The sequence below is a fragment of the Gigantopelta aegis genome, chromosome 12, assembly GCF_016097555.1.
Source record: "Gigantopelta aegis isolate Gae_Host chromosome 12, Gae_host_genome, whole genome shotgun sequence".
In the NCBI taxonomy this organism is placed as follows: domain Eukaryota; kingdom Metazoa; phylum Mollusca; class Gastropoda; order Neomphalida; family Peltospiridae; genus Gigantopelta; species Gigantopelta aegis.
The window spans coordinates 3,111,934-3,230,418 of record NC_054710.1 but is presented as its reverse complement, the minus strand read 5'-3'; the positions used below and the strand labels follow the sequence as shown (position 1 = coordinate 3,230,418).

The window sequence follows — 118,485 nt, the reverse complement described above, 5'->3', positions numbered from 1 at the left end:
ACCGAGTTTGAATTCAACATAGATTATGCATCACCAGTAGGTTTAGTGGTTGTACTCTTATCAGATATACAGCTGTCAGTATTCCCTGTTTTACTATTATTATATATACAGTTGTCAGTATTCCCTGTTTTACTCTTATCAGATATACAGATGTCTGTATTCCCTGTTATACTCTGATTATATATACAACTGTCAGTATTCCCTGTTTTACTCTTAGCAGATACACAGCTGTCAGTGTTCCATGTTTTATTCCTATCAGATACACAGCTGTCAGTGTTCCCTGTTTTACTCCTATCAGATACACAGCTGTCAGTATTCCATGTTTTACTCCTATCAGATACACAGCTGTCAGTGTTCCATGTTTTACTCCTATCAAATACACAGCTGTCAGTATTCCCGGTTTTACTCCTATCAGATAGACAGCTGTCAGTATTCCCTGGTTTTACTCCTATCAGATACACAGCTGTCAGTATTCCCTGGTTTTACTCCTATCAGATACACAGCTGTCAGTATTCCCTGTTTTACTCCTATCAGATACACAGATGTCTGTATTCCCTGTTATACTCTGATTATATATACAACTGTCAGTATTCCCTGTTTTACTCTTAGCAGATACACAGCTGTCAGTGTTCCATGTTTTATTCCTATCAGATACACAGCTGTCAGTGTTCCCTGTTTTACTCCTATCAGATACACAGCTGTCAGTATTCCATGTTTTACTCCTATCAGATACACAGCTGTCAGTGTTCCCTGTTTTACTCCTATCAGATACACAGCTGTCAGTGTTCCCTGTTTTACTCCTATCAGATACACAGCTGTCAGTATTCCCTGTTTTACTCCTATCAGATACACAGCTGTCAGTATTCCATGTTTTACTCCTATCAGATACACAGCTGTCAGTGTTCCATGTTTTACTCCTATCAAATACACAGCTGTCAGTATTCCCTGTTTTACTCCTATCAGATAGACAGCTGTCAGTATTCCCTGGTTTTACTCCTATCAGATACACAGCTGTCAGTATTCCCTGGTTTTACTCCTATCAGATACACAGCTGTCAGTATTCCCTGTTTTACTCCTATCAGATACACAGCTGTCAGTATTCCCTGGTTTTACTCCTATCAGATACACAGCTGTCAGTATTCCCTGTTTTACTCCTATCAGATACACAGCTGTCAGTATTCCCTGTTTTACTCCTATCAAATACACAGCTGTCAGTAGTCCCAATCTAATTAAACTTAGCTGCACTATTACATGTGGATCTAACAGCAGCCAGTTAGAGCTCATGTCCACCAATCAAAACCTTACTTGCAGAATCATGCCAGTGATTTAAAAATAATTTGAAAACATTCCGAATTATCCTGAGGGTATACGACATGTCAGAATTCCCTGTTTTACTCTTATCAGATATACAGCTGTCAGTATTCCCTGTTTTACTATTATTATATATACAGTTGTCAGTATTCCCTGTTTTACTCTTATCAGATATACAGATGTCTGTATTCCCTGTTTTACTCTGATTATATATACAGCTGTCAGTATTCCCTGTTTTACTCTTATCAGATATACAGCTGTCATTATTCCCTGTTTTACTCTTGTCATATATGCAGCTGTCATTATTCCCTGTTTTACTCTTATCAGATACACAGCTGTCAGTATTCCCTGTTTTACTCTTGTCATATACACAGCTGTCAGTATTCCCTGTTTTACTCTTATCAGATACACAGCTGTCAGTATTCCCTGTTTTACTCTGATTATATATACAGCTGTCAGTATTCCCTGTTTTACTCTTATCATATATACAGCTGTCTGTATTCCCTGTTTTACTCTTATCAGATACACAGCTGTCAGTATTCCCTGTTTTACTCTGATTATATATACAGCTGTCAGTATTCCCTGTTTTACTCTTATCATATATACAGCTGTCTGTATTCCCTGTTTTACTCTTATCAGATACACAGCTGTCAGTATTCCCTGCTTTACTCTTATCAGATACACAGCTGTAGTGTACCATATTTTCCTATTATATCAGTCAGTATTTTCCGATTTATACCTGTCATGACTAAAGAATAAAACATTGTTTTTCAAACTTGGTCTGTAGTAAGTGTAATCAAATATTTTGTCTCTGTTCCTATCCCTGCCATTCTTCCTTCTTTCCTTCAAATATTACAGAGATTTTTTTTTTAATGACAAAGTTTTTTGAATTATGTTTCAGTCAACAGTCCTCTATTTGAATAATTAATTGCACTGACAGACGTGTATTCTTTTTTCAGCATGTGGAATATAACATCACGTATATTGAGGCAGTGAGAGAATGCAAGCTGCAGATCGAGGCATCAGCCTCGGGTAGACTGTGTAAAGACGTGATCAGTGCAAGCTTCTCGGCCAGCCTCGACATTTGTGTGGAAGACGTTCAGGTGATTTCACACGGCACTACTCTCTTGTTCGCTTGTAATGATGGTGTTGTCCATAAAATGTGAACAATAAAACTATATTGTCATACAAATCAAATTGGTGTTTTAGGCAAAGTCGTGACTGCTTTCATGATTCACTATCAGGTGCTCATCTTTACCACCACTCCCCTAGGAGATCTGTAGCAGGATATTTAATCCCTCCAGCACTGACTATTCCGCCACTCCTAAAACAAGTTTAGAAAACCCAAACATGCACAGGATCAAGAGCGCCTGTCCTTAAGTATTGTAAATACATGATGTTACGCGACTTGAAACATACACTGTGTGAACATTCCTCTTTCGTGAGCACTTGCTACCATAAGCCGTTTTTAGAGTGAGCACTCACTACCCTAAGTCGTTTTTATTAGCAAGTACATACTTCTATAAGGTGTTTTAGCGAACACTCCCTGCCATAAACCATTTTAGTAAGCATCCACTGCCATAAACAATTTTTAGCCAGCAAGTACTTTAAAAAGTCATTTTTAGCGAGCACGTATTTCCATAAAGTATCTTAATAATCGCCCACTGTCAAAAGATGTTTTTACAAACATTTTGGACAGTTAGCATTAAACTAAACATTTATTTTACATATATAGCCGTAATTTTACTTTGAACCAAAATACTAATAACAAGGGTAAGATAATTCAACTCTATACTAAACTACTGATAGCATGAGAGATATAATTAAATTATATGCTAAGTAATGATAAAAGAGTGGACGGTAATTCAACTATACACTTCCAAAAAAAGTAGGGGAACTCTAATAAGAACTGCAAAAATTGTAAGGCATATTAGTTGTGGGGAATGGTTATATGATAATAGTGAATTAACTGGGCAAACATTACAATCGGTAGTTCAGTGTTACAGTAGTTTTTATGATCACCAAAGATCTTGATTGGGGTCAGAAGTGAAATTTGAAAGCTGACATTTATTTATCAGTAAATCGCAAGTTCAAACAAGAAAAACGACTTAAAACAAACAACAACTGTATGATCAAGAGAATAAAAAAGATTGATAGAAATAATGTTCCACAGTGATTAATGGACCTTCCTGGAAATGGTCAAAATCGAGAATGACACCCCACGCACGTGTACGGGACAATTGCGTGATGCATGTGCAAACTATGGAATGTGTTTCAGTGTGTTGATAAACAAACCTGGACGTTCTTTACTAGGATGTCTGTGGTCTAATAGTTGATATTAATATTTCTGGTTCCCCTACTTGTTTGAAGAGTATATATGTACCAAACGTCTGACAAATTGGATACAATTCAGTATGTCAAAATACTGATAACCATTGGGAGATAATACTGAAAACAAGTACTTTAGTAGATAATTCAACTATATACCAAAATACTGACAACAAGTTGGAGATAATTCAACTATATACCAAAATACTGATAACAAGTGGAAGATAATTCAACTACATACCAAGATACTGACAACAAGTTAGAGATAATTCGACTATATACCAAAATACTGATAAAAATTGGTTTGTAATCCAACTATGCATTTACAACTACATACCAAAATATAAATAACAAATGTGAGATAATCCAGCTATATACCGCAATACTGATAACAAGCGGGATATATTGATTTTGATAATAACTAGTAACTCGTTTATTATCCTCTCTACATAGCACACTACTGATAACAAGCGGGATATATTGATTGTGATAATAACTAGTAACTCGTTTATTATCCTCTCTACATAGCACAATACTGATAACAAGCGGGATATATTGATTTTGTATCTGGTTGAATAAAGTACTTTTCCGGACCCTTGCCTTTAATATTAGTATGTGTATGGTGTATAGTAATGTATTGTAAATATTAATACTAGTATGTGTATGGTGTATTATAATGTATTATAAATATTATTCTTAGTTAACATTACATTGTGACTTCACAGAGTATTAAATATATTACAGTGTATAATAAAATAAATGTGCATGAGTTCATTGGTATGTGTTAATCATCACAGATCATGGGTTCATTTGATTGGACTGCATCAGCATTGTCTGATGTGGTGGAACGTTGTCTAACTGCGCTGGAGTTCAACACGGACCTCTGGACAACCATCACGGTGGACGGTGTTGAAGTCTTACAGCCTCCACCTGTCGTCATCGGCGCCATCTGCCCGGCCGACTGCAATAAACAAGGGACATGTGAAAACGGTACCAGTTAAACATATTTTAAATTGTATCTGCCTATTACAGTTCCTGACATATTTTATCAACAGAACCATTTTTCATCATTTCTTTAATTTAAATACATTACCTATAGTATATATGCATGTCAGTGGCACACACCTATAATATTAGTAAGTTGCACCTTTCTGTCTAACTTAACAAGACCTCAGACTTGCGGCATTACCCCCTGGATCAAAGAACTGGTCCAATCAGAGCCGTTTATCCTAGTAGCATATGTAGCATGTACTACGGGCACCCCGCTTCAGGGGATCCCGCGGTGATGTGTACATTTATTTCCCCCAGGTCATTATTCTCCCCTCTCCCCGAGGGGGTTGCAAAATACATATTCCGGGAAGGTGTGCCCACTGTTATTTGTTCTACAGGCCCCTCGGATCCTTAAACCGGCTCAGGGTCCAATCATTTAGCATGTGCACATCTGTAGCATTACTAAGTTACGTTTGTGTGTCATAATTACTGTCTGACATCCCATAGCTGAGAAATAATTAATCATTGTGCATTGGTGGTGGTGTTAAAGAAAACAGACTCTTTTTAATCAATTAAGTTACACTTAAAATCTGAATGATCAAAATACAAGTTCTAAAGTTGAGGAAAGATGTAGCGGGATTTCTCTGATACTACGTGTCAGAATTATACCAAATGTTTTACATCCCATAACAGATGGTTAATTAATCAGTGTGTCATTAATCAAAACGAAAATTGTGTTTGTTTTGTAGGTGAGTGTAATTGTACTGCAGACTACACTGGTGACGACTGCTCTGTTGATTTGAAGGAGAAACCCGTCGTGTATGAACTGACAACGCCCACGTGTGATATTCGCCAAGCTGCCTGCCTTCAGGTTCCTATATACGGACAAGGTTTCGCACAAACTACTCAACTCAAGTGCAGGGCAGAAAAACTGGAGGTAATTTCTATGATTATTTATCAGCTCTCACAAATATACATACTGAAATTTTACTGGAGGTAATTTCTATGATTATTTATCAGCTCTCACAAATATACATACTGAAATCTTACTGGAGGTAATTTCTATGATTATGTATCAGCTCTTACAAATATACATATTGAAATCTTACTGGAGGTAATTTCTATGATTATTTATCACCTCTCACAAATATACATATTGAAATCTTACTGGAGGTAATTTCTATGATTATTTATCACCTCTCACAAATATACATATTGAAATCTTACTGGAGGTAATTTCTATGATTATTTATCACCTCTCACAAATATACATATTGAAATCTTACTGGAGGTAATTTCTATGATTATTTATCACCTCTCACAAATATACATATTGAAATTTTACTGGAGGTAATTTCTTTAATTGTTTATCAGCTGTCACAAACTTTAATATACCTATTGAAGATTTACCGGATGTAATGTCTTTAAGTGTTTATCAGCTCTCACAAATATACATATTGAAATTTTACTGGAGGTAATTTCTTTAATTGTTTATCAGCTCTCACAAATATACCTATTAAAGTTTTACTGGATGCAATTTCTTCAATTGTTTATCACCTATCACAAATACACATATTGAAGTTTTACTTTTTATTATTTATCAGCAGCGAAAGTATTTTTTAAAGAGGCTGTCTCTGAGTTTACTATTATGATTATTAATTTGTAGTACTGTATAACCGCAATTACTCTTAAACATGTTACATGCCTAGCCTGTTATTATGAAATTATTTTCCACTGATTGTTAAATTAGTCCACAACATTCATTTGTTCCCATTGCCGATAATGTTAACGTTTTCTAATAAACTCATATAACCAACATATGAACACATGTAGGCAGTACACCCATGAACAGTCTGGCTGCTCTCACAGTTAATCTACCTGCAAGGAAATGTATGGGTGGGCTGGCATTTAAGAGATACTGTGAATATTTTCTATTAGCAACCCTCCTTTTCCCTGCAAATACTGTTAATTACTTAACTTACTATTAAACGAGTTTTCAGTTCGTATCACGTTTATGTCCCAAGTAAAATAATGTTCAGTTGCCATTAGCTTTAGCGAGTGACAGTGAAAATTATTTCACGAGGGATATAAACATGATATGAAATTCTAGCGAGTTTCATATCATATGTATTACCCATACTAGATCTTAATTTATATCACTCAATTCGTTTGGTTGACGTTCCTGTAAGGTTGTAGTGCGCCAATCGATGACGCCGTTGTAATGCGCCAATCGATGACGTCGTTGTAGTGCGCCAATCGATGACGTCGAAGTCTTACGTCCCGCTTGGCGATCTTGTGGGACGTATTACTTTGATAATATTTGTGTTGATATTGTTATGAGTAGATATCACTGACGGGCAATGTCATTGAAGTAATATTTGTGTTGATAATGTTGTGAGTAGATATCACTGACGGGCAATGTGATTGAAGTAATATTTGTGTTGATAATGTTATGAGTAGATATCAGTGACGGGCAATGTGACTGAAGTAATATTTGTGTTGATATTGTTATGAGTAGATAACAGTGACGGGCAATGTGACTGAAGTAATAGTTGTGTTGATATTGTTATGAGTAGATATCAGTGACGGGCAATGTGACTGAAGTAATATTTGTGTTGATATTGTTATGAGTAGATATCAGTGACGGGCAATGTGACTGAAGTAATATTTGTGTTGATAATGTTATGAGTAGATATCAGTGACGGGCAATGTGACTGAAGTAATATTTGTGTTGATAATGTTGTGAGTAGATATCACTGACGGGCAATGTGACTGAAGTAATATTCGTGTTGATATTGTTATGAGTAGATATCAGTGACGGGCAATGTGACTGAAGTAATATTTGTGTTGATATTGTTATGAGTAGATATCAGTGACGGGCAATGTGACTGAAGTAATATTTGTGTTGATAATGTTGTGAGTAGATATCACTGACGGGCAATGTGACTGAAGTAATATTTGTGTTGATAATGTTGTGAGTAGATATCACTGACGGGCAATGTGACTGAAGTAATATTTGTGTTGATATTGTTATGAGTAGATATCACTGACGGGCAATGTCATTGAAGTAATATTTGTGTTGATATTGTTATGAGTAGATGTCACTGACGGGCAATGTGATTGAAGTAATATTTGTGTTGATATTGTTATGTGTAGATATCACAGACAGGTTATAAAGCAACGAGCAATGTGACTGAAGTGATATTTGTGTTGATATTGTTATTTGTAGATATTACAGATGGGGTATAAAGCAATGAGAAATGTGATTGAAGTAATATTTGTGTTGATAATGTTGTGAGTAGATATCACTGACGGGCAATGTGACTGAAGTAATATTTGTGTTGATATTGTTATGAGTAGATATCACTGACGGGCAATGTCATTGAAGTAATATTTGTGTTGATATTGTTATGAGTAGATGTCACTGACGGGCAATGTGATTGAAGTAATATTTGTGTTGATATTGTTATGTGTAGATATCACAGACAGGTTATAAAGCAACGAGCAATGTGACTGAAGTGATATTTGTGTTGATATTGTTATTTGTAGATATTACAGATGGGGTATAAAGCAATGAGAAATGTGATTGAAGTAATATTTGTGTTGATATTGTTATCTGTAGATATCACAGACAGGGTATAAAGCAACGGGCAATGTGATTGAAGTAACAGCAACATATGTCAGTGAAGAACAGGTGATTTGCACTCTGGAAACTACAGGAGCGTTCCGGATATCTGTTAGGAACGTGGTTTCCAGTACAGCGAGCGATTCCATCTTGTATGTAGCCTTCGATTCAGCGTGCGACACCTGTACCACCACAGAGTGCCAGCAACTGGTAGGCTAAAATCTGACTTTATATTTGACATTATGTTCTTTAAAATCTGTCTAACAATATTTATAGTTCATCCCTATCACAAGGTGTAGTTCTAACAACTACACACAATAAACCAAGTAGCTATACACATTATTTATTGTGTGTTTTAAATTTTAAAACCTTTCCAGTGACAAATGAATGTTAAAGTGTGTTTTGTTCAATGACACCACTAGAGCACATTGATTTATTAATCATCGGCTATTGGATGTCAGACATATGGTCATTTTGACACAGTCGTAGAGTGGGACCGGCCTCGGTGGCGTCGTGGCAGGCCATCGGTCTACAGGCTGGTAGGTACTGGGTTCGGATCCCAGTCGAGGCATGGGATTTTTAATCCAGATACCGACTCCAAACCCTGAGTGAGTGCTCCGCAAGGCTCAATGGGTAGGTGTAAACCACTTGCACCGACCAGTGATCCATAACTGGTTCAACAAAGGCCATGGTTTGTGCTATCCTGCCTGTGGGAAGCGCAAATAAAAGATCCCTTGCTGCCAATCGGAAGAGTAGCCCATGCAGTGGCGACAGCGGGTTTCCTCTCAAAATCTGTGTGGTACTTAACCATATGTCTGATGCCATATAACCGTAAATAAAATGTGTTGAGTGCGTCGTTAAACAAAACATTTCTTTCTGTTTCAGTCGTAGAGTGGAAACCCGCTGCATTTTTGCATTAGTAGAAAGGGGTCTTTTATATGCACCATACCACAGACAGGATAGCACATGCTATGGCCTTTGATATACCAGTCTTGGTGCACTGGCTGGAACGAGAAATAGCCCAATGGATCTACCGACGGGTATTGACCCTAGACCGACTGCACATCAGGCGTGCACTTTACCACTGGACTATGCCCCACCCCGTCAGAAAGAAAGAAAGGAATGTTATATTTAACGACGCACTCAATACATTTTTTATTTACTGTTATATGGCGTCAGAAATATGGTTAAGAACCACACATATATTGATAGAGGAAACCCGCTGTCACCACTTAATGGGCTACTCTTATCGATTAGCATCAAGGGATTTTTTTATTTGCACCATCCCACAGACAGGGTACTACATACCACGGTCTTCCACTGGCTGGAACGAGAAATAGCCGAACGGGCCCAGCGACGGGGATCGATCCCACACCGACCGCGCATCGAACAAGCGCTCACCCCGTCAGTGACAAGTGAAGTCAAGTATAAATGTGGGTTTCATCAAGAGCAAAACATTACTTCATAACAGCAATTTACAGTCTGATGTTTAATATCAACATTCCACTGTTTCTAACTCTGTTGAGGTTTTTTTTTATCAACATAACTCACATATGAGAAAATTATCAGTTTGATGTTTTACATGAATAGGACTCTTGTGTTACATTATTGTGTAAATGTTTTTCAGTTCGGTGTCTGTATTATCAACAGCAAGTGTTACGGTGATGGATTTGTAAATCCAGCCAATTTCTTTGAACGTTGTGACAGTGGGAAAACATCTTGGGTTACTATTACCAGTAAGTATTAGAAAACATCTTGTGTTACTATTACCAGTAAGTATTGGAAAACATCTTGGGTTACTATTACCAGTAAGTATTAGAAAACATCTTGGGTTACTATTACCAGTAAGTATTAGAAAACATATTTGGTTACTATTACCAGTAAGTATTGGAAAACATCTTGGGTTCTTATTACCAGTAAGTATAGGAAAACATCTTGGGTTGCTATTACCTGAAAATATGGGAAACATCTTGGGTTGCTATATACATGTATTACCAGTAAATATAGGAAATCAACATGGGTTACTATTACCAGTAAGTATTAGAAAACATCTTGAGTTACTATTACCATTGAGTATAGGAACACATCTTGGGTTACTATTACCCGTAAGTATAGGACATCAACGTGGCTTACTATTACCAGTAAGTATAGGAAATCAACTTTAGTTACTATTACCAGTAAGTATAGGACATCAACGTGGGTTACTATTACCCGTAAGTATAGGACATCAACGTGGGTTACTATTACCCGTAAGTATAGGACATCAACGTGGGTTACTATCACCCGTAAGTATAGGACATCAACGTGGGTTACTATCACCAGTAAGTATAGGAAATCAACATGGGTTACTATCACCAGTAAGTATAGGACATCAACGTGGGTTACTATCACCAGTAAGTCTAGGACATCAACGTGGGTTACTATTACCCGTAAGTATAGGACATCAACGTGGGTTACTATTACCCGTAAGTATAGGACATCAACATGGGTTGATATCACCAGTAAGTATAGGACATCAATGTGGGTTACTATCACCAGTAAGTATAGGAAATCAACATGGGTTAGTATTACCCGTAAGTATAGGACATCAACGTGGGTTACTATCACCAGTAAGTATAGGACATCAACGTGGGTTACTATTACCAGTAAGTATAGGACATCAACATGGGTTACTATCACCAGTAAGTATAGGACATCAACGTGGGTTACTATCACAAGTAAGTATAGGACATCAACGTGGGTTACTATTACCCGTAAGTATAGGACATCAACGTGGGTTACTATTACCCGTAAGTATAGGACATCAACGTGGGTTACTATCACCCGTAAGTATAGGACATCAACGTGGGTTACTATCACCAGTAAGTATAGGAAATCAACATGGGTTACTATCACCAGTAAGTATAGGACATCAACGTGGGTTACTATCACCAGTAAGTCTAGGACATCAACGTGGGTTACTATTACCCGTAAGTATAGGACATCAACGTGGGTTACTATTACCCGTAAGTATAGGACATCAACGTGGGTTACTATCACCCGTAAGTATAGGACATCAACTTGGGTTACTATCACCAGTAAGTATAGGAAATCAACATGGGTTACTATCACCAGTAAGTTACTATCACCTGTAAGTATAGGACATCAACATGGGTTACTATCACCAGTAAGTATAGGAAATCAACATGGGTTACTATCAACAGTAAGTATAGGACATCAACGTGGGTTACTATCACCAGTAAGTATAGGACATCAACGTGGGTTACTATCACCCGTAAGTATAGGACATCAACATGGGTTACTATCACCAGTAAGTATAGGACATCAACGTGGGTTACTATCACCAGTAAGTATAGGACATCAACATGGGTTACTATTACCCGTAAGTATAGGACATCAACATGGGTTACTATTACCCGTAAGTATAGGACATCAACGTGGGTTACTATCACCCGTAAGTCGTGGGTTACTATTATCCGTAAGTATAGCTATCACCCGTAAGTCGTGGGTTACTATTATCCGTAAGTATAGGACATCAACGTGGATTACTATCACCCGTAAGTATAGGACATCAACGTGGGTTACTATCACCAGTAAATATAGGAAATCAACATGGGTTACTATCACCAGTAAGTTACTATCACCTGTAAGTATAGGACATCAACATGAGTTACTATCACCAGTAAGTATAGGAAATCAACATGGGATACTATCACCAGCAAGTATAGGACATCAACGTGGGTTACTATCACCAGTAAGTATAGGATATCAACATGGGTTACTATCACCCGTAAGTATAGGACATCAACGTGGGTTACTATCACCAGTAAGTATAGGACATCAACATGGGTTACTATCACCAGTAAGTATAGCACATCAACGTGGGTTACTATTGCCAGTAAGTATAGGACATCAGCGTGGGTTACTATTACCCGTAAGTATAGGACATCAACATGGGTTTTTATTACCAGTAAGTATAGGACATCAACTTGGGTTACTATTACCAGTGAGTATAGGACATCAACTTGGGTTACTATTACCAGTAAGTATAGGACATTAACTTGGGTAACTATTACCAGTAAGTATTGGAGATAAACATGGCCAACTATCACTAGTAAGTATAGGAAATCAACTTGGGTTACTATCAACAGTAAGTATAGGAAATCAACATGGGTTACTATCACCAGTAAGTATAGGAAATCAATATAGGTAACTATTACCAGTAAGTATATGGAATAAATATGGGTAACTATTACCCATAAGTATAGGGAATAAACATGGGTAACTATTACCCGTAAGTATAGGGAATAAACATGGGTAACTATTACCCGTAAGTATAGGGAATAAACATGGGTAACTATTACCCGTAAGTATAGGGAATAAACATGGGTAACTATTACCCGTAAGTATAGGGAATCACTAAGGGTTCTACAATCAGCATGTAGAAAACTCCTCAAGTTGCTTGTGGTAATATATATATACTACTCAAAAGAATTTAAGGGTCAAAAATGTATAACCAAATAAGTTTCAGAGTGTATTAGATTGATGATGTTAACTACACAATTTTTTTTATTTATTGTTCCATATTTAAAAAAACCCACAAATAAACGTCACTGTATACAAGAAAGTCACATGACATGCTGTCAAAGTTGAAGGTTGTCAAACATGGATTTTACACATTAGAACATTCGTTTAATAGTGTGTGAATCCACCCCTGGCGCGAATACACTCGACACATCGTTGCCTCATGCTGTTGATCAGACGTCTGAAGAACTCTTGGGGAATGGCCTGCCACTCTGCCATAAGAAGTTGACCCAGATCATGAAGGTTGGCCGGAGGGGCATGGTTATCCCGAACTCTCCTGCCTAATTCGTCCCAGGCGTGCTCTATTGGGGCCAAGTCAGGCGAATATGCTGGCCAATCCATCCTGGCGATACCTTGTCTGAGAAAGTCCGTTACCACCCTGGCGCGGTGGGGTCTGGCATTGTCATCCTGCAGAACTGCCCCGCCGCCAATCTGCTGAAGGCCTGGGAGAACCAACGGCTGGATAATCTCATTCAGATAGCGGATTCCATTCAGATTGCCATCCACCACATAGAGGGGGGTCCTGTGGTGGATAGAGATGCCACCCCACACCATGACGCTGCCACCACCGAACCGGTGACGTTGTCTAACGTTAACGTCAGCGAAGCGCTCCCCAGGACGTCTGTAGACACGAACCCGACCGTCGTTGAACTGGAGACTAAACCTGGACTCATCAGTGAACATCACTCGACCCCACTGAACACGTTGCCACCGCAGATGAAGCGTGCACCAGTGACGTCTGGCCGTTCTGTGACGTGGTAGGAGTGGTGGTCGAACAGTCTGGCGACGGCAGCGTAGATTATTGGCTCTCAGACGATTGCGTATGGTTTGATCAGACACTCGAGTTCCAGTCGCTGTCCGTAGATTGTCACGTAATCGGCGTGCAGTGGTTGTGCGTTGGCGTAGAGCCATATTGGTGATGTAGCGGTCCTCTCTATTTGTAGTGCTTCGGGGTCTTCCCGAACATGGACGATTTCGAACAGAATTCGTTGCTTGGTACCGTTGCCACAGTCGGCCAACGACACTCTGACTGACACCAAGTCTCAGAGCAACATTTCTTTGCATATTGCCATCCTGAAGCCAAGCAATAGCCCTTCCTCGATCTTCGATAGTCAGTTGACGTCGTACCATTGTCGAATTTGGAGTGTGCACCGTACACGAACGCAAGCTCCAATTATACGGAAATTCAGCATCGGGAAATGGAATACACATGCAAAGCGTGCAAATGAAGTGCTTTGTGAAAAAGCAAGTTATGGGCACTTAGCAGACCTTTCGCTTTCGCCCTAATTTACGTGCAAATGTAAGCATTTTTTCGCCATTAGAACTAGTCGACAGTGTCAATGACAGTGGATTTTAATTCATGTATGGGTTGCTTAGACCCACTTTCGTCAAAATGGAACAATACCATGCGACCCATTATGGTCTAGCTAATATAATTGACATTCAGAAAATAATGTCGAAAATATCGTCTGACCCTTAAATTCTTTTGAGTAGTGTTCTCAATCATCATATTCAAGCAGGGTCGTAGCTAGCGAGTGAGTGATGGGGCAAGGGGGCAGTTACTCCTTCCCGAAACAAAAATAAATAAATAAATAAATACATAAATAAATAAATAAATAAATAAATAATAAAATTACTGTTTATTGGTATTGACGTTTTACGTATGTAACTTCCCTGAAATGGCTGAAAAATGGTATTTCATAGCATCTCGTTTTTAAAGTGTTCTATTACCCCGTGTCTTGCGCCTTCCATGCTCGTTTGTTTAAAAAATTCATCTCCCCCCCCCCCCCCCCACCACCACCACACACACACACACACAGAATGCTGGCTACGGCCCTGTCACGGTAAATGGGTTCATCATTCCCACCAGAGCCATGGGGTGGTACGATTAATCATGGTTAAAAATCATTGTTTTAGGCTCACGGTTCCATTTGCATAGTCGACAGTGACGCTAGGTCTTGGTCGGATCCTGTACCAAACACACACTTTTTTTTACCAGGACCGTAAAAGTAGGGACTGACCTCTATGATGAATCTGCTGATAGAATAAACATTTTAAGCATGCCAGAGTAAATAGTTTGCACAGTTTCTGTCATATTAAGACAATTCAACATCGTTAATTTCCGTCAGATTTTATTGAAATAAATTTGATTGAAGTTCCAGACATCAATGTACGCAAACTACTGTGTGTTGTTCCTTGTTTTTCTGGGGGTTTAAAACTCTTTTTTTAATCTTTGCAGATTGTTTTTCCACTTTCAAAAAGATATAAAAAATAGTTAAGTAGTTACTATTATATCTTATGTGCATGTGCTTGTGCTTAGTTTAAAGAATATTTAAGGAACAAAATCAATTGTACCTTTTTATGCAACGCATGTTTAATTAAATAATCAACAGTATACCTACAATTATGTATTTGTGCTTATTCGAGTTATTCCATAGTTTTTTTTCCAAATTACTCCTCATCAAAGATTTGGCATTATCAAAATAGTGATAAACATCATTACACAAGTATGTCTTGAAATATAGACTTCTATAATAAGTATACATGACACCCATATATTATGTATTCCAGAATGCATCTAAAGACAATTGTTTTGTTTTTTTTATAATGGGAGAGACTATCTCCATGTGGTGCTCAATTCAGGTCAAATTATTTTGCCAACCCTCTGAACACAAATCCTGGGGAAAACATTGCCCACGTATCCCAGATCCAACATGCTAACATGGCATGGTAAAAATGCATTTTTTGTTTTCTAGTCAAGATATAGTTCTGTATTTACAAATATTTTATAAATGTCCATTAACATAAAGTGTCATGCTTTTAAAATACTTTATTAAAATGTATATATGATAGCTGGGGTACATGTACTACTTGTGGAAACTATCATGAATAAATCGAACCTAGGACCAAATATCGAAAATCGAATCTAAAAAAATCCTCACCAAAAATATCGTCCCATCCCTATCTGAGGCAGTGGTGAACTTTTCCTTCCAGAATGGCTTGAACCCAGAGTGGTGCACTCAATAGGCCTAAGGGCAAAACGTTAAGCCACATAAAGCTGTGTTTCATCTATTTATATTTCCCATTGTGGCTACGTTTGTCAAATGTATCTCTCCACAGGTCAGACATTCCCTAAGTTGGGCGAATCCAAGATAGCTTGGTTGCCAGCAAGTGTGGACCATGGTCATGTCATGTATTTCCATACTAAAAAAGTAATACTGTGGCTTCTTCATTCATCTCGTTATCTTGTATTTAAATATGCATATGTATCATTAAAATGGTTTTTTATGTCTATGTATGTTAGTGGTGGATAACTTATTAATGAAGTTCTGGAAAGACACCAGAAGCTCTAAACTCTTTAGATCTGAAGGGAATGTCAGTGTGTTCTCAGTGTCTTCTGTCTGTTCCAGGTACGGACATAATTGTCAAGGAGTACGTCTTCCTGCAGATAACTGGCACCACACTAATCACCACCAGCTTCAATTTCACACTAGTGGGAGGAATCACAGAACTTGTGATGGGAAAGGACGGTGAGAAAACGGCCATATTGATGGATGGTATCTCGCAGTACATTGGTTACTCAGGGTCCGCTAACGGCTGTCTCTGGAGGCCGACTGAGTGTAAGCTTGGTCTGACTGTGTCCTTCAACCTGAAGCTGATCACCATCAAAGAGTCGATGTATATTATCAGCAGTGGAGCGGATCAAGTTGATGGGTATGGGGTGTCCATGTACATCAAGAACAGTCGCTTTTACTGCAGGGTGAGCTCCGAGACACAGGAGTGGACGGTATACACGTCCTCGTACAGTCTCGACGTCTTCATCTCCGTCGAGTTCTCCTGGAGCGTGCAGTCGGGTCTGATGCTGTATTTTGACGGGGTCGTCGTCGCACAGACAAAAACATTCATCTCAAGATCGGTTACAGTTCGTGCCTATAACAAGTTTTACATCGGCAAATCGATATCATCAGACATTTTTGCAAACATTGTCATTGAAGGATGGACGGTGAAGAATGCCATGAAGGAAACGACATCAAGTCCTGTGGGCAGCACCACTGAATCAACAGACTTGACGACAGAATCAACAACAGGTGAGCATTTAATTCAGTTAAATATAATACTTTTATTTGTTCATGCATTTGTTTAAAAATAGTAATTGAATTTAAGGTATTCTCTGTCCTTAGATTGTAGTATTTACAAAACATTTCCGGCAAATCAAATAGTTTTTCTTTCTTTAAATTACAATTTGTTGTTATTTTTTATTTAAATATGTATGACTTACATTTTCTTGTTACTTTTTATTTAAATATGTATGACTTACATTTTCTAGTTATCTTTTATTTAAATTAGTATCTGATATCACTAAAATGTTTATATTTCTATGTATGTTAGTGGTGGTTAATTCTTAATGACGTTCTAGAATGACACCAGAAGCTCTACACTATTTGAATCTGACGGGAATGTTTGTCAATGTGTTCTGTCTGTTCCAGGTACAGACGTAATTGTCAAGGAGTACGTCTTCCTGCAGATCATTGGCACCACACTCATCACCACCAGCTTCAATTTCACACTAGTGGGAGGAATCACAGAACTTGTGGTGGGAAAGGACGGAGACAAAACGGCCATATTGCTGGATGGTATTTCGCAGTACATCGATTACTCGGGGTCTACTAACGGCTGTCTCTGGAGGCCGACTGAGTGTAAGTTTGGTCTGACTGTGTCCTTCAACCTGAAGCTGATCACCATCAAAGAGTCGATGTATGTTATCAGCAGTGGAGCGGATCAAGTTGATGGGTATGGGGTGTCCATGTACATCAAGAACAGTCGCTTTTACTGCAGGGTGAGCTCCAAGACACAGGAGTGGACGGTGTACACGTCCTCGTACAGTCTCGACGTCTTCATCTCCGTCGAGTTCTCCTGGAGCGTGCAGTCGGGTCTGATGCTGTATTTTGACGGGGTCGTCGTCGCACAGACAAAAACATTCATCTCAAGATCGGTTACAGTTCGTGCCTATAACAAGTTTTACATCGGCAAATCGATATCATCAGACATTTTTGCAAACATTGTCATTGAAGGATGGACGGTGAAGAATGCCATGAAGGAAACGACATCAAGTCCTGTGGGCAGCACCACTGAATCAACAGACTTGACGACAGAATCAACAACAGGTGAGCATTTAATTCAGTTAAATATAATACTTTTATTTGTTCATGCATTTGTTTAAAAATAGTAATTGAATTTCAGGTATTCTCTGTCCTTAGATTGTAGTATTTACAAAACATTTCCGGCAAATCAAATAGTTTTTCTTTCTTTAAATTACAATTTGTTGTTATTTTTTGTTTAAATATGTATGACTTACATTTTCTTGTTACTTTTTATTTAAATATGTATGACTTACATTTTCTAGTTATCTTTTATTTAAATTAGTATCTGATATCACTAAAATGTTTATATTTCTATGTATGTTAGTGGTGGTTAATTCTTAATGACGTTCTAGAATGACACCAGAAGCTCTACTCTATTTGAATCTGACGGGAATGTTTGTCAATGTGTTCTGTCTGTTCCAGGTACAGACGTAATTGTCAAGGAGTACATCTTCCTGCAGATCATTGGCACCTCACTCATCACCACCAGCTTCAATTTCACACTAGTGGGAGGAATCACAGAACTCGTAATGGGAAAGGACGGTGAGAAAACGGCCATATTGCTGGATGGTATCTCACAGTACATCGATTATTCAGTGTCTGCCAAAGGCTGTCTCTGGAGGCCGACTAACTGTAAGCTAGGTCTGACTGTGTCATTCAACCTTAAGCTGATCACCATCAAGGAGACGCTGTATGTTTTCAGCAGTGGAGCGGATCAGGTCGATGGGTATGGGGTGTCCATGTACATCAAGAACAGTCGCTTTTACTGCAGGGTGAGCTCCGAGACACAGGAGTGGACGGTGTACACGTCCTCGTACAGCCTCGGCGTCTTCATCTCCGTTGAGTTCTCCTGGAGTGTGCAGTCGGGTCTGACGCTGTATTTTGACGGGGTCGTCGTCGCACAGACAAAAACATTCATCTCAAGATCGGTTACAGTTCGTGCTTATAACAAGTTTTATATCGGCAAGTCAATAACATTGGATGTTTATGCAAACATTGTCATTGAAGGATGGACGGTGAAGAATGCCATCAAGGAAACAACATCAAGCCCTGTTAGCAGCACCACTGAATCAACAGAGTTGACAACAGAATCAACAACACGTGAGCATTTACTTCAGTTAAATACAATACTTTTATTTGTTCATTCATATATTTGAAAATAGTAATTCAACTTAAGTGATTCTCTATCCTTAGAATGTAGTAGTCACAAAACATTTTCGGCAAATAAAATTATTTTATTTTTTTAAATTACAATTGACTTACATATTCTTGTTTTTTATTTAAATATGTATGACTTACATTTTCTAATTATCTTTTATTTAAATATGTATGTGATATCATTAAAATGTTTATATCTCTATGTATGTTAGTGGTGGTTAATTCTTAATGACGTTCTACAATGACACCAGAAGCTCTACACTCTTTAGATCTGACGGGAATATTTCTCATTCCAACCAGCAATCCACATCAGTTCCTCTTACGACACTAAGTGTACTTCTGAGAAACACCATTTGTCCCATTCCAACCAGCAATCCACATCAGTTCCTCTTACGACACTAAGTGTACTTCTGAAAAACACCATTTGTCCCGTTCCAACTGGCAATCCACACCAGTTCCTCTTACGACACTAAGAGTACTTCTGAAAAAACCCATTTGTCCCGTTCCAACCAGCAATCCACATCAGTTCCTCTTACGACACTAAGACTACTTCTCAGAAACACCATTTGTCCCGTTCCAACTGGCAATCCACATCAGTTCCTCTTACGACACTAAGTGTACTTCTGAAAAACACCATTTGTCCCGTTCCAACCAGCAATCCACATCAGTTCCTCTTACGACATTAAGAGTACTTCGTCGAGACATCAGAGGAGAAACCCGACTACATCTCCTATCCCATGTGGATTAAAACTACAATAAAAGATTTAAACATCACACATTCATATCATCTGCATATTAACCTTCTATATGCACATATATTCTACATTCATGGATTTCAAATGCTTATGTGTCCAACTGATACATTCCTTTCATCTATATGTAAAACTTTCTCCAATTCAGTTTCTACTTGGGTTAATTTAATTTCTCTATTTACACAGTGTACTCATATAAAATTAAACAAATCCAAATTAATTATAACATATCTTGATACAACACAATTATATTAAATTATTTAACATTCGAAATAAAATAAATTCATCTACTCACGCTCTTGTACCAGCTTAAAACACACTTCCAAAAATTATTGTCAGAGTGACCAACCCATCCGAGTACAGTGCTTTTATTCATCAAAACTACTCACATCCCAATCCCACAATGCATGCACCACACCACACCTCACGACCATCCTCCACATTCACCACCTGTAATCATTATCCAAGCTACTATTGTTAATTACTCAGTGTCACTGTCTTAATATCATACTATACATAAATACCAAAACACATTGACAGTGTAGCTCATTATAAAAAATATACCTTATAAATAATATACTATATTTGACTTGTGACACAATTAAATACATAGAGGTTATTACCAAAGTGTGCTTTGATATCGTCAATATCATATATTAGAAATAAAAATTGTATCATGCGAGCATAATAAATTATTTTTATTCCTAATATATGACGTTCACGTTACCGAAATACACGAGGGTGCAGTCCGCCATTACTACATATTCAAATGACGTAAGACTGTGGTGCGGTGTATTTTTGAATGGAAATGACGTCAAACTCGAATGACGTCATTTTGGATATCCTTACATCAAAATAAACTAGAGCTTAACGTTTTTTTCTTTTATGAACGCTGGACAGCTTTCAGTGTCAAACTGCCATTGAAATGTCTTTATTCGATGACTATGAATGCATACGTCAATTATGGAGTGTCACCCATGTACATTTTCTTAAATGTCAATAAACCAAGTGCCGTGACGTCGATTAATTTACATCTAATTTGCAAATTTATTAAAATCTTAAGGTGTGTGATCTCAAAAATATCACATACTTTGATTGCACTGAAATTATAAGATATTATATGATAAAATACTTTTATTTGTTCATTCATTTGTTTAAAAATAGTCATTGAATTTAAGGTATTCTCTGTCCTTAGATTGTAATATTTACAAAACATTTCCAGCAAATCAAATAGTTTTACTTTCTTTAAATTACTATTGACTTACATTTTGTTGTTATCTTTTATCTAAATCTGTATCACTTACATTTTCTCGTTATATTTTATTTAAATATGTATGTGATATCATTAAAATGTTCATACCTCTATGTATATTAGTGGTGGTTAATTCTTAATGACGTTCTAGAATGACACCAGGAGCTCTACACTGTTTAGATCTGACCGGAAGGTTTCTCATTGTGTTCTGTCTGTTCCAGGTACTTACGTAATTGTCAAGGAGTACATCTTCCTGCAGATCATTGGCACCACACTCATCACCACCAGCTTCAATTTCACACTAGCGGGAGGAATCACAGAACTCGTGATGGGAAAGAACGGTGAGAAAACGGCCATATTGCTGGATGGTATCTCGCAGTACATCGATTACTCAGGGTCTGCTAACGGCTGTCTCTGGAGGCCGACTGAGTGTAAGCTAGGTCTGACTGTGTCCTTCAACCTGAAGCTGATCACCATCAACGAGTCGATGTATGTTTTCAGCAGTGGAGCGGATCAGGTCGATGGGTATGGGGTGTCTATGTACATCACGAACAGTCGCTTTTACTGCAGGGTGAGCTCCGAGACACAGGAGTGGACGGTGTACACGTCCTCGTACAGCCTCGACGTCTTCATCTCCGTCGAGTTCTCCTGGAGCGTGCAGTCGGGTCTGACGCTGTATTTTGACGGGGTCGTCGTCGCACAGACAAAAACATTCATCACAAGATCGGTTACAGTTCGTGCCTATAACAAGTTTTATATCGGCAAGTCAATAACATTGGATGTTTATGCAAACATTGTCATTGAAGGATGGACGGTGAAGAATGCCATGAATGAAACGACATCTGGTACTGTGGGCAGCACTACTGAATCAACAGAGTCGACGACAGAGTCAACGACAGGTGAGCATTTAATTCGGGTTAATATAATACTTTTATTTGCTCATTCATTTGTTTAAAAATAGTAATTGAATTTAAGGTTTTCTCTGTCCTTAAATTGTAGTATTTACAAAACATTTTTGGCAAATAAAATAGTTTTACTTTTTTTTTTAAATTACAATTGACTTACATTTTCTTGTTATCTTTTATTAAAATATGTACGACTTACATTTTCTCGACCGGCCTCGGTGGCGTCGTGGTTAGGCCATCGGTCTACAGGCTGGTAGGTACTGGGTAAGGATCCCAGTCGAGGCATGGGCTTTTTAATCCAGATACTGACTCCAAACCCTGAGTGAGTGTTCCGCAAGGCTCAATGGGTAGGTGTAAACCACTTGCACCGACCAGTGATCCATACCTGGTCCAACAAAGGCCATGGTTTGTGCTACCCTGCCTGTCGGAAGTGCAAATAAAAGATCGCTTGCTGCCTGTCATAAAAGAGTAGCCTATCTGACGACAGCGGGTTTCCTCTAAAAAAACAATGTCACAATGGCCATATGTTTGACGCACAATAGCCGATGATAAGATAAAAAAATCAATGTGCTCTAGTGGCGTAGTTAAATAAAACACACTTTAGTTTTTTTACATTTTCTCATTATCTTTTATTTAAATATGTATGTGATATCATTAAAAGGTTGATACCTCTATGTATGTTAGTGGTGGTTAATTCTTAATGACGTTCTAGAATGACACCAGGAGCTCTACACTGTTTAGATCTGACGGGAAGGTTTCTCATTGTGTTCTGTCTGTTCCAGGTACAGACGTAATTGTCAAGGAGTACGTCTTCCTGCAGATCATTGGCACCACACTCATCACCACCAGCTTCAATTTCACACTAGTGGGAGGAATCACAGAACTCGTGATGGGAAAGGATGGTGAGAAAACGGCCATATTGCTGGATGGTATCTCGCAGTACATCGATTACTCAGGGTCTGCTAACGGCTGTCTCTGGAGGCCGACTGAGTGTAAGCTAGGTCTGACTGTGTCCTTCAACCTGAAGCTGATCACCATCAAGGAGACGCTGTATGTTTTCAGCAGTGGAGCGGATCAGGTCGATGGGTATGGGGTGTCTATGTACATCACGAACACTAGCTTTTACTGCAGGGTGAGTTCCGAGACACAGGTGTGGACGGTGTACACGTCCTCGTACAGCCTCGACGTCTTCATCTCCGTCGAGTTCTCCTGGAGCGTGCAGTTGGGTCTGACGCTGTATTTTGACGGGGTCGTCGTCGCACAGACAAAAACATTCATCTCAAGATCGGTTACAGCTCGTACCTATAAAAAGTTTTACATCGGCAAGTCAATATCATCAGACATTTTTGCAAACATTGTCATTGAAGGATGGACGGTGAAAAATGCCATGAAGGAAACGACATCAAGCCCTGTTGGCAGCACCACTGAATCAACAGAGTCGACGACAGAGTCAATGACAGGTGAGCACTTAATTCCGTTTGTCACGTACTAGTAACTAGGATGAATAACAGAAATAAAGAAAGAAATGTTTTATTTAACGACGCACTCAACACATTTCATTTACGGTTATGTGGCGTCAGGATGAATAACAAGACAATATTGAAACAATAAATTTAATTAAAGTAAACAATATTAAATATATATTTACATAAACATACCATGCCCTTCCACGACATCCTTCATCCCACCATTCAATGCATTCCAGTAATTTCAACACTAATAAACAATGTACTGTTATACCCTACAATATAGTTCGTTTACTCATTCTTAAAACCAAAACCCCAAGTTTCCATCGTCCATGTAATATTCCACCTCGTTTTTACAGTTCAAGAAAGAACACAAAGTTAAACTAAAAGTTTACAGATTTATCCAAATAGTAGTTCGAACCACATAGACTAAGCCAATGTTGCCAATGTTCTTTGTTACCAGTCACCGCTCATCTACTGGATGCACATACCACGAACCATCACCATGTTGGATGAGTTTCTTCAACCGTTGAGTTGACTACCATCACCATTTGCCCCGTTCCAACCAGCAAGCACATCAGTTCCTCTTACGACACTAAGAGTACTTCTTAGAAACACCATTTGTCCCATTCTAACCAGCAAGCACATCACTTCCTCTTACAACACTAAGTGTACTTATGAAAAACACCATTTGTCCCGTTCCAACTGGCAATCCACATCAGTTCCTCTTACGACACTAAAAGTACTTCTGAAAAACACCATTTGTCCCGTTCCAACCAGCAATCCACATCAGTTCCTCTTACGACACTAAGTGTACTTCTGAAAAACACCATTTGTCCCGTTCCAACTGGCAATCCACATTAGTTCCTCTTACGACACTAAGAGTACTTCGTTGAAACATCAGAGGAGAAACCCGACTACATCTCCTATCCCATGTGGATTAAAACTACAATAAAAGATTTAAACATCACACATTCATATCATCTGGATATTAACCTTCTATATGCACATATATTCTACATTCATGGATTTCAAATGCTTATGTGTCCAACTGATACATTCCTTTCATCTATATGTAAAACTTTCTCCAATTCAGTTTCTACTTGGGTTAATTTAATTTCTCTATTTACACAGTGTACTCATATAAAATTAAACAAATCCAAATTAATTCTAACATATCTTGATACAACACAATTATATTAAATTATTTAACATTCAAAATAAAATAAATTCATCTACTCACGCTCTTGTACCAGCTTAAAACACACTTCCAAAAATTATTGTCAGAGTGACCAACCCATCAAATTACACTGCTTTTATTCATCAAAACTGCTCACATCCCAAGCTCACAATGCATGCACCACACCACACTTCACGACCATCTTCCATATTCACCACCTGTAATCATTATCCAAGCTACTATTGTTAATTACTCAGTGTCACTGTCTTAATATCATACTATACATAAATACCAAAATACAGTGACAGTGTAGCTCATTACTAAAAATATACCTTATAAATAATATACTATATTTGACTTGTGACACAATTAAATACAATACTTTTATTTGCTTATTCATTTGTTTGAAAATAGTAATTGCATTTAAGGTATTCTCTGTACTTAGATTGTAATATTTACAAAACATTTTCGGCAAATAAAATAGTTTTACTTTTTTAAATTACAATTGACTTACATTTTCTCGTTATCTTTTATTTAAATGTGTCTGTGATATCATTAAAATGTTCATACCTCTATGTATGTTAGTGGTGGTTAATTCTTAATGACGTTCGAGAATGAGACCAGAAGCTCTACACTATTTAGATCTGACGGGAATGTTTGTCAATGTGTTCTGTCTGTTCCAGGTACAGACGTAATTGTCAAGGAGTACATCTTCCTGCAGATCATTGGCACCTCACTCATCACCACCAGCTTCAATTTCACACTAGTGGGAGGAATCACAGAACTCGTAATGGGAAAGGACGGTGAGAAAACGGCCATATTGCTCGATGGTATCTCACAGTACATCGATTATTCAGTGTCTGCCAAAGGCTGTCTCTGGAGGCCGACTAATTGTAAGCTAGGTCTGACTGTGTCATTCAACCTTAAGCTGATCACCATCAAGGAGACGCTGTATGTTTTCAGCAGTGGAGCGGATCAGGTCGATGGGTATGGGGTGTCCATGTACATCAAGAACAGTCGCTTTTACTGCAGGGTGAGCTCCGAGACACAGGAGTGGACGGTGTACACGTCCTCGTACAGCCTCGGCGTCTTCATCTCCGTTGAGTTCTCCTGGAGTGTGCAGTCGGGTCTGACGCTGTATTTTGACGGGGTCGTCGTCGCACAGACAAAAACATTCATCTCAAGATCGGTTACAGTTCGTGCCTATAACAAGTTTTATATCGGCAAGTCAATAACATTGGATGTTTATGCAAACATTGTCATTGAAGGATGGACGGTGAAGAATGCCATGAAGGAAACAACATCAAGCCCTGTTAGCAGCACCACTGAATCAACAGAGCTGACGACAGAACCAACAACAGGTGAGCATTTAATTCAATTAAATATAATACTTTTATTTGTTCTTCCATTTGTTTAAAAATACTAATTGAATTTAAGGTATTTTCTGTCCTTAGAATGTAGTATTTACAAACATTTTTGGCAAATAAAATAGTTTTACTTTTTTAAAATTACAATTGACTTACATTTTCTTGTTACCTTTTATTTAAATATGTATGACTTACATTTTCTAATTATCTTTTATTTAAATTAGTATGTGATATCACTAAAATGTTTGTATTTCTATATATGTTAGTGGTGGTTAATTCTTAATGACGTTCTAGAGCGACACCAGGAGCTCTACACTGTTTAAATCTGACGGGAATGTTTGTCAATGTGTTCTGTCTGTTCCAGGTACAGGCGTAATTGTCAAGGAGTACATCTTCCTGCAGATCATTGGCACCACACTCATCACCACCAGCTTCAATTTCACACTAGTGGGAGGAATCACAGAACTTGTGATGGGAAAGGATGGTGAGAAAACGGCCATATTGCTGGATGGTATCTCACAGTACATCGATTACTCAGGGTCAGCTAAAGGCTGTCTTTGGAGGCCAATGGAATGTAAGCTAGGTCTGACTGTGTCCTTCAACCTGAAGCTGATCACCATCAAGGAGATGCTGTATGTTTTCAGCAGTGGAGCGGATCAGGTCGATGGGTTTGGGGTGTCCATGTACATAACGAACAGTAGCTTTTACTGCAGGGTGAGCTCCGAGACACAGGAGTGGACGGTGTACACGTCCTCGTACAGCCTCAACGTCTTCATCTCCGTCGAGTTCTCCTGGAGCGTGCAGTTGGGTCTGACGCTGTATTTTGACGGGGTCGTCGTCGCACAGACTAAAACATTCATTTCAAGATCGGTTGCAGCTCGTGCATATAACAACTTTTATATCGGCAGGTCGGTAACGTCGGATGTTTTTGCAAACATTGTCATTGAAGGATGGACGGTGAAGAATGCCATGAAGGAAATGTTTCTTACGACATCAACTACTGTGGACAGCACCACTGAATCAACAGAGTTGACGACAGAATCAACGACAGGTGAGCATTTAATTCAGTTAAATACAATACTTTTATTGATTCATTCATGTGTTTAAAAATAGTCATTGAATTTAAGAGACTATCTATCCTGAAATTGTAATATTTACAAAACATTTTTCGTAAATAAAATAGTTTTATATTTTGAAAGTTACAATTTACTTACATTTTCGTGCTTAGAATATGAATATCACTATAAGGTATTCACTTCTGAACTGTAATATTTTGTAGTATATCAGTGTTGACTTTGGTCTAAGATAGGTTCTGTTTTTTAGACTTTTGTCTACATTAGAGGCATTATTACTACTAAATACCGACGACAATGTTGTGATAAGGGTTGGCTACGATATTTTGCATCTTAATACATGGGGTAGGTATTGTCACAGTGTAACATTTACATCTACATTCAAATGTAATTTATATATTTAGCGTGCATGTATGATTCAATTAATGTATTGTATTGTTTGTATTGTTTATTAGCCAAAACCCTCTGTTTATAGGCGTACACAATGTGTGTACAGTTAAAACATGGTGGCAAAAAAACACAGAAAACAACAACATTAATATGGATGGACAGAGTTACTATTTGTTATTACTGAATATTGTAAAATGCACTAAAGTAACAAAAATGGAATATTGCTTCTGGATGGACAAATTATTATTAATGCAGACAAAAATTTAAATTAAAATAGATTTGTTGATTATACTTAATATATATCATAATTGTTATTGTGTCACCTGCCAATTATGTAATAACTTAGTCTAGTTAATTAAGAGGTAGCAATCAGACCAATTAGTGTGAAACTAAATTACATCGATCAATAACACTATGGATTTTAATGGTCGCCCCCAGCTTAACAGCATTATGGTAGAAATAACCTTTAAGTGTGACGCCAATATAGTCCATCCCATCATTCTGTAAAAATGTATTTTGTAAATACTTTCAGTTTGCTTTGACGTAAGAAGAAAAGTAAACGTGTTTTCAAAATAACGGAAAAAAATACAATTTGTGTGTTCAATTTACAAATCAATCGGCTCAGAAATAAATAACTTGTAGTAAATTAAAATTATAGTATGAAGAAAGGCGTAGGAAACGGATTATAGAAGGATATCTAGCCAATCAAAATACATGCCATCACACAGGCTCTAGAACATTATCCGAGGTTTAATCAACATGTTACATCATTCTTTTAGAATGTGTTATGTAATGAACAAACTAACATCGTATGGTATTTTTGGGAACATTATATGTTTATATCATGACCTGGAACACTTTGATAAACAAATTAATTATTTCAGTTAAATACTAACTATTGAAAACTGCCGCTATATACAACAGTACACGTGTCTGCGTGTAACAAACAGCTAAGGACTATAACCCATGGCAACAAACGTATGTATCTTATAGGTATTCGTTTTTCTATACATGAAAATATATAGACCCAGAGAGACCCAAGGGGAGTCCCAATGAAGACAGCTCCATTGTTTCACCCTTTAGGTTCTCAGTCGCAATGTCAACTCTATCGGGAGACCTGTGTGTCATTCTCCAAAGAGCTGACCCTAACCCTTGAGGTTCTCAGTCGCAATGTCAACTATCGGGAGACCTGTGTGTCATTTTCCCAAGAGCTGACCCTAACCCATTAGGTTCTCAGTCGCAATGTCAACTCTATCGGTTGACCTGTGTGTCATTCTCCCAATAGCTGACCCTAACCCTTGAGGTTCTCAGTCGCAGTGTCAGCTCTATCGGGACACCTATGTGTCATTCACACAATATCTGAGACCTAGATAATTATCTGTATTACCATGATGTTAACTTGTTAATCAATGTTTCATGTTGGAAAGGAAAATAAAAACTACATCACCAACTTGTGACTTCTAATATTCAACCCATCGGTGGTCCCATTGGGCTATTTCTCGCTCCAGCCAGTGCATCATGACTGGTATATCAAAAGCCGTGGTATATGTTATCCTGCATGTTGGATGGTGCATATACAATATCCCTTGCTGCTAATCGAAAAGAGTAGCCCATGAAGTGGTCCTTAGCCATATGTCCGACGTCATATAACCATAAATAAAATGTGTTAAATGTGTCGTTAAATAGAACATTTCCTTCCTTGTAATATTCATTTAGCATTCTGGTAAACCATTCATTTAGCATTCTGGTAAACCATTCATTTAGCATTCTGGTAATACATATTGGCAACGATAATACCTTCTAAATATTGATTTATATTACATTCTACAACAGAAAGTACCGCCACAACAAACAGTACCCCCACAACAGAAAGTACTGCCACAACAATCGCCACAGCAGAAAGTACCCCCACAACAGAAAGTACCGCCACAACTGAAAATACTGCCACAACAGAAAGTACTGCCACAACAGAAAGTACCTCCACAACAGAAAGTACTGCCACAACAGAAAGTACCTCCACAACAGAAAGTACTGCCACAACAGAAAGTACCTCCACAACAGAAAGTACTGCCACAACAGAAAGTACCCCCACAACAATCGCCACAACAGAAAGTACCATAGAGAGTACTACAGCTAGCACATTGGAGACCACTACACAAGCTTGTTCTGGTAAGACAATCATTATTTATGATGACCAGTAATACATCATCTTAAACACCATTATTTATGATGACCAGTAAAACATAAAACATCAACTGAGACATCATTATTTATGATGACCAGAAGAAACAGTTTTTCATCGTTTTAGATGAAGAGACCGAGTTGATAGCCATGGTGGCAGTACTGGTGGGACCGTATAGGCTGACCTTTAACGAACACTTGATATCATCACTGTTTTGATAGTGATTCATGAGTGCATGTCATCACAGCTCTATTTATTCTAGTGACCTCTGTTCTAATGCTAGTTTTGATATAATAAACTAGTATTGGAGATATTAGATAGAAAATCATGGAAACAACCACTATTTTCCCACATCATTACACAGACATATGGTCTTCATCACGGGTAATGGTTTTGTCAGTCAGATTTTTAACTAAACATGATTTAAGACACCATTACTTACCATGACCAAGTATGATCATCTAAGACACCATTATGTATCATGACCAAGTATGATCATCTAAGGCACCTTCATGTACCATGATCATGTGAGACACCATTACTTACCATGACTAAATATGATCATCTGAGACACCTTTATGTATCATGACTAACTATGATCATCTAAGACACCTTTATGTACCATGACTAATTATGACCATATAAGACGCCATTATGTGCCATGACTAACTATGACCATATAAGACGCCTTTATGTACCATGACTAACTATGACCATCTTAGACACCTTTATGTACCATGACTAAGTATGACCATCTAAGACACCGTTATGTACCATGACTAAGTATGACCATCTAAGACACCTTTATGTACTATGACTAAGTATGACCATCTAACACACCTTTATGTGCCATGACTAACTATGACCATCTAACACACCTTTATGTACTATGACTAAGTATGACCATCTAAGACACCTTTATGTACCATGAGTAAGTATGACCATCTAACACACCTTTATGTACTATGACTAAGTATGACCATCTAACACACCTTTATGTGCCATGACTAACTATGACCATCTAACACACCTTTATGTACTATGACTAAGTATGACCATCTAAGACACCTTTATGTACCATGAGTAAGTATGACCATCTAAGACACCTTTATGTACTATGACTAAGTATGACCATCTAACACACCTTTATGTGCCATGACTAACTATGATCATCTAAGACACCTTTATGTACCATGACTAAGTATGACCATCTAAGACACCTTTATGTACCATGAGTAAGTATGACCATCTAAGACACCGTTATGTGCCATGACTAACTATGATCATCTAAGACACCTTTATGTGCCATGACTAACTATGACCATCTAAGATGCCTTTATGTACCATAACTAACTATGATCATCTTAGAGACCATTATGTGCCATTACTAAGTATCACCATCTAAGACACCTTTATGTACCATGACTAAGTATGATCATCTAAGACACCATTATGTACCATGACTAAGTATGATCATCTAAGACACCTTTATGTACCATGACTAAGTATGACCATCTAAGACACCTTTATGTACCATGACTAACTATGACCATTTAAGACACCTTTATGTACCATGACTAAGTATGATCATCCAAGACACCAGTACTTACCATGACTAAGTATGATCATCTAAGACACCTTTATGTGCCATGACTAAGTATGACCATCTAAGACACCTTTATGTGCCATGACTAACTATGACCATTTAAGACACCTTTATGTACCATGACTAAGTATGATCATCTAAGACACCTTTATGTACCATGACTAAGTATGATTATCTAAGACACCAGTACTTACCATGACTAAGTATGACCATTATTTTACACGAAAAAACAAAGATGGCGTATGATGGAGTCTATTAATGTACCATGAGTAAGTATGACAATCTAAGACACAATTATGTACCATGAGTAAGTATGGTCATCTAAGACACAATTATGTACCATGAGTAAGTATGGCAATCTAAGACACAATTATGTACCATAAGTAAGTATGACAATCTAAGACACAATTATGTACCATGAGTAAGTATGACAATCTAAGACACCTTTATGTACTATGACTAAGTATGACAATCTAAGACACCTTTATGTACCATGACTAAATATGATCATCTGGGACACTAGTGTGTACCATGATTAATATATATGACCATCTAAGACACCATTATGTATGACTAAACATGGCATCTGGGACATCATTTCTTACCATGACTAAACATAATCGTCCGATACATTATTACTTGAGCATTATAAATACAGTGCGTGTTTTAATACTTCGCCACTTCATGGGCTACTCTTTTGGATTAGCAGCAAGGGATCTTTCATATGCACCATCCCACAGACAGGATACTACATACCACGGCCTTTGTTACACCAGTTGTGGAGCACTGGCTGGAACGAGAAATAGCTCAGTGGGTCCACCGACGGGGATCGATCGTAGACCGACCGCGCATCAAGTGAACGCGTTATCACTGGGCTACGTCCCGCCCCTGTCCTATAGATGAGGCATTGTACATGTACATATATTCGTGGAATCAACATCTATTATGTCAAGTGCCTATTCCGCTCAGCTTTGGCGTTCGGATTGGTAGTGTATTCTATCTAAGTGCAGGAATGAATTATTTAGATCTCTGTTTGGATGTTTGTAATGTATTCTACATGTAAGTCTTGGAAATGAATTTAGATTTGTATTTGGGTGTATGTACTGAATGGGTTTATATCTATATGTGGGTGTTTGTAGTGAATGCTAAATGTAAGAAATGAATTTAGATTTATATTTGGATGGTTGTAGTCTATTCTGAGTGCAGCAAATGAATTTAGATTTGTATTTGGGTGCTTGTTGTGTGTTCTAAGTGCTGGAAATTAATTAAGATCTGTATTTGGGTGTTTGTATTTACTACACAGGCGGAGCGGATGAATTCCCCCAGATGCCTGCTGCACCGTCACTGACGTACACCGTGGAGACAGACAGGGTGGTGCTAGACTGCTCCATATCGCGGGTAGAAAACGAAACAGATGTGGAGTACAGAGTGACATGGATTATTGACAGCACCGTTATCCACACTGACACACTTACGACAACATCCGTGTCAACACTGTTCACTTCAAGTCTATCCACTGTTCAACGGGATGATGCTCTCTCTAAGGGGGTAGGATTTTTAAAAATAATATATATACATAAAACAAGGTGTACTTTTAAAGCAAATACCGGCCTCCGTGGTGTCGTGGTTAAGCCATCGGTCATAAGGTTGGTAGGTACAGGGTTCGCAGCCCGGTACCGGCTTCAATCCAGAGCGAGTTTTAATGGCTCATTTGGTAGGTTTAACACCACTACACCCTCTTCTCTCTCACTAACCACTAACTATTAACAAATGACCAACAGTCCTGGACAGACAGCCCAGATAGCTCAGGTGTGTGCCCAGGACAGCTTGCTTGAACTTTAATTTGGATATAAGCACGAAAATAAGATGAAATGAATGAATATATAAATACATACATACACACATAAAAGAAGGTGTAATTTTAAAATAAATGTATTCACACAAAAACGGAATTTAAAAAAACCTACATACGTACGTATACAGAAATGGGTGAGTTTTAAAAACAAATACATGCATACACACAAAATGAGGATAAGATTTAACAATATATACAATTTTTTTTAAATAAAAGCATGTAAACACATACATATAAAAAGTGTATATGTTTAAAAGGAAATATATAAATATACAAATAAGTGTGCAAATGTTAAATTGATGATGCACTCACACATAAATACTGATTAACATAGACTCGGTTGATATTTTCCATATTAAAAACACTCGTGACGAATCCTCTATTTATAACAGAAACTCTAAACTTTAACCTACTCTATTGACTATTCTATAAAACTAGCATAGCCAATTTTATGATAAAATATCTTACATTTTCAGTGTAATCAAAGTATGTGATATTTTTCAGATCACATACTTTAAGAATTTGATAACTTTGCAAATTAGATGTAAATTAATTGAGGTCACGGCACTAGGTTTATTGACATTTAAGCAAACGTACTAGGGCGACACTCAGTAATTGACGTATGCATTCATAGTCATCAAATAAAAACATTTCAATAGCAATGTTACACTAAAAGCTGTTCAGCGTTTATAAAACAAAAAACATCAAGAACTAGTTTAATTTGATGTAAGGACATCCAAAATTATGTCATTCGAGTTTGACGTCATTTCCATTCAAAAAGAAACTGCGCCACATATTCTTACATCATTTGAATATCTAGTAATGGCGGACTGGAATTAAAGTTACGTGTACAGTTTACAAAAACACGTTGTATTAAGCTTGAGGTTATATGATAAAGAGATTATTACCCTCGTGTGTTTCGGTATCGTCAATATCATATATTATGAATAAGAATAATGTATTATGTTCGCCAGAAGCTCGCATAATACACTTTTTATTCCTAATATATGATATTGACGATACCGAAAATCACTCTGGTAATAACCTCTATATATTAAGCTGAGTCACAATGTTATGTATAATTACATAACTACACTACTTAGTCAAGTTTATATATTAACAGATGGGATTGGTCAACAGGTGTAGCCTATATAAATACCTTTCTCTACATTATACAATTGAAGTATTAGCTGGTCAACATGGACCTGTTGAGAAAAATACACGATGTGCATTTAGTGTTGAACAAAAGTAGAACTACTGTATTTTTAACCTGTCAAGATACAAATATTTGTATCTAAATGAGAACAGAGAAACAAAAAGAATAATGGAGAAGGTGGACAGTTTTATCAGTCAAAACGTTTCCTTTCAGCAACTAAATTGTGGACTGCTTTGAAAATGAGACTATTTATTTTTCTGTAGTGTTAAGTTGGGATCGCCATATATTAATGTGTTGAAATTTAAATTTAAATAATTCAACCTGGATAAGCAGGTCTGGCGCTTTAGACGACAACATAACAGGAAATGTTCAGAGTCTTCAACGTGATGACCAAAGGTACAATATGGATGTTCTCCAACGTGATGACCACAGGTACAATATGGATGTTCTTCAATGTGATGACCACAGTACAATATGGATGTTCTCCAACGTGATGACCACAGGTACAATATAGATGTTCTCCAACGTGATGACCACAGGTACAATATAGATGTTCTCCAACGTGATGACCACAGGTACAATATGGATGTTCTTCAACGTGATGACCACAGGTACAATATGGATGTTCTTCAACGTGATGACCACAGGTACAATATGGATGTTCTCCAACGTGATGACCACAGGTACAATATGGATGTTCTTCAACGTGATGACCACAGGTACAATATGGATGTTCTTCAACGTGATGACCACAGGTACAATATGGATGTTCTTCAACGTGATGACCACAGGTACAATATGGATGTTCTCCAACGAAGCCTGTTGATGTGTGATCATTTACATCACGTATTCCTAATCGAAGTCTGCAGTGCAGTACGTGTAGCTTTCTTTTGCCCTCATAAAAATGTGCAGGGACTGCCATATGTTTTTATTTTAATTTGTTCTTGAAAGAAATGATAGGTGTGGAATTGTTAATATTAATCGATAAATTGTTCAATGAATTAATATTAGATGGGAAGAAAAATTCAGAATATAATTATTGTGAACAACATCAATACGATTGAAAATGTTCGACTACAAGGAATATCTGTTTATTTGACCGACAGTTCGAGGTAGGTGGATGGACAATTATCAAGGAGAGAGACCATTACATATTCTGTACATCATACATACTTTGTGTCTCCTCCTCCTCTCAGCTAGAGGTAAAAGTCTCGTTTCTTTGTATAGCGATTGGTGAGATGTCCCACGAACAGCCCCACAGATTGTGCGTGAAGCATCAAGCTGGATATTTTCTGATAGATAAAGGTTACAGTTATCCCAAATTATATTAGCATAATCAAAGGCTGGAAGAATACATTTACAAGATATTTTTCTAGCAACTTTCTAAAGAGCCAGTATTTTAGTGAACAGAGAACATTTGTACTTGTGCTTGTTTTTACTCTAGTGTTCTGGATATGAAGATACCATTTGCCACTGTTCTGAAATGTTAATCCTAAATGTGTGTGACGTTAACTACAATACTATTACTATATTATTAATCAGTTAACATCCTAATCCTATTTATTGACTAAAAAAATAAATTAAAACAAGTACTTATGGTATAAGCCATGTACAATATGTATTTACAGTTAAAACTCTTAGTGAATGTTACTTGTGCAGATGCTGTGAATAAAATCTTCTCTTGTCATAAAAGTGGTCTGTTGTTTTTGAATGTCACAAAGCCTCTGGCGGCCAGGAGAATTCAAAAACAAAGCAAGAAACAAATGCCACTGGGCATGTCAAAACTGAGTTATCAGTGAGCACAACCCAAACCTAACAAAGCAACAAAAAATGAAAGCCTGCGCAAGTGTGCTCTTAACTAAATAAAAGTATGTGAACAGAATAGAATGTATGACTGAATGTAGTTCAAAACACCCGGTTACAAATACACACATACGTACAAAAACACAGTAAGACATTAAAATAACAGCAAACAACACACAACAAGGTGGTAATATTGTAAGTTCAATACATACATTCCCACATACAAAACTGGTCAGGTTTTTAAAAGAATACATATTGGTACATGCACACACATGTTAATCTAACATACCTTTACTCATAGTGTGGGATGTAGCCCGGTGGTAAAGCGCTCACGCAATGTGCGGTCAGTCTTTGGATCGTTCCCTGTTGGTGGACCCATTGGGCTATTTCTCATTCCAACCAGTGCACCACGACTGGCATATAAAAGATCCCTTGCTGCTAATCGAAAAAAGTAGCCCATGAAGCGAGTTTCCTCTCTCAATATCTGTGTGGTCCTAAACCATATGTTTGACGTCATATAACCGTAAATAAAATGTGTTGAGTGCGTTGTTAAATAAAACATTCCTTCCTTAAATGAAGCAAATATATTTGGTATGTCATAGTTATATTAATATGTGTTACAAATCATTTGTGGTAAAAGTAATTTGTGTTGTAAATTATTAAAGAATGTTTTGTTTTATTTAGATATACTGCCAGGTTACAGCGAGATATCCAAAGAGGTGTGGAAATAAAGTCAGCCCACCAAAGTCAAGTGACCCGTTGAGTCTGTCACTCCATGTAAGTTGATATTACCCGTGTGAACTGTTTGTCTCGTCGGGTAAGCTGTTATTACCTGTGTGAACTGTTTGTCTCGTCAGGTAAGTTGTTATTACCTGTGTGAACTGTTTGTCTCGTCAGGTAAGTTGTTATTACCTGTGTGAACTGTTTGTCTCTACAGGTAACTTGTTATTATCTGTGTGGACTGTTTGTCTCTCCAGATAAGTTGTTATTACCTGTGTAAACTGTTTGTCTCTCCAGGTAAGTTGTTATTACCTGTGTGAACAGTTTGTCTCTTCAGGTAAGTTGTTATTACCTGTGTGAACCGGTTGTCTCTCCAGGTAAGTTGTTATTAACTGTGTGAACAGTTTATCTCTTCGGAGTAAGTTCTTATTACCTGTGTGAACTGTTTGTCTCGTCAGGTAAGATGTTATTACATGTGTAAACAGTGTGTCTTTTCGGGAAGTTGTTATTACCTGTGTGAACACTTTGTCTCTCCAGATAAGTTGTTATTACCTGTGTGAACAATTTGTCTCTCCTGGTAAGTTGGTATTACCTGTTTGAACAATTTGTCTCTCCAGGTAAGTTGTTATTACCTATGTGAACTTTTTGTCTCTAGGTAAGTTGTTATTACCTGTGTGAACTGTGTGTCTGGTCAGGTAAGTTGTTATTACCTGTGTGAACTGTTTCTCTCGTCAGGTAAGTTGTTATTACCTGTGTGAACTGTTTGTCTCGTCAGGTAAGTTGCTATTACCTGTGTGAACCGTTTGTCTCTCCAGGTAAGTTGTTATTAACTGTGTGAACAGTTTATCTCCTCGGGTAAGTTGTTATTACCTGTGTGAACTGTTTGTCTCGTCAGGTAAGATGTTATTACATGTGTGAACTGTTTGCCTCGTCAATTAAGTTGTTATTATCTGTGTGAACTGTTTGTCTCGTCAGGTAAGTTGTTATTACCTGTGTGAACAGTGTGTCTTTTCCGGAAGTTGTTATTACCTGTGTGAACACTTTGTCTCTCCAGGAAAGTTGTTATTACCTGTGTGAACAATTTTTCTCTCCTGGTAAGTTGTTATTACCTGTGTGAACAATTTGTCTCTCCAGGTAAGTTGTTATTACCTGTGTGAACTATTTGTCTCTCTAGGTAAGTTGTTATTACCTGTGTGAACTGTTTGTCTCTAGGTAAGTTGTTATTACCTGTGCGAACTGTTTGTCTCTCCAGGTAAGTTGTTATTACCTGTGTGAACAGTTTGTCTCTCCAGGTAAGTTGTTATTACCTGTGCGAACTGTTTGTCTCTCCAGGTAAGTTGTTATTACCTGTGTGAACTGTTTGTCTCGTCAGGTAAGTTGTTATTACCTATGAGAACCGTTTGTCTCTCCAGGTAAGTTGTTTTTAGCTATGTGAACTGTTTGTCTCGTCAGGTAAGTTGTTATTACCTGTGTGAACTGTTTGTCTCGTCAGGTAAGTTGTTATTACCTGTGTGAACTGTTTGTCTCTACAGGTAACTTGTTATTATCTGTGTGGACTGTTTGTCTCTCCAGGTAAGTTGTTATTACCTGTGTGAACTGTTTTTATCTCCAGGTAAGTTGTTATTACCTGTGTGAACCGTTTGTCTCTCCAGGTAAGTTGTTATTAACTGTGTGAACAATTTATCTCTTCGGGTAAGTTGTTATTACCTGTGTGAACTGTTTGTCTCGTCAGGTAAGTTGTTATTACCTGTGTGAACCGTTTGTCTCTCCAGGTAAGTTGTTATTAACTTTGTGAACAGTTTATCTCGTCGGGTAAGTTGTTATTACCTGTGTGAACTGTTTTCTCGTCAGGTAAGATGTTATTACATGTGTAAACAGTTTGCCTCGTCAATTAAGTTGTTATTATCTGTGTGAACTGTTTGTCTCGTCAAGTAAGGTTGTTATTACCTGTGTCAACCATTTGTCTCTCCTGCTAAGTTGTTATTACCTGTGTGAACAATTTGTCTCTCCAGGTAAGTTGTTATTTCCTCTGTGAACCATTTGTCTCTCCTGCTAAGTTGTTATTACCTGTGTGAAGAATTTGTCTCTCCAGGTAAGTTGTTATTACCTGTGTGAACTGTTTCTCTCTCCAGGTAAGTTGTTATTACCTGTGTAAACTGTTTCTCTCGTCAGGTTAGTTGTTATTACCTGTGTGAACTGTTTGTCTCGTCAGGTAAGTTGTTATTACATGTGAGAACTGTTTGTCTCGTCAGGTAAGTTGTTATTACCTGTGTGAACTGTTTGTCTCGTCAGGTAAGTTGTTATTACCTGTGTGAACTGTTTGTCTCTACAGGTAACTTGTTATTATCTGTGTGGACTGTTTGTCTCTCCAGGTAAGTTGTTATTACCTGTGTGAACTGTTTGTCTCGTCAGGTAAGATGTTATTACATGTGTAAACAATTTGTCTCTCCTGGTAAGTTGTTATTACCTGTGTGAACAATTTGTCTCTCCAGGTAAGTTGTTATTACCTGTGTGAACTGTTTATCTCTAGGTAAGTTGTTATTACCTGTGTGAACTGTTTTTGTCTCTAGGTAAGTTGTTATTACCTGTGTGAACTGTTTGTCTCGTCAGGTAAGTTGTTATTACCTGTGTGAAATGTTTGTCTCTCCAGGTAAGTTGTCATTACCTGTGTGAACTGTATGTCTCATCGGGTAAGTTGCTATTACCTGTGTGAACTGTTTGTCTCGTCAGGTAAGATGTTATTACATGTGTAAACAATGTGTCTCTCCTGGTAAGTTGTTATTACCTGTGTGAACAATTTGTCTCTCCAGGTAAGTTGTTATTACCTGTGTGAAATGTTTTTCTCGTCAGGTAAGTTGTTATTACCTGTGTGAACTGTTTGTCTCTCTAGGTAAATTGTTATTACCTGTGTGAACAGTTTGTCTTTCCTGGTAAGTTGTTGTTACCTGTGTGAACTGTTGTTCATGCCAGGTAAGTTGGTATTACCTGTGCGAAATAACATGTTATTATTTTCCATGATTACAGACATTTCTGTTGATATATCAGTTCATCACTTGAGGTGTGGGTTGGGGTTTTGTGTACAGTAGGTGTGGGTTTTAGTAAACGACATTGTGGGTTTTCCACTAGCCAATCTTACAAAATATAACATAAACACGTATAGTGAAATCTGTGATAGGCATCCACTGATAAGAGGATAACAGTTTGCCTGTCAGGACAAGTCAAGTGGGTGCGTAATACATAAATATAACAATCTACACATGTTCAGAGTCCGTCGTCTGTGGTGAACACTAAACACATAACATCAATATAGCAATATTCTACTCAGGTTCTGAGTCTGGTGAACAGTAAACACTTAACATCAATATAGCAATACCACACAGGTTCTGAGACTGGTGAACAGTAAACACATAACATCAATATAACAATATTCTACACAGGTTCAGAGTCTGTGGTGAACACTAAATACATAACATCAATATAAAAATATTCTACACACGTTCAGTCTTGTGAACAGTAAAGACGTAACATCAATATCATAATATTTTACACAGGTTCTGAGTATGTTGTGAACAGTAAACACATAACAGCAGTATAACAACATTCTACACAGGTTCAGTCTTGTGGACAGTAAACACATAATTTCAATATAATAATATTCTACAAACGTTCAGAGTCTGTGGTGAACAGTAAACACATAACATCAATATAACAATATTCTACACAGGTCCAGTCTGGTGAACAGGTTCAGAGTCTGTTTTGAACACTAAACACATAACATCAATATAACAATATTCTACACAGGTTCTGAGTCTGGTGAACTGTGAACACATAACATCAATATAACAATATTCTACACAGGTTCAGTCTTGTGAATAGTAAACACATAACATAAATATAACAATATTTTACACAGTTAGAGTCTGGTGAACAACACACAACCTCAGTATGACAATATTCTACACAGGTTCAGAGTCCCTCGTCCCTGGTGATGTACGAAGGAGAGACTGTTCTCGACGTGGACATCACTATGAAGATCAGCCCGGAGTTCTACTGCATGTTGAAGTATGGTCAGCCCTGCTCTGTATTCTTCGAAGCGTTTGCTAACCCGGACATGTCGCCGCTCAAGTGTACAAACAACGTGGTAAAGAACCCTGTGGTTGTCCGCTACACGGGCGTGTCGGTGGACGAGGCGATCTGCGGGGCACACATGTCGTCCATGAGCCAGACGCTGCACATCAACACTGTGTCTGACCGCCAGGTGACTGCCAACAGAACCGTCGACGTCGACATACAGCAGAGAGACGAATTGTCAGACAAGACTCAAGTTAAAGTCACACACAAAATCGTAACGGTAAGTTCCACACATAGACCCTATTGAAGTCATAAACAGGGTGTTACTGTAGGGTGTATACTACCAAATCAAATCGTAACGGTAAGTTCCACACATAGACACTATTGAAGTCATAAACAGGGTGTTACTGTAGGGTGTATACAACCAAATCAAATCGTAACGGTAAGTTCCACACATAGACCCTATTGAAGTCATAAACAGGCTGTTACTGTAGGATGTATACTACCAAATCAAATCGTAACGGTAAGTTCCACACATAGACCCTATTGAAGTCATAAACAGGGTGTTACTGTAGGGTGTATACTACCAAATCAAATCCCATAGTCGACAACAGTAACATATGTGGCTAAAACTCCTACATGCAGCACATCAATCGACATAAACACAACGGATATAAATAATACCACCCCTCAACCTTAAAGTAAATCAGAAAAATTGGGTGGGATGCTGCTCGTTTCAGAGATAATAGGTAGCGTCTATGACTACCCTAGTTCAGCACAAAATATGAGTACTCTTTTTTACGGGTACCCCTTTCATGCTTCAAGCACAAGACTGCTTGACACAGTGCTACTAAATGAAATAAAATTGCATACATTTTTTTTTCCTAGATGAAACTATTTTTTACAACCAACACACTCACATTTATCACCAATCACAGGACTTGTGATGTTAACTTCTGTATCAAAAGCTGGGTGCACCTCGAACTTTGACCCAGACGAAAGGTATTTGGTTTAGTACTACCTGTAAGTTATAAACATATATCACTAACAAAGTGTCACTGAGAGTTCTAAACAGGTATCTTATTAAAGTCACAAAATGTTATAAACAGTGATCCTATTAAAGGCACAAAATGTTATAATCAGAGATCATATTAATGTCACAAAATGTTACAAAGAAGGTTGCAATGTTACTGACAGTTATAAACAGATATCCTACTGAAGTCACAAACTAAGTTGTTGCTGTAAGTTCTAAACACATATCCTATTGACTGAAGTCACAAACAAACTTGTTACTATAAGTTCTAAGCAGATATCCTATTGAAGTTGCAAACAATTTTGTTATTGTATAGTGTATGTTCTATTGTTGTAAGTACCAGACGGAGACCAAATTGAAGTCATAAATGTTGGTTCCAAACACATTTGAAGTCAAAAAGTATTTCTAATAGCACTGTATTACTGAAATATATTATTTAAAAAAACAAATTGTACCACTAACATTTGTTTGTTGTTGCACTAACATTGGTATAGGTCAATATACACCTTTCAGATTTTGGCTTCCTGTTTATTCTAATACCACTGGAATTATACATAATGTTTTATACAGTGTTACTGCAAATGAATTACATTCTGTTTTGTTGTGAATTACATGTGCTATTACAGTATTGTATGATTGATATTTATTACAGTGGTGTTGTTGGTAAATATTTTTATTTTTATACACACAGCTGACGATCGTCAGTCGCGATGAGAAGAACACAGTCTGCCGGTCGTCGGGAGACCCTCACATGGTCACATTTGACGGACTGTAAGTCATTATAGACCCTCACATGGTCACCTTTGAAGGACTGTAGGTCATTATAGACCCTCACATGGTCACCTTTGACGGACTGTAAGTCATTATTGACCCTCACATGGTCACCTTTGACGGACTGTAGGTCATTATAGTCCCTCACATGGTCACCTTTGACGGGCTGTAGGTCATTATAGACCCTCACGTGGTCACCTTTGACGGACTGAGGTCATTATAGACCCTCACGTGGTCACCTTTGACGGACTGTAAGTCATTATAGACCCTCACATGGTCACCTTTGGTGGACTGTATATCATAGACCCTCGCATGGTCACCATTGACGGACTGTAAGTCATTGTAGACCCTCACATGGTCACCTTTGACAGACTGTAAGTCATTATAGACCCTCACATCGTCACATTTGATGGACTGTAAGTCAATGGTCACATTTGATGGACTGTAAGTCATTATAGACCCTCACAAGGTTACCTTTGATGGACTGTAAGTCATTATAGACCCTCACAAGGTCACATTTGATGGATTCTAAAGTCATTATAGACCCTCACATGGTCACCTTTGACGGACTGTAAGTCATTATAGACCCGCACGTGGTCATCTTTGACGGACTGTAAGTCAGTGGTCACATTTGATGGCATGTAAGTCATTATAGACCCGCACGTGGTCACCTTTGACGGACTGTAAGTCATTATACACTCTCACATGGTCACATTTGATGGAATGTAAGTCATTATAGACCCGCACGTGGTCACCTTTGACGGACTGTAAGTCATTATAGACCCTCACATGGTCACATTTGATGGAATGTAAGTCATTATAGACCCGCACGTGGTCACCTTTGACGGACTGTAAGTCATTATATACCCTCACAAGGTCACATTTGATGGAATGTAAGTCATTATAGACCCGCACGTGGTCACCTTTGACGGACTGTAAGTCATTATAGACCCTCACATGGTCACATTTGATGGAATGTAAGTCATTATAGACCCGCACGTGGTCACCTTTGACGGACTGTAAGTCATTATATACCCTCACAAGGTCACATTTGATGGAATGTAAGTCATTATAGACCCTCACATGGTCACCTTTGACGGACTGTAAGTCATTATAGACCCTCACATGGTAACCTTTGATGGACTGTAGGTCATTATAGACCCGCACTTGGTCACCTTTGACGGACTGTAATTCATTGTAGACTCTCACAAGGTCACATTTGATGAACTGTAAGTTATTATAGACCCTGACATGGTCACCTTTGATGGACTGTAAGTCGTTATAGACCCTCGCATGGTCACCTTCAACGGACTGTAAGTCATTATAGACCTTCATATGGTCACCTTTGACGGATTGCAAGTCATTATAGACCTTCATATGGTCACTTTTGACGGACTGTAAGTCATTATAGACCTTCATATGGTCACATTTGCTTGCTGCTTGGGTTGTTCGTGGTTGTCACTTCAGAAACATGTTCTGTGAGACCATGGATGTGCGTCTGTGTTAACTATATTATTTATTAAAGGGGCAGTCGTGAGTTTGCAGCCACTGTAACATGTTTCCTACTATAATAGAGCCTTTTGGTGACTAAAATTGCAAATTCAATACATTTTCTTGATTAGAAAAAACCAGTGTCTGTATATCCAATGTGTTTGCGGTCGTGTGTTAACGTTTATAGTAGTCATTTCTCATTTTACTTCGTAATGTATATATTTTTGTACGTATGAAATTATTTGAAGATAAAATCTGGTTTGGGTTACTACAAACATTAGGATGTCAACAAACACCTTGTTTATACAGATACTGATATTCCAAACAATAAAATATCTTTAATACGTAACTTTAGTCTTCAAAAAGGATTTGTTAATCGTAAATACATTACAACGGCAGCAAACTCAGGACAGTCCCTTTAAATTATTATTTTTATTATTATCACAAAAGTAACAAATTCAACTCTTTTTTTTCTTTTTGTTCCCCTTCTTTTTCAGTAAATACGAAAACATGTGGACAGGAGAATATATTCTTTACCAACACACTGAAATGGATGTTGAGGTTAGTTGTTTTATACCATAGCCACTGAGGTTACAATGTTTATATATTAAGATAACTATGTTTGTAGCGTGTGTGTATGTTGTCGTTTGTATTGAGTATATTCCATCAGGTTAGTGTTTTCAGTATGATTATTCAATATGGTTTGATTTCAATGTTTACCATTGTTTGACACCCAATAGCTGATGTCTTTTTTATGCTGGGGTGTCATTAAACATTCAGTTTTCATAACTATTTGTTTGTGTTATGTCAGTGTTAACCAATGTACCATCTCACCTCATTATATTGCAATATAATTTATCTTATAACTTACCCATGATATCCATGTCATAAACTCATGCGATAATTTAGTTTATTAACCCGGTTAATAATGGTATGCAAATTTAAAGGTATATGCAAATTGTCAAGGTCTATCAGTAATAATGTGTTCCTGTGAACGGGTCACTTGTATAAAATCCATCAAGACCTGTATACCTGAGCGTAATGTTTTCGTAAGATTTAGTTAAAGTGTGTGACGTTAAAGTAATTTGTGCTAATTGTCATGACGTCATATTACTGATGGAGGCGCCTTTAGTACTGTAATTTACTAAATATGGAATAAATATAATTCGCTACTGGTGTTTTTTAATATTTAAAATATCAACCTCGTCTAATTAATCGGTATTTGTCTGCATTGTTTCTCGGTTGATATTTTCCGTATTATAAAACACGTGACGAATCCTCTATTTACTAAAAACACAATCATTTGGTAAGTTTCGAACCTACTTAGCTCATGCCTGATGGTAAATTCCATTTATATGCATCTAGACTTGACGATTATAGCTGAGCGAATGTATGGTGGGCACCACCAATGGATGACGATATGCTCCTCTTTGACAATGGTGGGCACCACCGACGGATGATGATATGCTCCTCTTTAACAATGGCGGAACCACCGACGGATGATGATATGTTCCTCTTTGACAAACACCTCATGTCACCACTGACTAGGCAGTGATTCATGAGCGCCGCGTGTTTAAATATCCAATGAGCTTCATCTTGTGTCGTTTTACATTTGTCCAACCAGTGGCAGTCCTGCACATAGAGTAGGAAGGATGTATCATCCTAGCGAGTGGCAGTCCTACACATAGAGTAGGAAGGATGTATCATCCTAGCTAGTGGCAGTCCTACACTTAGAGTAGGAAGGATGTATCATCCTAAAGAGTGGCAGTTCTACACATAGAGTAGAAAGGATGTACCATCTTAGAAAGTGGCAGCCCTACACATAGAGTAGAAAGGATGTATCATACTAGAGAGTGGCAGTCCTACACACAGAGTAGGAAGAATGTATCATACTAGAGAGTGGCAGTCCTACACACAGAGTAGGAAGAATGTATCATCCTAGAGAGTGGCAGTCCTACACTTAGAGTAGGAAGAATGCATCATCCTTGAGAGTGGCAGTCCTAGACATAGAGTAGGAAGAATGTATCATACTAGAGAGTGGCAGTCCTACACACAGAGTAGGAAGAATGTATCATCCTAGAGAGTGGCAGTCCTACACACAGAGTAGGAAGGATGTATCATCCTAGAGAGTGGCAGTCCTACACTTAGAGTAGGAAGGATGTATCATCCTAGAGAGTGGCAATCCTACAGATAAAGTAGGAAGGATTGACAGTGATTAAAGGAGCAGACCATGTCAAATCATTGTTTTGGCTCTGCCTTGTGAAGAGATACAATTTTAAAAATGTTAATAGTTTTGTTCAGATTATAATCAGTATTTCATAGCTTCAAACTGTGTTGTAACAAGAGCTAGTCCATATTGACTCATGTGTTATGTACAAGCAAGTGGTAATCAATATTTGTATTTCATAGGTTCAAACTGTGTTTATAACAAGAGCTAGTCCATATTTACTCATGTGTTATGTACAAGCAAGTGGTAATCAATATTTGTATCTCATAGGTTAAAACTGTGTTATAACAAGAGCTAGTCCATATTTACTCATGTGTTATGTACAAGCAAGTGGTAATCAATATTTGTATTTTAAGTACTCGCCTGGTGTGCTATCAGTCTAATATTAATCACTATCTTTGAGTTGGACTGTATTTCATTCCAGCCAGTGCTTCACCACTGGTGTAACAAAGGCCATAATATGGGCCATATTATGTATTGTTACCCATATGGTTACAAATATGTCTTTATATGCAAAAATGTATTATTACAGGCAGAAGTGTTATCCCCCATATTATTTTTATTGTGAATTTCAATTAATGTCTGATAATTGTCCATATATTGATATACAGATGTTAAATATTTTTCTTATAATGTACGCCGATGATATGCTTCTTTTAGCGGAGACACCCGAAGAACTACAAAAAAAGATTAATTCTCTGTCAAGTTATACACGTAAATGGGATTTAACAGTAAATACGAAAAACACCCAAATAGTTATTTTTAGAAATGGAGGACGAATTCGAGACAACGAGAAGTGGTATTTTAATGGATGTAAACTTGATGTTGTAAATGAATTTATTTATTTTGGTGTTTTATTTTTCTACAACGGCAAATTCGCATGCACGCAGAAGCGATTTGCAGAACAAGGGCGTAAAGCATTGTTTTCTTTAATGAATGTATGTAAAAATGCTGTCTGTTTTTGATACATATGTAAATTCTATTTTAAGCTATGCTTCTGAAATATGGGTTTTCCACAAGGCCCTTGATGTTGTAAAGCTGCACATACAATTCTCTAAAAGACTATTGGGTGTTAAGTCGAGAACGTGCAAAGAATTTGTTTATAGTGAACTTGGGCGTTTCCCGCTGAAAATCACAAGAAAACTCAGAATATTTAAATACTAAATAAAATTACGCAACTCTACTAATTATTTGTTACGTGGCATATATGAAGAAATTATACAATACCATGATAATAGGTTAATGAATATTAGGCAGTAACTTAACATGCTGGGTTTGAATTACATTTGGAATTTAGATTATGTTGACAATAGAGTTCAAATTACAGTCTTACCTTAAATCACCAATAGATGAACGATATTTAAAGGAAATATGCAGAATCAGTATATGTGCTCATAAATTAAATATAGAAACTGGCCGATATCGTAACATCGAAAGATCAGAAAGAAAGTGTACAATGTGTAATACAAATGTTATAGAAGATGAATACCATTTTATAATGTAATGCCCACAATACAAAGATTTGCGTCATAAGTACATAAGAATGTATTATCACAGGCAGTCAAGTGTTTTTCTATTTATACAGTTGTTAACTATAAGTAACAAAAAAGAACTTAATAACCAAGGAAAATATCTAGTACAAGCAAACAAAATTAGAGATCAGCTATTACAGTAAGTAAGGAAAACGTTGTTGTTGTTGTTGTTTTGTTTTGTTTTTTGGGGTTTTTTAGTATCCCTAATTATTTTCAAGAAAACCATAACCACAATTTGTGTGCACATATATATATATATATATATATATATATATATATATATATATATATATATATATATATATATATATATATATATATATATTTGTTTTGTATTATGTTTTGTATATATGCTGATAAGTGGTAAAACTTAAAGCTAATAAAGAATTGAATTGAATTGAATTGAAAATATCTTGGTACATATCAACGTGATAGGTCCCACTAGAATGCCAAGTAAGACGTAAGACGTTTGACGACACACGATGACGTCATCAATTTGCGCACTACAACCTTACAAGAACGTCAACGAAACGAGATGAGTGATATAAATTACGATCGAGTATGTATAATCAATAAGATATTAAACTCGCTACCATTTCGTATCATGTTTACGTCTCTCGTGAAATAATTTTCATTGTCACTCGCTAAAACTTATGACAACTGAAAATTATTTCACTCGGGACATAAACATGATACGAAATGGAAGCTCGTTTAATATCCTCGCTGTGGAGGGTTTCCTTTCTCATCTCTGTGTTTTTAACCATACATGTATGTCTAACACCATATAACAACTGATGAAAATGCGTTGAGTACATCCTTAAATAAAACCTTCGTTTTACTTTATTTGTATGGCACAGGTTCGTGTGTACACTAAACGGACGGTTAAAGGTTCCAGTAACTGTGGGTTGACTGTGAGGTCGGGCAATGATGTGATCCGCTTCAGCAAGTGTTCAATGAGAGGCTTATGGCGTCTCCTAAATCCACTCATTCCGGAGCAGTTCTTCAGGGATGACTTAACTCCATCAACCAAGATTTACCAGGAACTCAATGGACAAATTTACCACGTATGTTTTATAACTTTCATGATAATTGTGATTGTATTTGATATATTTTTTCCGATATCTATATCAGCTAAACTTAGTAACACATGTTCATATATTCATAAATTATATATTCATAAATAATATATTCATAAATTATACATATTCATATATTCATAAATTATTCATATTCATATATTCATAAATTATTAATCTTCATTTATTCACCTTTTCCCCTTCCAAACGATTTATGATGTAAATACACTCGTAATAAGCGGTCACCTGTCTAATCGCAAAAATACCTGTATTAAGCCGTCACAGTAAATATTCACTGTCATAAAAAAGGGATATTTTTAATAACAGGAACAAATTGCAGCAAATAAGCGATCTTCACACCTTCAGGAATACGTGTACCTGTTCAGTTACGACATCTCTATTGTGTATTTATACATATACATATTATTATGTTATACAACAGTCATTCCAAAGTCTCAATTAAAATATAAAAATAAAGGTTTTTGTTATTCACCAGCAGAATGGAATATATTTTACACTATACCTTTTAAATGTGTTAGAGATACAGCTTTACGTTGGTTTCCATACAAATGTCTACACAGATTTCTCACTACCAACATTTTTCTATATACAATACATTATATTAATTCAAATAAATGTACTTTTTCTAATCGTATGCCAGAGACCATTGAACATCTATTTTGTGATTGTTATTATGTTAAAGAATTTTGGGAAAATATTACAAACTGGATATTCAATACTACAGGAGAGTGCATAAATATAGATAAACATATTGCCATTTTGGGTCTGCTTAAAAAAACAAATACATATGCAATAAATTAGTTAATTATTAACATAAAATATTATATTTATACCATGAAAATACAAAAACAAAATTAAAATTCTCTGCCTTAAAAACTATAATTGAAGAAAAGTTTGAAACTGAAAAATGTATCTTATTTAAAAATGGTAATTATGAAGATTTTAAGAAACTATGGGAGCAGTGGTATAATTTATTTTAAGCATAAAAGCTTATTAAATCTATCAAATATTGAGATATATTTATTTCAAAACTACCTTCTTCGCGCTTTCTACTCCTTCACACATCGTTTTATAACACTTTTTTTTATCAATGTTAATTCCATACATGACATTTTTTCCTTTTCTTTTTCTTTTCATTTTGGCCCGAGATAATAAAGCATTTTAAAAATCAAGAACAAAAAATAAAATAAAACAAACAAACAAAACAAAACAAGCACATCATCAACAACATAAGGTATGTTATTATATCTGTTCGTGTGTATATATTTTGCCATTTATATGTATGCATATTAAAATATGTATATCATATGTAATATATAAAAAACATATTGTGAGACAATGAGCTCAGGGCACCCCAACCCTGATACTGCCATTCTATGTTATGGGGACAATAAATATTAAAAAAAGAACAAAAAGAACAAAAGAAAAGCAAACCATACATTTTAAAGACTGTATATATGGCAATCTGTAATCAACGCCAACCTGTCTTAAGCATTCACTTTTCTTTATTCTCTTGTGTGACCGCTTAAGACAGGTGTGACGGTATATTGTGTTAGGTTGAATTTTTTGAAAGTTTGTTTTTAGACCACATTCTTTCAGTATTTGAATTATTTTATATTTTATGTTCTGCTGCAATGCAATGTTTTTATTTCAGGTCCTGCTGCTAAGTGTTACTATACAGAAAGTGAGGATTGCAATGCAATGTTTTTATTTCAGGTACTGCTGCTAAGTGTTACTATACAGAAAGTGAGGATTGCAATGCAATGTTTTTATTTCAGGTACTGCTGCTAAGTGTTACTATACAGAAAGTGAGGATTGCAATGCAATGTTTTTATTTCAGGTACTGCTGCTAAGTGTTACTATACAGAAAGTGAGGATTGCAATGCAATGTTTTTATTTCAGGTCCTGCTGCTAAGTGTTACTATACAGAAAGTGAGGATTGCAATGCAATGTTTTTATTTCAGGTCCTGCTGCTAAGTGTTACTATACAGAAAGTGAGGATTGCAATGCAATGTTTTTATTTCAGGTCCTGCTGCTAAGTGTTACTATACAGAAAGTGAGGATTGCAATGCAATGTTTTTATTTCAGGTACTGCTGCTAAGTGTTACTATACAGAAAGTGAGCATTGCAATGCAATGTTTTTATTTCAGGTCCTGCTGCTAAGTGTTACTATACAGAAAGTGAGGATTGCAATGCAATGTTTTTATTTCAGGTCCTGCTGCTAAGTGTTACTATACAGAAAGTGAGGATTGCAATGCAATGTTTTTATTTCAGGTACTGCTGCTAAGTGTTACTATACAGAAAGTGAGGATTGCAATGCAATGTTTTTATTTCAGGTACTGCTGCTAAGTGTTACTATACAGAAAGTGAGGATTGCAATGCAATGTTTTTATTTCAGGTCCTGCTGCTAAGTGTTACTATACAGAAAGTGAGGATTGCAATGCAATGTTTTTATTTCAGGTACTGCTGCTAAGTGTTACTATACAGAAAGTGAGGATTGCAATGCAATGTTTTTATTTCAGGTACTGCTGCTAAGTGTTACTATACAGAAAGTGAGGATTGCAATGCAATGTTTTTATTTCAGGTACTGCTGCTAAGTGTTACTATACAGAAAGTGAGGATTGCAATGCAATGTTTTTATTTCAGGTACTGCTGCTAAGTGTTGCTATACTGAAAGTGAGGATTGCAATGCAATGTTTTTATTTCAGGTCCTGCTGCTAAGTGTTACTATACAGAAAGTGAGGATTGCAATGCAATGTTTTTATTTCAGGTACTGCTGCTAAGTGTTACTATACAGAAAGTGAGGATTGCAATGCAATGTTTTTATTTCAGGTCCTGCTGCTAAGTGTTACTATACAGAAAGTGAGGATTGCAATGCAATGTTTTTATTTCAGGTACTGCTGCTAAGTGTTACTATACAGAAAGTGAGGATTGCAATGCAATGTTTTTATTTCAGGTACTGCTGCTAAGTGTTACTATACAGAAAGTGAGGATTGCAATGCAATGTTTTTATTTCAGGTACTGCTGCTAAGTGTTACTATACTGAAAGTGAGGATTGCAATGCAATGTTTTTATTTCAGGTCCTGCTGCTAAGTGTTACTATACAGCTAGTGAGGATTGCAATGCAATGTTTTTATTTTAGTACACATTCTTTCAGTATTTGAATTATTTTATATTTTACGTCCTGCTGCTAAGTGTTACTATACTGAAAGTGAGGATTGCAATGCAATGTTTTTATTTCAGGTACTGCTGCTAAGTGTTACTATACAGAAAGTGAGGATTGCAATGCAATGTTTTTATTTCAGGTACTGTTGCCAACTGGTACCAAAGTGACTGTGAAGAACACCATTCTAGGTTTTATCAGTATTTGGATTGAGCCATCAGGAAGGGATTTTGGAAAAACTAGAGGTAAAATTCAGTTTTTAAAGAACATCCATCAAAATAAAACCATTATCATGGAAGTCAATTATTTATCAAATAGAAACAAACTATTTTGGATTTTGGGTCATCTTGTTGCTTTAAACTTTACAGTGTTTAGCAGGTCATTTGATCGTTTTAGAATCTTAGAATACTTTTTTCTCTCAGCAGTATTTCCCTCACCTTGATGAAATAATAGTTTATTTTGTTTAACAACACCACTAGATCACATTGATTTATTAATCATCGGCTATTGGATGCCAAACATATGGTCATTTTGACAGTCATAGAGAGGAAACCCGCTACATTTTTTCCATGAGTAGCAAGGGATCTTTTATATGCACCATCCCTCAGACAGGAGAGCACATACCACGGCCTTTGATATACCAGTCGTGGTGCACCAGCTTGAACGAGAAATAGCTCACTGAGCCCAGTGAAGGGGATTGATCCTAGACCGACCGCACATCAGGCGTGCACTTTACCACTGGGCTATGTCCCGTCCCCCACATTGATGAAGTCCGTTGGTGATAGTGACGGCGGCAAGTATTGTGTTCCTCTTCAGCATTATGTTTTCACATTTGGTCCATTTCTCACAAACCGGGGACGAACATAGCCCAGTTGTAGAGTGCTTGCCTTATGCTTGGTCATTCTGGGATCCATTGGCCTATTTTTCGTTCCAACCAGTGCACCACGACTGATACACCAAAGGCCGTGGTATATGTTATCCTGTCTATGGGATGGTATATATAAAAGATTCTTGCTACCAATGGAAAAATATAGCTGGTTTCCTCTCTAAGACTATATGTCAAAATTACAAAGTATTTGACATCCAATGGCCGATGATTAATAAATCAATATACTCAAGTGGTGTTGTTAAATTTTCTCACAAACTATTAAGTCACATGTCATTGAAACGTGGTTTATAGTTGCAGCTATAAGTGTTTTTCTCAATGGCTGTTTAAATAAATATTCAAATTATTAAAAGTTTAATTTAAATTTTTGTTTTAAATAAATAAAGAATTAGATTAATATTGAATGTGTATGACATTTGTTTAAATTATTATTCACTGATTAGTTCGTGATAGAGGAGACTTTCACTTCTACAGAATTCTTGTTATTGTTTCAACTGTTTTAATGTGCTCAGTGTGTTTGTTTTGTTTAACGACACCACTGGAGCACATTGATTGATTAATCATCGGCTATTGGATGTCAAACATATGGTTATTCTGATTCATAATCATCAGAGGAAACCCGCTACATTTGTCCGAATGCAGAAAAGGATCTTTTAAAAGCACTTTCCCACAGACAGGAAAGCACATATCATGGCTTTTGTCCAGTTGTGGTGCACTGGTTGGAACGAGAAAAAACCTAATCACTTGAGGTGCGACGCAAGCACCTCAAGTGATCACTCGACCAACTGACCTAAATCCCGCCCCTACTTAATGTGCTAAGATTCATCTGAGAAACTGTAATGTCATGAAAACCTTTTTTTATTGCAGGTCTCTGTGGAGTTTACAATAATAAAGTTTCCGATGACTTGATGTTGAAAGATGGATCTACTGTTAATATTACTACAAGTAATAAGAAAAGATACCAGCCAAGTGAATTTATCAAATCATGGAGGTGAGAATTGCGTTGTAAAGATGTATTTTAGGTTTGTGTCATTTTCTATATCTACCTCACCGTGGTGCAGGGGTGTAACATTCTCTTTGAGAATGGCCAATACAGCACAAAATTGAAACTTGAAGTAAAAGTCAGTATCTATCTGTGATATTTGTATTTTTGCACAGTTCTTTACACTGTGGTTTTGTTTGAGTCTTGAATTTTTATATTGATGTTGATCATCACTTTGTTTGCATTACCATAGTTTGACACCCAATAGCCGATATATTTTTCGTGCTGGGGTGTCGTTAAACATCCATTCATTCATTCATTTTCTATATCTGTGATGCCTCTCTCTCTCATATGAGGCGGGACGTAGCCCAGTGGTAAAGTGTTCGCTTGATTGATCCCTGTCGGTGGGTCCATTGGGCTATTTCTGGCTCTAGCCAGTGCACCACGACAGGTATATCAAAAGCCGTGGTATGTGTTATCCTGTCTGTGGGATGGTGCATATAAAAGATCCCTTCCTGCTAATCGAAAAGAGTAGCACATACCACGGCCTTTGATATACCAGTCGTGGTGCATTGGCTTGAACGAGAAATAGCTCAATGGGCCCACTGACGGGGATCGAACCCAAATCGACCAAGCGAGCGCTTTACCACTTGGCTACGTCCCGCCCCCACACTGTGTGTCTGGTGAGGATCATTATATGTAACCCAGTGGTAAAGTGCTTGTCTGATGTGTGGTCGGTTTGTTTCTCGTTCCAGCCAGTGCACCACGACTGGCATATCAAAGGCCGTGGTATGTGCTATCCTGTCTGTGGCTGTCAGTCATTCACAACTGTTTATACTTGTTTATTGGTCCTTTTCAAACATTTGTCTCTTCCACAGCTGTTTATTCTGTGTTTTATTGGTAATATTTAAACATTTGTCCCTTTCACAGCTGTTTATTCTGTGTTTTATTGGTAATATTTAAACATCTGTATTGATGTTGGTCAAACGTTCCCAGCAGACGATGTATTTCTCGTGCTGGGGTGTCATTAAATATTTATTCCAGTTCATTTCAATTTAATAATTGCCATATGTAGCTGATCGCACAGGGAAGTGTATTGTGAATGATGTTGTGTTTTAGAGTGTTTGCCAGTGACAGTCAGTACTCGGGATACAGAGGAACCAGCGACATCTCGCCTCAAATCTTTTGTCAGTGTTACACCGAATCCACGCTGCCCAAGACCTGCAGTTTCTTTGCCGATATTGATCCCTGTTCAATCGCTGTTTATGGTGGTAATTATAATGAATTTCAAATAGCCTACAGATACATAGGATGTGCAACGATATGCAGTCATATGTAGGGTACCTGACCTGTAGAGTATTTGACCAGAAATTAGCCCCATGTCTTTGAATAAGCCCCTTCCGTTTGCATGCCATTTAAGAAATTAGGCCCTTATTCGTAAATAAGCTCCCTCCACCTCGTCCCCTTATCGCTAATAAAACGAAAATGCTAGTTTGCTTAAAGTCATACCTCCTGCAGAAGCACTGTAACAAACAATTATACACAAATGCAACAACATTTATTACCACCAGTGAGATTCTGCAGTCTAACAATGTACAACATTATTTTCTAAATAAAACTAATGTCTATTTCTCAAATCACTTGTTGTGCACAGTTTGATCAAATTGGCTTGTAACCAAATACCTTATTCTCATTGACTATTTTCGATGCAAATAAACAGCAGTGTTAAGTAATTATAACATAACTGGTCCCTTATCTGGGAATAAGCCCATCCCATTCTAAGCTCATAATGAGTTGTCTTCGCCCTCTGGGCTTATTTCTGGTCAAATACAGTAAGAGCGTATGATTTGCAAACAGTAAATGATTTCGAAATCAGAAATTATTTGCAAGCAACAGGCAGAATTCATACAGGTTTGAAAAATGCTTGAATTTGAGTGGTCATAATGAAAACCTATTGAATTTGTCAAAACCCGCGAAAAGTGCTTGAATTTGAGAAAATACTCTTGAAATGTCCTCAAATTGCATATTTATCCAGATAAATATAAAATTTACCTTCCTCAAGTTTATTTTCTCGTAATTTCAAAATTCGACTGCTGGTATTATTGACAGTTCTTACTAGTCAGTGTCATTTTATCACAAATATCGACAAGTGTTGAATAGGCTGTTATGAATACTGACTAAAATATATGAGACCAAGTCAACTGAATACAGTGAATGCAAACGCCCTTGAAACCAGGGTTATGACACTCAAAGTCTCATTAACGCTTTGCAAACGTTTTATGGCAGACATTTAGAGGGTAATTCCAGATATGACTGACTAAAATGATGTCTGATGATATGTATATGTATACACTATTGTGATGTAAAGCATCTTTTTGGTGTAACTATTGTACATATTTGACATAGCTCATATGAAAAGAATGGACATCACAGCATTAGCCTGTGATCATGTTAGGGCAGAATGTGCTCACCTTTCACTAACACCTGATACCACCACTGGTTTAACACTGATTCTTCATGATTAAATGCCATCACAGCTGTCTGTAAATGTGTGTGCTGTCTTTTTTTTCTGGGTTGTTGGTGTTTTGGTGGGGGGGGGGGGGGGGGGGATATTGGGGCTTGTGCAAGTTTAAGCCAGTCTTGTAAGGGACAGTCCTTCTGCAGACAGTCCAGGAAAGATGAACAATCCAGGGAAAAGTAGGTCCACTACAAGTGTTAATGTAGACCAAGACACTCAATTTGTTCCTTGAGCTGTAGATACATGTATTACTGATAGACTAATGTATTGTGTATGTTGTTTGAGCAGATGCTGTAGATATCACGGACAGATTGGTAAAGGATTATATCAAGAGTCAGCACCAAGTCGTGGGTCGCACTAAGAGAGAAATAACTGGTGTATTCGAGTATGATCCAGACTTCAATCAACTGAATGTGAGTTGCTTAAGTTACAGTGCAGTATTCTAGTACATCGATGTCAAAAACACACTAAGAGAGAAATAACTGGTGTATTCGAGTATGATCCAGACTTCAATTAACTGAATGTTAGTTGTTTAAGTTACCATGCAGTATTCTAGTAAATCGATGTATTTGAGTATTATGAATCAGACTTCAATCGGATCGACGAGTCGTCTAACTAATCGGTTTTCTAAGCTGTCCATGACAATAGCACTTCTCAGTGCTCATCTCGATTGTATATCCTGTGTCTCCAAGGCTGACCTGTCTCATGACAATAACAGGAAAGCAATGGAGAAAGATTAAACAAACAAATAAGTGAAATAAATAGATAAGATAAATGAATAAGGGCATAAAATTGTATACGAGACGGTGGTGAGGGAATCCTCATATTCAGGCAAAAACGATAGAGATATTCTGGCAAAATGTTGTAACCTGAGGTCTTTTTACCATGTATTTCCATCGTTCTACCAGCAAAATGAGTTGTAATCCATGTAAAAATACGTAGTAATTCGTTTGAAACTTTTATAGCTGTTTGGCAGTAGTGAATTATGATATTATGAATAAATATTGTTAACCAGATTCAGGCATTTTCATTAATTCGGGAAAAGTCCAGTCTGCCCGCCTACAAAAATGGGAGCATGTATACCTATGAATAAAGATTCCGTGTACCTCAGGCTTGGTTAATACCAAGATAGCGCTACAGACAGGTAGTCCCATACCGAAATAGAAATACTGTGGTTTCACCGTTTGTCTCATTATCATCCATATTTGTAAGGTCAAAGAAAAAAAATATTTGTCTCTGTGTTAAATGTGTGTTGCACTGAAAAGCATAAATAAATAAATGAATAAGTAAATATATAAATAAATAAATAAGTAAATATATAAATAAATGAAGAAGTAAATATATAAATAAATAAGTATCTGGAATCTCTAAGAATAACATTACACAACTCTTTGTTAATATGTTATAAATTTAAAATGTTTTTGTTGATTTTTGTGGAGGTATTTTATATACTGGTAAACAATAAGAGAAACTACTTCTGGAAGAACTAATACATTGTTTTAATGAGAAATGTCCTATGTTGGTTAGAATAATAATGGATAATAAATTGAACTGTCGAGCAGAGTTAGGATTTTTAAACAAAATACACATGAATAAGAATGGATTACTGCCAGAACTGTTCAGGTACGTAACCCATGTCATGTTGTGTAACAATCTAAGTATTCTTTGTTTATGTTATGTTAAATTTCCTGTGTGTTGTTGGTACAACATAAGCACATAATTAAGTAGCACGCATATAAAATACATCACTATCACACATGGTGTGTTGACTAATGATAACAATACATCTGAACTACCTTTAATGGCCGAACATCTCTGCACTACGTTCTATAGAGAGCCAGGAAAAGGAAAACTGACTCCCTGATACGCACTTGCACTTGGGTAGGACAAAAGAATACGGGCACACTCTATCCAATCCCAAAAGGTTCCAGCAAGGAGCTACCTTTCGATCAACTAAGTCAAATCAACCAAGGTTCCAGCAATGAGCTACCTTTTGATCAACTAAGTCAGATCAACCAATTAACTCCATTTTCAATTTTGAAATTGTGCGTCAAAATTTTCTTCAAGAAATTACGTAACATTTTCTGTTTGACTTTAATCGTACGGGACATATGCAAATTCAATAGCACCAAAACCAGCCCTCGCCCGCCACCAATCAGCGCGGGTGACATCCTCTCCCACCGCCATGACAGGCGTGTGCTACAGCAGCTTGTTCTGAATGTGCACGTTAAAACCTATTACCTGACCTGACGTGTAAATGATAATATATTGTGTTTCCCTTGTCAGAATGCAACATGGCCTACAGCCAGTGGTTTGACAGAAGCCAATGCCACAGAGCTGTGCACGACGAAAGTAAGATCGTCGCTGGGATATGATGCTTGTGCCACTTTTGTTATCGACAACTTCGCAGATGAGATTCACAACTGTGTCACCGACATCCTGGTGAGTGCAATTCAGTTGATAATTACATATATAATTAAGGATTCTCTGTTATTTCTTTTACGTTCATCGGGGTATGAACCCCAAAAAAATCATCTGCAAACTGAGTGAATCGGAGAAGCCGTTCTAACATAGTTTGCAGATGACTTTATTTTTCATACTCAGATGAATACTTATGACAATACTTATAATTAAATTTGAATCATACTTGCCAATAATAACACTAAAACTTCATACTTTATTTTGAATTATTTTGGTCCATAAAAAATAACGCTCAATAAGACATCTTGCACATATAATATGACGTCATCAGATATGACGTTCCCTGACGACGTAATTTTTACGTTCATCGAGAATTGAACAAACTCTCGTTGCTACGTCTGGACCAATGGGATGACGTTATATTTCAATGAATGTAATGGAAATTTAATTATATGCCCTTAGACCAGATATATTATATTTTATTACATAAGACAAGTTCCGTGTGCTTCATACTAATCATATATCCTACATAGTATTGTATATACTGGACATACTTCGTATACATCATAAGCTTTTCCATTCTTCTCATTGTAAGATGAAAGAGTATGCAGGTTAGATATTTATTAAATATTTTTATCCCGTATCATATCAATTTTCTCATTAATCTAGCTAACTGACGACACCGACTGGACCAAGTCTGCTCTTGCCGACTTTCAGAAGCGATGCTTGTCTGTCGTCGTGCGAAACACAGAATCGTGGAATCTCGCACCTAATTCTACAGGTCCACCGACATTACCAATCGTCATCAAACTGCTGTGTCCTGAGGACTGTAGCGGCCATGGCACATGTGGCCAAGGTTAGTGTAAACTCTTCAGTAAAAAAATATCATTATAACAGTTATCTTTAGAAATCATGAAACATGTGAATAAGGTTGGTCAGTGATTGACAATTTGTGAGAAAGTCAATAGTCCTCACAAACACTTCGGCTAGTGCCCTATGCATTATAGTAATACATTTGATCATTTCCACTAACCCATACCAAACTCCCACTAGCCAGGACCGAGGGCTGGTGGATTTGTCGAACCCTGGGTTACTGTACACATCCATCGAAATGAGCAATGAATAAACCATGTACAGGTAACCACAAAAACCCCACCTGGTAACTTATATGTTATAAAAGGGATATATGAGGAAACCCACGAACATCTCTTTAGGGTTTAGGGTTTATTACGACCAACCATCGGGTGGAATATGAAGATCCCTTGTTCCAGTCATAATTACAAACAAACAAAGACCCTTTAACATTATTTGTGAATGTTAGTTGTTCAGATAAAGGGAATGAAGTCTTCTGTTCTCTGGTAATAGTATCTTTTCTTTTAATATCACAAAGCTTTTGATCAGGAGAACACAGAAACAATGACACATCCCAAGCCCAGAAAAACAAAGAAAGCAAAAAAAACACATAAGGTAGTACTAAACCAAATAACGTCCGGCTGGGTCAAAGTTCGAGATGCACCGAACGTTTGATAGAGAAGTGAACACCGCAAGTCCTGTGATTGGTGATAAATGTGAGTGTGTTGGTTGTAAAAAAAAATAGTTTCATCTGGGCAAAAAACGTATGCAATTTTATTTCATCTAGTACCACTGTGTCAGGTAGCCTTGTGCTTGAAACATGTATGGAGTATCTGTTAAAAAAAGTACTCGAATTTTGTGCGGAACTAGTGTAGTAATAGACGCTACCTGTTATCTCAGAAATGAGCAGCTTGACCCCATTTTTTTCTGATTCACTTTAAGGGTGAGGGGTTGTAGTATTTATATCCGTGGCGTTTATGTCGATTGAGATACGCTGCAGGTAGGAGTTTAGCCACTTGTGTTACTATTGTCGTCTATGGGATTTGATTTGGTAGTATACACCCTATAGCACATATTCAGTGCATAATAAAAAACATATTATGATTTTGTCATTTTATTTTATTAAACTATACTGGTTGATTAATTATCCATCAGTCGACCATGCAAGTTCACAATGTCCTTGACCTTGACACTAATCACTGTACATGGCTCTGAATGGAGTTTGAATCAAAGTTAGCACTGAGGAAAAGTTGGTTTTGGCCTATAATTCATACTGTAAATATTTCAATAATTTCTTTTTACATGGTATTTGACTTGCCATACACAACTGCTCTTAAATATGGTGTTATATATAGGCAACCTGAATTAAGAGTTTAATACCAATTTATTTTTATATTAAAAATAGCATGTGTCAATAGTGGGTTAATGTCTTTAGTTTCCATTAACATAGTTAATTTTTCATGTATGAAATTCTGAAAACTCAAATTTGTAAAGAACTTGATTTTTATTGTCATTTTGACATATTTATAGGGTGCTAAGTTATATTTTAGACAAATTTGTAGTTTTATGCAAAATTTAAAATAAATTTAAAGAAAAACTTCACCAAAGACATAATTAAATTTGTTGTCACTATTGTGCCTTCTGTTCTTAGTTATACATAACAATAAGCTTGTTAAACATACCTTTAGATCTCCAGATCAAATATTTTTTTTAATAATCACTTAGTTTGCTCTCATGAAGACCATTTTAGGTTTATACTGGATTCAGAACCAATTTTGTTTTAGATTTGATTATCTGCCTTGGAGTAAGTTGATAATTTATTTTATTGTTAAAGCTGTATTACCCAATGTTACTAGCTAAATAAAATGCTGGATTACTGATTGTAGGAATACATCCAATATACATATTGTATTGATCTGGATTAGAAAATAATGCAATAAAATAGATGTTCGGGTAATTATGTCATTTAAAAATAGTTTTTTTCAGTAATTAATCAAAAATAAATGTGTGAAAGCTGGATGATAATTCCAGATATCACAAATATTAAAAGCTCCAACTACAGTAGGCTACAAATAAAATATAGTCAGGAATATGGGTGGCTCCCAATGTTTTTGATGGTTCATTATGAAAATCAGCATGGCCGATGGATTTGAAATTCCCACATATGGTAAATTGAAGACACCCACACGCAGCATACAGGATTTCCTCCCAACTGTAATGTTCAGGACAGTCATGTTGATTTTCCCTTCCTCAAACAGTGTATTTTTTTTTAATACTAATAATTCTTTCTTGTGTTTGTTAAGACCTTCATAATCTAGGGGTCAGTCAAGTAGGGTATCCACGAGTACTCGAGTACTTGGGCACGGGTCGAGTCTAGCAAGACTCGAGTCCGTTCACAGGACTCGAGTATCCGTACAAGGTGGAATATAATAATTAACTATAATACAACGGACAATAATTTCAGCAGCAGATAATCAGCGATATAAGTTACACAATAATGATATGATCATGCGCTAGTTTCTCTTTTTAAACTGGCCGTCCGTCCTTCACAACACTGAACATATCAAGCGGTTTCTAAATGCAATACAATAGCATGATTTGGTATCCATGTTCAGCGCTGCAATTAAGATGCATAATGCTATTTTACTTTATTCCTTAGTCTCATCATCATCTAGTTTAAGTGGCGAGTACTCTGGTCTGGGTCGAGTTTGACCCTCGAGTACTCGAGTCCTATATTTTACTTTATTCCTTAAGTCTGCTCATCATCTGGTTTAAGTGGCGAGTACTCTGGTCCGGGTCGAGTTTGACCCTCGAGTACCTTGAGTCCTATATTTTACTTTATTCCTTAAGTCTGCTCATCATCTAGTTTAAGTGGCGAGTACTCGGATTTTGGACTCGTGGAGACCCTACAGTCAAGTGCATGTGTTTTAATGGAATTCTTTAAAAGGGTAGAGGTACTCTATCTTTTTTTGTCTCCACATATATACCTGAGTACACACGCCCAACTGACAGTAAATATCTTCAGGGGTGTTATTTTAAAACATTTTGTTGTTTCATATGACATATTGCATTTGTACAAAACAGTATGCAATATATATGCCTTATGAGGTGTACATTATATTAGGTTGAACTGTAGAAACAACAGTTTCAGTGAGGTTGTCAGTTTATGTCAGAATACACCAGGTCTTGGTTGTCATAAAAACTTAGTTGGACACTTTTTGAAAAATGTATGTTATCAGTATAGGTAGTACTAAACCAAATAACTTCCGGCTGGGTCAAAGTTCGAGGTGCACCCAACTTTTGATAGAGAAGTGAACACCACAAGTCTTGTGATTGGTTATAAATGTGAGTGTGTTGGTTGTAAAAAAAATTAGTTTCATCTGGGCTAAAAAAGTATGCAATTTTATTTCCTCTAGTACCACTGTGTCAAGTAGCCTTGTGCTTGGAACATGTATGGGGTACCTGTAAAAGAAAGTACTCAAATTTTGTGCGGAACTAGGGTAGTCATAGACGCTACCCGTTATCTCAGAAATGAGCAGCTTGACACCCACTTTTTTGTGATTCACTTTAAGGGTGAGGTGTGGTAATATTTATATCCGTGGCGTTTATGTCGATTGATACGTTACAGGTAGGAGTTTTAGCCACATGTTACTATTGTCGTCTATGGGATTGGTAGTATACACCCAGAAAGCCTGCACAGATGTGCCCTGACAGAATACAACTATGTGAATAGTGATTTAAAATAGTATCTGTATACTAAATGTAGTTTAAAACATCCAGTTACATATAGGTTACGGCATATTTTATATTTCCATTATTACTATAAAATTCCTTCACGGACACAGTGATATTTTATTATTCATTCATACCACTGTTCTCACAGTACTGATACCGTACGTGTTTCTAAACAACACTCAGTTGATCAAAATTTATGTACTGGAGTTTTAATTTTGTGAAAAACGAAGTACCATTGTCGACTTTTTTTATATGGGTAACCTGAATGACCATTCTCGACTTTTTTTATATGGGTAACCTGAATGACCATTCTCGACGTATTTTGATCACACATCAATACACTCGTCAATATTTTGTTGATTGTTCTCTTATTAAAAAATCACATGATAAATGTCTTCTATAGAAATTGAACAAACATGGAATATGTGACCAATATGTCTATTGTTCTCTTAATGGACAAACTTTAATTTCATTTCAACTTATTTCCTTGTTTATATCCAATTAAGGTTCAAGCACGCTGTCCTGTGCACACACCTCAGCTATCGGGACTGTTTGTCCAGGACAGTGAGTTAGTTATTAGTCGTTAGTGGTTAGTGAGAGAGAAGAGGGTTTAGTGAGCTTACATCTACCCATTGAGTCATTAAAATTTGCTTTCGGGTGGGAGCCGGTACCAGGCTGCGAACCCTGTACCTACCAGCCTGTAGTCCAATGGCTTAACCACTGCACCACCGAGGCCGAACTAAACTGGCTTGTAATTGATCATGCGCATTATTAAGAATACTAGTAGTCTCTGTGGACAATGTATTAGTAGTCTCTGTGGACAATGTATTAGTAGTCTGTGGACAATGTACTAGTAGTCTCTGTGGACAATGTATTGGTAGTCTCTGTGGACAATGTATTAGTAGTCTCTGTGGACAATGTATTGGTAGTCTCTGTGGACAATGTATTGGTAGTCTTTGTGGACAATGTATTGGTAGTCTCTGTGGACAATGTATTAGTAGTCTCTGTGGACAATGTACTAGTAGTCTCTGTGGACAATGTATTGGTAGTCTCTGTGGACAATGTATTGGTAGTCTCTGGTGTAGTCTCTGTGGACAATGTATGTAGTCTCTGTAGTACTAGTAGTCTCTGTGGACAATGTATTGGTAGTCTCTGTGGACAATGTATTAGTAGTCTCTGTGGACAATGTACTAGTAGTCTCTGTGGACAATGTATTAGTAGTCTCTGTGGACAATGTATTAGTAGTCTCAGTGGACAATGTATTTTCCAGGAACATGTTCCTGTAACGCTGGTTACACTGGCTCTGACTGCTCTCTCCCGTCATCAACGAAGCCGACCCTGCTGGCTGACGAGAACCTCATCACGTGTCAGATGGATACTCAACTCTGCAACACCACCCTCATCAAGGGAGACAACTTCTTCAACAGTTCTCGACTAACTTGTCATTTTCAGTCAATCCAGGTACACTGCAACCAATATATAGAGGATATTTCATGTTTTTTGTCAAATATGATTTATATCTTATCGAGTGAAGTTTGCAATCATATCTCACGAGTCGCGCTTGCGAGACGAGTGTGATATGATTGCAAACTTCACGAGATTGGCAATTTACATTTATTTTTAAAATGCCAGCAGCAAAATCGTTCCGGCTTTCTTACAGTGAAGATAACACTTTCTACAGTGACGATAATACATTTTAGAGTGAAATAGTGAAAGTTTTACTCTAAACCGTGTTATCGTCATTGAGTGACTGATAACTCTTTTATTTCAGTGATATTTTAAGATATTTCACTAAATGTTAAATAATAAAGAAAGATAACCTAGTGGGCCTTAACAGTCCTTTTATGAGAGGTAAAAACAATAGGGCGTCTCAATACATTTGTTGGGTTTTCCCCATCGCATCCAGTGCCCCACCAAATGCTTGGTATGTGATGTCCTGTCTGTGGAAGAGTGCATATAAACGATCCGTTGCTGCTAACGGAAATATGTAGAGATGTGTGAGAATTACAAAATGTTTGACATTCAATAGCTGATGATTCATGAATCAGTATGCTCTAGTGTTGTTGTTAAACAAGACAAACTGTAATATATGTGTGTTACAGAAGAACCTGTATGCTGCTGCCTCATTGGCTACTTTTTTAACAGGGTAGCACGTACCACATTCTTTGATATTTTCACTACACACTATGCATGCATGAAAGCTAATCCTCAGATCATTTAGTATGTTTCTTCAAATGTTTCACCACTTAAATCTGATAGTTTTATAATCACCCTCCACCAATGGTTGAAACTGCTCTGCATCCAGTTGATATGGACTGACCTCGAAATCATATTAGTAATTGTGTAAACTACACATTAATAAACTGCACACACATCAAATATGGTAATGGATTTTCATTTTTCATTTCAGTTGAATGGTTAAACAAAATATGATGTAATGTCTGGGTCTTAGCTGCTGTAATGATTGCACTGTTACTCGCATGTATTACACTTACACAAAAAAACCAAGGGATTTGCGTTAAAGTAACATATCCTAATTTTTAAATACTACGCTATAGTTTAAAACTATTAGAGTCGTCCTTGATAATTGAAATCATACTTTACTTAGATTTTATTGTTTAGATTATCTATTTCCTTACATCCGAAATATTTCTGGTCATCCTGGTGTTTTTTAATATCACAAAATCTATTTTTCATATTTTATAAAATGCACGTGCCTCTGAGAAGTAACGATTATGGGGTCGAGTTTAGTCAGTTGTTCAGGGTGTTTCACCATGTCAACCTCACACACTCTTGTTTCACTCTGTTGTAACTTTATTCAAATGTGTTGCAGGTTTGTAGATTAACTGAACATGGTGTCCATTTTCCCTGGCTGAAACTAGGGTCTGCGCCTTTAATTACAACTCGTATATCTGGCTCTCACATTGATAGATGGATTAACTTCATGGGGCGAGACGTAGCCCAGTGGTAAAGCGCTAGCGTCGGTTTGGAATCAATCCCCGTCAGTGGGCCCATTGGGCTATTTCTCGCTCCTGCCAGTGCACCACGACTGGTACATCAAAGGCTTTGGTATGTGCAATCCTGTCTATGGGATAGTGCATATACAAGATCCCTTGTTGCTAATCAAAAAGAGTAGCCCATGAAGTGGCGACAGCGGGTTTCCTCCCTCAATATCTGTGTGGTCCTTAACCATATGTCCGACGCCATATAAATAAAATGTGTTGAGTGCGTCGTTAAATAAAACATTTCCTTCATTATTTCATGTTTTATATAATTACACAGGTGTCAGCAAGTGGATACACGTCTGAAGGCAGACAGGAGACAGTGCCAGCGGTGTATCGCAGTCTCTATGAAGTGATGTGTCCACTGCCCAGAGTTGAGAGTGTTTCCGTTTCTGTCAGTAATGACGGAATATCACAGAGTAGTGAAGAAGCCTTGTTCCTAGCATATAACTCTGTTTGTCTGCAGTGTTCCTTCAGTGGCACTCAGCCTTTATGTCCAATCAAGGTTTGTACATAAAAATACACATTCTATCAGTCAGGCTTTATGTCCAATCAAGGTTAGTGGATAGCTGTGGTGGCAGTAAGTTGGACTTGATAGCTGTGGTGGCAGTAAGTTGGATTGGATAGCTGTGGTGGCAGTAAGTTGGACTGGATAGCTGTGGTGGCAGTAAGTTGGACTGGATAGCTGCGGTGTCAGTAAGTTGGACTGGATACCTGTGGTGGCAGTAAGTTTGACGGGATAGCTGTGGTGGCACTAAGTTTGACGTGATAGCTGTGGTGGCAGTAAGTTTGACGGGATAGCTGTGGTGGCAGTAAGTTTGACTGGATAGCTGTGGTGGCAGTAAGTTTGACGGGATAGCTGTGGTGGCAGTAAGTTGGACTTGATAGCTGTGGTGGCAGTAAGCTGGACTGGATAGCTGTGGTGGCAGTAAGTTGGACTGGATAGCTGTGGTGGCAGTAAGTTGGACTGAATAGCTGTGGTGGCAGTAAGTTGGACGGGTGCCACTGGTGGGGCAGCATATGCTAAAGTTTCGCGAACACCTGATATCATCACTGTTTTGACAATGATCCATAAGTGCATGTTATTACAGCTGTATTTATTTCAATGAGCTCTGTCCTGTGCTAGTTTTGATTTAGTAAACTGGTCTGGTAGTGTCAGTCCTCTTTGTGACGATCACAAAATGTAATGTCCAGTAAAAGATCTCCTTGGTAGTGGCGTCTTTCTGTAGACGAGGCACTAGACAGAGATTCATGGAATTAACCACTGTTTCGTCCGCTTCCATTTCACTGCATGCAGAGATGCAGTCTGGATCACGTATAACTGTTTTGTCATTCAGAGTTATATCCAATCAAGGTCTGTACGTAAAAATACACATTCTGGCAGGATGACTTGGATACACATAATATAATTAAATAAACTGGCAGGATTAACTGAATAAACAGTTTACACTCTGGCTTGATGACTTGACTATATAAAAGTAAATAAACTGGCAGAATTACTTGACTATATAAAAGTAAATAAACTGACAGAATTACTTGACTATATAAAAGTAAATACACTGGCAGAATTACTTGACTATATAAAAGTAAATAAACTGACAGAATTACTTGACTACACCGAAGTAAATAAACTGACAGAATTACTTGACTACACAAACGTAAATAAACTGGCAGAATTACTTGACTACACAAAAGTAAATAAACTGACAGAATGACTTGACTACACCGAAGTAAATAAATTGGCGTAATTATTTGTATCTGGTTTATTGTTAAGTGCAGATTTACCCATCGATTTCGTACTTCATACTACTGGTTAGGGATAGGGTTTTTTTCATACCCATCGATTTTATACTTCATACTACTGGTTAGGGATAGAGTTTATTTTCATACCCATCGATTTTATACTTCATACTACTGGTAAGGGATAGGGTTTAGTTTCATACCCATCGATTTTATACTTCATACTACTGGTTAGGGATAGGGTTTATCATGATACCCATCGATTTTATACTTCATACTACTGGCTGGGGATAAGGTTTATTTTCATACCCATCGATTTTATACTTCATACTACTGGTTAGGGATAGGGTTTATTTTCATACCCATCGATTTTACACTTCATACTACTGGCTGGGGATAGGGTTTATTTTCATACCCATCGATTTTATACTTCATACTACTGGCTGGGGATAGGGTTTATTTTCATACCCATCGATTTTATACTTCATACTACTGGCTGGGGATAGGGTTTATTTTCATACCCATCGATTTTATACTTCATACTACTGGTTGGGGATAGGGTTTATTTTCATACCCATCGATTTTATACTTCATACTACTGGCTGGGGATAGGGTTTATTTTCATACCCATCGATTTTATACTTCATACTACTGGCTGGGGATAGGGTTTATTTTCATACCCATCGATTTTATACTTCATACTACTGGTTAGGGATAGGGTTTATTTTCATACCCATCGATTTTATACTTCATACTACTGGTTGGGGATAGGGTTTATTTTCATACCCATCGATTTTATACTTCATACTACTGGTTGGGGATAGGGTTTATCTTCATACCCATCGATTTTATACTTCATACTACTGGCTGGGGATAGGGCTTATTTTCATACCCATCGATTTTATACTTAATACTACTGGTTAGGGATAGGGTTTATTTTGTACTTGATACCACTGGTTAGGGATAGGGGTTATTTTGTGCTTGATACCACTGGTTAGGGATAGAGTTTATTTTGTACTTGATACCACTGGTTAGGGATAGGGTTTATTTTGTACTTGATACCACTGGTTAGGGATAGGGTTTATTTTGTACTTGATACCACTGGTTAGGGATAGGGGTTATTTTGTGCTTGATACCACTGGTTAGGGATAGGGGTTATTTTGTACTTGATACCACTGGTTAGGGATAGAGTTTATTTTGTACTTGATACCACTGGTTAGGGATAGGGTTTATTTTGTACATGATACCACTGATTAGGGATAGGGGTTATTTTGTGCTTGATACCACTGGTTAGGGATCGGGGTTATTTTGTACTTGATACCACTGGTTAGGGATAGAGTTTATTTTGTACTTGATACCACTGGTTAGGGATAGGGTTTATTTTCATACCCATCGATTTTACACTTCATACTACTGGCTGGGGATAGGGTTTATTTTCATACCCATCGATTTTATACTTCATACTACTGGCTGGGGATAGGGTTTATTTTCATACCCATCGATTTTATACTTCATACTACTGGCTGGGGATAGGGTTTATTTTCATACCCATCGATTTTATACTTCATACTACTGGTTAGGGATAGGGTTTATTTTCATACCCATCGATTTTATACTTCATACTACTGGCTGGGGATAGGGTTTATTTTCATACCCATCGATTTTATACTTCATACTACTGGCTGGGGATAGGGTTTATTTTCATACCCATCGATTTTATACTTCATACTACTGGTTAGGGATAGGGTTTATTTTCATACCCATCGATTTTATACTTCATACTACTGGTTGGGGATAGGGTTTATTTTCATACCCATCGATTTTATACTTCATACTACTGGTTGGGGATAGGGTTTATCTTCATACCCATCGATTTTATACTTCATACTACTGGCTGGGGATAGGGCTTATTTTCATACCCATCGATTTTATACTTAATACTACTGGTTAGGGATAGGGTTTATTTTGTACTTGATACCACTGGTTAGGGATAGGGGTTATTTTGTGCTTGATACCACTGGTTAGGGATAGAGTTTATTTTGTACTTGATACCACTGGTTAGGGATAGGGTTTATTTTGTACTTGATACCACTGGTTAGGGATAGGGTTTATTTTGTACTTGATACCACTGGTTAGGGATAGGGGTTATTTTGTGCTTGATACCACTGGTTAGGGATAGGGGTTATTTTGTACTTGATACCACTGGTTAGGGATAGAGTTTATTTTGTACTTGATACCACTGGTTAGGGATAGGGTTTATTTTGTACTTGATACCACTGATTAGGGATAGGGGTTATTTTGTGCTTGATACCACTGGTTAGGGATCGGGGTTATTTTGTACTTGATACCACTGGTTAGGGATAGAGTTTATTTTGTACTTGATACCACTGGTTAGGGATAGGGGTTATTTTGTACTTGATACCACTGGTTAGGGATAGGGTTTATTTTGTACTTGATACCACTAGTTAGGGATAGGGTTTATTTTGTACTTGATACCACTGGTTAGGGATAGGGTTTATTTTTTACTTGATACCACTGGTTAGGGATAGGGGTTATTTTGTACTTGATACGATTGTGCATTAAGCAGCACTGATACCGATATTTTACTGGAGCATCAGTAGTTAACTAATTGGAGTATCAGTTATATATGTCTATCGTTTTGTAGGATTCGTCATGTCTGATAGAGGGACAGTGCTACACTGCACACAGCACCAACATCAACGACGCCTGTCTTGTGTGTGACCCGGCGCAGTCAGCTACGTCGTGGACAACAAGTAATAGTGAGTTAACAATACTTCAGCTAGACTGTGTGTAAGAGGGAAATGTGAGTTTGATGGTTTAATGGTTAATATTTAAAATACACTTTGTGTACTAAGGAAATGTGAGTTTGAAAGTTTTAAATAGTTAATATTTCATTTAGACTTTGTGTAAAAGGGTACGTGAGTTTAATAGATTTAATTTAAACAATATTGTTTTCTGTTTATATTAATAGATGGGATTGGTCAACAGGCATAGCCTATATAAAGACCTTTCTCTACATTTTACAGTTGAAATATTAACTGGTCAACATACAAAGTACAAGATATGCATTTAGTGTTGACGAATATAAAACTATTGTATATTTAACCTGTCAAAGTATAAATATTAACTGGTCGACATACAAAGTACAAGATATGCATTTAGTGTTGACGAATATAAAACTATTGTATATTTAACCTGTCAAAGTATAAATATTAACTGGTCGACATACAAAGTACAAGATATGTATTTAGTGTTGAAGAATATAAAACTATTGTATATTTAACCTGTCAAAGTATAAATATTAACTGGTCAACATACAAAGTACAAGATATGCATTTAGTGTTGACGAATATAAAACTATTGTATATTTAACCTGTCAAAGTATAAATATTAACTGGTCAACATACAAAGTACAAGATATGTATTTAGTGTAGACGAATATAAAACTATTGTATATTTAACCTGTCAAAGTATAAATATTTGTATATAGATTAGAACAGGGAGACAAGAAGAATAAAGAAAACAAAGTACAAGATATGTATTTAGTGTAGACGAATATAAAACTATTGTATATTTAACCTGTCAAAGTATAAATATTTGTATATAGATTAGAACAGGGAGACAAGAAGAATAAAGAAAACAAAGTACAAGATATGTATTTAGTGTTGACGAATATAAAACTATTGTATATTTAACCTGTCAAAGTATAAATATTTGTATATAGATTAGAACAGGGAGACAAGAAGAATAAAGAAAACAAAGTACAAGATATGTATTTAGTGTAGACGAATATAAAACTATTGTATATTTAACCTGTCAAAGTATAAATATTTGTATATAGATTAGAACAGGGAGACAAGACGAATAAAGAAAACAAAGTACAAGATATGTATTTAGTGTTGACGAATATAAAACTATTGTATATTTAACCTGTCAAAGTATAAATATTTGTATATAGATTAGAACAGGGAGACAAGAAGAATAAATAAAACAAAGTACAAGATATGTATTTAGTGTAGACGAATATAAAACTATTGTATATTTAACCTGTCAAAGTATAAATATTTGTATATAGATTAGAACAGGGAGACAAGAAGAATAAAGAAAACAAAGTACAAGATATGTATTTAGTGTAGACGAATATAAAACTATTGTATATTTAACCTGTCAAAGTATAAATATTTGTATATAGATTAGAACAGGGAGACAAGAAGAATAAAGAAAACAAAGTACAAGATATGTATTTAGTGTTGACGAATATAAAACAATTGTATATTTAACCTGTCAAAGTATAAATATTTGTATATAGATTAGAACAGGGAGACAAGAAGAATAAATAAAACAAAGTACAAGATATGTATTTAGTGTTGACGAATATAAAACTATTGTATATTTAACCTGTCAAAGTATAAATATTTGTATATAGATTAGAACAGGGAGACAAGAAGAATAAAGAAAACAAAGTACAAGATATGTATTTAGTGTTGACGAATATAAAACAATTGTATATTTAACCTGTCAAAGTATAAATATTTGTATATAGATTAGAACAGGGAGACAAGACGAATAAAGAAAACAAAGTACAAGATATGTATTTAGTGTTGACGAATATAAAACTATTGTATATTTAACCTGTCAAAGTATAAATATTTGTATATAGATTAGAACAGGGAGACAAGAAGAATAAATAAAACAAAGTACAAGATATGTATTTAGTGTAGACGAATATAAAACTATTGTATATTTAACCTGTCAAAGTATAAATATTTGTATATAGATTAGAACAGGGAGACAAGAAGAATAAAGAAAACAAAGTACAAGATATGTATTTAGTGTAGACGAATATAAAACTATTGTATATTTAACCTGTCAAAGTATAAATATTTGTATATAGATTAGAACAGGGAGACAAGAAGAATAAAGAAAACAAAGTACAAGATATGTATTTAGTGTTGACGAATATAAAACAATTGTATATTTAACCTGTCAAAGTATAAATATTTGTATATAGATTAGAACAGGGAGACAAGAAGAATAAATAAAACAAAGTACAAGATATGTATTTAGTGTTGACGAATATAAAACTATTGTATATTTAACCTGTCAAAGTATAAATATTTGTATATAGATTAGAACAGGGAGACAAGAAGAATAAAGAAAACAAAGTACAAGATATGTATTTAGTGTTGACGAATATAAAACTATTGTATATTTAACCTGTCAAAGTATAAATATTTGTATATAGATCAGAACAGGGAGACAAGAAGAATAAAGGAGAAGGTGAACGGTTTTATCAGTCAAAACGTTTGCTTTCAGCAATGAAATTGTGAATTGCTTTGCAGTTGAGACTGTTTCCCTGTAGTGTTAAGTTGCGATCGCCATATATTAATGTGTTGATATTTAAATTTAAACGTGGATAAGTAATACTGGTGTTCTCCATTATATAGAGGGCAAAATAACTGGACATGTTTCAAGTCTTCAACGTGATGACCACAGGTACAATGTGGATTATCTTCAACGAACCTTGTAATTTGTGTCCATTGAGATCACTTATTCCAAATCGAAGTCTGCATTTTAATGTTTCAATTAGACTTTGTGTACTAGGGAAATGTGAGTTTGATAGTTTTAAATAGCTAATATTTCAGTTAGAGTTTGTGTAAGTGGGAAATGTGAATTTGAATGTTTTAAATAGCTAATATTTCAATTAGAGTTTGTATAAGTGGGAAATTTGAATTTGAAAGTTTTAAATAGCTAATATTTCAATTAGACTTTGTGTAAGAGGGTATGTGAGTTTGATAGTTTTAAATATACCAAAAGGCAAAAGTTATTGTGACACACAAAAGACAAAGATAATTGATAAGTTTTTACTGCCGTGTATGAAACGTTATAACATAGAAAGAGAAATGTCCGAAGTTATGGAAACGAGCAATAGTCCATGAAAAGGACGCACCTGCCATATGCAAATTAGTGTGTCCACCTTGATACAGGCCTGGCACCGTCATCTTATTGAGGCCACTAAACGCTAGAGAAAGTTCCTGGGAATGCCATTTTAGATCTGAGGAAGGATCAGCCAGAGTTCCTGCAGCGTTGTTCGGGGATTTGGAAGACGTCGCAAGCGTTGCTCTATTTCATCCAAGCCATGTTTGATTGGTGACAGATCCGGGGACCTGTTAGGCCAGGGTAGCACATCAACATTGTTCTGATTCAGATACTGCTGCATAACTGTAGCAATGTATGATCTGGCGTTGTCGTGTTGTAATGTCATCCCGGGACCGTTCTGTTGCAAAAACGGTAACACAGGTGTTTGCAAAATTTCATATCGGTGCCTCACAGCATTCAAATTGCCTTCGATCACAACCATCTGGGTCCGGCCTGTGGCTGTAATTCCACCCCATATCATAACGCCACCACCTCCAAAACGATCCCCTTCAAGAACACATGGCGTGACGTAACGTTCACCGTGACGTCTGTAGACACGTGTCCTGTAGTCAGATCTGTGGAGAAAGAAACGGGATTTATCAGTGAAGAGGAGACGTCTCCAGTCACGACGACGTCGATGTTCTGGCGTCAGGATTGGCCTTCTAGCTGGGCGTCTTGCACTGATGCTGTAGATGCACAGACGTCGTCGGACTGTCCTCGCTGATACACCTCTGTTGCCAAGGATGGTACGGGTTATGAAGGTTGCTGGCTGGAACCTGTTTCGCAGATGCATGGCTCGGATCCATGTGTTTTGGCAAGGGATTGTCACAGGTGGTCGGCTGCTATAGGGACATTCCCTGACCTGGTTGTTTTGTTGATATCGTTGCCATTAGTGCCATATGGTGTTTCAGTGGACGTTGAATTTTGACTTGCGACGTTACGCTGCGAGGCCCCAGATCCAAGCATCCCTATGACTCGCCATCTGTCATTTTCAGCGATGCGTGGCATGACGAAATTCCATCAAACAGTTCATTGATGGTGTTTTTCTGACTTCTGCTCTTCTGAAGGCTGCACAGAGTGGCAATGATTTGCGACTGAATGTCTGGCCTTTTATGGTGAACACTGGACAGGATTTCTCCGGCATAGTCCATGTTTCGTCCACAAAGCATGCAATCGCTGCAACAACTGCTCGGTTGTATTTCTTCGAGCTGACCGGCCTTGGTTAGGCCATCGGTCTAAAAGCTGGCAGGTACTGGGTTCGGATACCAGTCGAGGCATGGGATTTTTAATCCAGGTACCGACTCCAAACCCTGAGTGAGTATTCCGCAAAGCTCAATGGGTAGGTGTAAACCACTTGCACCGACCAGTGATTCATAACTGGTTCAACAAAGGCCATGGTTTGTGCTATCCTGCCTGTGGGAAGCGCAAATAAAAGACCCCTTGCTGTCTGTCGTATAAGAGTAGCCTATGCGAAAGCGGGTTTCCTCTAAAAAAAAAAAAAAGTCAGAATGACCATATGTTTGACGTCCAATAGCCAATGATAAGATAAAAAAAAATCTATGTGCTCTAGTGGCGTCGTTAAATAAAACATACTTTACTCTCTTTTTTTTCGAGCTGTTTCATGCATATTTTCCTCTGGTTTACATCCACAAATCCATTCGCAAATTTATTACACCAAACAATCCATGTCACAATAACTTTTGCCTTTTAGTATATATATAATATCTCAGTTTGATATGCTGTAAGTGAAAAGTTGATTTTTAAAATGTCTAAACAGTTAACAGTATTTACTAGTTTGATATTCTGTAACCAGAAACTATTTATTTGATTTAATCAGGGATTAAAAGAAAGAAAGCATGTTGATGAGTATGTCTTTTTCTACATCTTATTGCAATGGTTTTGTATTTGACTTAGTAATTTTCATTGTTAATGTATATTGTTTATGACTATGACGTCTTAATCATCTTATGACCATCGTATAATTGTCTTACTAATTGTCACCCTGTCTGTAGGCCCATTAGGCTATTTGTCGTTCCAGCCAGTTTTCCACGGCTGTTATACCAAAGGTCGTGGTATGTACTATCATATCCGTGAGATGGTGCATGTAAAAGATCTCTTGCTACAAATGTCTCTTCGCAGGTGTCCTCTGTCAAAATTACCAAATTGTGTGACATCCAATAGCCGATGATTAATACATCAGTGTACAACAGCGGTGTCATTAAACAAAATAAACTTTAATAAACTTTGGTAATTTTTATTGTCAGCAAATATTGTTTATAGCCATGTCTTCCTAATCATCCTTTGATCATGGTGTATTTGAATTAGTGATTTTCTGTTTGTCTTATCACTACAGAACCTGACTGTAAGGTGGTCGACTACAACACTCCCGTGGCTGTGATCGTCTACGCCTGTGTGGGCAGCGCTCTGCTACTCGTAGTCTTCTCCGTAGTCGCTTTCATTGTCAGAAGGTGAGGTGTCGTCTCTTTGTTCTTAATGTTATCAGATTTCATTTCATTTCAACTGATGTCCAATTAAGGTTTAAGCACGCTCTCCTGGGTACACACCTCAGCTATTTGGATTGTGTCCAGGACAGAGGATTAGTTGTTAGTTGTTAGTGGTTGGTGAGAGAGAAACGAGGGTGTGGTGCCTTTCGCCCACCCACTGAGTGATTAAAACTTGCTCTGGGTGGAAGCCGGTACTGCGCTGCGAACCCTGTATCTACCAGCCTTATGTCCATTAGCTTAACCAGGACGCCATCGAGGCCGGTTGTTTATCACATATTAATGTCTTCACTTAATGTGACTCGGCGTTCTGAATGTCAATCAGAGATCAAAGTCTTCTCTTTGTGACCCGGCGTTCTTAATGTCAATCAGAGATCAAAGTCTTCTCTTTGTGACCCGGCGTTCTAATGTCAATACTTGGAAAGATATTGTACATTATGCCAGAATGAGTGTGTAGGAGATGAATATCATGCTTTGTTTGAATGTCCTGCATTTTTGACAGAAAGAAAATTATTTAAAAAAAAAGAATTTATAACACGACCAAACTTCTATAAGTTTTCTATGTTGTTGCAAGAGAAACGGCTGTCAAGATTACGAACACTTAGTAAATTTGTTAGTCTTATAATGACAAAATTTAGAGATTAACAGTAATTAAGTTTATTATTTGTAGCAGTATATATTATATGTATGTACAGTATGTTATACATGTATATTGCCACCATCCACCTTGGCACATGTACCACCGTTGGTGGTCTTTATGTGAATGAAGAAGAAGAAGTTGAATCAGAGATCAAAGTCTTCTCTTTGTGACCCGGCGTTCTTAATGTCAATCAGAGATCAAAGTCTTCTCTTTGTGACCCGGCGTTCTGAATGTCAATCAGAGATCAAAGTCTTCTCTTTCTGACCCGGCGTTCTGAATGTCAATCAGAGATCAAAGTCTTCTCTTTCTGACCGGCGTTCTTAATGTTAATCAGAGGTGGGGAGTAGCCCAGTGGTAAAACACTTGTTTTATGTGGGATCGATCGCTGTCGGTGGTCCTATTGGACTATCTTTCATCCAGCCATTGCACCACGACTGGTATATCAAAGGTTGCAGTATGTGCTATCCTTACTGTGGGATGGTGCATATAAAAGATCCATTGTTACTATTGATTTTTTTTTAGCGGGTTTTCTTTCTAACACTACAGGTCAAAATGATTAAATGTTTGACATCCAATAGCCAATGATTAATAAATCAGTGTGCTCTAGTGGTGTCGTTAAGCAAAACAATTGTTTATGTTAATTAGATAAAGCATTTCCACATTTATCCAGAATTCCAGATTTTTAATCGTCTCTACAATGTTTCCTTGTTTTAGTCCTGCAAACAGGGCCACCTAAATTGGTACCGGAAGGGTAAAATTAGTTCAAATGGCTAGACACATTATGGTGTGGGGTAAACTGCTTACTTTTTGCAAGGTGGCCATTTCATTTTTCAAAATGGTATCTCCCATATTAAAGAAAGACATATATCTGCCACTTAATTTAATTTGTTTTCTTTGTGTACACATACAAACAAACTCAAACCACCGCACATCCATTGTGTATACATGGAAACTAACCCAAATCCCAACATAGTCACATCAATTATATTATTCAAACTGAAGGAACAATTACAGTTAATATTCCTGCCATAATCAATTATGGAGTTTCTTAATCAATCACCATATCAGAAGAGCCCGGCTTGAGGTCGCGAAGACTGTCCACGTATACGTAGTGGGAGTTTAGCACCCGGTAAGGGAGTGGCTGCAGGGTCCGTGGGCATAGCAGTCGGGGTGATGAGTGAGGTGGCTGAAGAGAGACTATTTTTAACAGCGATGGTTAATTGTAGATATAGAGCCACAGTGGCAAGGGAAGCCTCTGTTGGGGGTAAGTGGGATATTAGAGACAGTTCAGTAGTGGGTGGTGTCCGTGATATTGTGATAGCTACAGGCGGTAAATGTAAGGATAGATGAGGTTGCACATCCCAGTCTACAAGATGTAGGGACCCCACGGTTTGTCCGGAAAGGGGTGGGGGAGCACAGCTGGAGGTATAAAGGTAGACAGTTTCACCAATTCAATTGTGTGCACCTGTCATTGGTCACATATACTGCGTTCATGTAGCAGGTGATGGGTTGAGTCCAGAGTAAATCTAGATGACAAAATATGGTCTTGAAAGTCAGACCAAAGACCATTCGGTCAATATGGTGTGTCACGAGTTGCTAATGGAGAGGCCATTGTCAATCCGGTTTGGTTGACCCGGGTGGGAGGGGCTTTGAGAGTCAGGTATACATCAAGGACAATATATTGTGGGGTCTCATTTGTTAGTGTCCTGTGGAGCGACATTAGACTTGCATCAGGTCATGTTGACCATAAGAAATCAAGTTATCTCAATACTTTGAGTGGAAAAAGTAACAGTGGCGGAAGAGTTTGGGTTACTACCGTATTCGTCTGTTCAGTTTAGGTGCATTGTCATTTGGCCAATAATTGAATTCATGATGGAGCCTGTCATGGAGAACATGTTATTAGTGATCATGACATGCCAAACATATTGCATGCTGCAGGGGATCGAGCGACAATATGTGTGGTCAACATCAGTAGTAAATTAATAGTGCTGCAGGCCGGCCAGTTAGTCTTTCAAACAGTTGAAATGGTAAAGTTGTTGGTGAATTCTTATTAGACCTGTCTTATATATCGAGAGATGAGTTGAGCCCCAATAATAATTTTGATTTTAGTGAGTTCACCACAGTGGAACATTAGGCAGACACATGTATGTCTAGGCCCGTTAATGAGCAGATGCAATAAACATCACTTGTTGACGGATCAGGGGACCTACTTAGCAAACAAATGTTTTATTATGTTTGTTTGTTTATGGTTCTGTATGGGCTTATGTTTAAACCTCTAACGTTTAAGCTGTCTCAGAGGATGTAGAGTTCTTTTGTATGGTAATTAATACAGTGGTTTCATGCTCACAACACCCCAGTGATAATTTCTAGCCATGAGGACATATGTTACCCTTCGTGACCACCTACTCAAAAACTAAGCCTCTTTTATGGCTTATTTCCAGGACTGTTTTCGTCTGTTTGTCCAAAACTGTCCGAGATTTGCCAATGGTTCCAGCTAATACTTTGAATACGTTTTGAATGGGGGCCTAACCCTAGGGCTGCCATCTTAAACCGTTGTTCAGCCCTAACCCTAGGGCCGCCGTCTTAAACCATTGTTCAACCCTAACCCTAGAGCCGCCGTCTTAAACCATTGTTCAACCCTAACCCTAGGGCCGCCATCTTAAACCATTGTTCAACCCTAACCCTAGGGCCGCCATCTTAAACCATTGTTCAACCCTAACCCTAGAGCCGCCGTCTTAAACCATTGTTCAACCCTAACCCTAGGGCCGCCATCTTAAACCATTGTTCAACCCTAACCCTAGGGCCGCCGTCTTAAACCATTGTTCGACCCTAACCCTAGGGCTACCATCTTAAACCATTTTTCAACCCTAACCCTAGGGCCGCCATCTTAAACCATTTTTCAACCCTAACCCTAGGGCCGCCATCTTAAACCATTTTTCAACCCTAACCCTAGGGTAACTAGTACTAAAATGTAAGGGATTTTTTAATTTTTGTTTGACACCCACTTTCATCTGTATATAATTAACTTACTTTCAACTGTATATAATTAACTTACTTTCAACTGTATATAATTAACTTACTTCCATCTCTATGTAATTAACTTACTTTCATCTCTATATAATTAACTTACTTCCATCTCTGTATAATTTGACCTACTTCCATATCTATATAATTAACTTACTTCCATCTCTATATAATTTGACCTACTTCCATCTCTATGTAATTAACTTACTTCCATCTCTATATAATTTGACCTAATTCCATCTCTATATAATTAACTTACTTCCATCTCTATATAATTAACTTACTTCCATCTCTATATAATTAACTTACTTCCATCTGTATATAATTAACTTACTTCCATCTGTATATAATTAACTTACTCCCATCTGTATATAATTAACTTACTTCCATCTCTATATAATTAACTTACTTTCAACTGTATATAATTAACTTACTTCCATCTCTATATAATTAACCTACTTTCATCTCTATGTAATTAACTTACTTTCATCTCTATATAATTAACCTACTTTCATCGCTATATAATTAACCCACTTTCATCTCTGTATAATTAACTTACTTTCATCTCTATATAATTAACTTACTTTCATCTCTATATAATTAACCTACTTCCATCTCTATATAATTAACTTACTTTCATCTCTATATAATTTGACCTACTTCCATCTCTATATAATTAACTTACTTTCATCTCTATATAATTAACGCACTTAATCACTGGTATTGAACTGGAAAATACTCTTTAAAAATATGTGCATCATCAAACATGCAACAGAATGAATTCACGTTTATACTTTGTGATATAGTTTACTCTTCTCTCTGCGTTCTTCAGGAGACACAACAGGAACAAAGCCCGGCGGTGTGAGTATGAGGAGACGGAGTCTTCCTGTCGGACAACATATGAAGGATCGCTTGGTCTCCGCACTGACAAAGATTTAACGTGTTACTACCAAACTCACGGAGGTCGGCGATACAGCGATGCGACTCTATAAACACAAAATAAACCTGAACTGTCGGTGTAACTTTTATGAACACAAAATAAACCTGAGCATCTGTGTGAACACTGAATAAACCTGAATTTTCAGTGCAAATCTATCAACACAGAATACATCTGAACTGTCATTGCAACGTAACACCACAGCATAGCCCAATTATTCTGAATTGTTTTAATAATGACATTCAATCCCACATTTTATATTTGTTTAATCCCATATTTAAGACTGTAAATGTTTTATATAAAGATATTATTATTATTATTATTATTATTATTATATACAACTGTTTTTACATTGATGACATATCAGCTCTATTTTTAGCTAACACTGATATGCAAGTACAGTTATAATACTTTATCTTTGTATGTTTATTACTCCCAATTTAACATATATTCGTACAACTCTTACATATGTATTCATGTAGCTCTTACGTATTGTGTGTTAAAATTTTCTCATATTGTGCATCATTTAGAAGATGTATTAGCTGGTCAAACTCCTGTTTTAGTATTTTCGCAAGACACATACTGTGTTGTTTTAATGTTTTATATATTAAAATGTCCACAAAAATACAATTTATTCATGTTAAAGCTCACAAATGAAAGAAAATCTAATTTTATCTTGTAATATACAAAGCGATATTCTAGCAATCAAATTTTAATAATAGTTTTCTTTTGCTCCTGGAATTTGATCAGGTTTGACGTCCAGCAATGTTATTTTTGTTATCAACATGACAGATATGTATTTTCTTACACACCCGTTGGTGAGAACATCATTCGTTATTTTTTATAACACATACTTGTTAACAGTTAACATTTTAAAGACATACGACTGGCTGCTCCTAGGTGATGACCAGGTCACCATTGCCATACCATCCAATGAAAAAAAAAAGAACGGTCGAATCAATCACTCCGTGACGTACAAGTTAACCTGAAATTGACATGTCTGTGACGCACATGTTAACTATAAGCGAAAGGGCCGTAAATAGGTTTTCGTTGGAAAAGACATTTAAATTAATTTTAAAAGTGTTTTTTTTCGGGATATGTAAGAAATAAAATACAACATTCATGTCCGTTACAACGGCCACTCATGTAGTATTATATATGTATTGTTGTTAATCAGAATATAGTGTAAGTATGTTTATTATATTTCCTTATGAGCCATTTATAGTGCATGCTTGATAATCAGTCTATTAGTGCTTTTTGTTAGTTTTATAAGTTTTATGTTTTTTCAATAAGAATTTATTTTTCTTAAATCTTTATTTTTTAGCAATAAATACTTATTTTCATACTTTTGTTAATAGTGTTATAACCTTGTTACAGAAGTGGAGAATGTATGTATCTCAAGATTGGTTGGACCGCGCATGTGCGAGTGTGCGTGTGTCACTGTGTGTGTGTGTGTGTGTGTGTGTGTGTGTGTGTGTGTGTGTTTGTGTGTGTGTATGTGTGTGTGTGTGAATATATATATATATATATATATATATATATATATATATATATATATATATATATATATATATCCGTATCCACTTAAAAAGGTATACAATCCAACTTGTAATGATATTAGATGTCAGTGCACCACAACTGGTATATCAAAGGTCGTGGTATGTGCTATTCTGCCTGTGGGACAGCGTATATAAAACATCCCTTGCTACTAATGGAAAAATGTAGCAGGTTTTCTCTCTTAAGACATCCAATAGCCGATGATTAATAAATCAATGTGCTCTTGTGTTGTCAATAAACAAAACAAACTTTAACTTTTAACTGTGTCGTAACATCTCATGTTGCCAACATGTTTGGGACGATATTACAGGTTCATTCAGCTGCCCTTTAATGTCGATACGTGTTGCCTGTAAACTCAACGTCTAACGTCGCCTGTGTAACTGTACGTTATGTTAGACGGGATCATGAGCATAGACGTGTTACCTGTAAACTCAGCGTCTAACGACGCCCGTGTAACTTTACGCGATGTTAGACGGGATCAGGAGCATAGGCGTGTTACCTGTAAACTCAGCGTCTAACGTCGCCCGTGTAACTTTACGCGATGTTAGACGGGACCATGAGCATAGGCGTGTTACCTGTAAACTCAACGTCTAACGTCGCCCATGTAACTTTACGCGATGTTAGACGGGATCAGGAGCATAGGCGTGTTACCTGTAAACTCAGCGTCTAACGTCGCCCGTGTAACTTTACGCTATGTTAGACGGGATCATGAGCATACGAGTCCTGGAGAAAATCCTTAAAGGAAGGAACAATTAAGGCATTTGGCCTGGTATGCATATTCAACGATATATAACGCACATTATTGTTTAATATCAACAAGTAAAATCGTATAGTTAATTAATAAAACGCTTAAATGTGACGTCTATTATATATAACGTGCGCAGACATTTTGTACCATCCCAGTGAATACGCCCTCTGGCGAGCTGGTGGTTACGTAATACCTAACGTGTCACGTCAGGAATTAGTCTTCGAAGTGAAGTGAAGTGAAGTGAAGAAACAAAACATACCTGATTTTTGCGGATGCATCGCAATGTTCTGTAATAATATCCATCCCAGTAAGCCGGCAACAAGTACATATATTATTTTTCAATACAAAATAAGCCACCATTGTCAAAGTGCTGCAATAACTATTATGTTTTGTACATAAATTAATCCACGTACTGAAATAATAATCGGAGTGTGTTCTTGGTTAATTGGTCTTTTCTTTCCGTGGCCTGTACCTGTGGTTCCTGATTGGCAGGTGTATATTTAGACAGTCCCCAGACACTGTGTCTAGACACACTAAAAAGACGTGCCTCTTTTATTAAGATCACAAGGTATTGTCTGATAGCCGCGCGGACGCCCCTCAAAATCGTAATGGACATTATCACGTTTTACAAGTCAGGTTGATGAAAGCGAAGCGCCTTGTCGTAAATTAGAGCGTTTGTTTGCACTGTGCTTAAGAGGAGTTCGACGGAGCTGACGTCACTTCGCCCCAAGCTATACCACCGGACGTCACAAAAACGAAACAAAATGGCTGCCCCCAGTTAGCAGGAATAATCATGTTTTTTTATTAACTCTAAAATTACGCGTTTGTCATTTGTTAAAGTGTCGGTATGTGTTGATGCTTCGGGTATGCATCTTTCCAACACATAAGGCTCTTATTTGAGTTTACCCTACCTTTAAATTCGGGGAAACAAAAAAGAGAAATATTCGGGAAAAATGAGTTGGCCTGAACACTTCACCATACCCTCAATATTAGTTGTAACCCATGTAGACTCGGGCACTTTTTTTTAATTCGGGCAACAATCAACCTGCCCCTCCCCCCCCCCCCCCCCCACACACACCCACACAACAATGGGAGCCCGTACGACTATGGACGGGATGACAGTGATATACTCCAAGAGTGTGATACCAACTTGTAAAAGTTTGATTTGTTTAACGACACCACTAGACAACATTGGTTATTGGATGTCAAACATTTAGTAATTTGAACATTAACTCTTAGAGAGGAAACCCATTATATGTTTTTCATTATTAGCAAGTGATCTTTTATATGCATCATACCGCAGACAGGATAGTACATACCACGGCATTTGATATACCAGTAGTGATGCACTGGCTGGAACGAGAAATAGCCCAATGGGCCCATCGAAGGGGATCGACCCTAAACCGACCGCGCATCAAGCTATCGCTTTACCGCGGATTGGAGTGGGGGGTGGTGGGGGTGGGGTTGAGCTGATGGACGTCCGGTGGCATATTGAAAAAAACGTCACCGGTAGGGGGGTCGGTCGACACCCTATTGGCTACGGGCCTGGAAGTCTAGACTGGCTAGTGGTGTTCTTAGGGGAGGGGTCGGGTCATGCGTCCCCGGAAATACATTGAAAAAAAAAAAAACATAATATAGCACGTAGGGAAGGGGACTGTTCTGTAGCGCCTCTACGAGTCTACAATATTGGACTCGAGTACTCGAGGGTCAAACTCGACCCGGACCTGAGTACCCGACACTTACACTTGATGATGACGAGATTAAGGAATACAGTGACATAGCATTAATCATCTTAATTTCAGCGCTGAACATGGATGCCAAATATTGTCATTGTATTGCATTTAAAAACCGGCTGATACGTGCAGTGTTGTGACGGACGAACGGCCAGTTTAAAAAGAGAAAAACTAGCGTATGATCAAATAATTATTATGTAACTTATATCGTTGATTATCTATTGCTGAAATTATTGTCTTACATTGATCATTGTATTCCACCTTGTACGGGTACTCGAGTCCTGTTTTGCTAGACTCGATCCGTGCAGATGTAAGGGGGGGGGGGGGGGTGCCCAGGGGCCCGCCCCCCTAAATTTTGCAACACTCATAATTTTATTATATACTAATTTTCAGTTTTTACGATCCCCTCCAAACCTCCCCCAAAGTTCCATTGGCATTCCGCCTCATGTCATTGTGCCCCCCTAAATGGATTTTCTGGATCCGCCACTGGAGACCCTACTGTTCTGATCGGAATATTACATATAGTCCGTCTCATCCTCCTACAAAAATGTTGTTTTGTTGTTTTTGTAAATAATTTAAGTTCGGTTTAACGTAAAAATTAAAATAAAAGTTTGAAAATAACAAAAATATACTATTTTTGTGTGTAATTTAGAAAACAAGCGGCTTAGAAATAAATAACTTTTAGTACATTCCATAGTATGAAAAAAATGCGTTCCCCGTGGGTCGCACTGTAAACCACTGGCGTTGGAAACGGGGGGGGGGGGGGGGGGGGGAGGCTATATATTTACTTTTATAATAGTGAAAAAGTGTGTAACTATAAAAGTGTGCCGTTCCTACGCTCGTGTCAACATGTGTTTCTATTATTACATTTTTGGAAATAACAAAAATATAATATTTTTGTTTGTAATTTAGAAAACAAGCGGCTCAGAAATAAATATAGTATGAAAAACTGCATTCCCCGTGGGACGCACTATAAACATGTTTCTATTATCTAACTATTACAACTGTGTTACTGTCACACACAATTCATTAAAACTGTAAGTGTGTTTGTATGTATAAATGAAATTATGATTATTAATGTGAGGCGAGATTGCAGCTTTGAAAAAAAAAATGTCCATGCAAGAAAACCAAAACAATAAGGGTGGGTGACAGCTCGCTAGATTCATCTCCTTTATTTAATACATGGTCAGTTATAGCAAAACGCAATTTAATCAACTTAATATTTACCTGTATCATTCTTTATTTTTAAAGCATAGGTGGGGACATTTATGATGCCAGGGGCTGGTATGCATAAATGTCAGCTGAAGATTCACAAACAGCTGTGGTCATCAGCCATTCTTGCTGTTACCGGAACGCGCCGGGACTGGAGAGCGGTTAGGGGACGTAACTCTGCCAATTTTTTTTCGCTAATTCCTAATAGAGGCTATATTGAAAACACGGAATGCTTGCCTACTACGCAACAGGGAAAGATTCCTGCTCTGTTACAACAGCAATTGATTGTAAATACCTTTACAACGATAATTTTTTAGTTCGCTGATAACGAATAGTTCGCATAGTAACCACTAATACACACACTACAGGAAGAAAACCGACATAGCCTCCTTCCAATACTGTTCCGGTTAAATACGTAGCTGCTGATAGGTTTCTTCCTATAGTGTGTGTATTAGTGGTTAATTATATGTGAAATATTGGTTATTGAAAAACTCAAAAATGAGTAATGTAACAGTATTTACCATCAAACATAGGATTGTTTCTGGATTAGAGCGGGAATCTTTTTCTATCGTGTGGTAGGCAGCCATTTCCTGTTTTCGCTAGATATATCTTGTGACAGAGAGCGATTATAACCGTCCAAATATCCATTTACCTCTCGAACCACAGAGTACTCGGCCTAGACAGAAACGTAAAATCGGTATATATATACATATAAAGTATGTCAATCATTACGTAACGACCGGTCTCGGTGGCGTCGTGGTAAGGCTATCGGTCAACAGGCTGGTAGGTACTGGGTTCGGATCCCAGTCAAGCCATGGGATTTTTAATCCAGATACCAACTTCAAACCCTGAGTGAGTGCTCCGCAAGGCTCAATGGGTAGGTGTAAACCATTTGCACCGACCAGTGATCCATAACTGGTTCAACAAAGGCCATGGTTTGTGCTATCCTGCCTGTGGGGAAGCGCAAATAAAATATCCCTTGCTGCTAATCGGAAAGAGTAGACCATGAAGTGGCGACAGCGGGTTTCCTCTCAAAATCTGACGCCATACAACCGTAATTAAAATGTGTTGAGTGCGTCGTTAAATAAAACATTTCTTTCTTTCATTACGTAACGCTATTTTTGTTAACATTCGACACCCTTCCATCCCCCACCCCTTGTACATAACGCTCCGTAACACTAGACCAAAAAAAAAATAATAATAATTACGAAATGCTTGGAGACACACCCACCCCCTCCCATTCGCAAACAAGACATGCGACGGGTGTAATATAATTTTAACATACTGATTTTCGATTTTGGGATAGAGCAGATCTATACGCATATATAGATATATATATATATATATTGTTTATAGAATTATAGTCCGTCCCATCCTCCTATTAAAAATGTTGGGGGGTTTTTGTAAATAATTTCGGTTTGGTTTGACGTAAGAAAAAAAGTAAAAGTGTTTTGGAGAAAAAAAAAATTCAGTTTAGAAATAAATAAAACTGTAATACATACCATAGAGAAAAAGAAAAAAACGAAGCTTACAACGCTATGGTCGCCATTTTGGTTTATGACACTTTTACTTTTTTTCTAACGTCAAACCAAACCGAAATTATTTGCAAAAAAACCCAACACATTTTTTATAGGAGGATGGGACGGACTACAAATATATTTAAAGATATGAACGCAGTTAATATATACTCTTCAAAAAAAGAAACGCAAAAGGGTACAAATGGGTTATAACTCCGATTTTATGTTTCCTACCTGTTCATGCTTTGTGAATATAAGGTCATTGCATGTCCCAAACACAATCCCACGGTTACATTCGATAAAACACAGCTACTGTACAATAAAGTTCCAAAATGTGAATATTCGCAAAAACGCAGCCACGTGCAAACCATGTCACCACTGCACGTGCGTTGTCTGCACGTGCAACATGAACACCAACAGTATAAAAGTGCAGGGTGTTCGCTTGCCTGGCCTCTGTATCTGGCCGACAGTTGACACTCCAGGACATGCCACGTCTCAGTGAACCGCAGAGAAACAATGCCATCGGCCGACTAGACGCAGGCGAATCCAGAACGGCCGTTGCCACGGCATTCCATGTGTCCCCAAGCACCATCTCCAGACTGTGGGACCTTACCAGCAACATGGATCAACACGTTACCTCCCTAGATCCGGTCGACCACGGGTCACTACCCCCGGGCAGGACCGCTACATCCGGGTACGCCACCTTCGGGAACGATTGACTACTGCCACCTCCACAGCCGCAGCAATACCAGGTTTGCGCAGGATATCCGACCAGACCGTACGGAACCGCCTACGTGAGGTAGGAATTCGTGCCAGACGTCCAGTTCGAGGTGTCATCTTAACACCACAACACCGTCGACTCCGACTGCAGTGGTGCCAGATTCATCGACAATGGCCTCAACTGCGATGGAGACAGGTGTGGTTCAGTGACGAGTCCCGATTTCTGCTCCGACGTCATGATGGAAGATGTCGCGTGTATAGGCGTCGTGGTGAACGTTATGCGGCAAACTGCGTGCAGGAAGTGGACAGATTCGGCGGGGGTAGTGTCATGGTGTGGGCAGCCATCTCACACACTAGCAGAACTGACCTGGTCCACGTGCAGGGCAACCTGAATGCACAGGGCTACATTGACCAGATCCTCCGGCCACACATCGTTCCAGTTATGGCCAACGCCAACGCAGTTTGTTCCAACATGACAACGCCAGGCCTCACACAGCACGTCTCACAACGGCTTTCCTACAGAACAACAACATTAATGTCCTTCCTTGGCCATCGATATCACCGGATTTGAACCCAATTGAGCATCTATGGGACGAGTTGGATCGACGCCTCCGACAGCGACAACCACAGCCCCAGACCCTGCCCGAGCTGGCAGCAGCCTTGCAGGCCGAGTGGGCCACCATCCCCCGGGACGTCATCCGTACTCTGGTTGCTTCAATGGGCAGGCGGTGCCAGGCAGTTGTCAACACACGCGGAGGCCACACCCGGTATTGACTCCAGATGACCTTGACCTTGGTGGTGTGTCCTATCACTTACTCACAATGGACTAGAGTGAATTGTGAACAATCCTGCAACATTTGGTAATTATCGGACTCACCATTCAATAATTAAATCAATTCTCCAAATGTTACGACAATGTGGTTTTGCGTTTCTTCTTTTGAAGAGTATATATTGAAAACACGTAACAGATACAGACGCAGACGTACCTGTGTGAATAAAATGCGAAAAACGATTGTTTTTACCAGAATATTGGTAAATTTATTGATTTGTGAATCAAGGTTTGAGTTTTGGTTTTGTTTGTCACGTGGTGTTGATCATTTACTAAGTACCCTTACGGGCGAGTGTGAAGGGGCTGTTCTTTTAGGGGATCAAGCCCCTCCATCAAGCCTTCTCTGCTCAAGCAGCTTTAATTGTTTTTCAGGGGAGCATGTCTCGAGCCCCCCCCCCTACATACCATAAACTTCGCTTGCCACAGTCTAAACATCTCCCGCTAAAATTTCTGCACGCGTGCCCGCCTTAACAATGTGTTTGTTATATGACACAATAAATCTGTCTAGATTCAGTATAAGTCTATGTCATTCGTCAGTGAAGCTGTTATTATGGGAGTAAGCTGGGGGGAGGTGGGGGGGTGAAGGAGGCGCGTTCGGATGAACCCCTACCACCTGCTTAAAACATCTTTTTCACAGTGCAATAATAGGCTATTCAAATCTGTTCAGGAAAAATGTACACACTATGGTTTACTAAACGATACCGTGATAGCTGCATTAACAATGGCATACACACGTATACACACGTACGCACACGCACATACACACACACGCACTCAAACACACACTTACACACACACACACATGTACACGTACACAAACACACACGCACACACACACACAATACACACTTACACACACACACTTACACACACACAGACACACATGTACACGTACACAGACACACACGCACACGCACACACACACACAATACACACTTACACACACACACACACACACACACACACACATGTACACGTACACAAACACACACACACACACACACACGCGCGCGCGCTCACACACGCACTGCTTTTGCCAGGTATCTTCCATAGACCAATTTGGAGTGTATGATTTGTTAACACCCCACTGCCAAGCATATTGCACTGATTAATGTAGCTGGAACATGATTACAGGTTTGACCAAGCATATTGCACTGATTAATGTAGCTGGAACATGATTACAGGTTTGACCAAGCCTGAAAATAATTGATTTTGAATTCATTGTATTAAAGGGCGGGACGTAGCCCAGTGGTTAAGCGCCGGCTCGATGCGCGGTCGGTCTGGGATCGATCATCGTCGGTGGGCCAGTTGGGCTATTTCTCGTTCCAGCCAGTGCACCACGGCTGGCATATCAAAGGCCGTGATATGTACTACCCTGTCTGTGGGATGGTGCACATAAAAGATCCCTTGCTGATAGTCGAAAAGAGTAGCCCATGAAGTGGCGACAGCGGGTTTCCTCTCTCAATATCAGTCTGACGCCATATAACCGTAAATAAAATGTGTTGAGTGCGTCGTTAAATAAAACATTTCCTTCTTTCATTACATTAAAATACTTGTGTATATGCTGGTAATATGACATGCAGATAGCACATTATTTTAAAATCTACCAGGATTTCCTCAGGAAAGGTTTTCTTGTACGAATTATAGTCAAATAGGCCTAAGTAAATTAAGCAATTTTGCCACCAAATCAAAAATGTTTGAAATTCACGGTCACATCGTTTCAATATCGAACAAATGACAATTAGTTTTCGTGGGCATAAGCCTAATTTATAGAGTAATGTCGAGTATTACGTAATATACTGAACAGCATTGAAAACGCACCACCAAGAAATGTTTGCATATCGAAAAGAATACCTGAGCAATAAATGTGTTTGTTGTGAACAGCAATAGATGGATGATTGATAATGACAACAAACACAAAAGGATTCACAATCATTGATTAGTTTTAATTCACCTACGTATGAAAGACACAATGAAAAGTCAACAGCGTGTATGACCACCATCTGCAGCAACACAAGCCATGCAACGTCTTCTCATCGGCCCGATAAGTCTGCGAATAGTGTTCTGGGGGATAGCATTCCACTCCTGCTGTAGTGCGTTTTCCAGTTCTCTAAGGTTATTTAGTTGTGGACGACGTGAGATGCGTTGACCAAGGTAATCCCAAAGATTCTCTATTGGCGATAAATCAGGGGACAGTGCTGGCCATTCAAGCAAGGGACATTATTGTTCGCTAGATACTGTGTTGTAACATGTAGTGTGTGCGATCGGGCGTTGTCTTGCTGAAATGTGTGCATATTCCGATGCTGATGAAAGAAGGGAATGACGTGATTTTGCAAGACGTTATCCCGGTAGTAAATGACATTCACTCTGCCATGGCAAACATGGAGTGCTGTTCTGTTATGATAACTGATCCCGCCCCATACCATGACACTCCCTGCACTCCGTCGATCCGTCTGGGCAAGGCAGTCATTGTGGTAACGTTCTCCACGTCTACGCCACACCGGCAACCGATCATCAGCATTCCTTAAATGGAAACGGGATTCATCAGTGAATAGTACACCATGCCAACGTGACGATACCTTCCTGTCAAACGTCGGCGCTCATTTCGGTGTTGATCAATCAGGATAGGTCCAACATATGGTCGTTGAGCACGCAGCTCTGCAGAGCGAAGACGGCGACGCACAGTGTCTGCGCTGATAACCCCTTGTCGACCAGTTGGTGCAGTCCTGGCAGCTGGCAACGTTTGATCAAGAATATGGTGGCGAACAATATGGCGATCTTGTCGTGGTGTCGTAACACGTCGTTGGCCTGAACGTGCCCTGTCCCTGGTGGTTCCTGTCTGCTGGTATCTCCTGTTGAGTCTAGTGATTGTTGAATGGTGGCATCCAAACCGCTGTGCGATGACTCTACTCGAAATGCCGACTTGAAGCATGCGTAAAGCACGTTCACTTTCCTCAGCTGTCAACCTTGCCATGACCTGTTTAACGTTCCCACAAAGACTACTTCATTAATGAAATTGGCTTTTCATAGACCATCTTTTATAGCCCCAATCAGCATGATTTGCACATTCAATTTACGTTTTTCATGCTATGCATGCAATATGTTGTGTTTTGGTGTTGTGTTTTATGGAGTGTTCATGCAATCGTTTTTGTAAGTTATTGGTCGTAATGCATAGTCTATAAGGTAGTATGGTACTTATTCATTGATATTTGTAATGGTGATATACGCCCCATTCAGATTTGTTATCATCAGCTGGTGATGCGTTTTCAGTGCTGTTCAGTATATATTTAAATAGCGCCTAGTAGTGAGGTGGATACCAAAACAAATTGTGCACTTTTGGTTAAAAGCTTGGAACTTCATGCATATATATATATATATATATATATACCTTGACCCATTACAAGCATTTTTTTCAGATACGGACCCAAGTCAGCAGTGCCCCCTCCCCCCCCCCCCCCCCCCCAACCCCCGCGTTGGCCAGGGAGGATCTACAAATGTATCCCACCCCCTTTTAGTGGAGAGGCTGACAAAACAAATGGGCACTTTCGCTGTCTTGTATACCGTCCATGTGGTGCGAAAAGCTTGCTGTGATTTAGATACGTGTGGTTGTAAGGATTCTTAAAGGATGTGGCATTATAGTTCGTCCCATCCTCCTACAAAAATGTGTGTGTGTGTGGGGGGGGGGGGGGGTAAATCATTTCAGTTTGCTTTGACGTAAGAAGAAAAGTAAAAGTGTTTTGGAAATAAAAAACTTGTAGTAAATTTCATAATATGAAAAAAGGCATTCCCTGTGGGACGGACTATAGATGTGCTTGCAAAAAAGGCACATTCGAAATTTACTGAACTGAAATATATATGACATCAGCAAACATCTTGAATGATATATGCCATATATTGCTATTTTTAATCGGGTTAATCTATGTCGTGACTACACTACCCTATATTCTAAGAAAATTTTGCCTTGTCTACAATAGAATTGACACCAAAAAAAGGGGTCGGGGACATTTGTAGATCCTCCCTGGCCACATGTGTCTCTCCTAACTTGAGCCCATACCTCAAAATGTTTGTAATGGGTCAAGGTATATATGTGCCAAGTTAGTTGTTTTTAACCAATGGTGCACAATATGTTACATTTACATCATTCTTTTAAGAGAGATTCGTTTAGTTATTGCGACCGTTGAGTAACAGGAGTAATAATCAAGGGTGTAGCCCGAGGTCTATTACACCCGTCACTCAACGGCCGCAATAACCGTGGTCTAACTAGAGGAATCTGAGTGATGGATGAGGTAACTACCTTGTGCCACGCACCCATGACGTCACCATGCTCGTGAAGAAGTTTTATAAATTAATTTTAGCGGGCAAATTTCACCTTGCTTCGTAGTCCGAATCGGACGTAGCAAATGTGTGGGTTTTTGCAATTTATTGCGTCCGCCTTGGACTACTTGCTTCGACTGGCATATATGGAGAAACATGTCGGGAATAAATTCAATAATTATCATACAGATAATATACTAAAAGGCAAAGGTTATTGTGACACACAAAAGACAAAGATAATTGATGATAAGTTTTTACGTTATAACATGGAAAGAGAAATGTCCGAAGGTATGGAAACGAGCAATAGTCCATGAAACGGGCGCACCTGCCATATGCAAATGAGCCACATCACTAAAGGGGGTCCAGAGCGAAGTTCACACAGTCAGTAGCGAGTGTGTCCACCGTGAGCATTGATACAGGCCTGGCACCGTCGTCTCATTGAGACTACTAAACGCCAGAGAAAGTTCCTGGAAATGTCATTCCAGATCTGGGGAAGGATCAGCCGGAGTTCCTGCAGTGTTGTTGGGGGATTTGGAAGACGTCGCAAGCGTCACTTCATTTCATCCAAGACATGTTCGATTGGTGACAGATCCGGGGACCTGGCAGGCCAGGGTAGCACATCAACACTGTTCTAATTCAGATACTGCTGCAAAATTCTAGCAATATGTGGTCTGGCGTTACCGTGTTGCAATGTCATTCCTGGTCCGCTCTGTTCCAAAAACGGTACCTTAGAGTATTCAAATAGCCTTCAATCACAACCATCTAGGTCCGGCCTGTGGCTGTAATTCCACCCCATATCATAACACCACCACCTACAAAACGATCCCCTTAAAGAACACATGGCGTGACGTAACGTTCACCGTGACGTCTGTAGACACGTGTCTTGCCGTCAGATCTGTGGAGAAGGAAACGGGATTCATCAGTGAAGAAAACACATCTTCAGTCACGTGCTGTCCATTGCAGGTGTTGCCTGCACAATTGAAGACGTTGACGTCGATGTTCTGGCGTCAGGATTGGCCTTCTGGCTCGGCGTCTTGCACAGCAAGTGAGATATGATTGCATACTTCATACGATGAAATATAAATCATATTTGACACAAAAAAACCCATGAAATATACTCTGTGTATTATACCATGCAATCGTAAATATGCTTTCACCTGTTCTGTCGATTATATAGAGAAAAGTCCAGTTTAACAGCAATAGGATATATTTTACTGGAACATTTAATTATATTTATAATGCTCAGACATTGTTTGTCCGAATATTTTCATCTTTTTTTCTTCTTTTTTTTTTTTTTTTTTTTTTTGGGGGGGGGGGGGGGTTAATATGCACAAACGACAAAGGTGGGCACCAAGGAATTTGTATCACAGATGCCTGGAAAACACGTCTGAGGGATCTTAAATTCCATTTGCTTTCTGGTGGGTGCACCCCCAGATCTCATGTCTACTTCGACACTCGCATTCTAAACAGTCAATTCTGTAATGCATACCCAAAAATGACTTTCTGGCAGAAATCCTGCGTGCTATTACACATTGTATTGCATCATTCATAATTTTAGGCGCAATCTTTTTTTTTTAAATTTACACTCTAGCTTAAAATTACACCTTAGACCTATCTGTACATCTTGTTGGGCTATCAAAATGTTTCTGTACTGTAGTGAATGCGAACGTATCACCTGCCACACTGAAGTCGTTGGCTTACCCATTATGCCACTGATGTCAGCTGTCCATGCTAAATACCTATTACTATTACTGTGTTATTTTGTTTTAAAGCCTAACTCAGGTCGATCGCACACATCAGCCACCTGCCAACGTTTCTGCATCAAACTGAGATTGTTAAAGTTTGTTTTGTTTAAGTACAGGGTACTTACACCACTAGAGCACATTGATTTATTAATCAGCGGCTATTGGATGTCAAGCATCTTGTAATTTTGAAATATAGTCTTCAAAAAATTCATTCAAATAAATTCAAAATCCAAGATGGCCGCCATAATTGCTCCACATTTAAAATGGCCGCCAAAATGGTGAAATGTTCTAATGGGTTCACCAAATATCTTTAAAATTAATTTAATGTTTTTATCTTGTATACTTTTAGATTTCTTATTCCAATTCCGACTTCTATACCGACTTTCTAACGATGAGGTTGTGTTGCGCGAACGTGGAGATTTCTCTCCCTCCCCCCTCCTCCCATCCCACCCAAGGGGCTGTGCTGCGGGAATTTGGGCCTTTGTCTAAGTACCGCGTGGAGCACAATGGTAGCTCGCCGATCATCACGCTGTTTTACGGCGTTGACAAGCCGCGCCGGTCAACAAGTAGAAGAAGGAGGAGGCGACCCATGGCTTCACGGGGGGGGGGGGGGGGGGGCTAACCTGGCGGCTCAAGTGCCAGGGGCGGCCCCATCTGCTTCGAAGAGGAGGACGAGACTGACAGGGGCGGTTCAGGGGGATCCAAAGCCGGTGGCTCATCCACTCGACTGGAGCACTCGCCAGGAGCGGCCCGAGGGGGGGGGGGGGGGCAAAAAGCTGTCAGCTCCACTGACAGTGGCGGCCCCTTCTGCTCAAGTTCCGACACGGATGGACACTGGGCATGTAATCACTACTGATTCGCCAGCGAGTCCACCAGCGCCTCCGAAGGTTGTTGCAGCTCCAGCGGCGGTCCAGCGGGACTCCAAGAGGAGGAAGGTGTCAACGGCCATCATACCAAAGACCTACCCAAGCTGCCATCGAAGTACCATGGAGCGATCCTGGGGGACTTCACTAACAGCTCGCAAACGAAAAGTCCTCCGAAGGTTGTTGCAGCTCCAGCGGCGGTCCAGCGGGACTCCAAGAGGAGGAAGGTGTCAACGGCCATCATACCAAAGACCTACCCGACTGGAGTATCGTCTGTGACAAGCTGCCATCGAAGTACCATGGAGCGATCCTGGGGGACTTCACTAACAGCTCGCAAACGAAAAGTCCTTAGAGTGGTCAACACTGGTGCCATCTTCCATCTAGACAAGGGAAGTTCCAGATTCAAGGAGCCTATCACTCGGACAAACTCTACGTGACAGCATAGCGGGACGGGCTGTACAGGCAGGGACTTTTGATGCCATCCATGGACAATACGACCATCCACCGTATTTTAAAGATGGTGTTGCAAGGTGACTACCTTGGAGTCACAGACAAGTGCCGTGTCTACCTGACTGAAGGACTCCCCAACTTCAGACCTGAACAGCCCATCAGCTCGCCATGAATCCCGCGGTGCAACCTTACCTAGGACAGGTAACCTCCTTTTTGGGGCTTAGTTGGACTTATGTTTATTTTTGTATAAATAGTTCAACGCATTTTACTTTGGCTCTTTCAAATGCTCAAATCATATTAAAACCTTTTAGGCCGAGCACTCAAAAATATTTTTGGGATTTAATTTCCCAGTCCAGACATGTGTAGGACCAGCAGGTTTTTCACTTTAGGACTTAGGTCTTTGACCGACCACTAAATTTTTTCTTTTAAATCCTTCCCACCTCAAACTTACCCCCCCCCCCCCCCCCTCCTGGCCCGGACTTAGTCACTGGCGAAAGTCAGAGATTAAGCCCGTGACAGGCGTGCGTGAAGCCTTCGTGGCATATATGCACGTAAAAACTTTATCCATCCATCCAATGGAGATAAAGACAGTATAATGTACGATCTATATCAGTACAGTTTATTCAGTTTAACTGCATATGATTCATAATAGATTGCAATTAAAACTTAAGTACCGGTACATTATTAATCATTATTAAATACGAATTGAGTATTGATTTATTTTACAACTTGTATATAGCGAGGCCATTGCTATTATATGCATCCTAGGAATAAAAGTGTTTGTTAGAATTTTGGATACGCCCACCACCTGGTTGATAAACCCTCTGAGTTAATATTATGTAATACGAGCATGGGCTGCTGTTGTTGGTCTGTTATATACATGACATGGGCTGCGTTCAGCCAGGCCGAGCAGAAAAACGTCCACCAGACTGGTTTATGCGCTTTACGGTAAAATAAATAACAACGTCGGGAACCAGTTAAATAGTTCGCGAACGTTAGCGAAACGTCCGCTGGCTGAACTTAGGTGTGGTGTCACCTTGTGCGAGTAATTAAATAGCGGGAAAGGAATTCTTCGTATTTTCTTAATTCTATAAAACATCTCCATAGTTATAGATCTTCTTAGAATATAGAGGGGTGTACTTTTTAAACATAAACGGGTGTAACTACATTCATTTACAATGCTTAAAGACATGCGTTTAAAAAAACCAGACTTCGTAAATAGGGCCCAGATATCTGGTGATAATGAACATGTTGAGTTAATATATAAACTTCGGTAGAATCCTGTAGACTGTCATTAATATAATAAGTTCGATATGGGTTTGGCGGCCACTCTTAGGGCATATTAAAATGATGATGGCCAATACCAACCTAAAATATTCAAACTACATTAGTATTTTTCAATACCAATATCACAATATAGTAAGAAACAAATAATACATTTGATAACTTTTAGCGTTAAGTCAGTTCCTACAGTTAATCAAAACTGCTCCTATGCAGAAAAACTAAAAACCAACTCATCGTCAGACGTTAGTCAACTCAAATCCATCATTCAAACTCTAGTACAGGAGATAGCAACAATTAAAGCTAGCCTAATTATCCAAAACAAATTAACCTAATTAAATCTAAAAATAACTAAAGACTTAAAAAAACATCGGACCAGCGTCATGGGAGACAAGTCTCCATACGCCCCCGCTAATAATTCAAACATAGGCAATAAGGCCTTTAGCGTTCTCCAATGGAACGCTAAAGGCCTCCATTCAATGGGACATGGTGCCGAACTCATTCAACTCATTAGTACTAGCAACATCATAATTTGATATAATTTGCCTGCAACAAACTTGGCTAGGAATCGGCACTAAAGATAAAAAAAACCCAAAAGTATTTAAAATTCCATGATATACAAGTTATTATAAAAATTGAGACAATAGTACCAGAGGTGGAATAGCCACTCTAATTAAAAATACCATACCGCATACTGAAATTAAATATGATTCTATTAATAAAAACTTAGAAGTCCTAGGACTTACTATACAAAACGATAAAATGCCTATTGACATCATCAATGTTTATAGCCCACCGGGAACAGCCCATAAACAACTAACGTTAAGAGATTACAATAAACTCATAAACCCAAACAATAACTTAATTCTTGTATGAGATTTTAATTGTCATAGCACACTGTGGGGAGGTCTGCACTCCGACGCACAGGGAGACATACTTGAGGAATTCATCAACACACACAATCTAGTATGTCTCAACGATGGCAGTACTACTTTTATACATGACTATCTGGGCACATCTGCCATCGACCTAACTATCACCTATAACAACATAGGTGCAAACGCCCAATGGGAGGTGTTAGAAGCTCTTAATAGCGACCACCTACCCATATTAACCAGCTATAAATGTAATACTACTTATACACAAGAAGATAAATTTATACCTAAATTTAAATTTAGCAAAGCTAACTGGGGTGGCTTTACAAGCGACTGTAGCAATATCAAGTTAGAAGATAGCCTAAACATTGACGACGCCACTACTAAACTTACTAATAAAATAATAGAAATAACTGAAAAAATTATTCCTAAAACTAAACCTCTCAATAAAAATAGACCAGTTAACTGGTGGATGGACGAACTAAAAACCAAATGCGGCTATAGGAACAGGATGCGTAAACTTTATAAAAAAACCCCAGGGAAACAAGATTACCACACTAAATATAAAATAGCTGAAAACGAAGTAAGCAAACTTATCATTAATGCTAAACAAGCCAGCTGGCATAAATTCTGTGGAGAAATTAATAATAGAACATCAATTAGAGAAATGTGGAAAAAAATAAAGCTATTCAAGGACAAGGCCGACCTACTCAGTAAAACCTTCAGTAAAAATAGTAGCATTGAAAATTTGCCTAAACAATTTTTTGAAAAACTTAAGAAAGACAACTCTCTACCAACTAACGATACCAAAACAGCAAACCACCAAACTACTGATAACTTAGAATTCAATAAACCGATGACCTTACTAGAATTAAAAACAGCTCTTAAAGCAAAAAGGAGTACTGCCACCGGGCCTGATAAAATTAGCTATACACTACTTAAGCACATGCCGGATGTAGCCCTAGGGGTAGTGTTATCGCTCTTTATCCGTATCTGGAGAAAGGGTCAAATGCCCACTGCGTGAAAACACGCAGAATGCTTTAGTCTCCCTAAAGTGGGAAAAGACCATTCCCTCCCGGGGAGTTACAGACCGATAACACTCACGTCCCACATGTGCAAAACTTTAGAAACTATTATAAATAAAAGACTTAATAACTACCTACTAGAAAATAACCTAATAACTAATGTACAAAGCGGATTTAGAGCTAAACACTCAACTATAGATTAAACTGTTAGTTAACAAAATAGTATTAATGATGCATTCCGAAAATCACATAAAGTTTTAGCAATCTTTATAGACATAGAAAAGGCCTTTGACATGGTATGGCGTCAAGGACTTCTAAATAAACTACAAAGTAACGGTATTCAAGGTAACATGTTTAACTTTATCAATAACGAATAGTCGCATATTCATGCGTTTGGGCGATGCCGCATGTGCAAAATGAGTTTATTCATCAAATTTATACTGCACGAGAAACATGATACTCGTGCACATAAGGGTGTAAAAAAAGGTGCCATTGCTTAGAACATGCCTCAGTCAACAGTAAAATACCAAGGAACATGGCAAGGTTAACTGCTGAAGAAAGAGAGAGAGCTATTGGTATGGTGCAGTTGGGTGCGAGTTATGCCCATGTGGCAAGAATCCTGAATTGTACAACATTGACGATCACCAGGTTCATACAGCGTTACAGGGTGACTGGCAGGACTGCAGACAGACCACGAAGTGGTAGACCACGCGTCACAACAGCCAACGACGACTGCCATCTCCGCATCTTACACTTACGTAACATATTCCTCACTATGACGTCATCTGCAGCGACTGGCCTTGGACATGTCATCAGTCGTCACACTGTACGTCGTCGACTACGACAGCATGGTATCAGGGCCTATCGACCATTCAGAGGGATGACATTGACGAGGCAACATCGACTTCGATGTTTACATTGGGCACGTCAGTTTCAACGTTGGCAACATCGGAACTGGCAATGTGTACTCTTTTCTGATGAGAGCAGGTTCCAGTTATTCAGAGTTGATGGCAGGACTCGGATATGCCGACATTCAGGAGAGAGAACAGCTCTGTGCTGTGTTCAGAAGATTGAACCGTTTGGTGGTGGATCTGTGATGGTTTGGGGCGGTATCTGTGGCCAACAGCGGACAGACCTTATTGTCATTGACGGAAATCTGTCCGTCGTCGGGTCCATGCTTGCATACTTGCACATGGTGGACATACACGCTATTGAAACATGTTCTTTGTGGTCAAATTTATTCACCTTCGTTATGAGTGGTCCTTTGTGAAATCGCACATTTCACCCCTAGTGCTGTTGTGAACTATGATATTATCATTTTATGGGTTTTATTGAGTATACTCGTGTTTATTTATCGCCAAATTATTATACTTTCAAAATATAACATTTGCATCAACTTGTGTTTTGTGTTGTTTTTTAAAAAAGTAATTGCTATACTTTCTTTCGATCGTCAGTTTACATTGTAGCTTTTGCCCTTCAGGCCTATCGATGTAACCCTATGTGTGTCCATTTTATATATGTGTAGTCTCATGTTATATATGTATATACGTAGTCTCTAGAGAGACCAGAGATTGTAATTTAGAAATAAATGAAAAACCAAACCAAAATTCCGCTAGCTCACACAAGTCCTGCTCGAATTGATGGATGGTTGGGAGATATGCCACTGCGTTTTGTTTTCACTACAACATCAATACAGCATCAACACAACATCCATACAACTTCAAAACAACACAACAACAGATATATATTTTCAAACATTTATTGGCTCCCGTTTCCAACAGTGGAGATAAGGGTTAAGGAGCAGACCTTTGTTCAACTTTACAATGATTTCCATTTAAACTTTTTTATTTTCTTCTTAGGCTTTCGTTCCAGTGACCTCTTCTTCTTCCATTTTCGTTGCTGAGGTATGCCTGGAGGTGGCTCACGTTCTAGTAGGGGTAGTGCAGTCTTCATTTGCACGTCAGTCACGTATCCAACAGGTGACGTCTGTTCTCGACCTTTTCCATCTTGACCCTCTTCCTGACGTGGGTGGTGCCCTTTTAACAGACGCATGTATTTTTCTTCCGGAACCAGAATGTGTTTGGTCACGTGTTGCACCATGCAACGTTTAAGAGGGGTGCCACACTCTGTAACACGAGTAAGACGACTCCAACTCGCAGCACTTGTTTCTTCTTTTTGTCAGAAATTGTCTTGTCCCCCAACACGTGTAGCATTTTCTTGTGTTTCCTCAGCTTTTGGAGTGCTTGTTTGGAGAGGGGAACGTCACCGTGTAATAATTATATTGGCAACAATGAATGTCAGAGTTCTCAGTTGATCCTTGGTAATGCAGACTTTTCTGTTTCGTCGATTTACTTAGACAGCAGGAACTGCAAGAACGTCAGGTTATCTCTGATGAATTTAGAAATTGTGATGCTCAACCCTAAATGTCACGCTATTTATACTCTCGGCACGTACACGACGGTGACATCGTTAGGGAATACCTTGGTTCTCAGTCTGAGTTTATCATCAGCGTGGGGTGACCTGTCCACCACCAGATAACTAAACGGGGTCTTCATGGCATCCCGATAGGCTTCCACCAATACGCCAGAGTGACCAGGAAACAACTGTCGGCCCAGCGTCGCGATCTGTGACGTATCTCTCACATTTTTAAAAATAACGAGGTACCAGGTGTTGAGAGCAATGGTTCTGGCAGACTTTCCCTGTCCATAGAGATTATGTGTGATGAATATGATGCTCAGTCGTCTGTGCTGACATCCTTGAGTAAACAGCAGTTCTACGTCTTTTTGTTCCAAGACTTGGTGCATGAGATCGTCCAAGACTATCATTCCGTGTTGTCCATCGGCAAACTCTTCTATTTCCATCTGTGAAGGTAATCCCGTATGAAACGTCAGATGAGTGACTATCTTTTCTATATTATCGTAAAGTGGTTGGTACACTCCATGGCAATACACGATCTTCTTGCGATGATTCTTGATGTACATACCATTCAGATTCTCCATGAATCTGTACATCCATTGAGTCTTTCCCGTACCCGTCAGACCAGACACGCAGATGTTCGAGCAAGGTTCGAATGGAGCCAGACTCTGCGTTTCGCACCAAGGTCGTGTGGGATCAATCGTCGCTACGGGACTCCACGAAATGGCACTCTTGTGTAAAGTGGGTTTCACTTCTTCAAATTCTTCATTTGTGAGCCACGGTACTCTGTTTTCCAACTTGTGACAGATGATTAGGAAGTCTTAACAAATTCTTTGCTTCACATTCAGGAACTGGGCCTGAATGTCTATTATTATCAACAACAACACAAATATGGTACTCTCTCCTGTTAGCCAGTCAGAACTGTTGCCCCCTACTCACCATCTGGGAGGTAGGAGATTGAGTAGGATATACCAAGTTTGATTGAATGTACCATGATTCATTTACCGAGTTTGATGTTTCATACCGAATTTAATGTTTCATACCGAATTTGATGAATTATACCAATGTTTTTTTGTGTGTGTGTGGGGGGGGGGGGGGGGGGGGGGGGGTTTGATTGTTTTTTAATCCAAAAAATTAATTTGTAGCTTCCCCCTTAAACATAACTTGTTTTGTGTCCAAGAGGTGAGTGGAGAGTGGGATAATGCATGGAGAATTTAGAATACCTATAAAATTTTGAATCACTGTCCTAAAAAAGGAGTATTGACTCCATAAATCAAAAAAATATCGGACTATTTACAAAAAAATAAACAAAAGTGAATTTGAAAAAAGCGATCCAACAAAGTCAGATAAAAAGAAAAGTTACAGTTTGTAGACTCTGATTCATACCAAGTTTGATTTGAGGGAAAACACCAACTTTGATGTTTCATACCAAGTTTGATGTTTCACAAGAATAACATACCAAGTTTGATGTTTGATGCCAAGTTTGTTGGTTTGGAACACGTCTGATATTTAATCTTTAATAGTCATAAGGAAGAGTGTCCAAATCATTCAGAATGACCCGATTGTTATAGACGATCTGGTACTTTTAGGTTTTCGGGTCTGTTATACATTTTTCTGTTTCTTTTCTCTCTCGATATTTTGCCAGGGTTGGTCACCATGATAGACCCATCTCTCATTGGAGACAACACCATGTCTCGAATGGCAGCGAAATTGATGAGTTGTGCGTTGGTGTGGTGGAGAGTCAACCTGCTCACCTTGCAGGTTTCTTTCCCTTTGCTCGTCCTGTATGCATAATTCTGCGATGCCACTGACGTAACTGACAGCTTTCGTGTCGACATCGATTTGCTTTTCGCTCGTGGCTTCCATCATGAGGGCTTGGAACTTGAGGCAGGCTTCCCTCAATATGGTGACGTCAGAAATGCAATATTCTTTAATTTCATTTCTGAAGACGAAGGTACCCATCTGTCCCGCGTGCCATTTCAAAAAATCATGTATGTCCTTGGTCCCCATGGAGTCAACGCCGTACATCGGGGGTTCTGGAAAGGGTCCTTTGTAGTTCTTGGGTATTCCAATAGTGTGGGAAGTACCCTTTCTTCAATTCAGATAACTCGAAAGCTTTTGGCAAGGCTGCCAGTCTCATAGGTAGAAATTGAGACTATCTACGACACGAATGGCGAGCCCTCTCTCCAAGTGCATGTACATGATCTTGGATCCACTGTAGATGATATTGCTGGGGTACATGGATTGATCGATCATATGCTCCAGTACAAAGTATCCATCATAAGCCTTGTTGTTGTGGGCCACGGCCGGGAATCCTTTGTGGTCATTATTAAACAGCCACCAGCAAAACTTTGTGTGGGCTCCGTCGCTTTCAAAAATTATCTGTCGGTGTCCACATGTTTCTTCACATGGTGACTTGGTGAAATTAACCTTCTTGTCTCAGGAGTTACATTTATGACATCGAAATCCACAGGAATGATCACTTGTCGACAGGGTCATCCTTACAGGCTGGACAGGCCGATTGAGCCACCAAGTAATTGGGAAGGTGTTGACACTGTTTGGCGTGACTGCAAGCGTCTTCTCGACAGGTGTGACAGACTCCCACGGGTCGGTATCCCTCCTCGCATTTCATCATTTCGTTTTGGCGGCATTTAAGGTCGAAAAATATAAATTTTGTGTTGGTTGCATCAATGTTTTTGAGAGCTTGGTAGCAGAGATGGTCTTCCAACACATACTCGTCTCAGCCAGGGCAGTGCAATTCCCCACAGACGTGATATTTAGGTTTCTTCTGGGAGACGTCCAGGACCTTCTTGCAGACTGTACATTTCCAAAAACTCTCGCACTTGGAAGGGATGGCGTGTCCCTTCTTGTCTTTCTTCTGTTGTTTGTGGCGATGGAAGCAGTCCATGGATCGGCATGTCATATGGCAAAGACGGCAAGACATCTGACACTCTGTCTCTGGACAGTCGTCATTGTAGCAGACGATGCAAGTAGTCGAACAGGAATGTTTCTTCTTGTCATTGTAAGGTTTCAGGCATGACTGACAAAAGTACGACGCCGAGAAGAATGCCGTGATGTTGGCAATCCCGTGAAAGTGAGGCTGCTGTTGTTCCACGAAATAGAGGAGGAGCCTGGGTTGCATGGATTCAGGGTCTCCGACTCTGATGAACTTGTTGCTTCGAAGGCTGGGATGTCGTTGAGGCTGATAGTGACCATTCTGATCACGTGACAAATTTGGCGCCAAATAAGTGTGTGTGTGTGGGGGGGGGGGGGGTTCAATCGGAGATTGGCGAATCCATAAAAAATAAAAATGTTTTCATTGCTCTAGTAAAATATAACTTTTATCGTGTTTATTAAACATGCAAATGAATACAGGTATGGGACAAAATAGAGGCTGTGCCCTCTCCGGCAATTCAATTACAACCATAGCCATTTGAATAGATTCAAACTGTTAGATGCTAAAAATAAGTACAAAGTGTTACAAAAGAAACTGCGTTCATCTTACCTAATGCAGGAAGGAAATATGATTGGTACTCTTAGGAGAAATAACCCTAAAGCATTTTACAAAAATTTTAGTAAATCTAAAAAAGACCGTAACTGTGATATAACAATAGATACATTTATGAATCACTTTAAAAACCTAGCTTGTTCTACACAAAACGATGATACACAAGGGACTAACGACTGCACTAATCAAGATAACCAAGCCAAATCGCAATACATTTATATCACTATTCAAACAGAGAATGACTGATCAATTTATCCAATCTATGTATGCTGTATTCAACAATTCTCCAAAATGTCTGTTATACAAATTCGTTGTTAATAATTATTGCTTACAACCTTATCTTCAGAAACCTATTGCCTTGAAATACAAACATATTTTATCTTCCCATAATCTCTTTATTGAAACGGGCAGATACCACAATATTGACAGGAATAATAGAATTTGTCGTCTATGCAATATGAATGTTGTAGAAGACGAATATCACTTTGTTCTAGTGTGTCCTTTCTTCAGTAACATAAGAGATAAATATATTAAACCTTTTTATTACAATAAACCATCAACATTTAAATTAACGCAACTACTGTCCAGCGACAATTCAAAACAGCTAATTAAATTGTGTAAGTATTTGAAAACTGCTACCACGCATAGAACAGACAACATTGATACATGGCATATTATATTATTATATATTATTGCTATGCGTGCATTATCCATTTACTATAGAATTTTATCGGTTGCAACCCGATGCTACATACCATTCCCCGCAGTGTGCACATTATATTATTATATATATAAATATGTATGTATGCCTACAAAATGTATATTTTTTGGCAAAAATAAAATGTGTGTTTATTACCACCGTAAAAATATGCTTTTTCGTACACAAGGTGGCTTGTTTCCTTTGATATCCAGTGTGCAGACTGATCATTGTGGTTTTTTATGTGAAAAAAAGTGTGCATATCGAAATAGCGGAGATAGGTGCTGTAAAATATAGTAGGGTGCTGGAAAATAAAGAGGGGCGCAGAAAAAATAAAGGAGGGCGGAGAACGTGAAAAGAGGGCGGCAAAATGCAATAGCAGGGTGGGCCGCCCCGCTTAAATGGAGCAGCGATAACACTGAGATTGTCCTGCAGTTGCCGAATCCCTTTGCTCTGCCAGGGTTCATTGAACTTCGCCTGATACGTGGTGTCGATGGCACCCAGCTTGTTGGTTGTTCTTTCCCCTATTTTTTTAAAGTCGTAAGGTGACGGGTTGTTGTTGTTGTTGTCGTCATCTTCGACCATGGCTGGACCAATGCCCCCAAACTGATTAATGATCCTGTTTCTTGACGGAGGGTTCCGACGACGTAGAGGGTTCGTTTATTTATCGCCCTGTGTCGTATGAGATTGGGCGTCATCCGAAATGTGGCATGACAAAAGTTACATGGTAGACCTTTTCCATGTTCTGAAAAGTCACCATCCTGCAGGCAGAGTCGTGTCAACTCGTCGATTTCTTCATTGCCTGTTTGTGGTTGTTGTTCTGGACTCCAGGGTTCAATCAGCTGATCCATAAGCTGAACGTCCATGTCTTCTCCATGTGGGTGTTCAGCTGGTGGCACACCATCTTGATAGGCCGTCAAACGGCTGACCAGTTCCTCCATTTCGAGATCCGTGTACAGTTCTTCCTTTTGTTCAGAGGTGATCATTTAAAGATTTTCCAAGGCCTCCTGGATCTCTTCGTCCGTAAAAGCCACCTCTGCCTGAAGATCCATTTCCTTCATCAGCTCATCGAATTTTAGCTGGACCAACCTGACTTTGACGCATTGCAAATGGCCTATCCGGTTCCACTCGTCAAAGAGTTCCAGGAATCTACTGTGAGCAAAGGCAGCGACGAACTGTTCAATGTTTTCCATGACTGAAAACAAACACGACCCTCACTCAAACTGTGCCCTACGGACGATCCATAAATATTCTAATATTATATAACATGGACATATCGCAATATATATATATATATATATATATATATATATATATATATATATATATATATATATTGACTTAAACGTATATGGAAAGGGGGAGAACTCTTGGAGTCGTAATACGAACACTATTCTTTTTTAAATGCAGTTATTTCCCTTTGATCCACACGTGTTACTCATTAAGCCTTGTTGTTAATAATAGTTCTCTCTCTCTCTCTCTCTCTCTCTCTTCTCTCTCTCTCTCTCTCTCTCTCTCTCTCTCTCTCTCTCTCTCTCTCTCTCTCTCTCTCTCTCTCTCTCTCTCTGTTTACCCGTTAGAGGGGCGAAACCAATAGCTGCCGATTTGCTTTCTGTTTCTCTCTCTCTCTCTTTCTCTCTCTCTCTCTCTCTCTCTCTCTCTCTCTCTCTCTCTCTCTCTCTCTCTCTCTCTCTCTCTCTCTCTCTCTCATCTCAAACCAAGACCACAGTTACACTCGACAGATTCCCCAATGATATTTGCGAAATAAACACCCTCAGCGCGCGCACGACAGACGTTCGCATAAAAACGTACATCAAAGATGTTCAGTAAATCTTGAAGACGAACAGCTGTTCTGTCAAATAAATCGCAACGCGTGTATCACGCTTGAGTCACAATCTTGTTTATTTTCGAAATCCATCGATGAGCTTCTTCCAAATTGAATTTTCAAATTTTCTTCCAATGAATGCTAAAAAAATTAACAAACACATCATCAGATTTTACATGTCTTTGTGTCGACATCCCTTAAATACTGCAGACTTTCGGTCATTTGGCACCTTTTTGAGATTTAACCCCCAAAAAACAACAATCATGTAGTGCCATCAAGAAGAAGTTTACTGTTTTGTGTGTGGGTACTGTGCGCCGTAAGTATATTTTTATTATATAAATCAAATTTAAAAAAATAAATAATTAAGTTACTTTTTTATATCAAGTCTAAAAAACATTCATCATCCTTCATGACAAAGCTTTTTAATTAAAAAAGTATTCTGTGCGATAAATCAGTGTCTTGACAAAGGTTTATAATAAATAAATGAATGAATGAATATATATGTATATATATAATTGTTGTTGTTGTTTTTATGTGTGTTTTTTTAAGAATTGAGTGACTGCTGGAAGAAATAGTATCGGAGCCGGTTGTCGTTGCTGTTGAAACGTAAGTATGAAATAAATAAATATACGTTTTTTTCAACATTGTTAATCATAAATAAAACAAGATTCAATGTTAATTTTATATTAAATATATTTTATTTATTTTAGCCACAGTTCAACAAGGTAGACGAGAATTGTTGATTGTTATAAAAGACCTGACGGGTATACCGCACGAGATGTGCCTTCCTTGCTGTTGTGAGTAACTTTTTAAATATTAATTTCATACTGTCTGTAAAAGTAAACCACCATTAGTCTGTGATTTTATATTCAGATTCCTACCACCGCCATCATACAGTCAACAAAAAATGAACCTCATATTTTAAGATCTGTCTCTTCGTATCTTTTTACTACCTTTCATATCTCTTTCTACATACTTATATCAAATATGACTGTCCCATTTATAATTAATATAGTTTAAATCATAATCTGTCTTGTTCTTTTAGTGGTCTGTAAACGTTAATCAGTTTTGTATCTAGTGTTTTTATATTTGTATCTTTTCTGATTCCCACGGGATCAACCCCCGAAAAAAAAGAGAAAAAAAGAACAGAGCAGAAGAATAAAATTACACATTATTTTAATTAGTAAATTGTAGCTGAATGTATTTATTTAGTTTGTAAATATTCTTTAACTTGTACATCTAGTTTGTAGTTTAATTGTATTTATATAGATTGTAACAAAACAAAAAACAAAACAAAAAAACCCCCACCCAAATAATAAAAAGGTGGAGTGGTTTGGTTTGATACGTTTGATCACTCTGTAACTCATAAAACAAATGACACTCGTATCTCGTCAAATAATTTCTCATCATACGTCAGAGAATACGTTTCACTGTAAAATCCCTTCAGAAGTAGGCTGTTGTAGCACTTATAAAGCGAAACTAATGTAAACAGTGGTAGTATCAGCCCGCTCTGTAGTCGACATTGGCAACATATGGTTTCTATTTATGCCCTGCCGACGAACTAACGGAGTGTGTCATTCACGCGTAAGCGTGTCGTTTAATCTTTGAATCAGCTGTAGAATCTACGTTAAGAGAGGTTTTAGGCCACGCCATAAAAATATTTGTTTTCTTGTAAAACAGTTTCTTAAAGCTAATGTGTCTGGAATATTTTTGTTATTTAAGCATTTAGAACAGTTATTCCAACCACATTTGGTACCACTCGCGAATAAATTAAAAGCGTAGTTCGTATTTTAATTTAGAACTTGGTTTTCATAAGATTGAAACCAGAGACGGCAGCTTTAAAAACGTAAGTTAAAACATCATCACGTGAAAATCTTATTGTAATTTTAAAAATAACTTACCTTATTTATCTGTGCTAAAATAAAGAAGCTTACTTAATTCTTCGGACACAAATAACTACTTAAGTTAAATGTCACTTAATTTTCATCCAAGTGAAGTCTTTCTTGAACAAACGAATCGTTCTTCGAGCACACAAAATATTCAGAAGTATTCTTTACAATTACTGGTGTTTAACTCTATTCCAAACAAAGTTGTATACTTTACAGAACAGTTATCTTTTTCTTAAAACTTTGAAATAAAAATGGCGTAAGTCTTCTTTCTAGCAATGTCGCTGAACGAATGACAAGCGTCCTGAATCTGAGGTTTTTATAGACCCCCAAGGCAGCGTCCCCACGCTATCTCGACGTCAAGACGTGTCTGAATACGTTCTGGGATGGCTCATGGTGTTTCCACGCCATGACCATATATGGACACGTTTCAAACGCCGTGGATTTTCCAATCCCCGTTGCAAAGGCTCACATCTGGTTCACACACACACACACACACACACACACACACACACACACACACACACACACACACACACACACACACACACACACACACACACACACACACGTCAAAACGATTAAACCCATCTTGTCATCTGATAGCCATTAACGACTTCCGCCCCATCTGTTTCCTGTATAGACCTCCGACGGTTAACACACTCATAAAACCCACACTATTTTGTCATCTGATCCTTCATATAATGACTTCCTGGTATTACTGTCAACAGGCATAGCCTGTGAAAGTGAATACTATGTTTGGTTAATCTACAAACCTGTAAAACTTTTGATTAAAGTTACAACGGAGTGAATCAAGAGTCTGTGATGTTGAAATGGAGAGATAGGCAGGGGGCATATCAAAATCTTTGGGCCTACTGATATTGATAAAAGTGCTATAGGTACTAACGCTATATAGAAACATATAGCGTAAATAATTGTGGTCTGTATATAAATATAATCACCTACACGCAACACATAAAATTCCGATGACAGCTTCACAGTGACCCGTGTTCGCGTCGGAAGCGGGAATGGGGATGGAAACATGCATCCTCCAAAACTAAAAACAATGTCAGATTAATATACATAGCATATACATATTTATTATAACATTCACATTTATTGAAAAGTTTATACATTTTTAGTTTATTACATGTAATTTCACAGTTGAACAATACCTACAGGTTGCATGATAATGTTCGATAGACACGTGGGGTCAGTTTGTGAATTGACACAATGTGCTGAAATAAACACGGTCAACTTTTCCAATAAATGTGTAGGCAATGAATATCTAATAACGGGTATGGCCACCCTGCGCATCAATACACGCCACGACACGACGTCTCATGGAACGGGTCAATCGCCTGATGACGTCATTGGGTATTCTACTCCATTCTTCTGCCAGAGCCTGTACAAGCTGTTGTCTGTTACCTGGGGGGTTGGGACGTCGTCGGATTCGTGTGTCAAGTTGATCCCAAAGGTGTTCAATCGGGAACATATCTGGAGATCGAGCTGGCCAAGGTAAAACATCGATGCTGTTAGCATGTATGAAGTTCTGTACTATCCGAGCAGTATGGGGCCTGGCGTTGTCGTGTTGAAATATGGTTCCACGTTGCTGTTGTTGAAGAAATGGAAGAACCACGGGACGCAGGATTTCATCACGATATCTAACGGAGGTTAGATTACCATCGATGATGACAAGTTCCGTCTTCTGGTCACCACAAATACCGCCCAACACGATCACACTGCCTCCGCCGAAAGGTTCAAATTCTTGACCACAGACTCGTGCCGTTGTTTCTCCTCTACGTCTGTAAACTCGAACTCTTCCGTCGGACCTGTAGAGAGAGAACCTGCTTTCATCTGAAAACAGCACCCTCGGCCACTGTTGAAGTCGCCATTGAAGTACTGTTCTGGCCCATCGTAACTTCCGGACGCGATGATCACGTGTCAGAAATGTTCCTCTATATGGTCTGTAGGCACGAATTCCATGTGCTCTTAGTCGCCGTGACACAGTGCGCCGACTTACAATACGACCCAAAGCATTCGATGAAGATGACGTCACGTAGATGTAACGTTCGCAGATAGCGGTCTTCCCGCGGTGTTGTAACATGTGGTCTTCCGCTATGTGGTAGGTCAGATCTTCCTGTCTGCCTAAATCGTCTCATTAATCTCACTATCATTGTTTGGGTGCAAGCAAATCGTCGTGCAATATCGGTGTACGATGTTCCCACCTGCACCATACCAATGGCGCGTTCCCTCTGTTCTGCCGTTAGACGTGGCATATCTTGGGTGATTTTCTGAACAAGTGGACTCTGCACATTCATACTTCTGCGTTTTTATACACATTTTGCACGTGCGACTTAAGAAGTCCATGCAAAACGTTAAATTGATTTTTCACCAATTGATTGCGACAACAATGGCCAATGCCAGAACAGGGAGTGGTGTTTGCACGGACGATGTCAATATTATCGATTTTTTTAAATTTTATGCACTTTGACTATCGGTCTAATATAAGACAATATTTAAGAAATCATCGGTATACTTTCTTTTGCCCGTCAGTCTATTTTCAAACGTTTATACCATGGACCAGGTTCGCCCTCCACGAAGCGATCTTAGCGATAAGATCAACTTAGAATGGGTCCCTGATCAAATATTGAATATTGACATATACAGTTTTAAAAGAGCAACAACAGTATTAGTTCGTAATTCAGAAGTATAAGATGTTTTTGTTTTTATGTTAAACAGATCAATAAACAGATCAATAATCCACTTTCAAAGTCTGTGTTATTCTCTTTGACATATACAGTTTTAAAAGAGCAACAACAGTATCAGTTCGTAATTCAGAAGTATAAGATGTTTTTGTTTTTATGTTAAACAGATCAATAAACAGATCAATAATCCACTTTCAAAGTCTGTGTTATTCTCTTTACTCTGAATTATATATCGCTACGCTACTTTTATTGTTTTGCCATTTAGAGAAGCTGACTTGGTGTTTTACTCAGTGGCAGAGAGCTCGTCTGAGGTGATATGGGTCGTAGGATCGATTCCCTTCAGTGGACTTGGGCTGTTCCTCGTCCATACCAGTGACATATTAAAGGTAGTGATCCATGGTGTTCTGTGTACAGGGAAGTCGATGTAAAAATATCCCTTGCTGCTTTTCGTCCATACCAGTGGCACATTAAAGGCAGTGATCCATGGTGTTCTGTACTGCTTTTCGACTGTGTGTTTGTAGTATACTCTCTCTCTCTCTCTCTCTCTCTCTCTCTCTCTCTCTCTCTCTCTCTCTCTCTCTCTCTCTCTCTCTCTCTCTCTCTCTCTCTCTCTCTCTCTCTCTCTCTCTCTCTCTCTTTCACAGAATTATTTACATACAAAGGCTTTCATGTATCAGTCGTGGGACGCTGGCTGGGACTGGGGGCAAACCATGCACATCGTACGACCCATCGCGTCTCAGTTGTAATGTCACCCAAAATAAAAACAAAAGAACGTTTTTCTCCTTGACGTCATCTGCAAAAAAAAAAACGGAAACCGCGTCACGACACATTGATCGACGTCAAACCAAAATATAAACTTATATTTTTAAATATAATTAAAGGAACATTATCATTAATAATAATCAACATGTTAGATTCTCCCAACCAGTAATGATCACATACATGACACAGTCGAGCGCTCTGTCCACTAAGGTCTCACAACACAGTTTACTTCCGGATGTGAGTTCATTCATCAACTATAGTTCCTAATTGTGACATATGTTGTGGTTCACATATTCATTTCTAGGAATTGGGGAAGAATTAAAGCGATTTGTATGTTCATTAATCCACTATAGTTTCTAATTGTGACATATGTTGTGGTTCACATATTCATTTCTAGGAAATGGGGAAGAATTAAAGCAATTTGTATGTTCATTAATCCACTATAGTTTCTAATTGTGACATATGGTGTGGTTCACATATTCATTTCTAGGAATTGGGGAAGAATTAAAGCGATTTGTATGTTCATTAGTCCACTATAGTTCCTAATTGTGACATATGTTGTGGTTCACATATTCACTTCTAGGAACTGGGGAAGAATTTAAAAAAAAAATATATATGTTCATTAATCCACTATAGTTCTTAATTTTGACATATGTTGTGGTTCACATATTCATTTTTGGGAATTGGGGAAGAATTAAAACAATTTTTATGTTCATTAATCCACTATAGTTCCTAATTGTGACATGTCTTGTGGTTCACATATCCACTTCTAGGAACTGAGGAAGAATCAAAACAATTTGTAAGTTTAATGGTAAACCTTCTGGCTTGATTTTGCTCATGTTATTTTGTAATTTTTTGCATTTATTTTTTGGGACATGGGTGTATAGCAGAAGAGACCGTCCGATGCGGTCATATAGCAAAACACTGAAACGGAAATGCTTACATAATGTATGTTCTCAATGGTGTATGTTGTTAGTGCCAACGAGAACCCGTTCTATCGACAATCCTCATTTTGAAGTTTGGCAATTTAACATGGAAAGAAAGAAACAAAGAAATGTTTTATTTAACGACGCTCTCAACACATTTCATTTACGGTTATATGGCGTCAGACATATGGTTAAGGACCACACAGATTTTGAGAGGAAACCCGCTTTCGCCACTACATGGGTTACTCTTCCGATTAACAGCAAGGGATCTTTTATTTGCGCTTCCCGCAGGCAGGATAGCACAAACCATGGCCTTTGTTGAACCAGTTATGGATCACTGGTCGGTGCAAGTGGTTTACACCTACCCATTGAGCCTTGCGGAGCACTCACTCAGGGTTTGGAGTCGGTATCTGGATTAAAAATCCCATGCCTCGACTGGGATCCGAACCCAGTACCTATCAGCCTGTAGACCGATGGCCTGCCACGACGCCACCGAGGCCGGTCAATTTAACATGGATTTCAGTGGCAGATGACTTCTGTGTAGCGAGACCTAAGGTTTAGGTTTAGATCATTTTTAACATGCCTATGTCCACTAAGGTTCAGGCATGTCCCTGCCTGGTTCTGTCTCTGGCATGGCCAGTGGCTGGACCAGGCGGGGAGGAGCGAGACCTAAGCAACAATCCGTACTTATACCTAACTAGTATTACAATGGCAAATGACGTCAGGCAATTGCTTGTCGTTTGGTAACGAACTTTGGCTTCCTCGACGTCAAGAAGATTTAATTTGTTTTTTAAATTATACAAATAAAAAAGTATATACATAGCAAAAAAAGAAAGGAAAAAAGGTAAAATCTTTCTCGGCGATGATTCCACTAAGCGTGTTTTGTTAACGACACCATTAGAGCACATTAATTTATTAATAATCGGTTATTGGGTGTCAGCCATTTGACATATAGTCTTAGAGAGGAAACCCGCTACATTTGTCCATTAGTAGCAAGGGATCTTTTATATACACTATCCCACAGACATGATAGTACATACCACGGCCTTTGATATACGAGCCGTGGTGCACTGGCTGGAACGAGAAATAGCCCACAGACCAGATCAATCCCAAACCGACAACGCTCAAGCAAGCGCTTTACCACTGGGCTACGTCACGCCCAAATGCAACTAATGTAGACGAAGCCCCGAAAACAGTTGCTTTATTCAGGTACACTGTGGTAAGTATCTGACCATGTGTTGTTCTAATTGTAAACAATTTTTTTTTTAAGTATCTGTCCAAGGGAAACATTGAATCTTAAACTACAGTTAGCTGCTGTTTGAGAGAGAGAGAGAGAGAGAGAGAGAGAGAGAGAGAGAGAGAGAGAGAGAGAGAGAGAGAGAGAGAGAGAGAGAGAGAGAGAGAGAGAGAGAGAGAGAGAGAGAGAGAGAGAGAGAGAGAGAGAGAGAGAGAGAGAGAGAATTATATCAAGATATATATTAAATTATTCACTCATATTTATTTATTACTGGATTTATTCATTTTCCTTCTTGACTTCATGGATACCTGGGACAGAAGAGGTTCTAATGACAGGTATGATATGATTTAAAACTTAACACAAAACGAGTTTGACTTGTTCACCTCTGCAGACTCGCACTGTCATTATTGTATAATACATGCTTCTTCGCAACGGTAACAAAATTACTCTTAATAAAAAAAGAACGTTAAAAGGGCAACGCGGTCGTTTGAAATTGTTTCTTGAGACTTAACACGTCCTGCAATTTACGATAATTAGTATAAAATACATGCATCTTCGTCTATCAGTCAGCCATGGGACACTTAACACGTCCTGTAATTTACGATAATTAGTATAAAATACATGCTTCTTCGTCTCGGTGAGAAAATGTACTCCTGAAAAGGAATTAAAAAAAAAAACCTATCAGTCAGTTGAATTTGTTTTACCTCTGCCATGGGACACTTAACACGATATCGACAGCCCGTTAGTTAGGTAATGATAGTATAAAACATATTTCGTCGCCTAGGTGACATTTTTAAAAAAGCGAAGCAGTCTTTTAAAGCCGCACGCCCTAGTTCCATCCAGCGAAAATAAATAAACATTTGGTTAATCTACAAACCTGTAACACACTTAGATCACGTTTTTATCAAATGGAGTGAAAAAGCAGGTTTTATATCGATAAATACCATGGGAATTCCCATGTCCCAATTGCTTGAAATAATTTTGAAAGTTAGTATTCTGATGTCACCGGTAGATGTCGTTCGAAGCAGAACAATCCCTACGTCACGACAAATTTAACAGAGTGCGCACAGACTTGGGTGCGTTCCTTTCACCTCTCCTGGACATGTTCCAACTGTTCTGTCCTGGTTGTATCCCTCTCCAGATATCGTAAGACTTATCGTAAGGGTTTGTAACGTTTTGTATTGAGACACTTACATGTCTGAACTTTATTGTTACTGAAAATGTTCACGAACTGTGAAGAAAAATCTCACAAATGAACAACAAGCAAACGGCAACAAATCGGATGTTGATTACGCGAACCGTGCACGAGAAAACAAACCGAACCAAAATGCTAACGGTCACGTGGTATACCAACGTCTGTGACGTTTACACAGGAAGATTCCCTCTAAAAATAGATTGGACCTCGCTTCCTTAACGGTTTTTTCTCGAGTGAGCGCGGCTTTTTAAGAAATAAAAAAAATACATTTCGTGGTTTTACAAACATCAGGATTACCAGGATTACCAAAAAGCACTTCAGGTGAATGGAAATGTGTATTCTAAATAATAAAATGTAAGTAAAGTGCAATTTTATTTGTGAAAAAATGGGTTTAATAGCGAAAAACAACGCCGTAATGGTTAACAACTAGCCGTAACTAGGGCGTGTCCTTTTAAATTCGTTTTACCTCGTTTGATGCATGGTCGGTCTAAGATGAATCCTCGTCGATGGGACTAGTGTGCTATTTCTCGTTCCATTCAGTCTACCATTACTGCTGTATTAAAGGCCGTGGTATGTGATATCCTGTCTGTGGGATGGTGCATTTAAAAGATCGCTTGCTACTATTGGAAAAATATATAGCGGATTTTCTCTTTAAGACTGTATGTCAAAATTACCAAATGAATGTGCTCTAGTGGTGTCGTTAAACAAAAATAAACTTCAAAATTTATTTATTTAGCCTACTGGCTTTAATAATACATTTTCCCTTGTTGAATACATTTTCTATTTTAGGACAGGTTTAGCCTGCATGAAAGACAAATTGTTGTATGCAGTTTTATAATACAGTACTTCTTAGTCTCGGCGAGAAAGTATAGAGCCCACAGTTGAAGAAAAAAACTTTCAAATGAAATGCAAAGTCATCTGTCTTTTTTTCTACCTCTGTATTCCGCCACTGAGCAATATGTCGACACCCTACAATTATTATATGATTCATGTTTGTAATGCATTATTCATCTAGGGAAAAACACAAAATTATACTTTGGTGAACATGAT

The 118,485-nt window shown here is 38.2% G+C and overlaps 1 protein-coding gene across 1 annotated transcript; it reads left to right on the top strand.

The window, feature by feature from the left end:
- The first annotated feature begins 16,355 nt into the window (after nucleotides 1-16,355).
- LOC121386571 (serine-rich adhesin for platelets-like) lies at nucleotides 16,356-82,750 on the top strand. The gene is made up of 25 exons (XM_041517521.1): nucleotides 16,356-16,926; nucleotides 17,326-18,003; nucleotides 18,403-19,080; nucleotides 21,363-22,040; nucleotides 22,829-23,506; nucleotides 25,376-26,053; nucleotides 26,424-27,110; nucleotides 29,356-29,691; nucleotides 32,614-32,858; nucleotides 36,809-36,901; nucleotides 40,809-41,195; nucleotides 42,640-42,719; nucleotides 44,708-44,771; nucleotides 48,827-49,033; nucleotides 52,372-52,474; nucleotides 53,983-54,106; nucleotides 55,217-55,368; nucleotides 56,904-57,028; nucleotides 58,902-59,057; nucleotides 59,706-59,892; nucleotides 64,894-65,084; nucleotides 66,906-67,130; nucleotides 71,031-71,145; nucleotides 76,659-76,773; nucleotides 81,303-82,750. The coding sequence occupies exons 1-25, from the start codon at nucleotides 16,356-16,358 to the stop codon at nucleotides 81,460-81,462; spliced, it is 7,713 nt and encodes a 2,570-aa protein (XP_041373455.1). The 3' UTR covers nucleotides 81,463-82,750.
- The last annotated feature ends 35,735 nt before the right edge of the window (nucleotides 82,751-118,485 follow it).

Coding starts and splice junctions, on each gene's coding strand:
- LOC121386571 (XM_041517521.1), top strand. CDS start 16,356: ATGGGAAAGGACGGTGAGAAAACGGCCATATTGATGGATGGTATCTCG. Junction 16,927..17,325: donor GACGACAGAATCAACAACAG/GTGAGCATTTAA, acceptor TGTCTGTTCCAG/GTACAGACGTAATTGTCAAG. Junction 32,859..36,808: donor ATGATGCTCTCTCTAAGGGG/GTAGGATTTTTA, acceptor TGTTTTATTTAG/ATATACTGCCAGGTTACAGC.